This window comes from Cottoperca gobio, chromosome 3, assembly GCF_900634415.1.
Source record: "Cottoperca gobio chromosome 3, fCotGob3.1, whole genome shotgun sequence".
Classification (NCBI taxonomy): Eukaryota; Metazoa; Chordata; class Actinopteri; order Perciformes; family Bovichtidae; genus Cottoperca; species Cottoperca gobio.
In genome coordinates this window covers 10,904,524-11,008,339 of record NC_041357.1, presented here as the reverse complement: position 1 = coordinate 11,008,339, position 103,816 = coordinate 10,904,524, and the positions used below count along the sequence as shown (strand labels likewise).

The 103,816-nt window shown below is 40.9% G+C and overlaps 1 protein-coding gene across 2 annotated transcripts; it reads right to left on the bottom strand.

Moving 5' to 3' along the window:
- Positions 1 to 38,459: 38,459 nt before the first annotated feature.
- On the bottom strand, positions 38,460 to 96,968 carry kcna4 (potassium voltage-gated channel, shaker-related subfamily, member 4). Of its 2 annotated transcripts, none has more exons than XM_029458639.1 (3): positions 93,736 to 96,968; positions 59,662 to 59,869; positions 38,460 to 38,598 (listed from the first exon to the last, which is right to left on the bottom strand). In XM_029458639.1, the coding sequence occupies exon 1, from the start codon at positions 96,966 to 96,968 to the stop codon at positions 94,896 to 94,898; it is 2,073 nt and encodes a 690-aa protein (XP_029314499.1). In that variant the 3' UTR covers positions 38,460 to 38,598; positions 59,662 to 59,869; positions 93,736 to 94,895. The 2 variants fall into 2 exon arrangements, with proteins under 2 accessions (XP_029314499.1, XP_029314508.1); XM_029458648.1 differs by lacking the exon at positions 38,460 to 38,598 and adding an exon at positions 45,609 to 45,679.
- Between the last annotated feature and the right edge of the window lie 6,848 nt (positions 96,969 to 103,816).

Here is a 103,816-nt window from a genome sequence, read left to right as displayed (position 1 = left end):
AGCGTGAAGGGAAAAAAATCTGCTCGCTACCGAGGAGAGTGGTTTCACTGTCTGCCATGTATACCTGCGCACATACACAGGATAAATGTAGACTTTTTAAAAAGCAGTCATATGGATATTAATGAATTAAAATACATGCAGAAGTGGATTAATACAGTAACAGCTTGTACTTCACCCACATGATGATCAGAAGGATAGGCCTCATTGTGCAGCAGAAGGCGCCAGATGAAACGTCAGTTCTGTTTTGCTCACTTGGTCAAACTGTAAATTGACTTGCTGAACATGACTGATTATATTTGTCCATTTTTACACAGCTATCAACAGTGTTATTAAGCGCTGACTTCACACTTTTTTGGGGTGTGTGCGTAAAGAGGGGGCTGATTACATAAGTAATTTACATTTCCTCCAATTTGAGAGTGACTGGCTCAGCGAACTGAGAGACTTTGAGCCTCGGTAGCTTTCAAGCTCCCCTCAGACTAATACTAGGGAGCTGTGTGAAATAAAACCTCTCACTGAGCTGCCTCTCAGCTTTCAAGAGATGTCACTGGTGTATCTGTTGGGGGGGGGGGGGGGAAGGAGCGACTGCAAGGACGCACATCAGGGTAAAGCTCCTGTGTGCTGACAACAGGCTCACATGCGGCTCTTATCCCTCTGCATACAGATACAGTAGCGTACACCACATACGTCACTCTGCCTGTCACTCACTTGCTCACTCAGGCTCACTTCAGCCCATCGCTCGCTCCCTGAAGCGTAGCGCCTCAACATCTGGCTCTCCATCCTCCTTCTCTTCTGGGTCACATCCCATTCAGGCAGGATTCTGAGTCCGTAGGTGTTTAGACCTTCTCCAAGGTGGTTTCACCAGCTGGCTTTTGGTCTTCCTCTAGGGAGTTTAAGTGTGTTTTTGGGGGGTATGGGGTTGTTAACTTTGGGTGTGTGTCCCCAGGGATGGCAGCAGGGTTGCAGCTGGACATGTGGAAACAGAAGGTGTGGAGGCCATGGCCTTGGATGTGACAACGCAGATGAAATAAATGAAATAAATACTTGTATGTTTTGCCAGTGTGTATGACATTATCTTGTGAAAACAATGACCCAAGAAACACTTCACTCGCACACACAATACAGTTAATATTCATGTAACATATTGTACATATGTACAGGTGGCAGATGGTGCCACATGGTTTTATTTGATTTATGACTTAAACCTATAGAGAGCATAATGCCAGTTTGAACGTCTGTTGCTGAAATAACACTAATTTAACCATCGGATTAAACTTCTCTGCATGAGGTCTGAGAAACAAAGTTCTTAATTAGAAGCAAAGAAATTAAAAGGACAATATGGTTTTGATTTCCAAATGAAACCCTGACAGAAGAGAGGATGTGTTCAGTTTGAACTTCTTCCGCTGAGATAATGTTAATTTGACCATCACATTAGATTAAGCCGTCACTTCTTTGCATAAAGAAAAAAGGTCATGAATTAAAATGATGACATGGTTTTATTTGATTTCCCACTGAAACCCAGAGAGGAGGGAGAAGGTTAATGTTGACCTTCTGAACGCTAATTAAAGCTTAATCTCTTTGCAGGAGTCTGAGAAATACATTTCAACATGTGTAAAAGGTAATAAATTAAATGTTTTAAATCAGTAGTATAATACTACTCAAATAATTCACTTATGTAAAGTTGTAAACGTCATAAAGCTTGAAAAGTTGACATTTGTAAGATGGATGTGTGCATGTGCGTGTGCGTGTGCGCGCATGTGCACTTGATTTATCTAATTGAAAGGATCTCAACAGTGTTGAGGGTCACTGACTGAGACTTTAAAAGATTCTCTAAAGTGCATAATATAATGCTCATCGACATACTTGGATTAGACCACAGGGCGAGATGGGGATGCAGATATATGTTTTAATATCTTTAACTTTCAATCAGAAAATGTGCTCATGCAGGAAAAATCATAATTAAAGTAGAGCTACAGGCCCAGAAATATACAGAGCCTGCAACACAAGCTATTGTGTTATTATTGGAGCTTTGAGCGGTGGGGGGGTGGTGTTTATTGAAATACGACAGATACATTTATTTCTTTTTGACTTTTCTGGCTGAGCAGCAGTGATACAAAGACCCCTCAGGGCGTCTGAATATTGGCACAATTACAAAGTCAATGTTCTGGGACATTCTCCCTGCTTAGAACAAGGTTTTCTATTTTTCAGGAGGTAATTGCAGTGGGATTATTACATTTTGGTCTTTATCTTATTCTGAGTGACTCACAGACATAATAATGACACTGAGGATGATTATCAAATTCATCCAATTCACAGATCAATATACACACTCGCTGTGATTACACGTACAGTATGAACTCTGTGTTGCTGTGAAAATTAAATAAGTAGGACTACTAGACCAACCAAGTGTGCCTCTCCTCTTTTTAAGTGAAAGTAGGCTACCAATACATTAATGTAGTAGGCTGCTGCATAACAAGTAAATGTCCAGCTTTCAAAGTCTTATTTAAAGCGGCTATAGTCCAAATTAATTGTTTTTAAAACAATGTATCAAATGACAATGTGAAACAAGGTAAAAGGAGGTCGAATTATCAGTCGAATCTGCAGCTCCCTTTAGCTTAACAGAGCTTTACAGTTAGTTTCAGCTCATTGTTTAGCTGTGAGGCGTCACAAGCCAAAAAACGTATTGGAACCACTGATTTAATCTTTAGCAATGCATTGTATTTTATATTTCATATATAATATATATATATATATATAAGTTTCAAGTTTCATGTTTTATTTGTCATATGTAGGTTAACACAGAGTCAACGGTACAATGAAATGTGTGCGAGAGAGATATATACATACAAGATATAGTGTATATATATATATATATATATATATATATATATATATATATATATATATATATATATTCATATTTCATATGTTTTAATGTAAAAGCTGCAAAGTAACTACAGCTGTCAGATCTTTAGTGCAGTAGAAAGCATAATATTGGCCGATGATATGTAGTGGAATATATGGTAGTGCAAATTCTCAAGAACCTTAAACTGCACCCAGAACATTACTTAAGCACACTGTCAGTGGTGAACAGAGCAGTCAGGAAGAATAAATGAAGGCCAGCTCTGCCCGGGGATACTCTTTGGTCTCCACAGAGGAGGTGTAAAAGAAAAGGATGATGGCCAAAACTTCCCACCTCCTGCAGGCAGCTCCTGCAGGGACAGGATGCTCCACCCATGGTGTGTGAAGAATCGCTGCCGTAATCGCCACAAAAACTGGACCACAAGTCAACTCAACTATTCCCTCTCGGCACTTCTGTCTTTACATTATTAGACACACACTTTGCTCCAACAAGTTTAATAAACTGTATTTAATGCTACTAACACTGTTATCTGCAGACAGAAGATACCCACCAACAAATTATTTTTCTCAAGTGCAATTTTTGTATTTATTTATGGAAACTTCTTTATCTCATCTCTTTATTTGTAACTATTATTTTTGTACTTAAGTACACATTATAATTACTTGTGCTTTACTTAAGTATTTCCATTTTCTGCTACTTTATAGGTCTACTTCTACTCCACTACATTTCAGAGGATAATAATGTCCATTACATTTTTATTTGACGTATTTAGCTTTCAGTTTTCAGATTAAGTTTTTAATTATTATTCAGTGATATTATTCTGAAATAGGCCATTGTGCATAATGAGAAGCCTACACCAGTGCTTGCAACCTCAGCAAATTAAGATGTCCACAAGTACTTTGATTTTTTGAACTAAGTATGCATTTAAATGCTTATCCTACTCTTGTTATAGAGTACAAAGTACACACTACACTACACTGTGGTATTGCTACTTTTCAGTGGTGGAATGTAACTAAATACATTTACTCAAGTAGACTAATTTAAAATGTAATATAAAATATAAATAAACTAATGAATTATGATGCGTTATTATGTTTTAAGCTACTGGGCGGTAAATAAAGTATGCTTAGTTGCAATTAGCTTTACTTTTACTTAAGTCAACTTTTAAATGCAGGACTTACTTCAACCTGTCAACAGGTCAATATCGTCGTTTTTTTGGAGGAATTATCTTGTTTTGTGGCTAACTCTCTTGTATTCGGCGACTGCGACATGTTAACCAGCCTCAACAGCAGCTTTCAAGCCGGAGGTAAAATGTTCCTGTCCACTCCATCGTCCACTCTGACAGCTGTGCAGCAAGCTGTTAGCTGCCCCCAAGGCAAGAGTTTATTGTGATGCTAGGTGTTTGAGCTAACCTGACTGTCTGTCTCTGTTGGCTTTGTGCTGTTGGTCATGTTGGCCAATGTGTGGTTCATAACACCAGTATTGGAGAAGACCTTATTAATGGCTCTGTTGGCTGCTAATTTCTACTTTTATGCTAGCTAATTACAGTAACGTACAGTGGTGGAATAAGCACTTACAGTGCCCTCCAGAATTATTGGCACCCCTTTAGTAAAAATGTGCAAAACAGGCTGTAAAATGTCTTTTATTGTTTATCGTCTTGGCCTTTCACTCAAAATATTCACACAAATCTGACCTTTTCATTGAAGTAAAATTAATGAAAGAAAAAAAAATGTTGACTTTAAATAAATATTTTTGTCCAAAACATCTGTGCCACAATTATTGGCACCCCTAGAAAATCCTATGTTAAAAATGTAACTGAAGTATATTTCCAGTCATATCTTACATCTTTAGGTTTAATTGTTTGATTAGGAACTCTTAAGTGGTCAACCATGACTTCCTGTTTCACTGGGATATTAATATGAGGTGACACAGGCCAAAATTATCTTTGTCATCCTTCACTATGGGAAAGACCCGAGAACACAGTGATGATCTGCGACGAAAAGTTGTTGAGCTGCACAAATTAGGAAATGGATATAAGAAAATCTTGAAACAGTTGAAAATGCCCATTTCCACTATCAGGGCAATAATGAAGAAGCTTAAAGCAACCGGAGATGGTAAGAATCAGCCTGGAAGAGGACGTGTGTGCACATTGACGCCACACACCGTGAGAAGGATGGTTCCACTGGCAAAAGAATCTCCAAGGATCACAGCTGGAGAATTGCAGAGCTTAGTTGAGTCTTGGGGTCAGAAAGTCTCCTAAACGACCTTCAGACGCCGCCGATATCATCACAAGTTGTTTGGGAGGGTTGCCAGAAAAAAGCCATTGCTGTCAATTAACAACAAACTACAGAGCCTACAGTTTGCCAAATGTTACTGGGACTTTGATTGGGACAGGGTTATATGGTCAGATGAGACCAAAATAGAGCTTTTTGGTAACAAATGTCAAAGGTGGGTTTGGCGTAGACAGAAAGATAGCCATACAGAAAAGCTCCTCATACCCACTGTGAAGTATGGTGGTGGATATTTGATGTTGTGGGGCTGTTTTTCTTCCAAAGGCCCTGGACATCTTGTTAGGATACATGGTATCATGGATTCTATCAAATACCAGCAGATATTAATGAACCCTTCGGAAGCTTAAAATGGGCCGTGGTTGGACCTTCCAGCAGGACAATGATCCAAAGCACACCTCAAAATCCAATAACAATGGTTTACTGACCACAGAATAAAGGTTTTGCCATGGCCATCACAGTCCCTGGACCTAACTCCTATAGAAAATGTGTGGGATGAGCTGAAGAGGAGAGTCCACAAGCGTCAACCTCTGAATCTGAAGGATCTGGAGAGATTGTGTGGAAGAAGTGTCTCAGATCCCATGCCATGTGTTCACCAACCTCATCAGGCATCACAGGAGAAGACTCAGAGCTGTAATCCTGGCAAAAGGAGGCTGCACAAAATATTAAATGAAGGAGTGCCAATAATTGTGGCACAGATGTTTAGGAGAAAAATATTTATTTAAAGTCAACATTTTTTTTTCTTTCAATAATTTTACTTCAGTGAAAAGATTTGATTTGTGTGAATATTTTGAGTGAAAGGCCAAGACGATAAACAATACAAGACATTTTACAGCCTGTTATGCAAATGTTTACTAAAGGGGTGCCAATAATTCTGAAGGGCAGAACCACAGTGTAAACATACAGCTACAAAGTCCTTAATTCAAAGTACATAACAGCTAGCCTAAGTACTAGCTTTAATATGAAAGTAAAAGCACTCATTTTGCAGAATGAAATATATCAGTATAATGTTTATTATAATACTGAATAATTATGATTGATAATGTTACATTACTTTAATTTCTTATATGTTGTGTTAGGGTAAGAATCTGAATCTGCTGATTAACTAGGAACTGATGTTGTTAAATAATTGTAGTGGAGTAAAAACTACAATAATGGCCTTAAAAATATATTTGCGTAGAAGTATAAAGTAGCATGAAAATACTCAAAGTACCTCAAAAACTATAGTTAAGTAGTGTACTTCAGTAAATGTACTTCCCACGTCGCTGGGCTGACATTTATTTTGGTTGTTGTTTGCCTCATACATTTACGATGAATACTCATACATACTCGTATTGTCACGTGTTATGGGTTGAAGTAGTTCTGTAACATATTCCCCCCTTGGTTGTTGCTGTTGTTTTTGGGGTTCCTCATTTGAACACAGTAAGGTTTTCTAGAACAGGGTAACACTGTAGGGACTTTGGGGATGTAGGCTACACATGATTGTGGTTCTGCACACAGCAGCCCATTCACATAATCATTTGCCTGTAATACTGCCTTCACGCAAACCTTACCGTATCTATCGTAGTCACATTCTCCATACCATTTCACATTTGTCACACATTTCAATACTATTCCTTATATCTTAATTAGGCTACATCTCAACTGCTGAATTCTTGTTTTAGCATTTTCAACACTGCTTCACTCATTGTCATTGGTTATATTCATGTTTTGATGGTCATCAGCAGCTTCTCACTCTATTGTCTAAGAACATCCTGTCCTGCTTGATCCTAATAGTTATACATGGTTAGTTATTGATCTGATGTGAGTCAGCCTGTTGCTGATGCATATCAGGTTGATTGTTGGGATTAGATTTATCCATGTAAATGTACCAGTTTGTATACTGGTATGATGTTCCCAGCAGGATAATGGCCACATGTGGATGGTCATGGATGTTAAATAAATTGATTTAACAAGGTGTTTACGTGGCAGCTTAGTTAATGTGACTTATGCTTTAATCTGATTAATATTATGTAAGTCTTGTAATTCTTCAGTATATTACCTCACCTTGTTGTACCTCCCTGAGACTTTCCTCCTCTCTCAGATTCAGTCAGCGTGGAATATGACAGGGCATAATATTTCTGCAGAGTTAGCTTTTTCCTTTTTTTGCTGTTGTTGTTTTTATAGTTTTTTCCTTCCCTGCACGAGAAGCCAGGAGCTGTTGATAGGCTGTGCCTCCAATCTCTGTGTGTCATTGATGGGAAAAGAGATGGAGGAAGAAGTCTGTCTGTGTGTGTGTGTGTGTGTCTGTCTGTGTGTGTGTGGGAGGTGGGGGTTGAGAGTTGCTGGGGCGTAAAAAGTCCACTACTATTTGTCACCGTCGACTGTGTGCCCGGCTGTTAGTGGCGCCCGCCTGCATGCCGCAGTAAAGGCCTCTGGGAGCCGTGCGTCTCACTGCGTGCATCTGCCAGGCAGGAACCTGAACCCCTGTTGCTCCCTCTGTATGGGACTGTGTGTGTTTATGATGGAGACTGAGAGGGTAAAAAAGGGGAATCTTAACTATGTGTCAGAGACTTTCGATAGACCGCTATGACCTGCAAGGTACATAGCCAACAGGGGTAGCTAATCTGCGAGCTACTGTCGGCTGACCAATATTAGCTGTGCAAGCCAATACAATATTATTTAGTTAAGCACACTGACTGTCATTTTTACAATGTTGTTTATGAGTTTTTAATTGAAAAAATGGTAGAATGGACACATTTCAGTAGGACCTGATTCAAAATGACATTTGGCATTAGACTGCCCTCTTCATTATCATATTTCTCCAGACTTTGAATGAATATTCATAATGGATTTGATGTCATATTTTCAGAGAAAGGTTAAGCTTGCTACAAGTCTTTGGTTTGTTTCTTTCATGACAATTATTTTTACATTAAAGCTAATCAGTAAAAGTAATCTTTTTGCTTTGGAGAGTTTTACTAATTTGCCATGGACAGATACAGGCTTCCACACTGTTCGCCTTCTTCTGTACAAGTAGACATGTGACTGTAGCAAGGCTACCGAAAACTAGCCCACTGACGCCATGGCATGGCTGTTTCTGTCTGACCCTCGCCTTGCAGGTCGTATAGCTGTGACGAAATACCAATGCTAAAGAGAGATCAGTGTGCGTGTTTGTAAAAGGGGATTTGTGGATTTGCTTTATGTAAAACAACAGACAGGAATAGAGACATGCAGCAACATCTCCTGTACACACACACATACACACACACACACACACACACACACACACACACACACACACACACACACACACACACACACACACACACACACACACACCACACACACAAACTCTGCTCGGTCAGTGCTTCCTGTCCACATGATTCATCTCTCTTGACACACAGGTCATCATCAGCTCAACATGGTAATGAATGAATGAATTCCCCAGCATGTCGAGTAAACGGCGATCACAAGATGAGTCCAGGATGTCTTAGTCAAGCTGTCTCTTGCATTTAGGTTACATAACTGAGGAAGTGGAAAAGGACATGTATGTGTGTCTTTATATTTGTGTCAAGTGTTTGTGTGTGTGTGTGTGTGTGTGTGTGTGTGTGTGTGTTTGTGTCTATCGTGTGTGGGTGTGGGGGGGTCGCGAGCTCAGTTCATCTTATTCACAGTTGCGTTCTGACTTTGCTCTTTTGAGGATTATGTAGGTGGTAGATAGCTTCAAAAAGTATCGTTTCCAAAAGTCGTTGTGAGTAATTCTCAAGCTCATGTTTTGTGACCTAGAAGAAAATAAAATGTTTTTTTTAGAATCACTACATTTTTATCAAACCTATATTCAGCTCTGCTGAATGCTTTGTTATTATTTGTTAGCCACCTAAACCTTCCACACCAAACTGTAACCAAAGTTGAATTAAGTCACTTTTAGAGATCAGTTGACCATTTTGTCTTGCCTTTCTAAAATCAAAAACCAAAGTACATTTATTTGACATATAGTATGTACATACAATGCCAATTTATATTATGTTTTTAATAATGTATTTATTTTTATTCAAAGGTTATTAATACACAATTTGTTTAGTCTTTTTTTTTTTTGTTATTTTTGACCCAGCTTTATCAGAGTAAATTAAAACACCTACTGTACTGCATTTATGTTACATTTGATGGACATATTGGAACAATTCTTTGAATTTTGGTCATGATACACAGTTGGGATTCCCAGAACCTGTGGGTTTTTTTGCAAGGAACATAAAAAAATCTATTCAACTTAAAATGTAATTGAAAAGTATGATATATTTTTGTGTAACAGCAAACTGGAGAGTTGTTCATCACTAGCAAAGACCTTGCCACTTTGTAGATCATCTTGGTGTTCCCCAATGTGTCAGACTCAAACCTACAACAACAGCTCCTGAATCCAGTTTATCCTGACTTTAATGGAGTCATAGTGATTCTTGGTCATTATCTGATAGAAAGCACTTGTGCCATGTGACTCTGTGGGTAGCCAGGGAAGATCCATGCCTGCATGTGCACATGTGTCGTTTGTTTACTCCTTCTGTCACTTTATTAGCTGGGGGGGGGGGTTGATGCTGCAAGATCTGACTGCATGCAGCGCTGCAGAGAGAGAAGTGTGAGTGGGAGTAATGTTGAGGGGAAAAAGCTCCAACAAGGGTGTGTGCGTGCGTGCGTGCGTGCGTGCGTGCGTGCGTGCGTGCGTGCGTGCGTGCGTGCGTGCGTGCGTGCGTGCGTGCGTGCGTGCGTGCGTGGGTGCATGCGTGTGTGTGTGTGTGTGTGTCTGTGTGTGTGTGTGTATGCGTGTGTGTGAGAGAGAAGAGTCAGTGTTTATATTTAGATCAAGTGGCAGCCTAGTGTTTGGAAGGTCTGTGGAAACACGATCAAAGTTTCCCCAAATTCCATTTTATTTCATTCCTGGACTCCAAAACTCTACTCTGGCTTTGAACTGCAGGCTCCTTCCAAACAACAACAACCTCTGTATTAAAGTCAATACTTGTGTTTCAGACACAGCTTTGAGAAGATCGCACAGGTGGTTCAGTTTACTGTGTTTCCCAAAACAGTCCCTATTGTCAGTCATGCCCTCTTTCTGCTGCGATTCCTTTTCCTGCCTTTGCTACTGTTCCCGTTCATTCCTAAAGTACACTATTCTCCTTTGAGCTTGCTGCGATGAAGGCAGCCTGTTATTAGAGAAGAGACCGGAAGAGTTTGGCCCAAAGCTGAATGAAGTCTTAATTGGCAGATATGAGCCGATACTCAGATCCGGAAGAAATGTTTATACATTTAAAAGTTCAATGCATTAATCCAGTGCACTTTAAGACCAACATTAAGAGGTAGAACTGTGAACAATTTAATCATAAACACAATGGTTGTATAGATATACAAATCTAATCCACTGAAACTGAAGCAGCTAATCGTTAACGTTTACACCTCTGCTTTTTGCACCGTGACATCTCATTCAATATTATGGTTTATTGACTTTCATTGGATTTTAATGACTCATTAAAATGGAAAAAAAAATGTTTTCCTAAGTTTTGGTTTTACATGTGTGATTTTAATCTAATGTAATGCATTAGTACAACAGTACAACACATTGCTCTGCAATAAACATACATCTGCTTATTCTGTCCTTCTGCATGCATTTTCCATTTAAATATTCTTATTGATACTGTGATATTAATATGAATCAATACTGGTCCACTTACTGGTCCAAAATATATATTTACTGTATATATTTTTGACTTTTTATTAAAGGGTTCTCTGTGGAGATGTAGGCAGGAAGCATTGGGGACAGAGAGGGAGATGGAACATGCAACAAAGGTCCCCAGCCTTTATTGAACCTGGGACCATGCAATAAAGCACAAGGCCACAAATGAATGAATTCCTCCCCCACTATGTCTACCATCTTCTGGCTCCACCTTCAAATGTAGCAGCTCTAGAAACAACCTATCACTTAGCTTTTCCAACAAATTGTCTGACCTCCTTTTAAAACTCCTATTTTCCACATACTGTACAATATTTTCTTGTGCAATTTGTTGTTGGCTCTCTCGGTGCAGCCTCCTCCCCCATGTAGGAGTGAACATTGCTCCGAATCATTCAGTCAACAGTAAAGTGGACTCACACGCAGATATATGTACACAACGCCTCAGGGAAGCTTACAATGGCATGTATGTCATACATACACATGGACATCCATAGACGGCTCATTATGATAATATATGATCCTGACATGCGAATGTGCTGCTCAGATCCTGAAGCTGAGGCTTAGCAAGCTTTTCTCAGCAGTTTAATCTGAGTTGTGGTTTAAGTTTCTTTGGTTACCTATAAAATATAAATAAACATTATTATGAATTTGAGAGTTTAAGAGGAAGACATCAAATTAAAAGGGAAGAGAATCCCAATTTCACAAATACCCTTTCATGATTCTGTACACGATGTAAATGAAAGAAAAAGAGAAAATCATGGACATTTCTTGCTTTTGAAATGAAAAAAAGCTGTCAGCTGACAACATTAGACATTATTTGTATTAATACTGCAGCCTTCAGCTTTGCATACATACTTTCACAAACAGACAAACCTATCATCCAGCCGCCACACAAACAATCACAAGCACTTTACCTCTACAGTTAAGTAGGAGCCTCCCTGAAAGAGCGGTAAGCTATTAAATGTCATTTGGAACAAGTGGAGGGGAGCAGCCAACTAATGATATCTATTTATTTTTCTCTAAGCCTGTGTGCTCAGATGTAGGTCACAGGGTGATTCATCGCAGAATCATCTTTGCAAAAACAAAAAAAAACGACAACATGAAGACGTTAAGTGTGTGGGAGCTGCATAAGCCAGTAAAATGCCTCATTCCATCTCTGTCTCTCTCTCGGTATCTCTCTCTGTCTCTCTTGGTCATTTTCATTCTGTTTGCAGCTCAACGCGGTCTCCATTTGTCCACATGACTCTGTGCAGTCATCCTATCTGCGTTGACAAGGAGGGTCTTGCCAGACGCTCATTTAGAAATGGGTTAGGGCTGCATCAGTGAGTCAATTGAGATGCATCTGAGGATGTTAGCCTTGCTCTGGGCCGCTGCAGTTGTGGCTGACGCGGCTACAGCTTCGATCAGAACAGAGACGGTTTTCTTTTTGTTCAGACGTGCTCATTAATGTCAACCCGACGTGACAGCGAGGACAATTACTATTGCAGTACTATTTTCTATGCACTTTGTTCCCTGTTGTGCTGTGCTGTCATACAAGTATTTGTATTCAAAATAGTTGTGACAGCTGAACTTTTCCCATCAGTAACGTTCACTGTGTGTTTTACGCACACAGGTGGTGTGTTGTTGACGAATGTTGATATCTGGAAATCTTTACTAGGTGATGTGAAACGTTTTCAGACTACTTTGTACTGTAAAACCTAGTTTTCTCTGTTGTTACATGATACAGTACCTACGTACACGGCCACAGTCCTAGTCGGCTCGGCCAATGTACTCCCAGAGCAGTTTTATCAGGTTGAGTGCAAGCAATGATGTAACTAGGCGCTGACCTCACTAACTAACTCTCAGTGGCAGGGAGGGAAGCCTACACATGAGCTGGATGAGACTTGACATCGTAGAATGAACCAGTCGAAGCATAACATTTTCAGGGTTCACTTGGTTCTCACCATAAAAGACATGATTTGGGGTTCATATTTGGAGTATAGGACTGTATCATGAGTGTGCAGAGAGGGAAACAAACAATACAGTCAAACATTAGCTGGTTGTGATGATATGCAGCCTTTCTCTGTTTCACATCAATGTTAATTATATTGGGATTTATAACCTGTTGTTCAAACACAATAGCTTGAGGTGGTTCTTTAGAAACTCGAAATGAGAATTTGGTTAATTATTTTTATTATTTTTCTGTTTTAGAAGAGCGGGCGGGGCTTTAGGTGAGGATCGAGACCTATGGAGAGCAGGTTAAAATTTGCTATTACTACTGGCCTCATTATTGGGACTTTTGTTTACTGCCCTCGGCCATCTTAATCATTCATTGTTTTATTTTACTGCAGTTGAGTAACATTAGTTAACATGTAAATATAGGGACCTGCACTCATTTATTTTATTTTTTTGGAAAATATATAGTATCTGTACTAGTATCTGGAATTAATTATAGTACAAAAACAATCCACTAATGTGATGGGAGAAAGACAGGTCCAAAATATGCAGCATCATGCTTTAATTAATTCTTCTTAATCACACATTAACATTACACTTTGTACAAATACAGACAACTACCAGGTCTGTATTAGGAGGTTTTTTGATTTTTCAGAAATCAGAAAGGGGTTTATTTTATTTCAAATTTTTAATATATTTTTACATACAAGGAATTTGTCTTGGTATTTTATTACACAACAGTCATGATAGTAAGAGGGGAAACAACAACAACTGCAATTCCAATGAAGTCTGGTGGCAAAATATTTTACAATTGTTTGTTTTGTTATGCTGCTCTGTAGATGCAGTAGGATACTAAAAGGTACAACTCAGATCTGCTAAGAACTTTTCATGCTCATTACTTACCATCTAGTTTGTCTCTTGCGTCTGTGAAGTTTTTAATAAAGCAGTGAAACATTTCCTTTGAAAGAAATGCTAGTGAGCTCTGAAGGCATGGTGGTCCCCATGAGAAGATGTTTGGAAAATCTGCTTGAAGAACTGATTTCTGGTGACTTTACTTAAAGTGGCATATCATACTGTTTACAAAAAGAAGTACATCACTGTGTTCAAAGTCCACATTTCAAAAACAGGACTGGGCCTTAAAAGCAGTTTGAAACTTTTTTTTATTACATATAAAAGATGTCCTCATGTGTACAATCTTACACAAAATAGACTGTGAATAGGTGCTGGATGAACAATTGCATTGTGAAAGTACAAGGACAAACGTAATGATATATAATATTGATACAGACCGTCTGTGTTGTTTTTTACCTGAGGTAAGTGGTTTTCAGTGACACAGAATTTAGTGCTGCATTGTTTACACAATGTGCTTTTATAATTGTTTACTCATAACAAGATTTTTTCACTCCCTCCTCCCCATTGTTCTGAAGTCTTGTCATGTCTGTGAAATTGTCGACCAGCATTCCTGCTACTCCATAAGATTAATGTACAATCCAATGAAAGATGACAGGTATCAAATGAAATGCAGCATTATGATATATGAATTAAATGCAGTGTGAAATTCAAACTGAAATGACTGTAGTTGTTTATCAAGACAGATTTAAAAAATCACAACAATGGCTTTGCGTGTGTGTTAGCCTATTTAAATAATGTTATTATAATTAAAATGTCTGTTGATTGTCAATTCTCCAAAGCACACACCAGTGGGATGTGTTTTTCAAACTTTCCAGGTTTTCATTAGTTTCCATTTATTTCTATGAAAATCAGATAAAACGTGCTTGAGGCGATCCATCACAGTGAACATCTGGTCTGCTTGTCTTGTCGTCAAAGTTCTGTTCTTGTGTGATAAATCAGAGCATACATTTAAAATCCATATGCACTTGCAATTTCACTTTGAAAACAATAAAGGCGGCGGTATGCTAGAAAAGAACGGTATGTACGTTCACTTCGGAAGGAAAACAATCATAATTCAAACAGAAATCAACAACCCCTGATGTTACATGTCAACAGGTCCATCTTTATAACAGCTGGGCAAAACCACCCTCCCTGGGAAGACCCTCCTTGAAAACTCTGGAAAAGGTAGTTAGTGAACCTTGAAGTGGGATTGTTTTCTCCTGTAACTCCCATTTCAAAAGGTCAAGGATGACCTCTCATGCTTAACCCTCAAAGACACAGTGAAATAACACAAATAGTTTGCATCTGTGTTAAATGTTCAGTTATCTACGTATAAGCAAAAATATATGTCAAAAAACATTTTCTGATTGTTATCACAATCCCTCTCTTTTCTCTTCCTGTTACATGTTTCTGAACTCAGGGGTTTATGCATAAATGTCATCTAATCAAATCTGATTTTGAGGCAACAAGCTTAGCCCATCCCTTGTTCTCCACCTCCTGATCGGACAAAGTGACTGAGGGAGTTGTGGGTAAAGGCCAACGTACCTTTACAGCTCTATATTGCTCTTTATTTGCTATTTCTGCCCACTTTTGAAAGATCCAATTCATTTCTTAACTACAGCCCGCTCACATGTTGCATCTTACTCAGAAATACTTTTCAGCTATGGATTAAATCATGACAGCCACGTGTCACCATATTTCAATTGTAAGAGATATAAGCCAACTCAAATCTCAAATCAAATTACGCACACTATTTATTAAGCTCTGTCTCACCATCACATCACCCAGCCCCGGAGCGCAGAGGAGAGGGCCAGACTGTAGGATGCCAACACTGTGGAGCGCACCGCAGAAATACAAGATAACATCAAATACCTTTAAAGAATTGCAGAACAAAGTGTCAATAGTTTTAATAGTCTTCTAGTACATCACCAGGTACAATTTTAGTTTTTTAGTTTTCGTGTGTAAAATAACTGCAGTGAACACAACATTTTTAAATGTATGTTTTATTTGATATGGTCAGATACAGTATACATAGACAAACTGAAAGTATCAGCCTCCAGGGCACTCTGTGGCGCACAGAGGAGACACCATGGACTCCATACACACTCTGCCTCGCCAGTAACCTCGCCCTTTTATAAATCTCAATACTTTTTGACGTATGGACATTTCCTCATTTGTACAAAAGCAAAGCTTTAGTGTGGATTCTACGCACTGTTTTATAAATGAGACCCCAGATCTCTAGTAAATGGACTAAAACTTATAGAAAAGTACGTGTGGTCAATACATTTCAATTTTACAGGAAAAATATGGTCCGAAGGTACAAATATAGCTCTTAGGATTCAGATTGCTTCTGAATCTTGGAGGATCTTCTACCACACTGTGAGAATATTGTTTCACTGAGTGAGTTTTTTACTAAGTTAAAGTGTGTAGCTTTTTAATAGGTTGTCTGCTAAAAGTGTACTTTGTTTTGAAGTCTTGACTCCTGAATCAGTTTCATTGTAAGCCATCAGTGGACTGATTACAGTGGGTGTGGCTAACACAGCTGTAGCCACCTAGGTAATTAAGTCTTAATTTAAGAAAAGACAGTTGTTGGTGCGGCTGCCTCATTGGACGAAGACTCGCAGGACAAAGACAAAGGAGTCTTTTGCAGGAGTCTTCGTGAGGAGGATAAGTATCTCGGTTTGCTTGCCCTTCCCTCCTTATTAAAATGTGTATATTTTCCATTCCCGTTCATGTCTCTTCTTGTAGATATTACAGACCTCGCACATGTTCGCAACACCATCGTAACCTCTCTGCTTTAGTATATCCCACCCGCTCCTCTCAGACCCAACACCTCGTCACAGGTGGCCTGTGGAACTGCCGGTCTGCCACTCACAAGACTAAGTTCATCTCTGGCTACGCCTCCCATCAATCCCTCGACTTCCTTGCCCTCACTGAGACTTGGATCACACCTGATAACACTTCCACCCCTGCTGCTCTCTCCACAGCCTACTCCTTCTCCCACTCGCCCAGAACCACTGGACGAGGAGGTGGCACTGGTCTGCTGATCTCTCCCAAATGGAGTTTTTCTCTTTACCCACTGCCAGACTTCACTCACTCATCTTTTGAATTTCATGCTGTCACTGTAACAAAGCCGGTTACATTAAACATTGTTGTTCTCTACCGTCCTCCAGGGTTCACTCTTGCCTCCTTAAGATTGTTTGGAAAGCGACCAGATGTTAAGGAGGTGTTGATGAGATTGGTGAGAAAAGGAAGGAGGTCAGGAGCAATAGACTGGAGAAGGTGAGAGGGGATAGGGTTCAGAGGGCAGGTGGTAGGACGGGCAGAGGTAATGAGAGATAGAACTTCACTCGAAGAGAGAGTGGAGAAAGAAGTAAGAGTGGGGGGAAGTGATGTGGTGTCGTCAGAAACACCTGGAATGGACCTTCTTTTTCTCTGACTGTCTCTGTCTCTGTCTCTGTGTTACGGCCACGGCCTTGTTTATCCGCGGGGGATTACTTTGTGGATGCATGCACCTTGTGTCCCTATTTAGGTATGCAGATTTGGATGTGTGACCGCCGCCCGCTTGATTGGCTGCGGCGACACCTCCTCCTCCCACCTTGATGAAGACCGGCTGTGATTGGTGTGCACCTGTTCCGGCTCTCCAATCCGAGGCGCACTGGAGAGACCGGTGACTACAAATGCCAAGCCAGCTCGACAGTCGGGGCTGCTGGTGTTGTCACCCACATGGTGTGTGTGTGTGTGTGTGTGTGTGTGTGTGTGTGTGTGTGTGTGTGTGTGTGTGTGTGTGTGTGTGTGTGTGTGTGTGTGTGTGTGTGTGTGTGGATACTAGAGTCTGTATATCGTCGGTTGAAATTCTGTGTTCTGTATCCTAGGTGTTGGAACTAGGTTTATAATTGATGAGAAGTTTGCAACGTTTTCTGTTAGACTTTAGGGTGCCCCGGCGCTGTTTTGTGTTCTTCTGTGATCAAGTTTTCACCCCGAGTTTGTTTTGTTAGTTTGTCTTTGATGCCTTATTTGCTCTTGTGTTAAGAGCCCTCCTTTTGTTCTTTGTGGTGTCGTTAAAAGCAATTGTCTGTCAAATTGTCCATCATATTTAATAAATATATCTTATTTTGCCATCAACATCAGGTGTATGTTACTCCCTTTTCCCACTGTATGCAAAAATGGTATTTGTTTAATTAAGTACATAATTGTTATAATTAAGTGGACATTTAATTCAAAATGACTTGTTTTGATCAACTTTGAGTTATTCATTGACGTGTGTATGACATTGAATGTACAATGATGCTATTAGAAACTCATATAAACACACTGTAGGTGTTATTGAATACAACTATGACACTAACTATATCCTACAAAACTGTTAAATCAGCAAATCTGACAATTTAATTATATGTTCAGGCCAAAAAACACTAGAAGTAGGTTTAATCATTTTCCACTTAGTGTCAACTGCATGTTTTTGGTTTCAAGTTGAGGTTCATCTCACCAATGTTTACCAGATCTTCATCTGTTACACTATCCAGGAAGTCTCTTGCATCCTTTACTCCAAACTGGACAAACTGCTTGTAGTAAGACTCCAGTCTGAACTGCTGAAGTGTGTTGAATATCGCATCTAAACAAACACATCAAGATACTTTATTTACAGGGTTGGAAAGAAGACTAGAATACTTATACTATGGAATATATAGTTGAAAAATGGAAAGTACTGGGTATTTTCTTTAATTAAGAACTTTAGTTAGTATGCGCATGCTATTATTGAATTTAGACGACATGACGCATGATTTCATCAGGATACCATTCCATTGAAAGACAATAAATCATCATATTGAATCTTCGCCCAGTCCTAATTGTACTTGTGTAAAGATGTACTTAGATAAAAGTAAAATATTGGGTCAGTTAAAATATACTCTGGAACAACACCAGCAACAGACCCCTGATGTCTAAACTAACATTTCCATTTTTAACTATATACTTAGAAAAGAGTACAAAACTCAGACAATTGGGTTGGGAAATTATTGATCCTGACTAAAAACAAATAAAGTCTTCCCTCTAAATCATTTACTAGTTACACAAGCGATTCACTGCCCTCTGCCTGGTTAAACCACTGGCACTTTCCAGTGTAGAACTATTATATTGCCATTATTATGTTATGATACGGTTAGTGAGCAAATGATTGATTTACCAACATTTGATGCGTTACTCAGAAGACAATTTATTACACATTTATGTTTTGAAATCATAATATACTTAACTGAAAAGAAACCCTGTATTGATATAAATGGATTACATGGACATTATTATAATTATTATTATACAAGCCACGGAGACACACCCAGTGTGCACCTGTTTGTCACTCAGTGTCAAAGTGAAAAGGTGTGTTTGATTTGGGTCACTTATTAAACCAGTAATTAATAAGGTAGGTAGATGTAACATGTTTTTTAACCATGCCAAAGTTATTAATGCTAACCTTAACCCATAACAACATTACATTATTATGCATGTAGCCTGTTTACTGTTCACTAACTACTATCCCAAGCTCAGCCAGTGAATTTACACATTTAACATTTCTTTTCCACAGTGTCTCCTGTCTGAAACTCTGTCCTCCTGAGGCAGAAGAGAAACCAGCAAATTCAGAAAGTCATGTAAACAGACTCCCACCTCCTAGAAACACTTGGGTGATGCAGGCAACGATATGTTACTTCAGTCTACGATCTCTGTTTGGTTGAAACAAGATTTAGCTATCTGTAAATGTTTAAAACATCAATAAATGTTGTAAAAAGCCTTAAAAAAAGAAAAAGAAAAAAGACAACAGATTATTACATGCACATTATTTATTAGGAATGTTATATGCGTTTTTAGTTTTTACTCTGCAAAGGATTGACGAGTTGAAAGTAACCTATAATAATAGGCTACTTAAATAAAAGTAAAAAATACCTATTTCTACTTAAAAAAGTACCATACCACAAAAAGACTTTGTTACTTGACGAGAGTAAATGTAATTTGTTACTTTCAATACAGTTTAGCACTCACACCAAGTTAAAACTGTACAATGTAGTTATAATAGGAAACTATGAAATCCTTCTTATTATAGCTACAATGATGTCCATGTTATTTCCGGAACAAACACTATGCACACGCTAGAGAGTAAAATACCAGCAGGACAACGCAACACATTTGATCGATTAGGGTCATGTAGTAACTATACAGATCTGCTGTAACGTTAAAGATGAATCTAATCCATTTAAAAGGGACAAATGAAGGGGACAATCTTACCTTGTTGTTGGTACACGGTTGTTTCGGATCAGTTTCAATTCATTGGAGGTGTGGCTTCACTGGCTTGAGAGGAAACGAAACAGAAATTGTAACCAAACGAAGCACCATCATCAAATACCTGGAAATCTTTTGGTGAACTTGCCACGTAGTCTTCTAGGAAGTTAGGATAAATGTTGTTGAACCATATTTTGCATTGTTTTTACTCCCTTTACTAACATGCTTAATGTAGACTCTACATACCATATATTGATATTTCAAGGATACATTGGGTTACTCAGTTACCATGATTTGGCATGTCAGGGTTGCATTATCTGTTACAATTTTATGACAATACTGAAACTTGTTATTTTTTTTTAATACAGGTAGATCACTTGGACTTGGTCATTTAAAAAATAGCTCACTAGCCCAAAAATTGTGGGCACCCCTGGAATAGATGGTCATTATTTGCTGATTGTCTTGTTGGGCTCTTCGGCAAGAAGCATTTTTTAATCACAAATTCTAAGAAGTGTGCTGTCATAATCCACTAGTAAACTCCTATATAAGTGTTGAAATGTAGAGCTTGAATACAGCCAATAATATAATATAAAACGGCCTGAGCTCCGCTCCCGCTAATACAGTGGTTCTCAACCTTTTTTGAGCCAGCGCCCCCCTATCCATTATCCAGGTCCCTTACCGTCCCCCATCAAATAAAAATGTAGGCTAATTGTATACATATAGTGATGAAGATTTTTTGATTTCACTGTCAGCTGAAAACCAGACCATATTTCCAGTTTGGAAATATCTGGAAAAATCCAGTTTCCTCAACTGATTTGACTCAACAAATGTTCTGTGATTCAGGTAAGTCACTGTTTATTTCTCCCTCATGTAGAAAGTGTGTGAGAACTTGATTAGTCAAATTTACAATGTGCAATATAGAGATGTGTTTACATGAACAGCTAACATGCGAACACCCTATTTAACTTATTTCCGTAATGCTAAATATGTCTGTTGGCTGTGTCATTATCTAATGTTAGCATAATAAAATCGAAATGCATTAGAGACAGAAGGTGTATGCCATTTCATACCATTAGTGCTGCTTGTAGGGAGGGTGGTTTAAAGAGACAGGCGCTAAAACGGAGCGTTTCAGACAGAAAGACCATTTTTATATTAAAGCATTAAAACATGTTCTAGTAGAAACCCAAAATACAAGTATGAGCCTGAAAATGAGAATAATATTACCCCTTTAAAAATGACTCGTATTGAAAGTTTCTACCAAACGGTTAAAAATGTGATGAATTGCTAATGAATTACTTCTACTGCTGTCTCATTGTTTGTAATGTAGTTCTCACAGAATGATATGTGCATAGATAGATAGATAGATATGTTGCTGCAACGACGAACCCGACATCTTGAATCATATTTACCACTGGCACATCTGTGACAGGGAGGCTTTGGAGAGGTGATCAAATGTATCAAAAAGGACACCAACGAGATTGTTGCAGTAAAGATCAATCACGGAGAAAGTGACTATGAAGTAAGTCAAAATGCTAATTATTGTCTTTATCAAAAATATCCAAAATTGTTTCCTTGAGTGAACGTGTCAACTTTGTGTCAACAACTAAGTGTCTCACTTCATGACATTGTGTTATCTCCAGTTCTAATGAACAGCTTTAAGGAGCACTACCAGGAACAGTGGAACATTGTCCGCTTCATTGACTCGTTCACACTGAGTGACAACAGGACTGCCATGGCCTTTGAGATGCTTGATGTAACTCTAGATAAATACCTTCTTGACAAGCCTAAGTTCTCTCTGGAGTTACATGAAGTCAGGAGTATAGTGCAACAGGTATGGATACCGTAGCATCAGACACTTAAATCAAAGAGCTGTCAGTGTTCATCTTTGATTGTCTTTGAGGGTGGCACTCCCAAAACCTTTTTGTCAGCACACATCCCGATAACTGGAGACTGAAGGTACGGCAAGACGAAGAGTCACCTCATTCATAACATTGTCTTCTCTAGTTATGAATACATTTTCCACAAGTTGACATGATTAAGAGGTATCTAAAAATACACTGAACCTTCTTTTAGACACCTGAAGAGTACTGGCCGAACTGCCTACCTCACGCAGACACCAGGATCAACCAATTCCAAGACCTGTACAATTTGGAAACTTTTTTACAGGTAAATTGCGTTGTAGATGCTGAAAATTGACTTAATTAGACCCTGTTCCTAAAAATAAAAAAGTTTACTTTACTGCTGCTGTATGTGTCCTTTCTTTTAAGTTGTCCCTGGAATACTGGAATATAATGAATGCTGAAGAAATTAAGCCGTGCATTGACCTGATAAAGGCGATGTGATCAGAGGATCACTCCCATCCAAGTCCTCGACCATCCATTTATCACAGGGAGCACCCTCAGCCATGACTCTGAGTAAGTGTCTGTGTGTGCAGCGAGGCTGCAGTGGCAGTCTTTATTTTACTGCCTTTATATACACATTATCAGACAGTACAGGTACCTGTCAGATTGTAATTTAAGATATCTTGAATCATCAATGAATTATTCTGACAAATTTGTCAAAATGCATTTTTAGTTTTCCAGAATCTAATAAGGAATAGTCATATCAAACCTTTTACATATTAAAACTGCTTGCCACACATAGTCTGTAATTTAATCACATTTCCATTAGATTTGAATACTTTGGCCATGAATATAACTTGACTTCCTGTCCCCATACCTGGCATTTTGGATTTGGTTCTTACCCTAACCCTAATGATCATTAGCATGTTATTTGTCTCATTTCAAAGAAAAGTAACAGCTGGATGAGTTTCTACTCAGCTGGGATGAAACAGCTTTTGATTAACTGCATGTATCTTAATTCCACAGCATTAATACAACAAGTGATCCAGAGCCAGATCCAGATCCAGATCCAGAGACAGAGACAGAGACAGAGACAGAGACAGAGACAGAGTTGGAGCTAGAGCCAGAGCCAGAGCCAGAGCCAGAGCATTTGTAGCAGAAAGCCTTGAAAAAATGTTAAAACGAAGAGAAACGGTTCACTGTGTTACTGTCCCCAAAAAGGTCCATTCCAGGAGTTTCTGACGACGCCAACAATACATTGTTGTTGATTCTAACATGGACAGCAGAAGCATTAAAATGTCCTTTTGATTTTCAGACAACTCAGAGACAGAGCCAGAGCCAGAGCCAGAGCCAGAGCCAGAGCCAGAGCCAGAGCCAGACACAGAGCCAGAGATAGAGATAGAGCCAGAGCCAGAGCCAGAGCCAGAGATAGAGCCAGAGCCAGAGCCAGAGCCAGAGCCAGAGCCAGAGATAGAGCCAGAGCCAGAGCCAGAGCCAGAGATAGAGCCAGAGCCAGAGCCAGACACAGAGCCAGAGATAGAGCCAGAGCCAGAGCCAGAGCCAGAGCCAGAGCCAGAGATAGAGCCAGAGCCAGAGCCAGACACAGAGCCAGAGATAGAGCCAGAGCCAGAGCCAGAGCAAGAGCCAGAGCCAGAGCCAGAGCCAGAGCCAGAGATAGAGCCAGAGCCAGAGCCAGAGCCAGAGCCAGAGCCAGAGCCAGACACAGAGCCAGAGCCAGAGCCAGAGCCAGAGATAGAGCCAGAGCCAGAGATAGAGATAGAGATAGAGATAGAGGCAGAGCCAGAGCCAGAGCCAGAGCCAGAGCCAGAGCCAGAGCCAGAGCCAGAGCCAGAGCCAGAGATAGAGCCAGAGCCAGAGCCAGAGATAGAGCCAGAGCCAGAGCCAGAGCCAGAGCCAGAGCCAGAGCCAGACACAGAGCCAGAGCCAGAGCCAGAACCAGAGCCAGAGATAGAGCCAGAGCCAGAGATAGAGATAGAGATAGAGATAGAGGCAGAGCCAGAGCCAGAGCCAGAGCCAGAGCCAGAGCCAGAGATAGAGCCAGAGCCAGAGCCAGAGATAGAGCCAGAGCCAGACACAGAGCCAGAGCCAGAGCCAGAGCCAGACACAGAGCCAGAGATAGAGATAGAGCCAGAGCCAGAGATAGAGCCAGAGCCAGACACAGAGCCAGAGATAGAGCCAGAGCCAGAGCCAGAGCCAGAGCCAGACACAGAGATAGAGATAGAGCCAGAGCCAGACACAGAGCCAGAGATAGAGATAGAGCCAGAGACAGAGCCAGAGAAAGAGATAGAGATAGAGCCAGAGCCAGAGCCAGATCCAGAGAAAGAGCCAGAGCCAGACACAGAGCCAGAGATAGAGATAGAGCCAGAGCCAGAGCCAGAGCCAGAGCCAGAGCCAGACACAGAGCCAGACACAGAGCCAGAGCCAGAGCCAGAGCCAGACACAGAGCCAGAGCCAGACACAGAGCCAGAGATAGAGCCAGAGATAGAGCCAGAGCCAGAGCCAGACACAGAGCCAGAGATAGAGATAGAGCCAGAGCCAGAGCCAGAACCAGAACCAGAGCCAGACACAGAGCCAGAGATAGAGATAGAGATAGAGCCAGAGCCAGAGCCAGACACAGAGCCAGAGCCAGAGATAGAGATAGAGCCAGAGCCAGAGCCAGAGCCAAAGCCAGAGCCAGACACAGAGCCAGAGCCAGACACAGAGCCAGAGATAGAGATAGAGATAGAGCCAGAGCCAAAGCCAGACACAGAGCCAGAGATAGAGCCAGAGCCAGAGCCAGACACAGAGCCAGAGATAGAGATAGAGCCAGAGCCAGAGCCAGAGATAGAGCCAGAGATAGAGCCAGAGCCAGAGCCAGACACAGAGCCAGAGATAGAGATAGAGCCAGAGCCAGAGCCAGAGCCAGAGCCAGACACAGAGCCAGACACAGAGCCAGAGCCAGAGCCAGACACAGAGCCAGAGCCAGACACAGAGCCAGAGATAGAGCCAGAGATAGAGCCAGAGCCAGACACAGAGCCAGAGATAGAGATAGAGCCAGAGCCAGAGCCAGAGCCAGAACCAGAGCCAGACACAGATCCAGAGATAGAGATAGAGATAGAGCCAGAGCCAGAGCCAGAGCCAGACACAGAGCCAGAGCCAGAGCCAGAGCCAGAGCCAAAGCCAGACACAGAGCCAGAGATAGAGCCAGAGCCAGAGCCAGAGCCAGACACAGAGCCAGAGATAGAGCCAGAGCCAGAGCCAGAGCCAGACACAGAGCCAGAGATAGAGATAGAGCCAGAGCCAGAGCCAGAGCCAAAGCCAGAGCCAGAGATAGAGCCAGAGCCAGAGCCAGAGCCAGAGATAGAGATAGAGATAGAGCCAGAGCCAGAGCCAGAGCCAGAGCCAGAGCCAGACACAGAGCCAGAGATAGAGATAGAGATAGAGCCAGAGCCAGAGCCAGAGCCAGAGCCAGACACAGAGCCAGAGATAGAGATAGAGCCAGAGCCAGAGCCAGAGATAGAGCCAGAGCCAGACACAGAACCAGAGATAGAGCCAGAGCCAGAGCCAGAGCCAGAGCCAGAGCCAGAGATAGAGCCAGAGCCAGACACAGAGCCAGAGATAGAGATAGAGCCAGAGCCAGAGCCAGAGATAGAGCCAGAGCCAGACACAGAGCCAGAGATAGAGATAGAGCCAGAGCCAGAGCCAGAGCCAGACACAGAGCCAGACACAGAGCCAGAGCCAGAGCCAGAGCCAGAGCCAGACACAGAGCCAGAGCCAGACACAGAGCCAGAGATAGAGATAGAGCCAGAGCCAGAGCCAGAACCAGAGCCAGACACAGAGCCAGAGATAGAGATAGAGCCAGAGCAGAGCCAGAGCCAGAGCCAGACACAGAGCCAGAGCCAGAGCCAGAGCCAGACACAGAGCCAGAGCCAGAGCCAGACACAGAGCCAGAGATAGAGATAGAGATAGAGCCAGAGCCAAAGCCAGAGCCAGAGCCAGAGATAGAGCCAGAGCCAGAGCCAGACACAGAGCCAGAGATAGAGATAGAGCCAGAGCCAGAGCCAGAGATAGAGCCAGAGCCAGAGCCAGAGCCAGAGCCAGACACAGAGCCAGAGCCAGAGCCAGAGATAGAGCCAGAGCCAGAGCCAGAGATAGAGATAGAGATAGAGATAGAGGCAGAGCCAGAGCCAGAGCCAGAGCCAGAGCCAGAGATAGAGCCAGAGCCAGAGCCAGAGCCAGAGATAGAGCCAGAGCCAGAGCCAGACACAGAGCCAGAGATAGAGATAGAGATAGAGCCAGAGCCAGAGCCAGAGCCAGAGCCAGAGCCAGAGCCAGACACAGAGCCAGAGATAGAGATAGAGCCAGAGCCAGAGCCAGAGATAGAGCCAGAGCCAGACACAGAGCCAGAGATAGAGCCAGAGCCAGAGCCAGAGCCAGAGCCAGAGCCAGAGCCAGAGATAGAGCCAGAGCCAGACACAGAGCCAGAGATAGAGATAGAGCCAGAGCCAGAGCCAGAGCCAGAGATAGAGCCAGAGCCAGACACAGAGCCAGAGATAGAGATAGAGCCAGAGCCAGAGCCAGAGCCAGAGCCAGAGCAAGAGCCAGACACAGAGCCAGACACAGAGCCAGAGCCAGAGCCAGAGCCAGAGCCAGACACAGAGCCAGAGCCAGAGCCAGACACAGAGCCAGAGATAGAGCCAGAGATAGAGCCAGAGCCAGAGCCAGACACAGAGCCAGAGATAGAGATAGAGCCAGAGCCAGAGCCAGAGCCAGAACCAGAGCCAGACACAGAGCCAGAGATAGAGATAGAGCCAGAGCCAGAGCCAGAGCCAGAGATAGAGCCAGAGATAGAGCCAGAGCCAGAGCCAGACACAGAGCCAGAGATAGAGATAGAGCCAGAGCCAGAGCCAGAGCCAGAGCCAGAGCCAGACACAGAGCCAGACACAGAGCCAGAGCCAGAGCCAGAGCCAGAGCCAGAGCCAGACACAGAGCCAGAGCCAGACACAGAGCCAGAGATAGAGCCAGAGATAGAGCCAGAGCCAGAGCCAGACACAGAGCCAGAGATAGAGATAGAGCCAGAGCCAGAGCCAGAGCCAGAGCCAGAGCCAGACACAGAGCCAGAGATAGAGATAGAGATAGAGCCAGAGCCAGAGCCAGAGCCAGACACAGAGCCAGAGCCAGAGATAGAGATAGAGCCAGAGCCAGAGCCAAAGCCAGAGCCAGACACAGAGCCAGACACAGAGCCAGAGCCAGAGCCAGACACAGAGCCAGAGATAGAGATAGAGCCAGAGCCAAAGCCAGACACAGAGCCAGAGATAGAGCCAGAGCCAGAGCCAGAGCCAGAGCCAGACCCAGAGCCAGACACAGAGCCAGAGATAGAGATAGAGATAGAGCCAGAGCCAGAGCCAGACACAGAGCCAGAGCCAGACACAGAGCCAGAGATAGAGATAGAGCCAGAGCCAGAGCCAAAGCCAGAGCCAGAGATAGAGCCAGAGCCAGAGCCAGAGCCAGAGCTAGAGCCAGAGATAGAGATAGAGCCAGAGCCAGAGCCAGAGCCAGAGCCAGAGCCAGAGCCAGACACAGAGCCAGAGCCAGACACAGAGCCAGAGCCAGAGCCAGACACAGAGCCAGAGATAGAGATAGAGCCAGAGCCAAAGCCAGAGCCAGAGCCAGAGATAGAGCCAAAGCCAGAGCCAGACACAGAGCCAGACACAGAGCCAGAGCCAGAGCCAGACACAGAGCCAGAGATAGAGATAGAGCCAGAGCCAAAGCCAGACACAGAGCCAGAGATAGAGCCAGAGCCAGAGCCAGAGCCAGACACAGAGCCAGACACAGAGCCAGAGATAGAGATAGAGCCAGAGCCAGAGCCAGAGCCAGACACAGAGCCAGAGCCAGACACAGAGCCAGAGATAGAGATAGAGCCAGAGCCAGAGCCAAAACCAGAGCCAGAGATAGAGCCAGAGCCAGAGCCAGAGCCAGAGCCAGAGCTAGAGCCAGAGATAGAGATAGAGCCAGAGCCAGAGCCAGAGCCAGACACAGAGCCAGAGCCAGAGATAGAGATAGAGATAGAGCCAGAGCCAGAGCCAGAGCCAGACACAGAGCCAGAGCCAGAGATAGAGATAGAGCCAGAGCCAGAGCCAAAGCCAGAGCCAGACACAGAGCCAGACACAGAGCCAGAGCCAGAGCCAGACACAGAGCCAGAGATAGAGATAGAGCCAGAGCCAAAGCCAGACACAGAGCCAGAGATAGAGCCAGAGCCAGAGCCAGAGCCAGACCCAGAGCCAGACACAGAGCCAGAGATAGAGATAGAGATAGAGCCAGAGCCAGAGCCAGAGCCAGAGCCAGACACAGAGCCAGAGCCAGACACAGAGCCAGAGATAGAGATAGAGCCAGAGCCAGAGCCAAAGCCACAGCCAGAGATAGAGCCAGAGCCAGAGCCAGAGCCAGAGCCAGAGCCAGAGCTAGAGCCAGAGATAGAGATAGAGCCAGAGCCAGAGCCAGAGCCAGAGCCAGACACAGAGCCAGAGCCAGACACAGAGCCAGAGCCAGAGCCAGACACAGAGCCAGAGATAGAGATAGAGCCAGAGCCAAAGCCAGAGCCAGAGCCAGAGATAGAGCCAAAGCCAGAGCCAGACACACAGCCAGACACAGAGCCAGAGCCAGAGCCAGACACAGAGCCAGAGATAGAGATAGAGCCAGAGCCAAAGCCAGACACAGAGCCAGAGATAGAGCCAGAGCCAGAGCCAGAGCCAGAGCCAGACACAGAGCCAGACACAGAGCCAGAGATAGAGATAGAGCCAGAGCCAAAGCCACAGCCAGAGCCAGAGATAGAGCCAGAGCCAGAGCCAGAGCCAGACACAGAGCCAGAGATAGAGATAGAGCCAGAGCCAGAGCCAGAGCCAGAGCCAGAGCCAAAGCCAGAGCCAGATGTTTCTGACGACACCAACGGCTGTTCGTATTGCTGAAAGGGCCTCCTGGATCCACCTGGCACACTGTAAGAGAGCAGAAACCACTAATTGTCCACCATTTTATTTCTAGACATCAGACCTGGACTCTGCTGTGGTAAAGCCTGACTACAAGAGGGGGTGAGACCAGCAGGCCCACTCGTTCCAACGTCAGTGAAGAAACCAACAAAACCCAGCAGGCTAGAAGGGCTCTGATTTAAAAAAAAAAATAATAATAATAATAAACACTATATTATATTATTTTGTTGTTGTTGTTTTCACCTTCAATTGCCCTAATTCCCAATCTGCACAGGGAGCAAAAAAAGCCATGAAAATAGACAGTAAGAAGTTTGAGATTCAAACTTTAATCTGTGTCATAGACTGCAGCCAATCAGAAACGGGTCAGACAGAGCGATAGTTTTTTACCATTAAGTTTTAACAATTAGAAAACAATTTCTAATCGTTGTAATTATCGTTACAAAATAAAATATCTGGAATCTGGGTGTGACGCTGGACAACCAACTGTCCTTCGGTCCCAACATCGCTGCAACAACCCGCTCCTGCAGATGCACTCTGTACAACACCAGGAGGTTACGACCCCTTCTGATTCTGAAGGGGACGCAGGTTCATGTTCAGGCTCTAGTCATCTCACGCCTTGACTACTGCAACTCCCTCCTCGCCAGACTGCCTGCATGGGCCATTCGACCTCTACAGCTCATCCAGAATGCAGCAGCCCGACTGGTCTTCAATCTACCCAAGTTCTCCGCTCCCTTCACTGGCTACCAGTGACGGCCCGAATCTGCTTCAAGACTCTGGTGCTGGCCTACCGTGCTTTGAATGGATAAGCCCCTTCCTACATCCAGGCCATGATCGAACCATACACCCCAGCGTGTTCACTTCGCTCTGCGTCGACCAATCGGCTCGCCACTCTCCTCACTTTCAAGGAATTACAAATGAATCTATACGGGTTCTAATTATGAGGAATTTTGAGATTCACTTTATTGATCTCTTGGCATGCTTCTTTGAAATATTGCTGATATTATGACTGAAAGCATTTAGTCAACTGTATGAAAATAGATGACTGAAATGAGTTATTAATGCTTCTTTCTCACAAATGTGTCTTTTTCCATCATGAGGAGGAGGCTGTCATATCTGGGAGTCAACAAAAACAACAACAACAACAACACTACACACATCACATTTCAGCAGTGTTTGGTTTCATTAAATCTCCACATTGTTGTGCAACATGAGTCAGTTTTAAGACAATCTGTGTGTTTTAAGATGCTGTCAGGGAACACTGCTCGAATATTGATGCTACTTGGTGAAACTTCTCACTGCTGGACATATGCTTCCTGTCACTTCGACATCCCCTCCTCCCTGTTTAATTTTGTGGGGTTGGAACATCATGTCATACACATTACAGCTACATTACAGCCTGATGGACCGTTTTTATCCCGCTGTGATCACATTTATCTGGGTCTGAAACAATGAATGATGATATAACATTCTGAGCGTCCGGCCACTTGTCGTTCCAAAATCAATTGGTATTTGGCCAGAACAAACGCCTGCACAGAGAATCCAATGTGGTGTGACGGGACACTTCTGAGTTAACAGGCTACTTGAAGCAGCACTGCAGAGAAAACTGTGTTCTTGTTGTGTTCTGTAGGTTTGCGTTTTTAAACCAATAATAGTCAAGGCTCTGAGAATGTTGCATGTCTGCAGTATATGTGTTTACAGCAGTGTTTACAATTAGCCTTCAGGAAACCGCAAGCAAAAAATACATAACCAAACTCTTTACTTTTTAAGTTTAATTTACAGATTTAGATTGAATTATTTTCTCCTTTTATTGCAGTGGTAATTATTTATTTATTTGTTGGCCACTTCAACTATTGACACATTACCATAAGCTTGTTACTGTATTGCGGCACTGCAGTTGCCTACTGTATTTACTAGGGATATTAATTATTAACCATTTAACTGTTAACTGAAAATAATGTGTCAGTCAAACAGTGCTCAAGGAAGCAGCTTGTCACTAATATGAGATGAAAAAATCGTCCGGGGGGAAGATCTCTGTTAGTCTCAGACACATTTTCTTCTGTTCCCGGGAAGACTCAGGCCTTGATGGCTCTACCGGGTAGTACGGTACCCGGTACTGATCAATAATATACTGATCTATTAATGTAAGCTAATTGAAATTTTAAAGAAGTATTCTTTCTCAGATTTTCTGCATCACAAAAAACGTAACGCAATGCATCCAGTTTGTGCTACTGTAATTACTGATGTAATGTTACAGCTCAATGAGTTTGCATATATTACATATTCCCTAAGCTGACAATCTATATCGTTCATAGATTGACTATTGCCTTTAGGAAAGTTAGTAACAAGTCCAAACTAACTATTGGTGAGTTGGGAGCTTTTCAGAATGCATGAATACAACGCACTACGTATACGTAGGCAGCTATACAGAAATGAATGCGTGTATGAAATCACCCCCTCAGGCCTAACAGTAACCGGATCATGTCTGCAGATGTCATGTTAGTTTCCCCCGGGCTACCTTTCTCCTCAGCTGAGTTATAGGCAGGTTTACAATTATGATTTTGGATCAACGTTTTATTTATGTACAGTGTCTCAATGTTAGAGGGGGACATTTTAGTGTTTTGTGGATTCAAGACTTTAATTTGTTCAAGATTTTAATATGTTTCATGAAGATTGTTTTTGGGTTAGGGCTGAGGTTTAGGGTTGATCATTTTCATTTATTAGAGGATCATACTCAGCCGTATGAGTTTTTCCTGTGTGTGGGACGTTATACATTTGTTTTGGTTTATTTTTGTCTTTCTTTAAAGTGAAATGTTTTATTTAAGTCACTTTTTTTAATAGTAATGAACCTTTTTGCCCTTACGTAGCTCTAAAAAACACAACAACATGATATAACTCATAATCAAGTGGATATGTAATGTAACAACAAGGTTACTTTGTTATAACTCTTAATTTAATTAATCTAATCTTATCTAAACAGTTATTAAATATAACATAATTTACCTGAATGTAGTCAAACCAATTTTTTCCCTTTCCTACATTAATGTTATTTTATTTTATTTAATCTAAATTATTCTCTTGTAACCAAAATGTAATTCAAATCACCGCTTAAGATTAGTTACAGTCAATTGACGTGATTAGACTTAATCTGACCCTAATATAACTCTAATCTGATATAGCCTTCATTTAAACTGGTGTAAATGTATGTCATTTAACCCAAATGTAATCCAATAGAATTGAATCCTTACCCAAATTTGATCAAACCCTAATCTTAGATTTAGGATAAAGGTAAAGGGTAGGGATCAGAACATTTTCATAAAAAGACAGGTCCTTTGTTTACGTTATTTAAATAGTTTTGTCTTAAAGCCAGAAGAGTGCATTGTTCCACATGCAGATACAAAGTTTGTTGCCCTCAAAGCTGTCTTGCATGTCTGTAAAAATAAACTTGGGGTGGAAAAAGATACAGTGCTGAGGCCGCCAGATAAACAATGAAATAAGAAGTGTTGCTCAGTGTGGATCAGGTGTTAGAGCCGTCGGAGTGACATCACGAAGTGCATGAATCATAAGGCCCAAACTGTAAACGCTGGCTTTGAGACACCGACGGCCATTGTGCCAGACAGCTGGAGGTGGCTGTGTGACGGTGTTGTGGGGAATTGTCCATCTTCACTGCACGACACTCTGACAGATAAATGACCGGACGTGATTAACAGCTTGTCATGCTGATTCTGGGGCATGTGGGGCACCGCCGGCGCCTCCGGGACAACTCGCCGCACAGCAGGAGAACTCGGCGACACGTACAACAGTACTTGGATGTGACTCGAGTCGGCTCCAGAGAATAATTTCACATGAACATTTTGAATATGAAGGAATCTTATGGAAACCAATTGTGTGTTTTAACCTGTTTTTCCTGGAGTAGATCATCACTTTGTGTTTTTTTGGATCAATATTTTCATCAGGCTATTTATACTGTTTGTTTAAGACTTCATAAATCCAGATTTCATTAAACATGTAGCTATACTTCAGGCTTCAACAACATCATCTTTCATTCAATGCAGTTAATGGACTGTGTGCATATTAGCTGTCAGCTCTCTGGCTGGTTATTCCATTTTTCTTACCTTGCTGTGTAAGTGTTAAAAGTTATTGGCTGCTTTTCTAAACATGCAACCAGATAAAACAAAGCCATTCTCAGGTGACAAACTTCAGAGCACTGTCAAATCTCATTGTTTATAGAAGCTATTTAGAGCATTTTTATAGCATTTGAAGTGGTTTATGAGCATCAGGAAAAGGAGAAGCAGTGAATTCACACATTTACAGATGTGGGTAAATGACGTCAGACTATCAGCTGCCAGTTTGCACCACATTTTATTTTTACAACTAAAACTCACCAATATGTGTTTGAAGCAGGTTTCCATCTTTCCTTCATCATTGGATTAACCCAAGTTTGAAATGGTGTGTCACAGAAGATTTCTAAATCCAGTGCATGAAATGTTGCATTTCAAAGTATGCTTTGAGTGGAGCTGAGGAGTGACTTGCTTTAAGAACATCGTCAACTGTTTGATCTTCTTGTATGCGTGTTGTTTGACCTCAAACTGAGCATTTTAATCAGTTTTCTTTGTTAAATGACGGAACAAATGCAGAAATCCCCCGTGCTTCATACAGAATCAGTCATCTTTTGGGACTTTCTAGCAGCAGGGTCTGTGGCCGTTGTTATTTTAAGAGCTTTGGTTTTCATTGTCACGCACATAGAAGTCCTAGAGCCAAAAGACAAAAAAACAAACGCTACACATGGAGGCACCCACCCGCAGGTGATCCCAAGATCATCCCACTGTCACTATACACCAGTTTGCCCTCTGTGAGTTTTCTGTTTGTTAAAAACAGCAAACGAATGCTGTTATTGTTGTAGTTGGGCGAACAAAGAACAGGGACTTAGTCACACTGCAGAAAAAAGTACCTAAGGGGAATCCACTTCAACCAACAGGCAGCTCAGCTTCAGTGTATTAAGAGATGAGGAGGATGAGTAAGTTTGATGGGCTTTCACAGTAAATTCCCTTAGTTCTCTTCCCTCAAACAATATCTTCAAACCTGTTTTGGGGAAAATATTTTTACTTTATTCTTTTTTGGGGGGGTTTTAACTCTTCAAATAGCCTTTACAGCTTTGTGGCAGGAATCTGACATGTTTCAGAATGCCAAGTAAAACCAGAACGTCCGGATTCTGTTCCAGAAGTAAGAAAATCTCATTCAAAATGCCATTAACATTTGTTACTTTGCTAATAATTCAAAATCTAGTAAAAATATATCTCAACAATATGTTGTATGTTTCACTCCATTTGTTTAGCTGAGGACGGTAGGGCTAATGTTTGCAAGTGTGTTCTTATTTAATGGGGGAGTGGACTTTCCCATCCCCCCCCCCCCCACCGCACACTGAAATGCTTCTACTTTACATTATTTATTTTTTACTCCTATCACCATCCTCAATGTTGTGTTCACCATGTTGAACATTTGAATACAGCATTACCAAACGGTGGACATTAGCAGAGCTGTTTTGCTCTGACGATTTTTGTCAGGCGTCCCGGTGCTGGACAGCGAGCCAGCCAGCATATTGAGCAGTTCACTCAGCAAATGATACATTGGCAGCTGACAGATGTGGGGCAACTTTATCGGCCAGAATGATAATCGTCCTCTTTGCCACCATGAACCTGATGTTGGAGGACTGAGGAAGGTTCTGAGGGTCCCCCAAAACTCTGTGTGTGTGTGTGTGTGTGTGTGTGTGTGTGTGTGTGTGTGTGTGTGTGTGTGTGTGTGTGTGTGTGTGTGTGTGTGTGTGTATATATATATATCTTAGCAATAGTCTTTTTCACAGAGGAAATTTTGACATAATAGGAAAAGCAAAGGTGTAAATAATAAAATGTATTGTTTGTATGTAACACTGGTGCTTTTCCTACTCTGACAAGTCAAAATGTCTTCTGTAAAAAAGGCCTCGTAGGAAATAATAGTCAAATGGACTTTCTTCATGAGATATTATTTATTGAACTCGGCTTAATTTAAGGCAGAGCTTCTCACACTGCAGGGTAGGTGTTAGGCATTGGGGCAGCATGACTCTGGTTAAAACAAGTGAGTGCTTTCAGAAAGCATATCAAGAGTGAGGTTTGCAACATTTCCTTTTACATTCTAAATAGTTTAGACTGGTAAAAAAAAAGAAAATAAGAGATGCTCATGAAGCAAATTCAAAAAAGCAAGAAAATATGATCCTGAGTGCCTTGTGTTGAAATAATGGCAGCCCAGTTAGTTTTTAATTAAATAATGCTATTTCTTTTTTGCCATTAAGAAGGACTCGCTGGTTTCATGTTGTGTGGGGAGCTTCAGTGATTTATGACAACAATGATATCTGATGTAACAGTTTGCAGCAGCTCTGCTGGATTTCTGGTTTAGGTACTGGGCTGGCTTACTCTTCTACAATTTTGTTAGTTGTTATGCTTTTGAGATCTACTCCTGCTGAGTGCCATTGATGAAACAGCAGCAGATTGCTCCAATGCAAGATTTCAGTGAAAAGGCTTTTGCAGCTTTTTAGGTGCTGCATATATATATATATATATATATATATATATATATATATATATATATATATATATATATATATATATATATATATATATATTCTTTTGTCACAAACAGGAAGTTGATGTTGAACACCTGTTAGCTTAAAGTCGTTGCTGTTTTTGTCATGGTCTGTTGGATGAAACGATGTCAACTTTGTGCGGGATACCCAGGCCTCTGAAAAACCCGTTCAAACACAAACTCAAACTCAAAGCCTATTAGTGACGTTGCAATTTCCCCATTGACAAGTTTTGGCTTTTGGTAACCGCAACTAATTCATCTTTTGTGTGCAGGCTAAAGACACGCAAAGTACACAACATACAATGCCAGCAGATTATCCCTCATTTTCAAAGGATGACAACTCTCTTTAGAAAGAAAACAAAGCGCAAATATCCCCCAAATGTCCTTGCTGAGAGATTTGATGGAATAATATGCAGTACTTGCCTGTATTTGCCTTGTTTTAAGTAAGAACAAATGAAAAAGGGAACTAAAATGAAAAGCAACCGGTTGATCTGTGTGCAATATATACAAAAATTATTAACCATCAAAATTACAATTCCCTCTTTTCATCTTCAGCCTGACCTCAGTACACAATGGTTTGAGAGGTGTAGTACAACTCAGTCTAGACTATTAACCGAGCAGCTTTGTGGCAGCTAAGTCTGCTTGTATCATATGCAGAGGATAGTATGGGTGGACTTACATATGACAAACTCTACGCTTCAGTTTGTATTGGCTTTCAAAGAGTCAACAAACTGGATGGATATTTGTGTATTTCTATGATAGAGGTGTTTGACATACGAGGAAGCAAGTATTTTAATGTTGTTGATAATACATAAGGTAAATAAATAGTTAAAATGTTCCCAGAATCTCATATCCTCCTGTGTAATATTGCAAATCTCTGCAATTCTTCAAAATAAGCTTGATGTAGCAGTTTCTAAAGAATCACTTGTGCTCAGGTGCGGGGTGAAGTCTTGTGGGACCTAAAGTCTTTGCTACATATACCTTTAGTGGTTTCAGTGTGACCTAGTATTATAAGTCAGAAACATATTATAAACTTATAATGCTTATAAGGTGCTGAATTTTAAAATGTATACTGTACTAAACATCAACACCTGAGTTGTTTCTGCAGTGTCCTCTTACATCTTTGCACTTAGTGATGCTAGGAGAAGCAGGGGGGGCTCAAGTCTCACTAAAATCCTATCCTGTCTAAATGCTCAACTATAAGAGTTGAACGTGATGTTTTCAGAGCGAGGGTCAGACTGCCTCTGTGATGCACCTGCTATCTGTTAACAGGGCTGCACGATCAACTAATGTTGTGCTACATTCTTGCTTATGTACACATCAAGTAATTCTTCTTGGCCTTCATGCATTCATCGTTTTCTAGAGATCACAGTAACTCTTTGGAAATACACAGATTTCCTTTTTTGTTTGCCCAATGAAACTATCCTGAGCCTGGCTGATAAGTTAACAGAGCCACAGCATCTCAACTCTACAGGTCTGCTCTGTGATCTTATGCAACGGAAAGGTTTTTGTATTATTACACTCTTGGGACATTTTCTGCTGATGTGTATGTTTGTATGTATGTTTCTTAGTTTGAAAATGACTTAATTTACCCAGATTTCATTGCAAATTAGTCCAACTTAATATAAACAAGAACTAGACAACTTGTAATCATCATGTAACTCCATGGCACACAATGAGTTTAGTATTGTAGTTTCCAGTTCATAAGACAAACCAGCAGGACACGGTCCTTGGCATTTCTGCTTTAACGCTTCATGACAACGTCTCATGAAGGAGCCAAAGCTTTTCTCCTCTCAGAGTACACTTTGCAAAGAAGGATTTAATTGACTATAGCTCTCTTTTTTCACCTGTGTCCACTGAAATGGCTCAAACTCAAAAAGTTACAAACTATTTCTGTGGTCACTTTGTGGCTGTAACGGCTTCGAAATACAAGAAAGCAAAACAGTGCGCTATTGAGGTAATGGGCAATTTTAGACTTGCAGTACTGCAGCACTCGGCATAATCCATAGAGAGCCATAGAAGGTAGGGTGATTTAGATTGTGCAGTATGACCACTTTTACACTCTGTGCATGCTTTACTTTCACCCTAAATACTTTACATCTACCGTAAAGCAGGCATGAGTAATGGATACATTTTCATCATTTAAAATGCATTACAGTACATCACACAAACGTTAAATTCATTATATCATTCCGATTGCTTTTGCAGCAGTTTAAGTGCATTTTACCCCTCTGTTTAAATCAATTCCTATCTTAATGGTTTATGTCATGCATATTTATTTAAATGTTCTGTACAGTATATTATTATATAACCCTGCCTTTAGAGTGTACTACGTACTTGCCAGATGAAGCATTATCATTTTAATTGTGAACAGTCACACTCCAGGTGAGAAGACAACAAAGGAAAAAGCTGAAGCTTTGAACACTTACAGTACCTTATAACCAAAATCAGTCCAGAACTCATTAGATGGTCCATGCATAAAGCAGCAGAGACATTAATTATTCTGCAGAGCTAGTTTGGGGACCTGGACCAACACACCATCGCTACTTCCTGCCAGTCTGTCTCTTCTGATGATCAATAGCAGTGAGCAGAAGGCAGCTGGAAGCTCGCTCCTCATAACTTCTGTAGTGTGCCAACTCATTTTGGTTGGCACTCCTGGATTAGTCTTTAATCTAACTGGCCTTTGCTAAATCCTATTCATCATTGATCAAATAAATTGTCATCTGTGAAATCGTAAGCCTGTGCAATAGAAAATCTTAACATTTTTAAAAGGTTCTGTATTTTTAAATGCAAAAATAAATCACATAGTTTAAAACAATTAGTGCAGTGGGACATTAGTGTGTGTTGTGTGGGGCAGAATATTAATATTTTTTAAAAGCTGAATTTATTGGTGTTTATTTTAGGTGGCAGTGTTTTCTTCGTAGTTGAACCATTTATACTTTATTTACTTTTTTTCTTTTCTTTGAGGGGGCACAATCAGCAGTTCTGTGTGTGTGTGTGTGTGTGTCCCATTTGTTAAATTGTCTGAAACACTGTTAACTTGTTGGATCCAGACGTAGAACACAGACAAAGTTGCAGGTAAAAGTTTAACTGGTTTATTGTTATTGTACTGTAGATGAAGAAGGGTTGAAGAGAGGGGATGACTGGATATGGCAGAGGTACGGACTGTATGTAGACCGGCGAGGCAGGCAGAGCAGGAGGCTAGGTAGATGGGCAAACAGGAATCCTGGAGCACAGGGACAGAAACGAGCGTTAATACGAGTAAAACTATTAAAGATAGGAGAGCTTGGCCTGAATGTGGCTACAACTGAGGCTTGAACAACGATCTGGCCAAGAGTGGGAGGAAAGCCATAGTTGATATACTGGAGAGCTGATGAGCTGATTGCGGGCCGTTTTTATGGGTCCTCAAAATCCTTGAATGTTTGTGAAGTCCTTGAAAGTTTTTGAAAATAGACATGAGTCATTGAAAGTGCTTTAATTGATATAGTTTGTGCAATAATAGAATAGAAACCTATCGCTCAACTGACACATGATATTGTTTTGCTGTACTGTTAGAGAAGGCGACAGACCTCAGAGTCTTTGTCCCTGTAACAACACAATTGAGAAGTTTTCACACATTCAAGCCTCTCTTTTTAATTGTTGTGTGTGAAAGTCCGTTAAGCCTGCTAATTCTCCATTATAGAAATTCTCAGTGTTGTAACAGTAATTAACCTTGATCTGTGTCTCAAACTATGCTGTCCTTGAGTTTTCTGGGAATTAGACAAACAGGGGACATGGAGGACACAGAAGGAGTAAGAAACACAAGGGAGGTTGTGACATAACTACAGTTACAGTTAGCATGCTCACATTGCTTAAACTGACTCAACTCAAAACACAGCTGAGTCAGTAGCGCTTGGATGTTGCTTTGACCAAAGGTTGAGCCAAATATGACAATGTAGAGCTGAGCCTGACGAGCTGAGTGAGATGTCCTAAAATGGCCACCATTTTTAGGGTAACAACATGGACTTTTGTCTGGTTCTAAACTTTATATTCTTTATTCCCCTAGTTGCAAAGCAATCTCTCCATTTTACAACCATCCAGTCGTATTATTTTCTGATGTGTAATGAGCATTACAGGGCCCATGAGGCTGCTAGTGTGGCTGTAGGCCTTTAGTCCTGTGTCTATGTAATGGAAAATTATAATGAGCATTTCCAGGTGCAGTCACTTTCAATTTCAGATGCGTGGTTTTAGATAACAGGAACAGCAATTCACCTAATCGCAGCTGACCATTTGTGAATGCAGTTAAATTGTTGAGTAGAAATATAGTAAAGCCCAACAATAAACACTATTTTAGCAGCTTTACCCATTGCTATTGAAGAAATATTGTTGGCAGTGAATCTTTTACAGATATATTCAATATAAATGTTCTCTCTGATTGACATTGAAGACAAACCTAATCTGTGTGGCATCACAATTTCCCCCAAAACACATTTGCTAACGCTAACAATCTGTATACAAACATAAAGTACAGGATGTTATGAGGAGGAGGAGGAGGAGGAGGAGGAGGAGGTGCTTCTCCTGGTCGCCCCTCTGTACCCGGCTTCACAACCACTGTGTCTTTGATATTACTGATGGCTTTGCCCTTGTGCACAGATTCATAAAAGATGAGAAGAGATGAAGCTTTATTGATCCCTGTGGGGAAATGATGTCACTGCAGCAGCAAAGAAATCGGTTTTAGGAGGAAAAAGGAAACAGAAATCAAGAACACACCTAGATTATTAACAATGGCAAATGAAATGATAAAAACAATAAAGAAATTTCTAAAGAGTATAAACATTTGAGGGCTTCGCGGACATACTCAGCAATTTGAACACTAGACTGTTAAAGTGAGACGTATGGGAGAGATTGAACATTAATGGATTAATTTGCATTCGTTTCAGATGTCTTGACCACTTACATAAATATTGATTTGTTGATTTGTTATAAAAGTTGTATACACTGTACATTGTTAAATCAAGTCCAATGGTTCCTCCATATAATGGGCTTTTAATTAATGGAGGTTGTCAGCCTCATAGAAAAAGGGAACAAATGCAGAAAGAAATATAAAATAATAAAAGAGAAGCTGAATGTGCACTCTGCCGGGAATAGCTTAGCATTGCAAACAACGGGTGAATGCCTGCATTTGTTTATGTGCATGATTTAAAGTGTCCAGCCAGTGGGAACTTGCTGTGTATTGGTGTCTAGACGGGGAGGGTTATGTTCGCTGCAGGCGTACAGCTCACTGCAACGCCTCTCCCTGCTCTCTCTCTCTCCCTCTCTCTCTCTCACTCTCTCACTCTCACGCACTCACACACACCACATTCATTCAGGATGACTGTGATTTGTGTGTGTGTGTCATCCTCTCTGTCTCTGTTATCTCTGCGGAGGAGCAGCATGAACAGGGGGGGGGGCTTTCTGTCCCTCACAGCTCCTGAGCTGTTGGAGTTTGACATTGAGGTTTGAAGGAGTCAAAGTGGGTTTTGGGCGAGCTTATTTTCCAAGTGGTGGCTGCTGTGCCAACAGTTGACCTGTGAACAGAGAACCTGCGGAGAAGAAGTGTGCAACTTTATCTAGTTAACAAGTATCTGGCACACCTGAATCCTCATCCCGTGAAGGGCTGTGCGTTTTGAAAACAAAACAATATATAATTTTTCACGGCCACCTGATACTGAGTGTTTTGTCATAATAATAATAAAAAAAAACTGTGACCAAGACACATACACAAAAATAAGAATGCCACGCTTTTGATTTAGCTCGCATTTTTCATGTGTCGAAAAAAAAGATCTAAGACTTTTTTTTCCACACAAAATACTTATTCTTCTCAAAATGGTCACAACAAAAGGCCGCTCTAAGATGTGCAGTTTTATCTTGGGAAAATATATTTATTAGGATTAGGATTTATTAGGATTTCACATGCCTAAGTCTACAGATATACATTTTTTGGTCACACCGGATTCATGCATGAAGAGAATGCTTGTGCCAGATGCCATTGAAGGTAAGCAGTTGCCTACTCAAGTGGGTTACAAAGAAGAACTGCAGTCATGTCAAGACCCTGGTGAGGACGATGAGTACGAAGCTTCGCTTCACTGAGACGGTTTCTGACGGTTTCTGCAGAATTTCTTTGGTTGTGAAAACTAACTGTTGCATCAGCTGTCCTGGTGGCTGGTGCGGTTGTGAGGTCGATTGGATATACTGTCAAAATTCTTGGAAACGACATAGGCTTACAAAAGTGAAATGAACATTAAACAGCTCTTCAGCAGCACGACTCCTGTGGCATTACGTTGTGTGATAAAACTGCACATTTTAGAGTGGCCTTCTTTTGTGGCCAGCCTAGGGCAAACCTGTGTAATATAATCATGTTGTTTAATCAGCCACAGCAGTCAGGTGGATGGATAATCTTGTCAAAGAAGTGCTCAGTAACATGGATTTTAACACATTATTTGAGAGAATTAAGCCTTTTGTGTGCATAGAAAAAAGTCTTCAATCTTTAATTTGTACCAACAAATGCATTTATATTTTGTTCAGCGTTAAGCAGCAAAAAACATCTTCAGTGCTTTCTCGTGGCATACTATGTAATGGTGAAACTGTTTCTCAATGACCTCAAACATAGTTTGGAATTTCTGCAATGCAATTTTTTGTTATCTTCTCGATTGACTTAAACATCAGTACCGATATTTCTGTTTTAAATTAATATTATCCCGGCCAGTTTATCAGTCCAGCCCTAGTTAGGAGGGATGTTTACACTTGATTTATCATTGGAGCTGCTGTCTGCTAAATCGAAGAAGGAATCATCTCGAGGGACAAACAAAGGTCAAGTGACCCAAAATCAGTGTTTGTATTTGGCTTTATTTTGTTAACAGTTTGGATGTTTTAGGGAACAGGTAGTGCATTGAGCCAGCACTGTTCTGTATTCTCCCTCTCCTCTCTTTCCCTCTCCCAGAAGCCTCTCAGCATTCATACACTTCACGGTCAGCCTTTCATCTATTCTCTGCAGCACCTTCTGCATTAGTAATTCGGTACACAGTAGATCATTTATAAACATTATTATTTCAGTACCTCAAACTTTTTGTCCAAGATGGTCTTGACAAATATTTGAACAGTATTTGTGTGCACAGGAAAAAATACTTTACATGGGTTTATAAAAAGTGAGAATTATTCCAGGGAGTGTTTAACAACACATAAAGTAGTTTGAATATTCTCATAGGAATCGTGTGATCATACTGATCTATAATGACTTCCCTGAACCACTTCATCTCATAATTCATCCAAGTATCATATTTATAAACCCTTTCACATTTTATGATACAAAAAACATTTTAATCCAATTTAATACCAAAACTGTTGATACCAACAAAGGTATCTGTCGTTTCAGCAAGAAAACATCTTACTTAACATCATACTTGCAAATTGTGATGACCTGCTGATTCCCATTTCATAATTTTCTTTGAATTTTCTTAAAATATCCTAAATGATCCTCAACACAGACGGGAGTCTCCTAGAAAATTGAACAATCTTGTAAATGATGTTGTGGCTATCAGTTTTGATGTTCATTTAACTTTGTTTCTGAGAAATCATGTCAGAGGCGAGAATCCGAAATGTAGCAAATTCACAATGCTTTGTCGTTGAAGTCGAGGGAAAAAACACAGACCCAGAGTCACCAAATTCATCCAAAAGTGACTCAGAATCTGAACTTAATCTAATTTAAACTGCTGAATGTTCTGTCAGCGTAATCTTCATCTTCCATTTACTTTTCTTCCATCTTCCATTTGATTGTGCTCAATGTGTCTAAGCGAAATGCACTTCAGAAGTCATGTTTCACTTCTCTTCTTATGATTCTATGTTCACTTTATTGTACGTCTTACTTTATATCAAAGAACCAAATATATACGAACACAGTTGCTCATCTTTTGTACTGACAATTCAACAGTTTCATGCCTATCCAAGCCTTTTAAGTACTCCAACTGGTGGTCAACTGCCATTGTCATTGCAGAAAATTAAAGGAGACTTTTAATTTAGGGTCCAGGCTCTTGTTATCTCACGCCTTGAACATTGCAACTCCCTCCTGGCTGGACTGCCTACATGTGCCATAATACAGCTCATCCAGAATGCAGCAGCCCGACTGGTCTTTAACCTACCCAAGTTTTCCCACACTACACCGCTCCTCCGCTCCCTTCACTGGTTACCAGTGGCTGCCCGAATCTGCTTCAAGTCTCTGGTGCTGGCCTACCGTGTTATTAATGGATCAGGCCCTTCCTACATCCAGGCCATGGTCAAAGCATACACCCCAGCCCGCTTACTTCGCTCTGCATCGGCCAATCAGCCCGCTACTCCCTCACTCGAGTGGGACCTGGATACACCTCAAATAAAACCTGCCTGTTTGCTGTCCTGGCTTCAAAAATGGTGAAACGAGCTCCCGATTAATATCAGGTCTTCACATTTTCCGTCAGAATGAAAACCCACCTGTTTCAACAGCACCTTGGCCAATATTGATAATAAAAATATATAAATAAATATCTTTTTTTTAGATTTTCTCATTTCTGTATGTAGCAATTACATGGGTTTGGCTTATTTGAAGCTAACGTACTTGCAAGATTCTTGCCGTTTTGAGTTTGTATCCTCATGGGTGTTTGCACTTATTGTAAGTCGCTTTGGACAAAAGTGTCAGCTAAATAAAATGTAATGTAATAATTTAGGAACACCCAAAATAACTCTTCCCACTTCACTACTCTACCACCTCAGCAGAGGGAATGCCACTCTTCACCTCCAACTGGTCTGTTATTTATGACACCTTAACCCACATTATCTCTTGAGCCTGAAGCGCTTTTACTTCCTATATTTCTAGATGTATTATGTAACTATGCCTCAACCAACATTTTGCGTGTATAATTAGACCTTTAATTTTAGAAGAGGAAGTTACTGATTGTCCTTTAGACTTGTACCCCAATTAATAAATGAATCCATCCCTAACCCTAACCCTTGTGTCAATAGATAAGCCACTTTACCTTGAACCATGTCAACATCATAATTAATAAAAGCTTAATTTAGGGAATTTCTCCTGGTAATTGGTGCCTTGGTGTGCATATAAATATACTTAGTGTTGAAAAGAAATCTCCTACCTCTAACCACCTCAAGTGTTTCAGGGAAAGGCCTGTTGACATTTTATATTTGCAAGAGCAATGTGATAACAGGAGAAGAGCTGGACTGGTTCGCAGTAAGTGCAGATGGGACATTAACCATGCATCAACACGGTGTAAGGCTGAGAGCAAGACTTCATTTAAAATTCTCTCCGTCGTCTCCATGCAGAGAGTAAACACAGCAAAAGGCCACCTTGTGTTGTTTGGAAACAACATCTGTGGAAGCCAGAGGTCAAGAGTCTTATGTACCCAAACATGTGGTGAAAAGTATCTAGGGGAGGCGATTTTAACATCATATATCATTAGACCTTAATTAGTAAAAATGGGCTTCAGGGACTGTGCTTCCCATCTGCCTCGGTTTGACATACCTCGTCCTTCACATCTCATCCAGAAAAAGAAAGTTGGAGTGGCTGCTTGACACTGCATCACGGCGTAGAATGAAGTTTATCTGGCACGTTGGGGTCTGTGAGTGTATTAATAATGCAATTTGTGTTAACTGCACAACATCTGTCCCAGGTTGGTGTGGTTCGCTCCAGGTGCACCTGCTGTCTTTTCTCATTTATGTTGATGCATTTTTGCTTGATAACTGACGTAAATTAGATTTTCCTAATCAATTAATTTCCTTATTTACTAATCCGCTAATTGTTTCAGCACTGCACTAGGGTTACTTAAAGTACATGGCTGGTCGTATCTTGTGTGCTCACCAAGAGGCACAATGTGCCAGTGTGTCCTCACATTTATAAAGACACAATAAATACATGATTCAGAAAGTCTCATCCACAGCTGTACAATATCTGTATCACAGCACAGTATTTAAAACAATTTTCCGCTAAAGTTTCTTTGCATCTTGCAGAACGAGCTCTTCTCGCTCCACTTTGCTGCTGCGCTGCTCTGTTGCATCATCAGAAATAGCAGTGGAGAAACTGTTCTATCCATCTACAACCGTCGCAGTGTCTGCTCATGTTAAACAAGTAGTATCTAAAGGCTTAACACTGGCATTGTATTACCCAGAATTCCTTTTGCCTGTGTTTTGCTCATCTCTCTCGCTCCTGATCCACATTTGGCATGGCTGGATGGTCATTTTGCCAGGGGAGAATTGGAAGAGATTGTGTGCAGACCTTCAGTATGTTCTCCCTTCAAGTCCTCTGGATGAGTCTGTGGAGCAGAGAAGCAGCTAAGCAACAGTCTAGAGAGAGGTAATTGCTTCCTGGTGATGAGATGAATTGACATTCGCTTTGCCGCGGTGCTGTTTATTTCCCTGTCTGCCCTCTGGAATGCATCACCTCTCTCTTGAATTAATACAATAGATGGCTCTGTGACTGTGCTTTTCAAATTGATACAGAATTGTCCATCCAAAGTGAAGGAGAGTGGTTTCTCCTCGGCTAACGCACTCTTCGATGGTATCTCTTACCATCATGCTTCGGTGCATCTGAGCGTATCTTGCCTCCAAACGCAGTGAAGAGAAAAGAACACATCCTGCACAACTGACAGGGTTTATTCTTTTTACTGCCAGAGATATTTGCAAAACAACTACTCTTTGGTTATAATTCTTTGAATATTAACATAGTGCACTCGCTTTTTTTGTGTGGAAAATCTCTACCAGAAGCCTTTGCTCTGCATAGTGAACGTTGAATGCAGGTAACAGCAAAATAGACTGACAGCTTCTCTGAGGTTTCAGGATGTGGATATTCATGTGGAGGCTCTGCAGGTTGGGGTATAGGAGGATGGATGTGGGGGGGGGGGGGGGGGGGGGTAACGTCTGACAAACATTTCTATAACATTACCTTCACAGCGTGGCATTTTCAGCTTAGTGTCTGCCCGGGCCTCCTTGTCAAGCGCTGCTGTCACTGCTGCTGCATGTTTGCGGCTTTACCGCAAAAATTCATTAGCAGAGGGAAGCTAAAATGAAATCAACGTCTTTTTCCGCCTCATCAGTAAGATTCAAACTGAGCGTGAGTTACGTAAGCACTGCTAAATTTATCAATGCTCATTTTATGCAAAGCCTGAGCTCCCAGGCGCAGACTGTGTGATGTTCAGAATGGGGGGAGGGGGGGGGGAGGCTTTTGTTTCACTGCGAGCCATTTGATTTCTATTTTTGTGCCTGGAAAAACAAGATTTTTAAAAGGTCATTCTAATTTTAGCTCCTTTTTCTTGAAGGAAAGGGAGATGTGTGGCTTTATGCTCAAACACACACAGACAATCAAAGCAGACTTCTGACAGTTTACAGCTGTGGTTGCGCTGGGGATTACAGTCAAGAGTGAATGGCAGGCATATGCTACGTCTGCATCTGCTGCTTTCTTCAGTCACTCTCACCCTCTTTTTATGTGTGAGTGTGTGAATGAGGCAGAGAAGAAGAAGGTTCAGAGTGAGTCTTATGTGTACCTTGAAGGAAAAAGCGTTGTGATTGAGAAGGTGTCTCTCAGTCTCTCTGTTTGAGTCTGAGATCTCACACAGGATCTTTGTAGACAAACAAGGCGATTTTCCTGCATTTTGATAGGCTTTCTCTTCCACCTCCGTGAAACACACACATTTGTCTTACTACACTTCTGACGACCTCCACTGACAACACACTCTTTAAACCGTAACCTAAACCCCTATCTGTAACTAATTCCACATTTTAATCCCCATCCTAACCTTAAAATTAATCCTTAGAGTTGGCAGGTTATTTTCCATTTTCCAGCCATGAACTTCAAGACTTTATATTTGTCATGTGTATGAGGTTTGTTTCATTTAATTTAATTCATCATTTGTATCCACTTATCCTGTTGAGGGCAAGAGGTGGGGTAAACTGGAGGTGGCCTGTCTATCACACACACATAGACACACAGTCAATAACACCACTGAGCAATTTAGAGTTTCCAATACACCTAACCTGCATGTCTTTGCTGCGATGCAATACTAACCACTGAGCCACTGTGTCACCCTCAATTTATTGTTTCTATTTCAAATGGAAAATATTGAATGAAAATATTTTAATTCAGCAGCAATACAATTACAATACTAAACACTGATAATTTAAAATGAAGTAGCTTTGGGAGTGCATCTTGTTTCTGTAATTTGATTTATTATTTTTATTCAAACAGGATGATGGCCTGGTAAATATTTCTAAAGTAATCGGACACCTTTATACAACTTTTATCCAGGACTATACAAAACTATTTTGTCATTTATATAACATGTTTGTCTATAACGACAACACCTAATAAGTTCAAAGAAAATGTCATTCCCACTTTAAGATCAGTGCGAAGTAAGCCTCTTCATTAAAACCAGAAGGTGAGTGATATGGAAAACTAAAGTCATGTAATCAAGGTTAAGTTAAAAAAAGTACTATTTGCCTCTTAATCTTGTAAGAAGTTACCCTAATTCATAGGTCTTCAACAGGGGGTCCGCGGCGGTACTACAGGGGGGTCGCGAAACTGTTTGTAGATAACGCAATACATATATTTTTTTAAAGGGTTAGGGTTATTTTATTTTTTTTGCTTTGTCATTCACATTCCCTCCTCCGCTTTACTTCGCGAAGGGCGGCGATACACACCTACAGTCAGAGACAGAGTGGAGGAAAGGAGAGGGGTGAACTAAAATAAATTTCCGCCACGCATACCCCCTTTCGCGTTCACATTCCCTCCGCTCGCTCCCACAAACACACACGAGCGCACACACCTACAGTCAGAGACATAGCCCCCCCCCCCCCCTGCAGTAGGGGGTCCCTGCACCACGCTACACCAGTTTGGGGGTCCTTGGCCCGAAAAACGTTGAAGACCCCTGCCCTTTTTCATTGTTATATTCTTACAGTCCAGGTTTCAAGACCATGCAAAACACAAAAACAAGCAGGATAAAGGTTTAGATCCTGCTGAGTTTGGTTCTGCAGGAATCAGCCAACCCTGCAGAGATGCAGTGTTTATTCTGCAGAACCGTCCACTGCCACAGTTCACATGGCCTCGGGAATATACTTCTAGGAGGATCTGTAATCACAATAAATCATTTTGGTAACTATGGCAAGTTAATTACTTTTACTTTAGGTCACTGGAAATGTTGGGGTACCACCCAACACTCTTTATAATGATATTTATGGTGTTTTATTCCTCTGAATCTGACATTGTTCAGTATCATCCTTACAGTAGATGTTACCGTTGTTGACATTTCTTCTCTCTCACCTTTACGCATGGTTGCCTTGAAATCTTGCACACCATAAAAAGAAACGTCTTCTTCACGCTCCCCACAACAATTCAGTGACTCACCTCCCATTTATGAAGCCTACATCCACCCTGATAGTACTACAGCCTAGTTTCACATGTTAAACTCTGCCTGTTTCTCTTCAGCTCTGCTGATCTGTATATTTCATATGATTCGGAGCATTACGAATCATTAAACATTTGCGACACAATCAGCGTTCCCACGTTCAAAATGGAGGAGGGGAGCTGTGCTGCGAGGAGCCGCTGGATCCTGATCAAGCCTCTATGCTAGGGATAGGTTTCTGCTACAGACCACACTGCCTGTTACCATGACAACAAACTGAAATTTCCCTTCATACACCTCACCCAAGTGCTTTTCAACACTGAAACAATCCTCCCTCCCCACTCTCCAAGTTACTACCCGCTTCTCTGCTCCCAGCATCCTCGGAGTTTAGGGAATACACTTCAATTGATCTCCTGCAGACGAGCGGAGCGAGACCGATCACATGACTAATTCAGATGTCAGTGAGATCACCGCCTCGTTTCTTCTCTCTTTTCAAGCGGTATCAATTTGAGAGCGAGCTACTCTGGCGGTGACTGAATCGCACAATCTGCAACAGGATGAATTGAGCTGCTATTCACGAACGTGTCAGAGCGGCAATGTGCTCAGCGGTGACCAAGCTGTGCGACCACTTCGGTCCATCATGCATCACGGTCTGAGGGAGCCGTGCAGGGAAACGCTTCGTCTGGCCCGCAGTGGAGCGATGGTTGAGCGAGGTGGAAAAGGACACACTCAATCACCTTTTTGGTCTCTTTCGCCACAAGCAGAGAAAACATTATTCGTCCATTTTACCTTGGAGTCAGTGACGATGACGGGCAGCATGGATACACTTTCATGCCGTGGGAGGCCCCGACACCGAGATGCCAGACCTATTTTGGACACTGTGACCCTTGACCCCCCTTCCATTCTCACACCTTGACGTGTCAACGATTGATGAAGATTAGTCAGAGGCTCTGTGAAGTGCGGCTCCGAGCATCTCGTATTTGACATTTTGACAACGGTTGGCACTTTCTGTCCTTTGAAAATATTTAACCTCAGAAGCTTCTGTCACACAAATAAAAACAAGTCGAAAGCATAAACATTCAAACGCCATGAATACATCAATGAGGCAGTTCTTATTTAAACATAAAAACGTCTGACAGCATCCACTTCTTCACTGTTTGTAAGAAAGCAACAAGGAGTGAAGCACATTTGGATTGGATTCACACTCAGGACAGTCTTATTAGATTAATAACACCTTATCCTGACAACCCAAACTGTGATTTCTTCTCACTTTGTGTGCAGAAAGATTTGAAAACTAACAAGCTGCTTAAGCCTCTCAACTTCAAAGCAGCTGTTGGGCTGTGAGATAAGTCCAATGGAAATCACTGATGGTTTGATGTAACTTGGTTGATTTGGTGCTGCTGTTTCTTGTCTGTTTCTCCAGCTCTCGTTTCCACTCACTCTTCCTGAGAAGTGATCTGATACTTTGTCACGATGTTTGCATTTAGTGGTCTATTTTTATATAAATCTATTGGTCTTACTGTCTCTCCATCATCCATCCATCTGTCTGTCCCTTCATCTGTCTATCTCTAGCTCTGAATTTCTATTTCTTTTTCCATAAATCTTTTTAGACATAGATGAATATTACAGAAATACTTTAAAATGCTATATCTATCCTTGACAACACATCTATCCAATGACGTTGACTATCAAATTTAATAAATTGAGAGTGAGAGGAGTATGCCAGGGGAGTAAGTCCAAGGTCAGCGCCACTGGATCTAAGTGCAGAAGCTGGTAAATGTTCCCCTGGGGAGGTCACTGGCCTGAGTCATGCTGCATTTGTCTGGCAGACGGCCTATTGACATTTTCTGGATGTAAAAAAACAGTTTGTCTATAGCAGCAAGGACAATTGTGGCTGACAACTGCTCCACTTGCGACTGTTTGTAAAGGAGCCTGCAGGTACCTTTTGGGATTTGGGGCGATTGGGTTTCAGGGGCCGGAGCAGCAAACAGTACGGCGGCGTTGGGTTTCCTTGCAGAGGGGAAGCGGTGAACGCCAAATTCACTGGCATGAATGTATGAGAGCGGCCTATGACCATGTGACGAGATATTGTTCCCTGTCAGGTGTTGTCTTACACCTCTGAATGATGGGGTCTTTTCTTGCAAGACAGCAGCAGACACAGACGGAGGCAACAGAAGCTGTGGCAGCTCTCTGACTTGTTTTCTTCTGTCTGTCTGTATGTAAAATTTATAATTATGCTAAGAATATTATGCTTTTTGCTCAGCCCCGAATACACTGAAACCAGTTGAATCAACATGACTCGATTCTTCTCACTGAAACTTTTAAAACATTTTAATCATGTGCAATTTTGAGGGTGAGCTTACTGACTGAGGATCAGTCTAAACAATACATGTATGTGTGTGTAAATCACAATAACACAAGTAACAATGCGAGAACACACATAAAATAAGAATTATGTTCATGCGTCTGGTGCATGCCAAAAGGTTTATTTTCATGCCTACCCCAGGATGCTACAAAATATACCCACACAAACTTCCGGTAACTAGATTAAATCCAATTAAGAAATAATATTGTTGTCAAACACAAATGTTTTAAATACAAGAACACGTATATTTAGGCTATAGGAATGACAACATATGTATTTATAACAGAACAAGGCTAAAACAAAATAAAAAAGGAACAAATCTCAGCCTGGCGTGTTTGTTCACATTCATAGTTTATGCAAGTACAAGCACCAGAGCAAAACAGCCAATGGCACGTTCTGCATCGCTGCTTTTTCAGGTTCGCTCACGATGACAAAGCAGTCATCTGAACGGGTTGTTCTGGGTGTTTAGTGATTGTTAGTGTTTGTAGGTTGCTTTGTGAATGTGGGTGCACGTGATTCTGGGATCGTGTATGATTGACCTTGTGTACCTCGTCTTGTTTGGTGGAGACCGTTTTAAAGGGAGAGCGACAATATACGTATATCTTCAATGCTGGTCTAATTTTCTTCAGCGCGACCTGGTCCCAGAGTCATACGTCGACCTTTCAGGGTCGCTGTCGAGCACAACAGACTCACGACAAACTCCTTGAGTTTCTCAAAGATTTGTGGAGCATATTTTTGCTGTTACTATTTGTTGCTGAAAACGTTCTGACACAAGCGAGAAGGGGCACATAAGCATGTCCCAACAGTTCGGCAAAGTGAGGTGCCATTGTAGTAATGGCCTTCAAACTGAACTGATGTTTAACAGCAAAAGCTAAATCCAAGTCATCAGCAGTCTGACAAAAAGAAAGCACATCTTAAAACACTTCTGTTTTCTAAATTTTTATTGAATATATTATATTTTTCTTTAATCAACATTGCACATATTCCATTTTCAATCACATCTCATATTGCTGTCTACAAAATGTTATGAATGTAGAAAATCCAGAAGTTGGAAGGTTTACCAAAAAAAAAAACAGAAAAAAGGAAAAAAAAGGAGAATTACGGTCAGAAGTGACCAGCTCCAAAGAGAGAGAGAGAGAGGGGGGGGGGGGGGGGGGGGGAGAGAGGGAGACAGTGAAAGAGAAGGAGAGGAGCACCCTCAGGAAAATAATACAAACATACCTTTTAGGGTTAGGATGCATTTTTCTCAAAACAAAGCATCATGCAGAATAAAAGCAAGGCTGGCCAAAAACTCACATGGATATTTCTCAACACCTGAACTGTAGAAATATTTTACATGTTCATTAATAGTTACTGTCAGTTTCCCTCCTTTTGTTATGACGAGGCAGTGGTAAATGAGCAGTTTGAATATAAAAAATACACAAACGTGAAGAAGTACTATTAAAACAAATGCCCCCCCCCCACGCCATCACCATCATCCCCAGATAAACATTACGTAGTCGCCATTATTGATGACTACCCACACTGCATCTGTACAGCACAGCAGCAGTGTAGCAACTTCTCTGCTACCTCTCTGCAGGTGAGATGATGGTGAGAATCATAATGACTAATGCAGATGTACTGGATTATAACCATCGTATGAGTGTGACTGTGGCCTTGGCTGACCAAACTGCACCAGCTTGCATAGACTCTTGACTATTATGGGTTTGAATCCCATCCTTTGTCCTGCCGAGTTCACATCTGAAAATATTCTTTGTTTGTATGTTTTTGTCTTTGTTTGTGCACTTCACCTCTTATCTAACACGCAGTGGCCCTCCTTCATCACGCTCTCGTGGAGCAGAAACTACAACTAAATGATCAAAGGACGGACAGATTGATGAATCAGAGACATCTAGTGTAAGAAAATAAATAAAAGGCCATTTACATATTGTATGACAGTTATACATGCTAATGATCCTTGGCCTTTATATTTGGAGGAAAGGTGCCATGCCCCACACGACAAAAGATCTGCTGCGGTTACCAGGTGTCATAGTAATAGGTCTGTACAGCCTAAAGTACTGTGCTTTCCAAAAAGGGCATGTGCGTTTTAAGACTGTCAGCAGGCTGTTAAATATACTTTTGATGCAACAATTATGGCGACCCTGAGAGCTCAACATGGTGCAATTAAAGAAGACACACGAAAATAGACAAATGAAACAAACAAATGAAGGAAACATCTTCACCAAAGTGCAACATAATAGGACGTGCAGAAAATGCAAAAACCCCCACTATGAAGCAGGTTCTGTTTTTTGTTGTGTTTTCTGTGTTCGAGTGTCAATCAATTTTGTTTTATTCATTTTGCAGCGTTTCCCTTAATGCTGTATTGACGAATTGGTGAAGGCGTTTTCTTCATTTGATTGTGTTTTGTTTGTTTGCATGTGTTTTCTTATGCTGCAGTGCGTTGAGCACCCAGGGCGTTGAACTTTTTATATCCAAAAAAATGATATGAAATATTACATTGCCATATCACAGAACACAGCACATTTATCACAGAGCATGAGGAGATTACGTAACATTCTCAAATTGCTGTTGTTTTCCATTAGGGCTGCAACTAACTGGTGTTTGTATAATTGATTAATCTGCCAATATTTAGGTAATTAATAGTTTTGTCATTAAAATGTCAGAAAATAGTGAAAAATCTGTACATAACTTCCTTGTTATAATTAAAAACGGGGGAAAGCCTGTAACACAGCCCAATGAGATTTATTCAGATTGATTGATTGTTTTATTCGATTACCAGTCTGGTAATCTGAGAGATATTCAACTTCTTATCATATATGGCAAATTAAAAGCATCAAATCTTCACATTTGAGAGGTTCGATCAGGAGAATGTTTGACTGAAACGATTATCAAAATAGCGGACAATTAATTTTCTGTCCATTTGAAGAGATATGTCTTTGATTGCACTTGCTGTAAAGCAATTTGAATGTCCTATAGCTTGATGTACGAGGGCTTCGGTAATTAAGATTCACATTTCACTTTGAGACGCCCAGAGAGGACAGCAGCAGCCAGGAGAAGCAGTCCTGACGCAGGCACAGTTTGCTTTGCTCAAGGAAACTCTGGCAGCACAGAACTCACTGGCTGTTGTGACTCTCCAGGTATGAGGACGGGTTCTCTGACTACAAGATGTGAATGTGTGTGTGGATGTGTGTGTGTGTGTGTGTGTGTGTGTGTTTGTAACTGTTTTTGTAATCAAACCACACCCTATACTGCACTGTGTCAACTCTGCAGTCGTAATTTAAAAAAAAAGGTGGAAATGCTAATTCCCTCCTAGCGATTAGCGAATAATTCCCTTTTCTGGATTTTACACTTTGAGCCAGAAAATAAAAGGTTATTATCATTTAATCAATATCATGATCTCTGAAAGAATGTGCCATCTTCTAATTATTACCAAAAGCTATGGCTGCCCCCTCTCAGTCAATAAGTCGACTAATTGGACGTTTTGGTTTTAGTCGACTAAGATTTCTTTAGTTGGTTAGTCATTTCTTTTTATGATTTGTTTTGTCACGTTGAACGACTCATTTTCAAGAAACCTGCGAGCACATCTCTGGTAAGCATAAGATTTAAAGTGCTGCTTTGGTAGGAGTCTTGTAAATGACAGCCCTAATAACAACTTTAAGGAGTGAACACTGAGTATAGGTGATGTGTGGTAACCCTGTTTTTAACCAAATATTTTAATCTGACATTAGTTGTGTAGACCAAAGCCTTTCAACACGCAGGAATTCATTCTTATTTCTCTCCTATCTGAGACAAATACCTAAATACAGATGTGACCAGGCAAACACTGTAATCATTGTATTTGCACCAAAGAGCATTAATACAGTTCTGCAGGAGGCAGATGGTGCAAAACAACCCCAAAATCCAGTCAGTCACATAATATCCTGTGAGAGTACTAAACAAATAGAAATTGCGTCACTGTTCAACAGTTTTGCAGTGCTCCTCATAAACCACCTTGTTTATAAGGAGATTAAGACTTAAAACGGGTTCCTGGTGTTATCTAACACCATGGATGTTACAGTAAACACTCTAGTTTGTATTCCTTCAGAATAATGCATCACTTTTCTTTATGTATGTGTCCGTGGCGGCTAATATTAAACTGAGCCGTCTACAGGGCTGCCTGTGTGCTATGTGAAGATATTGGGCTTAGTCAGGTTGTCTTTTTTTTTGGTTTTTAAAGATGTCTCTCAGCTCTTGGGTACAAAAAACATTTAAAAAGTGAGATTTTTTAAAACCCAATTCAATACAAACTATAAACTCAGGTGTTAATAGTGTTTTTGTATCAACATATCAATCTTGATCACTACAGGCAAAAGCAGTCAGTGATGCCAGATTAGGTTTAGCAAACTTTATATTTTAATATTTTTTAGGCAGCTTGTGATGATTTAGGATACTTTTTGTACCAGTTAATGAAATGTGTGTATTTTCCAGTGAATCTGGAGTAGTATCCTCTGAGAAGTGTGACTGATTGAGATTAAGGTGGACTGAGTTCAGCAGGATCCGCTCAACACGCCCCTGACTGATAACTGATAATAAGTTTATCACAACTACATTGAAACATTTATTCCTATTCAAGTTATTATACGGTTCTGCTCTGTGATAAATGACCCGCAATAGCTTACAACTGTTCTTACAAGTTAATACGTTCAATCGCTACTTTTTCTTTATAGTAACCTTGTTTTGGGTGGTTTGTTGTTTGCCTTGTACAAATATAACAGAACGTCCCAAGGCTCTGTCCCAACTGTCCACATTTATGAAGATTGAGCCGGCTTGAAAATCAGATTGGGCTATTTTGTGTCAAATCTGGCAACACTGAAAGCAGAATAAAATCCCACTGGGCTGTTGTTTGGCATGGCTTTAGATCTGCGGTCAATTGGTTGTTTTTTAAAAAGAAGAAATCCTTTGTTATTGATTGAGGGAGGCATTCATCTTAAAGTTAATCTTGCCTCGTCGCCTCTGTGGAAAGCACAGAGGATTTGAGTCTCAGAGTCATTTAGACCTCAGAAATACATGTGAGCTTCAACAGAAACGTTGTTTCTCACAACGTTTCTGTTGAAGCTCACATGTATTCTGCTTTTGACTGAGTTCAGTCATTGTGATTTTTAACATCCTAACTGAAAATGAGTTCTAGTGTGTTTGGTATATCTCCTCTGGCCAGTAGCTGTGACCTTTGTTTGTGTTCAGAACATCTTTAAATGTAGCTCCGGTGAGTTTTCCAGCTTATAATTAAAACGTTTTCCTCGCCGGCTGTGCTGGATCACAACAGCATCACAGAAGTTAATACTGCAGGTACATCTAGCAGCACTGAGTTGAGAAAAAATGGAATTGTTCTTTAGTCTTATGTTAAATGTTTTTTCCACTGATGAAATGACCTGGATGACCTCTTGATAAATATCTGTGTGGATAACTGTGGATCATGACCTTTTTATTCAGTGCTCGAGTCTCATTCAGCTCACACACGAAGATAAATCATTTTTCTTCCTGTAACATTCAATCTGCTTCAAAATCTGCCCATTGACTTTTATTATCTTCTTGCTTCATACATTAGAGTTCTCTGGGTCACTACTGATCTCCTGATGAAAGCAGATTTAAGTGAACTCCAACTTGACATAATTGCAGCCTCTAACCAAATAATTTATTATAATTCATAGACTGAAGAAATGGGTTAGTGGCTGTCCAGTTAAACAGATTTCTTTCAATCTCCTTTGGTGCTTGTTTGTTCTGCTTGAATGGATGTGTTGGCCTCGAGGATCAATCAGGCTCATCCTGCTCTCCCTCTCTCTGGTAACATGTGGGCATGTGGTACTCTTTGGCTTAGCGCCTTTTGTGCTGCTTTGTAATAATACCCAGCTGTAGCTGAACATATCGCTGGATAGATTAATTGTTCTCTCACAGATGTATTGTTGCAGTACAGCTTCTGGCTACTATTGGCTGTCGGTTTGAAAGTGGTGCATGTGGGCTAGCTACATCTCAGATCTTTATTTGAGCCCACATTTAGGCCGGCCCCTCCCGACTGTTCCCGGGTCAACGCTCCAGGGCAGAGCCCCTCTGGTACAGGAACAGTTTGTGCTTGAGGCTCATAATCTGACAAGATTAGTGTAATAAAATCACTCCTGAAAATATATCCCCACAGACATGTTATATTTTCATTCAGTTTACCTCTTTCTTAAAGGAACAGTTCTACATTTTGGGAAATACATTTGTTTTCTGTCTTGTGGACAAAGGGATAATAAGATCCATACCTATCTCCTGTCTGTACAGTAAATATGTAGCTACAGCCAGCAGCTTCTTAGCTTAGTTTAGCATAACTATTGGGGAAAGGGGGAAAGAGCTCGCCTGGCTCTTTCCAAAGGTAAGAAAATCTGCCTTCCAGCACGTTCAAAGCTCACCGATTAACACTTTATATCTTGGCTGTTGAAGTATGAACAAGTTGTTATGCGCCAGGATCCTCTATTACTGGATGCAAACAGCGGATGTCCTGACACAGAACTATGTGATGAGATATTGACATGATAAGCATCGATAAGTTATTAGTCTTTATGCTAGGCTAACTGGTTGCTGGCTGTAGCTTCATATGTATTTACCACATTGGAGTGTTATCTTCTCCTCTAACTAAAGTAAATAAATGTATTTCCCTAAACTATTTGTTCAACCTTAAAAGTCATGTGTGCTGTAGTTGTTTTATGTATTACCTAAATCCTGACATTATCAAGTGTTTTCTAATGCAGTTGATTATTCAAATGTCATTGTTGGAGCAGTGTTATGTTTACATTTAATCTCAATGCTGTGTACAGTACTACAGTACAACCTGATATTACAATCCACTATCATTCATTCTTTCATATTTTATTGTTATGTAACGCTTTAAAGAAGCAACAACTTGTCGATTTTGATGGACGATTCTGGTTTTTCTGGTAAAACCTATGATGTGCAGAGACGCCTTCCCATTAAAAACTTCCTCCCCATGAGGATTTCCCAAGTAAACTTTTGACATCTATTTTAAAACTATTGTGGCTATGTTGTGGTTTAACACTAAGGAAACATCTGGAACATTCAGTAAACAGCTTTTCTGAGGGACACTATTATTGAGGTAATTGCAGATACGAATTTTCGGAAAAAGAGCAAAAATGTGAACTTTGGATTTTCTTAAGGAGTAGAGGAAAACAGAGGAGACAGGAAAATATAGGAAAACAAAATACTGACTTCATTCAAATATGTGATATAACTACTACTTCCAAAAAGTAATATAAAACTGGCAACTTCTAATCATTTCATTCACGGGCAACATCGCAGGTCTAAGGGAGGTGACATAATCCAACGCTTCTCTTCTTTCAAAGCTGCACGAACAACATCAACGACCTCATGTTTTAAAATGCCAAATGAATGAGTCGATGGATTTTTAATGAGCAGTATGTTTAACAAAAAAAAAAGAAAGAGGAAGAAAGAAACGGCCAAAAACAATGAAGAATGTTGGAGCAGCATTCGCAACAATATATAATAAAGCTTATTGATATGAGGAACGTGATTGTATCGGCGAGGACAAACCAAACACAGAGGATTATGGTTGATGGTCATAACAGTCAAAGAAAGTAAAAAGTCTCAAATTACTCTATCTGCAACACATCTTAGGACACACAAGTATAAATGTCTGTTATTTACATTTTTTTCCTATTCAGTGTGCATCTATATCACAACATTTTCCAGAAGTCCACAACATACAATAAATTCAGGGTTTCACCTTTGGTTATGTAATTATCAAGGCTAGGTTTAAAAAAATATATAACACACGTCCATGTTACTTTTGCATACAGTTAAAGTGAAAACATATCAACAAAGCAGCTGGTCAGCTCTAAATTTGCATCTGAGAAAAAAACCTAAGGTATTTCATCTTTACGGTGAGAACCCGGCGAGTTTCACCCGCTGTTTTTCTGTCATAGAAAGTGAGTGTGGCAGATATTTATGATGGTGTTCATGTGCCTGACATCTTTGCTTTAGTGTAAGTGGATCTTAATGTAAGAGGATATTCTTCTGATGTATTTCAGTGTGTTGCATTGAGCCAGTCAATATATGTTTCTATATTTCTCTCCCAATATCTCCCTATACACTTTCTGAATGAAGATTTTCATGTGTTATGACACAATGTGAATTAAGAGTTTGTCGCCAGCATTTGAGTGAGCAACTCAGGCCAGCCTTGTTTGGTTGACAATATGAAACAAGATAAAAAATAGATTAAGTCGTACTGCTGACTGCACATAAGCAGAGAGCAAACTCACTATTTAGTAACCAATGACACCTACGAAGCCGACCCAACTAAAACATTATGTCGACGTTACAACCAAACATTATCTCTATCATATTAAAATATTCACATCTGTTCCTTACAAGACACTTTTTTCACACGTAGAGAAAACATCTTTGAACTATAAGTCTCTTAGTTTCATCACTTCATACATCTTTATATGTGTAGTAATTAAGGCAATCATTTTGGGCCACGACTTACTCATTTGCCAACTCCAGTCTTTACCCTCGAGGGGTTTGCTTACTGATGTCACACAGCAGCTCTCATCCCCACTTGTTGAAGTGCCAAGTCCCGTCCAGTTGTTGTTGCTTTTCAGTCTCCGCTCGAGATGACCAGTCACAATGTTTTGCTTGTTCTCTGCAATTACCAGAGATGTGGGGGATACTCCCTCTCCCTGTAACTGGCAGCGCTGCAACAAAAAGAGAAACAGGAAACGGATGCAAATCTGTCATCATGCTTGAGAAAATGTCACCCTGAAGATGGAGCAATTTGCCCCGAACGCTAGGCATATTTTCCTTGTCCCACCCAGAGATTGGGCAAGATGCATCACATTTAAAAGTAATCACCAGGGCCATAAAGCAGCCAGCAACTCCCTCCGAAAGCACTCGGAGAGGGGACAGGTCTGAGCTTTGCTATGCACAGTAGAGCACTTATATGCAGGCATAAGGATAAGAGCGTCTGCTAAATGACAAATGTAATGTGAAATGTAATATACGGAGTCAAATATTCAAGCCAAAGGCTCCATGTTTTTCATGGCTGCTAATAAGCTGCTACTAAGAGACCAATCCTTGAATTGAAAATATTCCAAATGTCGAAGCAATTGGACAGGGATACTGTGCAATGAGTGTAGTGTAAAGAGAAAAAAAGTAATGTCTTGTGCCTCATTTCATGAACATATTAGGCGTCTGAGAAAACGTTGGGATCTACACTAGAATTGAAACGAGGATCAAAGTTTGTGTGTACGGCACGAGTTTGTAATGACGAGTCTACTGGCGAGCAACTGGTGTTAAAGGTAATGTCACTTCAACCCGACTTTATTTATCCCTGCACCGACAATCGTGTGTGTCAGGTTGTATACCCCCCCCCCCCCACGGATCAGAAGAGATCCTGTGTTTATAGAACAAAACTACATCAAAAATCTGCACAAAATATTCAAAACGTTGACCTTAAAACTTACTATGTTGCAATCACTGCCACAAAGGTGACTTATATGCAGATAAACACAAAGTAGCAGCAAGTGTCTGCTGTAAAAGCAGAGCTCCAATCATGCAGGCCAAACCATCTGTGCCCAGAAAGAGAAAACAATTATTTAATTTGTCAATAGTTATTGCCTGGGGAATCATGGAAATCTATGCCAAACTGCAGGTGTACTGGTCCAAAAGAAAACAGAAAGGGAAACTGCAGTGACAAAGAGAAACAGATCAAACCACCACAAACTGCTGCGAAGAGGCTTTCAGCCTAATACTCCCCTCCCCTGTAGCCACGAGCTGTGTTTGTAATGCTGATTTAGCTCAAATTTAAATTCCTTCTTCATATAAAGTTACTGTTATTCTGGCTACCCCCCATTGTGCGAAACATGTCACAGAATAACTGTTCTGTGTCATTGCTATTTGTGCTTATTAAGATGCAGACTATTAGAGACAAGCGTCCTCTCTAAACAGAGCAGCTGTTGTATAATTCTCCACCTCGATAATTTGAGGATTTCCACAAAGTCTCACAGGAGTTGGAGACATTCTGTGTGCAATCATAGCTGCAGCAGGCACAATGCAATTACAACAAACATACTGAGTGTTTTTTATCTAATTCCCTATTAAGAGCTAAACCTGTGGTTGTTTACATTATAATACCCTGTAGAATACCTTGTACCTGTAATGATAAAAGGCCAAATATAGAATTTAATATTCATGTAAATACTGAATATACAAACTGTTAGAGTGATTTAGATAGCTGAATATCTCATGTGAGATCAGAGGATATCCTTAATATTATTCAGTTTGTGACCTCACAACTCTGAGTTTGAAATGTCGGAATATGAAGACAGTTGTTTACAGAAGAGCACAGTGGTCCTTTTTCTTCAGGTGTTTGTTTTGACATAAAAGCAGCTGTGTGTGTGTGTGTGTGTGTGTGTGTGTGTGTGTGTGTGTGTGTGTGTGTGTGTGTGTGTGTGTTTGTGCGTATGTGTGTGTGTGTGTTTGTGCGTGTGTGCGTGTACATTAAAGTGGGCCACCTACAGCTGGAGGAAAACTGGGCCATACCGAAGCGACATACTGCAACATACTACTAAAACAAAACCCACACTGAATGAAATGTTACTTGATACGTTTTTGCAGATGCCACATGAGGACAGTTAACCCATGCTGTGAACGCTGCTGAGGTTGAAAGTTGTGGAAAAACATAGAAACACATCATGTGATTGTCCGAGTGTTTATCAAGGCAACAGATTAAGCTTAATTTCTTTCTAATGAGAAGCTGCAATATCAGACTTGCATCAGAGTCATTTGTTGTGTGAGGAACTTTGTTGCAATAAGTTTACTGAAGATGAATAATAGAAAAACGGCCTGACAGCCCCCCACGTTTTAGAAAGGGTTGTCAGAATTACAAGCTGATTTGAATCTAAACACAGAATTAATGGTCCTGTGTAAGAAGACCCCTTTTAGTAACAAAGTAAAAAAAAGTAAAATAGCCATTATAGGTAGGATTTACAGCCATATTAAACAATCTGGCAACAGAATGGATCAATGCAGCTGTCGTTGTAGTAGTTGTAAATCTTATAAAGAAATACATCTTTAATCATCATATCTCCTAGAAGTTAATGGCTCCCAGCAACAGCTGCATCAGCGTCTGTGTTCATATTATATTGGTGGGACTCATTGGTGAGGGCAAAACAAAGTAACACCCCTTCTTAACAAGAAGTTGTCTGACATGAAAAATGGCGGTTAAGAATAAGGATAAGAGCACAAGCATGACTGCACAGATCCATAGAGACATTACAAGAGTGTCTGTTAGTACAAAGTCAGTGTCTGTGAGCTGACCTTCCTGACATTTAATGGTGATGATTAAGATACCGCGGCTGACAATGCTACATGTATGATAAATGAATGGCAATATAGCTGCTATAAATAGCCACAGCTGAGCATAATGCCAGGGAATAAGGACAGCAGCTCAGTGTTCTTGGAGGACCTCTGTGATGCAGACAAAAGATGAAATTGTACTACAACTGCCAGGTCTAAAGCCTGCAGACAGAGAACTGTATAGCTACAGTATTTATGGTTGAATGTGAGTGGAAATCAGGTCAATGCATCCCCTAGTTTCACACTGATTGACATTTATTCAACAGAAACACACAGCTTCAGTTTAAGTCGTGAACCTGCACGTTTTTATTCATCTGGCCCATGCAGAGACTTTTCTACACGGACAGAGCAGCAATATCTGTAGCTCAGACTGGAACAAACTCCTCAAGAGGGCAAATAGGTGAGGACATTGGCTTTAAATACCATTACATCTGGACTAAGTTGGGGAAATGAGACATAACAGCTTCTCATTAGTCGTTACTGCACATCAACCCTGCAGCCTCCTGCAACCTCTGAGGTGGCAAATCTTTCCTACAAGGCAGTTAAAGGACAAATCTGTTGTTATACATCACATGTCTCCGGTTAATCTAACATCTCCAAGCAGTGTGTGGAGTTTAGTGTGTTATTTCCCTTCTTGAGAGAATTGTTCTTCAAAGATTAGATTTTTGTACAATAAATATATTGCTTTTTTAAATGTACATAATGTGTTGTGAACATTGTTCTAAGGTTGTCAATTATTTTAAAAAAAAGGGGGGGGGGGTTCCTTCAAGAAATACTAGTGCAATGAGGCATGGTCTTTGTCAATGGCCTCTGATTATAAGCGCTTGAGTTTTGCTCGCCATTCAATGTCACATTCACAAAACAACTCCAAACCTCTGCGACAGGTAGAAAACTGTCAAGTCACCCTTCAGCTAAAACGGCATGATATAATGAGTTTAATATAATAATAATAATAATAATAATAATAATAATAATAATAATAATAATAATAATAATAATAATAATAATAATAATAATAATAATAATAATAATACATTTTACACCCAAGGAAACCTTACAAAAAATACAGGAGATAAAAACAGCAAAACAATGAAAGGGAGAGCGGACAAACAAAAACCAGAGATATAGTGTAGACATGAAACACAGAGCAATCCATATGAAAAGTTTGATGATCCCCATGGTGGTGTAGAGCGGTCGGTTTGAACTTAAGCTCTCCCTCTCTTCTATGGTCTCTGGCACTGAAGTGTTTTTGTTAATTCTCTCATCTAAATCTTCTTCTGATCTGTGTGTCACAGACACTTTAAACTTTCATCGTCAAAGCCCCAGCGAGAGCCTCACAGGCAAATCACCTGTTACATTGTTTTCATGACAAGCCTCAATGCTGTCTAAGAAACAGTATGTTTCCTAAATGCTATCATCACAGACACAACCTTGACTGTCCTTTTGCCAAGGATTTAAGATGTCCTTTTGTTATTATGGCCAAGTGTTGATGGTGCTTGTTGGAGAGGTCAGATGACGAACACTCATGACCCACAAACAAGCGACAGTGAGACACAAATGTTGACAGGCCCCTCAGAAAGTTCAGATGCAGATTTTGCGGGATTAACAAATCGCTACAAAGTTTGAACCTTGACAAATGTGTCATGTCTGGGGCTGCACCGCAATTTCCACAAATCGCTGTAATTTCACAGCAAATACCAATCTGATCAAATGACTCACATCAACAAATGCCTTTCCGTTAATTAAAAAAAGTATTCTTCAGGCAATATCAGGAAAGTTCCGTTCCAATCCTGGACAGAAAAATGAAATAAAATAAATAAACTAATCCTCCAGGGACTGACATTAGGAGAGTGCACATGAAGCACGGTGCCTGGCTTCCTGCTTGCTGACACTAATCCAAAGGCAGCGGGGATTTTCTGCCTCTTGCTGCTTCTTGCCTCACACCCCTGCAGGGCTCTCAGATCCACATTGGCGTTCCCAGTCACACACACGCACACAAACATACACAGATGAACACACGATAGACTATAAATATTCAGGCCAGGATTCGGCGTTACGTGAGGCATAATGTACGCCGGGGACATAACACACACTGTGCTCATTTCAACCCTGCCACCGAGCTCTCTGTCAGCATTTTTCTGTGGGAAAAAACTTGCACATCTGCTCATCTGATGCCGTTAATTTAGCCAGACTTGTCCATGAATGCGCTGTACGCAGCCCAAAGTTGAGCGGCTCCCATCGCTGTGTTCTTGTCGGCTTGCACAGTACTCATTAGATGTGTTAGCTGCTGCAAGCCAAGCTTCAGGTGTTGTGTGTTTGTTTATGTTTGTGTCTGAGGGTGAGAGGTGCTGTTTGGAAAGCACATGTGCAACACAGTGAGTCACATTACTCCATGACAGACTGTCACAGTGAATTAAAGGCAGGACACAAATGGAAGCATCATTAATGTCGCAATAAGCGACACGAGGTGTAGAAGACGGAACTGCCACAATGAGAAGTACACTGAACACAACAAAACAGCATTTTACCTTCCTAGTTATGGTTGTTTTTAAGCCTTCCCTGAACGAGAAGTTATCCATTGTCACAATGTACTGTTCGAGCTACATAACCAATGTACAGTAAAATATATAAGAGACATAGAAGCAGCTGAAAAGCTAGCATTACTTATAAAATACAAATAATTTATGAATGTATATGTTTTTCTTTTTTGTGACACTGATAAAAAGTGACAGCAGCTCTTAGCTAATCTTATAACTCACAATTTACTGACAGAGCGAAGGAATTAGAGTCCAAAATGTCAAAGTTAGAACTGTTTGCAGTCTTGATTGTTGAGATAATAGTCTGGAAATGGAGAAAATGAAAAATGCAAATGCATTTGAAATACAATGTTGGTTACCGATTGTGTGTGTTTGTAACTGTATGTGTTGATCCCAATCAATATTGCACTGTAAGTGCATCTTAACTGCGAGTATTCTCTGTGAAGTGAGAGTAGTGTATTTTTAGCCATGCGCCATGTCTCTAGGGGAAGGCAATGTTGGTCGGTCCATCTCTTTGGTCCAGACTGAAATATCTCGACAACAATTAGATGGATTGCCATGAAATGTTGTACAGACACTCATGGTCCCCAAAGGATCAATTATAATCGCTTTGTTGATCCATAAATATTTTAATAGCGCCATCATCAGATCAACATTTTCGTTTGTTCTATACTGTGGTTTATTAGCCTTAGCTCTGCTTGGTGTTAATTAGCAACTGTTAGCGTGCTAACACGCTAAACTAAGATGGTAAACATTAAATCATGGATGTAAAAAGGGGAACTGGATACAGCGTTGGAGGCGGGGTCCTGTTCATTCCTATGAAAGTTGCTCAGTGGTGCATGAAGCCTGAAACTTGAGACGCACCTCCTGTATTGTTCAAGTTCCCCTGGTTGGGAATCACTGCTTTCTGGAAATTGTGTTTCTTGATAGTTCCATGACACAGATGCATAATTTTAATCTATCAACCCTTGTTATTTATTTCATGTACAGATTTTAACTGTGGTCGTGGTACATTAAGCACAATTTCATAATTTGTGTGAACAAAAGCACAGAGACATTTTCCCAAAAATGAAAACTGTCATTATCTGCTTATCCCCGTCAGTCACGTCGTACCACCTCCAATCCAGCCTCCTCTATCTCGTGCCCCCGCAGGCATTTCTCACATGTGCACTTCAGCAGTGACTTAATGAAACGCCTACAATCACTTACCAACAGCAGCTGTAGATGACTGCCGGTTGTGCTGCCAAGCATAAAAATTACCATGTTGTTTCCCTTGATAATGGTAGCTTGGAATATATCCTAGAACTCATTTTGTACAACTGACCCGCTGTAATTGTGTTTTGGATATTTGTTTATACACTTAAGCCTAAAAATAATAGTGGGGCATCAACAGCAAAAACTTTCAAACTACTGTGGAGCCAAACTTGAAATGTTTTTAACCATCATCTCTTTTTTAAGCTCTTTTTATGGTGCAAGTCATGTGATGCCCAGTGCCATGTGTGAGGTGCCGCTAATTTTACTGATAATTTATATATATAAAAAAAGCTTATGTTACGATAGTACAGAGCAGACCCAGGAGCAGAACATAGACAAATGGACTTCAAATGAGAGTTATGAGGATTTAATAGTAGTAAGGCAGGGAGGTGAGAGGTGCTGGAGAATGAAGGGGACAAGCAGGCAGGCAAGCAGGTAAGCAGGCAGGCAAAAGACTGGTTCTGAGTACACAGAGACAAAAGGTTAGAACTGGTACAAAAACACAGCACTACAAAGATTGTGTGAGAGCAGTCTGATGGCAACTACCACTTGCAATGGAAACAACAATCTGACAATGAGTGGAGGGAAAACCGGAGGAGATATACTGTTGAGTGGCTGATTAGATAGGAGGCAGGTGGGCTGATGGCAACGAGGACCAGGTGTGCAGGTGGAGCTGGAGAGGGAGGCAGACACACCCATGCCACAGACACGCCCATGCTTCAGACACACAAACAGAGGGCACAGAAGGAGAAAGACAACAATACATGTACTAAGGTACGGCTCCGGCCGCCACAGCTTATTTATATACACATGTAAAATGATCATGTTTATGTGGAAAAGCACTTTATATGTAAAATTTCAAATATCGGCATGTAAGTGAAATGTGAGACATCACATGTAATATCACACATTAAACACATTTCAAATAAATTCACATACACAGGCACATGATTTTCTAAACTTCATGAAAAGAAAACCCGATACAGAATATTTTACATGAATTCCACATGTGTGTGTTTTTTTGTTATTTCCCATTATATACTATTTTACATCACTTACTCTTATAGTGCACTAAGAAAGACAAAAAAGGTCAAATAGACACAAAAAGGTCGGACGAGGGTTGAGCAGTTAAAACTACCATTAGCAAAGATTACATCAAAATCTAAATAAAATACCCCAAAACATCAACTTTGTTTTGTGTATCAGAAATGTGCTCTCCCCACGTTAGGACCCACTGTATTATATGAGAAGCTGCTGGAAGCCTTCAAGGTGTTTTTCCCTCTTCTTCAGATTATTACTTGGATTAGTTAGATCCGTGACTTTTTCCAGCTTCACAAGTCAATTCTTCATCTTTAATTCCAGGTCAACACTTGCTACCCAATTTGCTAAATTAAACTGCGCCGGATTAAAATGGATAAAAACTTTGAACCAAGACTTGTCTTTTGTCAGAGGTTTGGCCAAAACACCGGTGCAAAGTAATTAAGTTGAAAAGTGCTGCTGAACAGTGTGATTACCAAAGACTGTCTGCTCACTCTGATTTATCAAGCATGGCTGACAGCCTGAAACCTACTGCAGGGGAGCCACAAATCTGTCTTATTACTATAGTGGGACTTTGTTTTCTGTACAAATGTATGACTGAAACATCAAGATTAAATTGTTTTATCTATTTTCATATTAAAACCGTTAACTGACAACTTACATAACAATGATGAAAGATAAAGCAGTGATGCTAATTTGAGTAATTTAAACAAACAGGTTTTTATATTTTGTTTAAATATAGTGACGCTTTATACTTTCACTAAGTAGCAAAGCCACATTAAACGGTGAGATTTGTATGTGATTTTGGTGTGGTGGTACGGGACACAGAAAGGCATGTAACAGCAATAGAGGAGAAGCAGAGTTCAGTGTCATGTACAAAACAACTCTTCAACTAAACATGTGTTTTGAATACAGCACTTCTCAACCCCACACCCCTGCCATTCTTCTCCCAATTTTAGTTGTTGTAATATTCATACTTTGTGTCAACCTGTCTTTTGGCCTGATGAGGACAGACTACCATGTTCCTCCTCCCATACAAATCGGAGCTGCTAGCCGCCTGCTTGCATGAATTGCAAAAGCGGCGACGCCGACACAATCCCCAACCATCATCCCACCTGCGAACGCTGCCAAATGTGTTTGTTGTAATGCTGGAGGAGTGATTAAAGTAGTGTATACTGTGGGAGTGGAAATCATGTTCGCCCACGTCTGACCACTTTCAGGGTGATTGAGAAAAAATTGTCCATAAATCCGAAGCAAAGTATGCAGGTCTTTGTGCTTGGTTTTATTTGTGAACTTGCCCTGGTTTTCTGCAGTGGTGGACAAATGTTTAATGCATCAGTCACAAAGAGTCATACTTTGAGCACCAGTGCTGAGTTTAACATAAACATGTTTTGCCCTCGTTTTGTAACCAACCTCCCAATCGTCTTGGCATGAGCAGAGGTGTGGCTTTATGAGACCAGACATCACATTACTGCCCACTCAACATCCGCTCTTGCAGAGACATTTTGAGAGGCATGCAGCAGCTCAACTAAACAAACAAACTAGTGGGACACTTCAGCCAAAAAGGGCGAGGGGATCTGAGCCACTATAAACACTCAACTCTGAAAATTACTTCCAGATAATTACCATTAGCAAAAACAAATGTTGATTTAAGAGCTGTTTTTTCCAGACATAAACTGCTGGGCCATCAGTAGCGGTTCAGAAAGTGCATTTTATCCACATTTTTTGATGTCCAATATCTTCAAAAGCAGCAGGTAATTGTGTTGGATTGAAATGAACCAAACAACAAACTGTATGATCCAAAGTAAACTCTGAAGCTACATTATTATAGATGTAAAAAAGAAAAACCCACAATTGGTTGAGTTTGGATATTGATGACAACCAACGTTCACATGGTAACCGTAGCATTGTGGCCCGTCAGTGTTCGTGGCTGGACCACAATACAGTGTCTTGTCAAACTGCTGAATTGATTTGTCCATCACATCTCCCACAGCGCCTCCTGTCTGCTTTAAATCATGCCTTCCTCAGAAATCTTTATTTTCGGGCTTTCATAAGAAAATCTTAATGAACAATGTCCCCCTGAAGGCTTAGCTTAATAATAGTAAGTAAAAAAAGAGTACGTTTCTCTTGCTGCTTCTTCATTTGCTGCAAAAGGAAAATGTCAACATTTTGCAACCTGGAAATATAATTTAGGGACGTGGTCTGAGGTCTTGAGAGGAAACATGGCAACCTCACTTTTTCTCTAGCAAAAATCAAATCCCTTACACAAGTCTTTCCCACAACTGCTGGCTCTTCCCCAGATGGCCGGCTTCTTAATGTCTCCTCTCCAACTGGCTACTTTTCTGCTTATTTTCTTCTAAATGGTCATGCATCAGATTGCTCTATCCACCCCTAGCACTGGGTTGGCCCAGAAAAAGGGGACATTTCCTCTTTCCTAACCCTTCCAGTTTGAAAACATATGTGCAAAGCCTAACCTCCATGCATAACAGAATGTGCAAAGCTCTAACTTGACATATTTCAGTTATTACAAATCTGTAAATCTGCCCAACATGAACTTGAGTGCAGTGACTCACACATTGGCCCTGTTCACCTATTTGGGTTGACTCAGCTCAACTCAACACTGCACTTGGCAATTTGTGAGGATGAATAATGAAGCAATAATCCACAGCAGGCCACAGTGCAGTGATATTAAATATGTGCTAGAGTAACATTGTTGTTGTTTAGTTTTTGAATATTGTGTTACAGCTGCTTTTTGAGGGTAAAATTAGCATTAGTCATCAGTAACCTGGGGGTAGTGGATTTTATTTAATCTGCAATTGATACTAGCAGTTCATTCTAACCTTTTAGGCTTATTAAATGAAGCAATATCTACTTGTGTCAGATGGGAGCAGGTCCTTCATTGTGTGAGTAGAGGACAGTCAATTATTCTGCAGTTTTTCCATCACCCTCTTTCAATGTCAAACCTCTCTTTCTAGTTGAGCCTGCGTCACATAATCCTTTCATGGTTTAGAATAAAGTATTTTTCTGACTTTTTGTACACAGAGCACATACTGTATGTTTGCTCTTAAGGCATTGTGCTTCTTTCATGAAACTGAGGGAGATACAGCTCCTCACGATCACCTCAGTCTCTTTGAACTGTTCCCTTGTAGATCTCCTTCTGCTCTCATTTAAAAAAGCCTTTTTGATTTGTATTTGCAGGTTTATTTTATCCACAAACTCCTCCTACTTCTTTTACTACTTCCACCTTTTCCTCTACTGCACACACTATAATTGCTACCACTGCTTCAAGGGACTCTGACTGCAGAGACAAAACCTGTTGTGTGAAAAACTACTCATGCCATGATGGAAAAAAGCCACATTTACACTTACTTTTTTTATTAAAACAAGGTGAGTTTGTTTGTTTGCACTGCAAAGACACACAAGCTCTTCTTTCACTCTGACAAATGAACAGCTGGAGTGTTTGCTGCCTGAGAATTATGGGACCTGTTACCACTGTATATATAATATATATGCATTCGATGCATTCCTCTATTCAAACACTTGTTTATCTACATACTATAGGGCGGTGGTTCCCAAATGGTGTGCCGTGAGACAAATCTCGGTGTGCCGTGGGATTTTGAAACAATTAGGCCTATTGCATTTAACTGTACACAAGGTTTGTAATTTACTTCAGTGTTACCCCTATGTTTACTGCTCTGGGGGGGGTGCTGCCTGGGCTGGATGAGGTTTGTGCGTGGCACAGCGCAGCGCAGGGAAACACTGTACTTTATCAGTACTTTGTCCTACACACTTATTTCACACTATAGAAACAATAGGTCTTATATGCTTTGGCCTAAATATAAATAAAACAATCACTTAAAAAAAAAAAATCTGTCAAAGTGAACCCACTTTAGCCATTTGCGCATCGTGGGAAACATTAGAGTGTGACACATCAAAGGCTCTCTGCTAGTGTGAAGGAGAATAGCTTCTTACAAGGTCTAGGCTAAATAAATGTTCACAGAGTGATAACAGTGATACTCTGTGCTATAGAGGGGATTTTGCCCGGATATGAACACAGGTGTGCCTTGAGATTTTGGCTTGGTCTTTGGTGTGCCTTGGCCACAGAAAGTTTGGGAACCACTGCTGTGGGGCATATTGGATGGATTTATACAACAATAATTTATTTTGCCTTGAAATCAGAAGGTAAAGAATTGCTTGACATCTGGTTAAGGCCGCTGATTCAAACATTTGGACTTATTAACAAAAGACAAAAGGTGAAAGAGATGGGAGGAAAAGAAGAGCTCTTCTTTTCCTCTTTCAGCTGATGAGGGCCACAGAAAAAGTTACTTTTCTCTCTGTGCTCGAATATTGCTTGATTGGACACTTGAGGTTAATTGCAGTGGTATAAAGGTAAGGTACTTGACTGATTATGGGCCAGCTTCCCGGACCGTCATTAAGCCTCATTCTGGACTCAAAAGTGAATCCTTCAGTGGAGAGTGTCTGTTAAAGAGTTATCTCTCTACCGCAGTCTTTTCTAAGTTTACATGAGGAATGTGAAATTACATTTATTGAAGCATCATTAAATGCAGTTACATAGTATAAGCAGATTGTTGGACACATTGTTTTCTACGTACGCTTTCTCACGTTGCGTAAGTCGGGTTGCACCACTATCCATGCATGACAACTTTCCAGAAAAGCAAGACATTGTTGTTATCACATTAACGCCTGGATATGCACCATCACTGTACAATGACAACTCCTTCTGTCTGTATTGGTAACTCGATAACTTTTGTCCATTTTGGCACAGACGCTGAGCTCTTGTTATCTGACATCTACATGTAATCAAACCTCACTTTGTGGAATCGAAGTAGATAGTAGGCATACGTTACAGATGATTTCAAGTTATTTTCAACTCCACACTTTGTAACGAACCCAAATTGACATTATAACACATTTATATCAAAACCAACAGCAAGCAAGCAATCCATCGCTTTGTATTGTTGAAATCTTGTGGAGAGACTTGATGCTACTACTGTAACCATTTAGAATGAGATTGAAATCACCCTGCCCTTTATCTATCATGGACCCTAACCTGGAACCTGGAAGTCTGCAAAATATGCCCCTCTCCCACCCCCCCACAACAATACACATAAAATGACCTTGAAACTAAAGTCAAAAGAGTTTTTAAAAAAGGAATTAAAGACTACACGATGTTATTGTAAATATACCGTAAAGACTTCCTATAGAAGCATACATCTGCACATAATCCTGAAGGAGCTGGTACTTCTTCTCTTCATGTGACATCTAGTAGCTGCAGACAGTGCAGACCGAGAAGACAAGGCAAGACTGCATTTAAATAGACATGGTGTAATATTCACAGTATAATGCATAATTCAGCCCCACACTGTGGATTAAACCCTGCTCCCCAGCTGTTACAGGGAGCCACTCAAAAACAGCATGTAGCACGACAGCCAGGACCCTGAACTGTTACTGATATCATGAGGCTCCTTGTTGCTGTTTAGCTGTTGAATTCCTCTCCAATTTCTTTTAACACTAACACTTACCAAACTCAAACACATGGCCAAACACACACACACACACACACACACACACACACACACACACACACACACACACACACACACACACACACACACACACACACACACACACACACTCTTCAGGATAGTGTGTTTTCCATAAACAAATAGCCCCTATCAGAGAATCCAAATTCCAGTTGCCATGACAATGATTAGATTTACCCCAAACACGGGTTTCTGTCTTATGACTTACGGTGCCCTCCACCCCATCCTTGGGGAGTGTTTTCTACATAACGCATGGCAATGCAACACTGGAACAAGCGTTACATGGAGCCAATTGATCACGCCTGACACACGGGGAGAGCCTGGTGTGCACAGGGGGAGCGGTTTGACAACAATAGACGTAAAAAATAAATAAAGTACAAACCCCTGCCAACACTAAACACACTGACTCTCTCATACCTGTCATTTACACTGGAAGATTTATTGAACCTGCATGCATTATATGTAGTTTAATCAGGTGTAATTCAACACCTTTAAAACCGAATGAATTGCTTTTCAACAGAAGAGAAGGACATTTAGCGGGCCCCTCTGACTGTATACATTTAAAGGAAATTAGATCTTTTTTTTAAGCTGCTGATAGATAAATAAACAGACTGAGGCAACAGACCGATAGCTCAACATCTGATGCTGAAGCAGTAATTGATTCCGCAGTGTTTTCAGAGTTTACATGACATGTAGGGACTTGTTGTGTCTTGCATGCTTTCATACCTTTGTGTCTATTTTAGTGATTTAATGTAGTTGTGATTATGAAATGTCAGGAAAATCAGGTTTTTCCCTCCAGACGGAAGAATATGACATTAAATTAATTAAAGCATCATTAAGTAATGTTACATATACAGTATAAGCAATGTTTCCTTTCAATTTCTTTTTTCTATCTGACGTTGGACCAATTGCACAAGTCAGGTTACGCCAGTGTCTTAGTTTCCATCGGTCTGTAACGCGGCTTTCACACCAAAAATGCAAGTTTGTCCTTAAGCAGAACAACGGCATGATTTTCAATAAATAGAGCGTCTGTGCTCTCAGTCATAGCACTATGCTGATTTCCCACAGTATATTTGCAGCCAAAGTTGAACTAAATTGAACTTTTTTACTGTTAAGGCGAATGATGCAAAAGGTAATTTTGTTCGAGTTTGAATTCCGACCCTACTGGGACTTCTTGAAGACGGGGAGATGTGCTGAATAAAAATAGTATTTTGATTCTGTCCACTCTGATTAGTTATAGTAGCATCTTATTCAGCTCCCTAGCTGCTCTTTCTTCTGCCCTTTACCTTGTGGAAACTTTTCGCTCATAATGCGCATTTGGTCGGAAATGCTTCAAGTGTGTGATATGGGCCTCAAGTGACATGCTTCAAATTAAGTGACACAATCGTTGTATGTGTTACCATTTTATTTCAGTCCTGGGCTTTAAGGAAGGCTCCCAATTTAGATAGATGAGTCTGTGTCTTTCTCTTTCATTACCATTTTACATCATGTTGTTTGTGCCTGGCTTCATACATGCTGCTGACAACAGACGGACAACACCACATCTCAAGTCGATGCAGTAATTGATAGTTATGTTCAGGAAATGTATATAAAAGAAATACAAACCCAGCAGAGCATTTAGATGTATATTCATTCCTCAGATGTTTTTCTTGTAAATTGATGCATTTTGCAACACATTTTGCCACAATATCTTTAGCACACACTATTGATGTGTCACAGTCAATGTGAGAGAGTTGTAGAGGGGCTTGTTTGAATCTGACACTGTAAAACTTCTGTACGGGGTTTACTATTGATTTTGATGTCCAAAATGCATCTTCTCCAGCGTGCCAGACTTTCACTGCCAGATCTATCTGGCTGAAAACAACGTCATTCTCAGATAGCTGAAATTTTTTATTTTTACTTTGTACCTCCTAAAATCAGTAAATAATTTGGTTAATACGTAGTTCTGTGGAGATTAAAGTTATTAAGGAACATCTGACATGAGCTTTTTGTCAAATTTCAATTGACCCTGGGAGGAAAGGCAAAGGAAACCAAAATCAAACAGTCTGCGGTGGAGAAGCTTCTATCAGTGGATCACATCTGCTCTGTCTGACTGTTCCCTGAGTAGAGTGCCCCAGCCACATTAAATGTGCCCATTTACATATACTTCACCAGGATACTCTTTCACACAGATACTAATACTAATGAATTTACACAAATACACTCATACACTTTAAACCAATCTGTATTTGGTTATAGTTGCCCATAAAATTGATAAGCTATCTGGTAAAATGTGACTCATGTGGCAGGTGCATTATATACTGTCAGGTGTGTAACGTTTATTATTCATAGTCATTTTCTTACATAAAGTTTTGGTACTGGACTCTTCATTCATATTTTTTTTTTGTTGTGTGCTTTTTTGCAATACCTCCTTTTTAAAAATAATACAGTGCATAATATATTTTGTTCGCATTTAAACACAAGTGATTGATTTCACCTGTTTTAGATGCAGCAGCCGCCACTAGAATTAACAAGCAGAACCAAGGTGGGGTCTTTTTGAAACAAATCCCGTTGCTGGCACAGCAGGAAAGGCTGTACCTATTTTTAACCACAAACATGCAGTTTTTTCAGCCGGGACACATGGGAGGGCTGCAATTAGTTCACAGGAAACCCACAGAGGCAAACACTGAGATAACTAATAATGTGTCTTTCCCACATGGTGACACACTGCACCAGAAGCAGAAGAAGCAACTCAACATGTCTTGAAAGATCGTAGTTGGGAGGAAGAATTTGATTCTGATTATTAGATGAAAATCGACATTTCATATATCTTTATGCGTATAAAGATAACAGCAGAGTACAAGTTCATGTTTTGTACAGTATACTATGTATGATTTAAGCATTCACTTGTATTTAGAGGACAGTCGGGTCATTATCTGGCCTTTAATAAGCAACAATTTGACGGGAAATTAAAGCTTTTTGTCGCAGTTTTCTGCAGTGGATATTAATTAATTAATTTCAATATTTTTTAAATAAACTGCTACTGTTACTACACAAAGCACGTGATGAATAATACATCAAGTATCTCACTCACATCTTATTTCATTCATTGTTTAACTCACCCATCATTGTTTGACAATATATATCTCATGTATTCATTCACTGTTCTTTCTTTCACAAACTCATCTAATGTCTGATTCATTCACTTATTCCTTCATTTTTACTTTCTTTAATTTATCCATTCACTTACTCATAATTGTAATTCATTCATTCTTAAGCTCTTTTATTTAATAATTCAATCATTCAGTTACAAGAAAAGTCCAAGGCAGTCTCTTTTTAAACTATTAAAATGCCTTTATTCTAACGGCATAGTCATGTTGGACCTAAAAGCTACTTCTGACATGACTATGCAAATACAATAAATGCATTTTAATTGTTTAAAAAGAGACGGCCTTGGACTTTCCTTCTGATTGTTGTGTCTACATGTATCGTTATCTAAATAAGACCTCAAATGGTTCCCACGGGTCCTTGAAATCTTTGAAAGTTTGTGAATTTGAGGAAGAAATCAAATCTAATATATTTTATGCAATAATGGAAATTGAAGTTGTTTAGATTGTTTTCTCTTGTTGTTTTGTTGTGCCGTGTCTCACAATGAGAAGTGTTCACACATTCAAGCCTGTTTCTCTCTTTTTAATTGTTGTCTGTGAGCTTCTGTAAAGCCTGCTAGTTCTCATTATAAAACTTCTCAGTGTTGTAACAGTACTTAACTTTGATCCGTGTCTCAAGCTTTGCTGTGTTGTGGCCTTGAATGTGATGTTTGAGAAGGTGTGGAAAGCCTGACCTCAAACAAACTCAGTTTGAGTCCAAGAAGGGCTCATACCCAAATACATATTTACAATTAATTCATTATTTACTGGTTGATTATTGACTCACTAATTCCTTTATTTATTATTACCTTATTTCCTCCATACACTGATATACACTTCATTCATTCTTAAATGTATTTCTGTTATTTATTCACACATTTAGAGATTGATTTAAAAATATATATATTTCCACTTAATTCTGCTGAATGGTGAAGGGAGTTTGGTGTGTGTGACTCTGTGTATCCTGATAATCCACAGTTTACTCAGTAAAATATAACATTTCTGGGCTCACTGAATGTGTTTGAATGCACAAAGGTGAGATCTGAATATATAACTGGTGCCGTAGCAGCTACTAGTTAGCTAAGATGATTTTAGATCAATAAATCAATAGCCTCAATATTGGAATTTACTTTGTGACCTCAAAAGAATGATCATAAATACTGCCAGGTAAGAAAGCTAAGATTATTAATGAACAAAAACTGGCCTTAGAGAAGAGATGAAAGTGAAGTTATGATATTATCTGCAATGATGACAGATTTACTTAATTGTCTCGGTCACAGTTAAAGAGGCGGTAAGAAGGCGGTTCACACCTCTTGCAGTTAAAGGCTATAAAATTCAGCGTAATCTGAAGTATAGATGCTGTCCTGAGATGTAATAAAACATGAGCTTGTGGAGACATTTTAGTGATATTAAAGTGACAGGAATTATATACAATCTTAAAATCACTTTTAACTCCTGTGTGATTATCCGTCTAACATTTAAGCAAAACAACACACTTTGCAGTCTATTTTCATTCAGTCTCAGTCTGATGCTTAATTTTGAGACATTTTCTGTGCACTAGAAATCGTGTGCAGAAGATCTCTTGCCCACACAAAGAGACACTGTGGCTGCAGGAAAAATCCACAAATCAACCATTTGTTAACAGTAAAAATTAAATGGAATTTTCCATCAGTGCTGTGGTAGCAATTTCAATCTGCCAACTGCAGTCTAACGTCTAATGAAGAGGCAGAAAACCATGACTGTATAAAACCAGGAGCTGGCTGGAGGGAAAAAAGGATTTACTGTTAGTGGCCTGAGAAGTAAAACAAAAATCCTAAAAGAGGACATTGTGGTTTCTCTGCATAATCCAACAGACGTCAGTGAAAGGCTTCCAAAATAGCTGCGTGGACCTGGCCCAAGGAAAATGAAACTGCAAAGTCCCTTGAACATAAAGGCGTTATTTACCCTGGGACGCGTGAGCGAAGCCAAAACTAGTAACAGTTGTCCGCAGGGACAATTATTTCCACATCCTGTTTCTAATAACGTCATAGCATTTATAAAATCAACTACCAAATATATGATAACATAACTCTTCAGAAAAGCATTTCTAGCAGTTTTGTATTGGCCTCCTGCCTTATTATTATGTAACTGATGTCAGATCCATGCGGGAATAACAAAATAAACTAAATTAAACTTCAGTTAGTTTAGGATTCAAGCCACTGAAAATAGCTATTTCCCTCATTCCACAGTCGCATCAGACAGTATGTATCCTGCTACTTTCATTACTTCATCATATCGCTTGAAGGGTCAGTGTGCAAAGACAACAACTATTAACCTAAAACTTGTAGGGATTTCATGGCAAAGGTAGTCACCGGACCCACACTAATGCAGTGCCAACTAAATCTAATTTAGAGGTTATTCATTTACATATATGAGCTCTGAAAATAAAAATGAACCGCAGCTCTCACCTCAAAAGGAGCCACCAAGAACTCACTAATTGGAGAGGATCAGCAGAGAGAGACGAGGAGCAGAAAGGCACTATGACAAATTATCTGAATGAGAGGTGAAGGAGCATAAATAAATTCAAACCGACCCGCTGCAGTGAATGAAATCAAAAGGAAAACAGAAACTGTGGAAGCCAGTGGGAGGGTGTGTTGTGTGTTGTGTGTAAGAGTGTGTGTGATCAGAGAGGGATACAGGGAGGGAGGGGGAGGCTGCGGTTGTGCCACTGAGGGAAACAGTCGAGCAGTTTGGTTAATCACAGAAGTCTCGAGTTTACATTCAACAGATATTTGCAGATGACAGGAGGAGCAGTTATTTGAGCAAACAGTGCAGCTAAAGTGAAATTTAAACCGGTGCCATGGACATGCACAGACATTATGAGGACCAGTGACTCAATTCAACCAGCACTTCACCCGGTGCTGTCCCGGTGCTTCATCTTCACATTGGTACAATGTGAAGTTTCATATCAAACAGCATGTCTACTCTAGAAATATGTCTCCCACATCTGACATGTATGCACAACTTATTTGCAGGTTGCGGCTGCAACTAATTATATTTTATTATGGGCTAACCTGACAATTATTTTCTTGATTAACTGACTAATCTCTTAGTTAATACAATATCAGAAAACAGCATCCGAGAGCACAAAGCAGTTGTCAAAATATTCAATTCACTATAATGTAAGAAATAAATGCAGCCAATTCTCACATTTTACAACCTAGAACTACACAATGTTTGGTGTTTATGCTTCAAAACAATACTTAAAGTGGCTAATTGATTTATCAAAATATTTGCCTATCAATTTTATTTTGATTGACTGATCGATTATTGGACTGAACATAATGAGGACATGCTGTTAATAAAGGTATCTGCACTTCGAACGGTTGGAAAGAGTTAGCCTGGCTCTGTCCAAAGGTAGCAAATACGCCTATTAGCACCTCCAATAAAGCTCAGTAATTAACATGTCTTATTTGTTTTATTCCAAACTAAAAACCTTTGTGTAAAAATGACAATTTGTGGTTTTACTTGGTGATATACGCCTTTCTTGGCTGGAACCAGTTAACTTGTAGCTTCATATTTATCTTACAGACATGAGAGTCGCAACAATCTTCTCATCTGACTCAGCAAGAAAGCAAATATTTCCAAAAACGTTTTTGCGGTTACGTTTAGGCACTTGGGTAGGGAAAGATTTTGGTCTTAGATTAATGCAGAAAAAGTCAACAGTGACTCAAAGCATAAAACAAAATGTGTTTACTTTAACATTTAACCAAAACCACAATCTTTCTAACCTTAACCAAAGTGCTCGGGAGTCCAATAGCTGTTTATACTCCCAACATCCTCTCTACAATTTCTGTTCGGTAACATTTAGTTAATACATTTCCTGTCATTATCCGGGACACAAATTAGTATTGTACAAACATAATTTCTTACTGACAGAATTGAAAAATCGATATGGGGAAAAAAACCTTAAATAGAGTGTGTAAGAATTGGTTGGTAGATATTTCAGTAGCAATGATTCACCCGCTGGCCGGCTGCTGCTTTGAATTAATTTCTGTAAAATGCTCTTTCTTCCCCTCGGCTCTCTATTTCTGTTTACAGTGACAATGCCCTGAAGAGAGAGGCGACAAGGACGATGTGCAACACCCACAATGATGTTCCTTTTTATAAAGCGACTTTAACCTTCGCTAACCAGCAAACAATGGCTTTATTAAGGTGTAAATATGAGGTTCAAGATATCTAATGCAACATGATGAAATCAGTGAGAAACAGCTTCCTACTGAAAATGTCCCCACATACACATTACAAAGATCGAACAGCTTAAAAACACATGAGCACAAAACCAACACAAATATTGTCACAATGCTGTGCTCTTCGATTAAAATACAAGTTTAATGCAAACCCGTAACTGCTGCGTAAATAAAAAGGAAGTTACATGTTTGATTTATTGAGGACAGCACAAGTGTTTACTTAATGTATGATGGATCAGGAAGTTCTAGAGACAAGATAAAGACTAATCATGGACGTATAAATGTGATGAAGGAATGGAACACAACATAAAGATATTGTCACCTCATCCGAATGTGTAACTACCTACAAGCAGCCACGTTCCTACCATTCCTTATCCCCTCCTTCACAAACAACATTTCCCGACTCTTCCCTTGTAAAACAGGCACACGTGAATGTTATTGTTTGTGGCGATCTGCAGTCATCAGTCTCACCTCCAGCCTCCTCCTCTCACTGTAACTCTCGTCCGAGTGTCCTTACGTGCGTATGAATTAGCACTACGGCATTATGGTACACAGTAGCTCTTGTGTGCATAATTACAAATCAAACCGTTTGCATGGATCAAGATGAAGTGTGTGGGGGGGGGGGATCTCGACCTTTGCAGACTGTGAGACTGACTCATCCTCATGTAAGCGAGTCAAGCCCCGGCATGCCGAATGGTTGCGTACAGCATTCGCATGTACTGCACACACACACACAAACACACATGCATTGCACACACAGTGAGATACACCTCAGGCTCTTTAGAGTGAGCATTAGTCACTCCACATAAAAGCATCTAGTCACTCCAAAGCATGGAGAGCAGAGAGAACGAGTGGGAGACGAGGTCTGTAGAGGTCTGGTCGTGGCAGCCATTTTCCAGCACGTACAATCGCTGCTCGGGCAGGACAAAAGCCGAGAAAGCTTTAATGTTGAAGAGCCGGGCTCAAGTTTACAAAACAGTGATCGATAGAGGAGGAGACACCCCCTGATCCAGGCTCTTCTAGGATTTGTGTTTTCCATGTTCACGCCGGCCTAGACTGACCATGGGGTGAAACGTGAGGTCGTCTGATTGTAATAGATGTTGACTGCACACGTGACACTTACATAACTGGATATTACCTATCAGCATTTAACATGAACTGTTGTCAGGCTGTCCAGAACTGGTGGGGAAAAAACTTGGCGTGTATTCAGTTCGTACGTAGCAATGAATAATGCTCTGATTTGATCTGAAACTTGAAGTTGTGTCTAGTTTAAAAGCACCACAAGTGAGTAATATACCCTGCGTCTGTAATGTCTGCTAGATAATGGTGGTACACTACTCACTGACAGTGCTATCAAACTGTGCAAGATGCAATCATTGAAACATTTTGTCAAGCTGCTGCTATCTGACAAACCATGAAGAATGCAATACAACCAAACAGGTTTTGGTGGAAAGATAGAAGCAGAAGAGGGACTGTTACTAATGTGCTGGACTGTGCAGCATAATATAGTGAGAGTCAATGTACTGTTCAGTGCGTTGAGATTTCCATCTAACTGCAGTGTCAATTGTATCAGCTATTTTTTTCTTACTCTTAGTCCTGTGTCAAATGGCCTCACCCTGTTACTTTAGTCAAGTTTTAGTTGCCTCAAAGTCTGGACATTTTAGTCTTATCTTAGTTGAAGAAACTCCAACTATTGCAATTTTAATCTTTTTTAGTTATCAGATTATATTAAACATTTCAGTCAATCAGGTTTAAATATCACCTTGTTTTCTTCTCCCAAGCTGTTGTTGTCATTAACTTTAAGTAAACTAGTCCGAATCCGCAGAAAACTGCTGCATTGAACAAAATAACCTACAATATTTTGTTTTTTTACTCAAAGAAAGCTTTTTATTTTTCAAACATTTATTTATTGCATGTTGATATCGTCACAGTTAATGCCGTCGCTGCCATCTCGTCATCGTCTCGTTTTTTGGAAAAAAGGTCATAAGCAATTATATGAAGTCATAGTTTTCATTCAAACGACCAGTGGTGCAGACACACAGGCTTTAGAGGAAACGTTTGTAGTTTCTCAGCTAGTTTGATCGTGTTACAGTTGGTGTAAATCGTCTTGTATGTCCATCATCTTGCATGAATCGCTCAGTCAAAAAGTGATGATGTGCGCTGAATGATTAATTGGCTGAATACAATACCTTTTAGGAGAACCAACTTAGAGCTTTATTAATGTTTCTTTAAGCCGTAAAAGGCTCCTACACAAGTTGACAGATACACAACCCTGACATATTATTATATTATATGGTTGTTCAAGTCCAGTGTTCACTATCCTTGACTCTGTTTTAGTCTCCACTGACTCCAGGGAAACATCTAATCTGGGTCTTTAACTTTCTTCACCAACTGTGTCTGCCTGCTGTTTGTTGCAGGGCAGGTCCTCTACCTGTGGGTCAGAGCGTGTTTGCTGTAAATGGGATTAATGAGAGCAGATGGAAACTTGGTGTCAATTTGCAGTCTGTGCATCAAAACAATCAGCTGAAAGAGGCTGCACAGCTCCATAGAGATGCAGAGTTAGTTATAATTCTCTTCCATTTCAATAATAATACAAAATGATTTATGGGCCTTTAATGTTAGTATTAATGCTTCTTACCATCAAACTAAACACACTATTCTAAAAGTGGAAGGTCCAGTAGTCTCCAAAATGATTTTAAAAAACACCTCCACACTGCTGTTCATAAGAAATTCAATTAGTTGTAATGTAAAGTAGGATGTTATGCAGTAAAAGTTCAGGCTCTATGAGATGTACTGTACGTATGCTATGCCGTAGCCTAATATAGCAGGCCTACATTAATAATGTAATTTGACTCATCGTTAGTCGGGGCCTCTCTAAAGCCTACTCATGTTATTTGTGCTACATTATTCAGCAGCGTATGTCCAAAGAGCAGATGTGTTGATTGAAAAAAGCTCCAGGGTTGTTATAAACCTTCAAGTTCAGTTTGTGTGTAATAACTGTGGGGTGCAATTTAAATTTAAACGTGCCTTGCGAAATAAATTAGTAACTGCACAAGTGTCACATCACATCCAGACATTGTAATGTAGACAATGACGGCACATTAATGTGACTCCACAATCCCCATGTCAGGAGGTTTGGTTTGTCCTACACGAGTCCTTGGTGCAGAGGAAAAGGAGAATTAGTGTTTTATTCATGAGGTATTTCTAACAGCACACGGTCGGCATTTAACTGCAGGTCTGATTGCCACTGATCCAACGAGAGATTATGAAAACAAAGAGTGAAATCAAATGAATCAATAATGGATCAAATCCATTTGACACGCAAAGACATTGTGCTGACTGTGAAGGTTTAAGGAAAAAGCAACCAACGTTTTCTTTTCAAATATGTACACATTCAACAGCCAAACATAAGAAAGTCTTAAACAATCAAAATCCATATGTTTTTACCGTCATTTTACACTCCACAGTGATTTCAGCTGATTCAACTCTAATGGGCCACATCTGACATGACAAAAGCAAAAACAGGATATGATCACATCTTTCCAAGTAAAGTGAGAGATTGTGTATGTAAAATTTCAAGCCTAAACCCAGTATCAACAGAGTTATATATAAACAAACCTGATGAGCAGCACAGTATGACCTTGTAAAGCGTTTGCTATGTTTGGTGTGTAAGTTACGCGGCTAAATGTGGTGGACAATGAGCGCAGCATTTGTGCAGAGACGTAGAAGGACAGTTTGTGAGACGTTCAAAATGCCTATAACAAAATTCAACTTTTTCTCAAAGCCAGTCATGCTGCTGCACTGTACACGGTCAAGATGTCCACCGATGGTACAGGTTATATTTCATGACTTTTAACAAACAAACAACATCTTAAGACCCTTTGGACAACTGATGCTTTACCGTTTGTCGAACTTTCTCTATAATGCTGTTATCCAAATGTTATCCATTAAGATTATCTGCGCTTATCTGCCCTCTGTGTCACCTATTTCTTTCCAACACTGGATTAAATTATAAAATTGTTGCTAAAATGTACGTGAGTTGATACAGACACTAATTGTTTACCTGGTATGCAGCTAAACATTTTCAAACCGCTTACCCTGTCCAGGTAACTCTGGTTAATAGGTAATAGGCAATCCTCTATAAATATTTAGAGACCTAAATGTTTACAGGTGACTCCCAAAGTGCAGGCATGGCTATCACGTTCACTCTCCAATGGTTTTGTAGACACATATGTGTGTGTGTGTGTGTTTCTTGATTCCCACAGTGCGATTAGCATCTGCGGCCACTCTGAAAGTTTACAGGACCAGCAGGGCGTCGGCCCTCTGCTCACCAGCTCATCTTCACAGGGAGCAGAAGAGAAAACTTTTTTACGGTTGAGCAGCTGCTCCATTTAATCAAATCTCAAGCTTGTTCATGAAAAGCTGCAGCGCGGTGGGGTTTTAGGTAGCACTCTGGAAAATGAGGGGGGGAAAAAGCCTAAACTTGATATGACAAATCTTTGAAATGCTTACCTTTCCCATTGCCATAACAAATCTGTAATCCTCTGTTGCCCCAGATTGTCTGTGTGTGACAGCAAACTTAATCAACATGTTGACCACACATACCTCTGTGTATACTGCAGGTAAACCGACAGAGAAGTATACCTCATCATATTGTAAATATTGTTCTATATCTTATTTTAATTTGCCATCATTTTGGAACCTGTAAAACCAAATCAGCATTTCTCTTTTAAACATGCAACAACTGTTGTTTTCTTTCATAACTGTAAGGCAATAGCATACGCATACAAAAGCACCCAATGTTTTCTGTGGGTGGAGAAACCCAACACGGAGGCATATGTGTAATTAGCAATACAATCTACACGTCTAGAATGAAGTAATAGAGGGGATACAGAGGAGGGTGCAAAGAATCAGGTTGCTATCCTTCAATAGAGGGACATTATGTTGCCTGCACGAGCTGGTTTAAATTTACACGGGCTGTAATCCCAAGTATGCCTTATTAACTGCTCTCGTCACACTGGGCTGTGAACATTTTGTTAAACGTGGAAAATGGGAGGTGACAAACAGTCTTTGTCAAGTACACGTGGACCCGTTCGGTCAATGAAAGGGCAAGTTGTCCAGCTCTTTGCTCCACAGCACATAAACAGTTTACAATGATAACCGTGCTCATTTTTTAAACAATAGTCCTTGATCTCAGACAGAGGTCAACAAGAGCAGGCTTCTTATTTCTAGTCTGTCAGATTTAGTCACGTGCTAGCTTGCTATATATTATCTTATTTATTTCTAACTTAAACCTTTTGGGTTACTTTTCAAACAGTATATTTTCACATTGAACATTACCAGAGTAAAGGCTTTTACAATGTGTTTAGCGAATGTAACGCTGTCCCACAGGTAACGTTGCTGGATTGTAAGGCAGTTGCTAATGTTAGCCTAAACTTGTAGTTAGTTAATAAAATACTCATTGGCTTTGAAGTCAGTAGGTTAGCTGTGGTATACAAATTGAGCCCTGTCTATATTTGTTTACATTTTGTTTACTAATTGGTACCATTAAAAGTGAATTAATTAATGCAGAATTATCTGTATTATCTGGAAATGCTAACAATTGCAGGCTAATTTAGAACATATAAACACACTTTTTAATCCATTCCTAACCTTTTTTCTGTGTTTTTGTTTTTGGAAAGACTCTTTCCATCTAAAGATTGACAGGCCTGCAATGCCCAGTTACGGTTGCCAAGCTTTGATTGGATAATGTTTGTTTGGGGGAGGGTCATGCTGGTCATGCTTTCTCACCTGGTTGATTATCTTAATCTCACTACTCGCTGCCTTTGTCTCACTCTTTCTCTCAGCTTTCTCTGACCAATAGGTTTGGACAGCAGCGCAGCAGAAATCTGAGTCAAACTGCATTCTTAAAGTTAAAATCGATGAATGAATCCTGTCCTCTATGAACCATTTGTTAACGATTTTACAAGAAGGTAACTTGACAACAATTACCGTAAATACTCACACGATGACAACTGCTGGGATCATGTATTGTGTGTGTTGGCAACAAAGGCTAGCTGACAGCCCTTTATCAAGCCTGATTAATGCATTAGCAAGACAGACAAATGGAGAGACGTTCCAGCATCATCAATTTTCACTTTTTGTTTTTCTTCTTTATTTTTTCTTTTCTTCTCTTGCTTTGGTTACTTCCATGGAAAATATTTTATCATTGTGGCATGACGGCTCATCTATGAATAGATTATTTATAATAATTACTTGATACAGTACATGTCAGAGTCTTTACTCAAACAAACAGGCATTATTATGTTGTTCCAGTCTATGTCATTTCAGCTGATTAATGATTTTTCCACAAAATCATTTCATTTATGAAGAAATGACCAGCTAGATCAGTGGAAAAACTGTGAGAGCAAGAACTTTCCTGCTCAAATTCTTAACATTTAACCATTTATTTTTAGTAGGCAATAATGTGCAGCTACAATGTTTAAATCTGAGTATTTCCACCCACAGATTGAAAACTACCTTTGCAATTGTTCTCGCAAACCAATCAGAGCAGAGAACTTTTTCAGGAGGAGGGTTTAAAGAGACAGGACTGATTCAGACAGAGGTTGATTAACGGTAAATGGACTGCATTTATATAGCGCTTTTCTAGTCTTTGCGACCACTCAAAGTGCGTTATAACACAAGTCAGCATACATGATTTTGGCTGATTAGGTCTGTTAGACTGTGTATGGTCCCGTACGCCCGCAGGAGGAAGAGAGCAGTGAAATAAAACGATTTATCTCACGGCACATGACACATTTAGATGCTATTTTATTAAGTATACCCAGGTAGAACTAATGCAGCGATATCTAATACAACACCCATGCAGAAAATCCTAAATCGGAAAGATTTGTGATTTTTACTGTATAAATAAATTGAGCTTGACTTGATCTTTATATACATGTGTATTGGAGAAAAACTGGCTTTAATCGAAGGGAGTAAACCAGTTGAAGGGCCACAGGGGCCCATTGTTGATCTCATGCCTTCAAAATATGGCTCTGACAGTTTAAAACATTTACAAGAATGGTGTGATGAATGTGATTTCCCGGCAGTAGGGTCGTTAAGTACGGCACAGATACGGAAACTAGGCATGAATTCCAATGTTATTTTATACTATTTCAATTCTGCTATTTTATCTGCTATTTTAGTTCTGGCTATTTTAGTTCTGGCTATTTTTATTCTGCTATTTTTATAATGGTACTTCAGACTCATTTACATCTACACTGTGATTATTGTACTGTAAATGCTCTTATTCTGTCTAATCTTGTACTAATTGTTATGTTCAATTCTTGTATGAAAGAAATTAAGCTTATTATTATTATTATTATTATTATTATTATTATTATTATTATTATTATTATTATTATTATTATTATGATGTTATGTGTTGAAGCTGTCTTGGAGGGTTAGGGTTAGGGTAAGTGTTGGTCATTTTGGAGTCAGTCATTTTTGGTGCTTTTTGATTGCATTGTGTTTTAATGATCGATATTTCTTATATTAGCTAAATTGGTATAAACTTTAATTAACTCTCCGAATAACACAACACATTTCAACAGGTCCCCATTTAACTCCAGCCTTAAAAGTGCATTAGAATGCATTAGTTTTTGCTTGTCATAGCCATAATTGTACACTGTACAGTATCATCTTAACTCCTCTGCACCAAAGATGTTCTCTTTGGTTTTGTGTGGGTGCCTCAGTTTATAGGTATACTCGAAACACTAAACTTCCTTCAGGAGTGAAAATGAGTGTAAATGTGTTTGTCTATCTTTATTTTAGCTCTGTGACTAACTTCTAACCCGTCCAATGTTCCCTGCCTCTCACCCAGTGCATGCTGGGATGGACCTCAGCCTTTTGTGATGCTGAACAGGTACAAGTAGAAGATGGATGGATGTCTTGGCTGTAGGTAGGGATCATTTTCTAAACGGCTAAATTAGCCATTTGTCAGCAGGGTCAGCTGTGACTCTGACCTCTGGCTGTCAGCACAATTTGGCTTCTGTTATGCAGAGCAGGTTGTTTCAAAATAGAAGAATCTACTGTCACATACAATCTGGACTATGGGGTGTGAGGTGCCTAATTCAATAAAACATTTGTAAATGTAGATGCCAGTGTGATAACCATAGTGGAATCTGCAAAAACGTATCAAGTAACATTTCATTCAGTGTGGATTTTGTTTTAGTAGTATGTTGCAGTATGTCGCTTCGGTATGACCCAGTTTTCCTCCAGCTGTAAGTGGCCCACTTTAATGTACACACACACACACACACACACACACACACACACTCCAATGCATTCCCCCCAGGTTTGCTGTATGTCAGTTAGTTGGTGATATTATCCGAAATATTGAAGTTATACTTTAAGAATATTAATATATCATCTCATGTACATACTCTACACTGCCAGTTTGGCCTGGACTCTCCCATAAATGAGGCAATATATTTCAAAAGACATCCTGGTTAAATCATTTAATAAAAGAATACATTGAATCTCATTAAGAATTTTGTTTCTAAGACAGTTTTTAATTGTTCTTTAGAGTCAAATATTTCCATATTGTTATTTAATCAAGTACAACAAAGTCATTGCCACACAGAAAACCTGGGGCCTTTGGGCCCCCTGAACGTCTTGGGCCCCTGCCCACGTTGCCCAGCTGGTATTCCAATGTGACTCTGACCATTAGAGTTCATTCTACAAGAAAGCATGAATCACTGTGGTTCACTATTGTTTGTAGTGTGTACTAGAATGGAGAATTGTAAACAACATTTATCAATGAGCAGTCCATCCACAAGAGTATAACACTGTATGTCAATATGTCTGAGAGCTGTGACTTATCATTACTTTCATTATCAGTAGACCTGTCATTTCAAATCAAACGATTAATCATCTAGTCTATACAAGACGTACATATTAACAAAAGCACATAGCTCCAATCACCTAAAATTATATCTTCAAACTGTTTATTTAGTTAAGGAAGTCTTCATGTTATAATGGTATAAAATGGGGTCAAGCAGCAAATTATCACGCTGGAGAATTTAAAACCAGCAAATGTTTGAACTGTTGATCTCGACTCGACTCACTTGTACTATTATTACATAACCTAGTCTGACATTATGTACCGCACACTCACTTTCTTTCCACCTCTCCTCTGTGTCCTTTGACAGGCATGGAATACCTTTTGAGAAATAACCATAAATAACTCTCATTTTGTCACATGGCCCAGCCATATGGTCTAAATCTGCACTACAAAGACTCGCCGTGCATGTGACAAGGAGACGCTATGAAAAGTCAAACCCATTCAGCTCTGTTCTGCGGCTCAGGATGATACAGGCTGTTTTCACAGTCGGCTCAGCAGCTACAGGCCTAAGAATATGCCTGACCCACACTCTTTGCTTGAAAAATGTTTCGGATTGCGCATCTTGCCATAAGCCACATTATGTAAGTGCTAAGTGTGAGGTATCAAGAGGAGTTGGCACCAGGCCAGGATGGTGTGTGTGTGTGTGTGTGTGTGTGTGTGTGTGTGTTTGGTTGTGGGTGCAGGTGTTGAAAATATCTTGTATGAATAGTTCCTCTGAGGATATACAGTGCAATAAATTATATTATGCGGATGCAGTGATAATGTCCTGAGGAATGCAGATGAGCGCTGATGCAGGGAGGCACTTGTATTACTTTATTTATTGAATATATTTTATGTCTTTTGTGATCCTATGTGTAAACCAGGTGACCCCCATGTGGGACAAACTTACACTACTTAAAGATTCCTCCACACATGTTTTGTATAAAAACATAAAACATACTCTGCTTTGTATATTAATTTGTGTCTGATTAGGTTTTCCACCAAAAAACTCTAAACTCTTTTAATCTTAAAAGGAAATCTACTCCTTCCTCATTGTTAAATATTGAGAATTGATGACAATTTAATTATTATACATTTCAGTTTCTCTGCTGGGCACAATATTCCTCTTACTTCACTTCAGGTCTATTCTTAGTATGTGTGCACTGATGATGCATGTGAAGAAGAGCTGGATTTGTGCATGATCTTGAGGCACAAGAAGAAGAACTGGAAAGAGAAAAGGAACAACTGGAAAGAAGAAAGGAACAACTGGAACTGGAGACTGAACTGGCAGTAGCAAATGCTAAAAGCAGTGTGCTTGAGGCCATGGGATCCAGAAGCAGCTCTAGAGTGTCTGATGGGATGAACTCTTATTTTGGAAAATCCGCTGCTCAAAAGGAAACATCAGTTAAAATTAGTCCAGATGCAAATTAACATAAACTGCAACAAAGAAAGAATGTATTAATGAAAACTGAATCTTCATCCCAGCAACAGGTTGTAAAATCAAAAGAAGCCACATATGCACTCTATGTTGAAGTTCATCATATGACCCATCTAGCCAAATACTCTCTTCAAAAACTAAATGTAGTAGCTCATATGCATAAAGGTGGGCAGGAGCATAGTTCATACCACACATCCTGTACTGAATGATGGTAACAAAGTTGACATCTGTGACCTCATTCAGAGGCAAAATTACATCTCTGCTCTTCTGGTTCAACAAAATCTGTTTTCTACTTTACCACCAAGAGACATCCCTGTTTATGACGGGGACCCTTTACAGTTTGAAGTTTTCATACGGGCATTTGAAAGAGGAGTGGAAAGAAAGACCGATGATGACAGTGACTGCTTGCATTTTCTGGAGCAATTCACAAAAGGGCAGCCTAAAGAATTGGTCCACAGCTGTCACATCTGCCTCCAGCCCAGGGCTATCAAAGAGCAAAAGATCTACTTAAAGAACACTTTGGAGACGGATATAAGATTGCAACCGCATATATGGAAAAGGCATTTGCCTGGTCAGTGATCAAACCAGAGGATGTGAAAGCATTGCAAGCCTTCTCACTGTTCCTAAGAGGTTGTTGCAATGCAATGGAACATTTTACCTACATGGATGAAATGAACGTTGCTTCCAGTATGAAGACCATCCTGCTGAAACTGCCTTACAAGCTCAGAGACCAGTGGAGGAATAGAGCATGTCATCTACAGGAACAGCGTGGTCATTGAGCTAAATTCTCTGACCTGGTGGACTTTATAGAGAGACAATTGAAGATAATGTCAGACCCACTGTTTGGAAACATCCAGGATGCTAAGCTTGTTCCAACTGTCAAGAGCTCCATCTTTGCCAAAACAAGAGAGTCAAGACCAAGAGCAAGTAGTTTTGCAACCAACGTTACATTGTCAGAAACGGCAGTGCAAGAAGATGTGACAACAAATGAAAGGAAAAGGGATGTATCTACTACAAATGCTCAAAGTGCCTGTTTATTCTATAATAAAAGTGGTCACATATTGATGCGGTGTCCACACATCAGGAGGAAAATGTACAGAGAAAAAATGGACTTCTTAAAGGAGAAAGGAGCCTGTTTTGGATGTTTGAAAATAGGACACATGAGCAGAGAGCAGAGTCGGTTGACATGTGATGTGTGTAATCAAACTCATCCTGATATACTTCACATTGAACAGAAGGACAAGGGAGAGAAATCAGAGCAAACAGAACAAAATGAGATACCAATTGGATGTAATGCTCTTCTCTCACCTCATACATGTGGGCATATTGGAGCCGGTGATAAAACTGTATTCTCTGTTGTACCAGTACAAGTAAAGAGCCACAAAGGGGACACAGTCTTGCAAACGTATGCATTTTTGGATCATGGCAGTTCATCCACCTTTTGCACAGAAAGCTTGAGGAGAAGACTTAACATTACAGGACAAAAGTCCAACATTCTTCTCCGTACCATGAATCAGGTGAAGCCTGTTACCAGTCATCACATCTCAGGTTTGGAAATGTCTGGTCTGGACAGAGATGATTTCATCCAACTCTCTGATGTGTTCACACACAAGACCATGCCTGTTTCCAAGTCAAACATTCCTTTACAAAAGGACCTGACACAATGGCCTTACTTGAATGAGATACATATTCACGAAATAGACTCTGACATTGACCTACTTATTGGAACAAATTGTTCAAAGGTATTGGAACCTTGGGAGCTGGTCAATAGCCAAGGGGATGGACCATACGCCGTGAGGACCCTACTGGGGTGGGTCATCTATGGTCCCCTAAGAGGAGACGACAAGGTGGGGAAAAAGCAACAAGATCGTCTGAAGGATGCTGAGAAGCAAGACGGTGAAGCAGAGGACAATGAGGCAGTCTCCATCATGGACTCTACATAAGAGACACTTGCCCAAGCTCTAGGAGAGGCAGGAGACGAAGAAGAGATTCTGATTCCCAAGAAAAAGGTGAAACGGGAAAAGGATCCCCAGACAGTGGTCACAGCTGTGGAAGCAGCAGGTCAACCTGTTGAGGTGAAAAACAGGACTGAGAGGCCAAAATGGTCCCAGATGAAGCAAAATCCCTCCGGCGGACGCCTCGTATCAGGAACACAGGATGTGAAACTAGGCTGTTGGGAGTTCAATAGATGAAGGCTAAAGGCCTATGAACCCCAAGAGACTGTTCTTCAGGATACTGGAGACAAAACCAAATGCACAAGGTTGTGTGCGCACAGATCGACTAAAGACTAAGAGCAACATCTTAGACCAATGACTAAAATATGTCTGCTCCAAGAAGCTGAGACATAAGCACAGCAGGGACTTAAAAAAAAAAAGATGAAGAAAGAAGATTGAATGCCAACACATAGTACATACCTTTTTTTATGTGTAAAGGAAAAAAGAAAAAGAAGAAGAAGAAAAAAAAGGCTGTAATGTTTATAGCTCCTTTTATTATTTATTGGTAATTGTTTAGTTATACACTAAGACAATTAGGGGCCGGTGTAGAAGCCGTTTTGCGTTATTGTTGGCATTTATTATTATTTGGTTTAAGCCCTGCAATATTATTTTGGACACTTGGTGGCGGTGATTAAATGCACTGGGCTGTCAATATATAAAGGTGCACAGGTGACCGGAAGTGGGTGATAGGACACAGGTAGAGAGAGCAAACAGTTCTCACCAGTGAGCGACCCAAACGAACCGGTGAGCGACCCGAACAGAACAGTGTGCAAACCGAATAGAACAGTGAGCAATACACAGCAGTATTAGATCAGTGGCAGTGATCAACTCATACAACCGAACGAATCACCTATCATCATAACCTGCAACTGAACCAGCAACTCAACCGGAACAGCAACAGACAAGCAGACACGAACAGACATCCATAGAACTGATAACCATCCATAACTACAACCGGAAGCTCCATCTGCGTAAGAACCCACACACCCACCTGTGTAGATGACATTGTTCAAACATTGGAAATTTTGCCAATACAGTCAGCTTGCGGTATTACTAAATATGCTGTATATCTAAAGATGGCACGTAGTGAGTGTTGCATTATTGGCTCTCTCTCATGGAGTTCATCATTACTGTCACACATAAACTGCAGGCTACATACCTTGGAAGACATCCACATCCCGGTGATCCTCTGAGCTAGGAGATAATCATAGTCCTCTTGAGAAAAAAAAGAATTTTGTGCACGAAGTCCAGCGGACAGGAGAGGAAGTTGCTCACAAACTCCCCTCCGAGGAGTTTCCACATCAGAGTCGTTTTTGCTATAGCTTTCCATCTGCGTCCGTGTAAAGGGATATTGTCATTTTGAGGTGGTTTAAATGAAACTGGGGAAACTGTTGTTGCCAAGGCTCCAAGCCTGTCCATACAAAACCTGGCGGGGCAAATCATTTCTCCAGCCATTTTTTTATTTTTTTACTCTGATGTTTCCTGTGCTTAGCTCTCATAGTGGGTCAACAACACAAGGCTTTTTGTGTAAAAGCATATTTGAGTAGATGTCATAGAAATAATTCTAGCCCTGGGTTATTTGATGGTAAATGCTATGTCTTAATGAGCTTTTTGTTCATACTAAGTGTTGGAACAGTAACAAAAGTATTTTATCTGTCTCAGGCTTTTCCTTTATTAGAGTCCAATTTTTATTGGCAGAGTATGAAAGAGGTTATTAATAGCCTTTCGTTTGCTCTCTTCAAGGAAGTTACTCAAACATTCTTCAGCTAAGTGGTCAGAGGATGACTAAAATATTGCCATTTGCATGGCCTACAGTTTCTGTCTCTGAAATAAAAATAAGCCAAACCCAGCGCAAATTCTACATTAGTGCAAACAAATATTTAGCTTTATTGCATAACAGCAAAACGATCGTCCCTACCCTTTCTGTTATTGACAGATGAAACGTAAAGTGCGAATGCATAGCCTGTCTTGTCTAGACTTTAAATTGTATGTCAGATTTGGAAGCCTGCACTGGTTAGACAAATTAATTAATCAACCCATCAGGCAAATATTCAACAGAATTGTTCCTAAAGGTTGTGGAGAGGATTTAGGAGAAACCATTGTCGTGAGATGGAGAGAATGAAACATTTTACCTGCTAATTGTTGACCTGTATGTGTGTGCGTGTGTGTGTGTGTGTGTGTGTGTGTGTGTGTGTGCGTGTGTGTGTGTGTGCGTGAAAACTTGTGTTAGGGGGACCACCTGCTCTTCTGGGCAAACAGTATCTTTATAGGGCGTATTCTTCTTTAGAAAAAAAGGGGAAACAACGAAACTACTTGTAATCACACGTCAGTCTGGATGGATTTTGAGTTAGTACTGTTTTTCCTTCCTATGTCTGTGCCATTTCCTTTACTGGGGCTCTTGTCCAGCCCGCAAAGCGACTCCGTCACCCCCTCTTCCATCTCCATATACTCCGCTTTGTCACCCAGCGAGGAGCCAGAGGGCGAGCCTTTGCATTTCCTTAAAAAGTCTGGGAAATAAGGGCAGCCCGGGGGCATGCTCTCCACTGCCGGCGTCTGGTCTTCGTTATCGGTCTCCCTGTGGTAAAAGTAGTTGAAGTTGGACACTATGACCGGCACCGGGAGTGCGATGGTTAACACGCCGGCGATCGCGCATAGGGACCCCACTATCTTCCCACCGACCGTGATGGGCTTCATGTCACCGTAGCCCACCGTGGTCATGGTCACCACGGCCCACCAGAAAGCGTCGGGGATGCTTGTGAACTGAGAGGAGGGCTCGTCCGCCTCGGCGAAGTATACCGCGCTGGAGAACAGGATGACACCTATGACCAGGAAGAAAATGAGGAGGGCCAGCTCCCTCATGCTGGCGCGCAGGGTATGACCCAGGATCTGCAGCCCCTTAGAGTGCCTGGACAGTTTGAAGATGCGAAACACCCTGACGAGGCGGATTATTCTCAGGATGGCAAAGCTCATTGCTTGCTGCCCATTTTCTTGGTGCTCCGCCAGGTCCGTGCCGAGAGTTATGAAATAAGGCAAAATGGATACAATGTCTATTGTGTTCATAATGTTTTTAAAGAAAACCGGTTTGCTCGGACACGCAAAGAAACGCACTATAATCTCAAAGGAGAACCAAATGATGCAAACAGTTTCCACGATGAAAAACGGGTCGTTGAAAGGAGTAAATCCATGGTCAGGTTGAGTGGAGTTGAGTCGTGGCTGTAGATACTCTTTTTCATCCCTGAACTCCGGCAGCGTCTCCAGGCAGAAAATGACAATAGAAATTACTATAACCAGGACGGACACGACCGCTATCCCCCTGGCAGGGCTCGAGCTCTCCGGATACTCAAAAAGCAGCCAAATTTGGCGCTTGAACTCGTCCTCCGGCAGAGGTTTTTCCTCCTCTTTGACAAAACCCTCATCCTCCCGAAACTTGAGTATCGCCTCTTCCCCGAGTTCATAAAACTTCACCTCCTCGGAGAAGATGTCAAACGGGACGTTAGCGGGTCTTTTCAACCGCCCACCTGACTGGTAATAGTAAAGAATGGCGTCAAAACTGGGTCGGTTCCGGTCAAAGAAGTATTCGTTCCTTAACGGGTCGAAGTACCTGATTCGCTTATCGGGGTCTCCCAGGAGCGTGTCCGGGAACTGAGTGAGAGTCTTGAGCTGAGTTTCAAACTTCAGACCCGACACGTTGATGACAACTCTCTCGCAGCAGCCGCACTCGTTGTAAACATTTTCGTATCCGGACTGAGGGCGCCTGTCAGTGAGCGACACGGTCTCCTCCTCATCATCCATGTTACACAGAAAACTCGACCTCTTGCTTCCACGGTCCCCCTCTTCCTCCTCCTCCTCCTCCTCCTCCTCTTCCTCAGCTCCCTCGGCCTCTTCCTCCTCTATCATCATGTCCTCCTCGGATCCGAGCAGCGCCAGCTCCGAGTGGCGCAGGTCCCCGCCGAGAGTCGTCCGGTTGCGTCTCCACCGTCCGACGCCGCGCTGCTTTTTCCGCTCTCTGAGAACTCTCTGCTGCTGCTCGGGCTCCTGCTGGTGCTGTGGCGGCTGCAAGGAGGAGGGGCACGAGGCGGTACCGCTGCTGCTGATGTTGGCGTTCGTTGAGGAGGCGGCGCAATACTGATGCTGGCGGTTGTTAAGGAGATGAGCGCTCGAGGAGGAGGTGGACCCCCCAACGCCGCCGCAGCCAACACCTCCACCTCCACCTCCACCGCCTCCGGTGCCGCCTTCTCCCTCTGCGCCGGACCCACCATCGGCAGCGGCCGATTCAGCCGCCGCTCTCGACTGGGCAGCCTGACGCTCCCTCTCCCGTGCGTGAGTTTGGGCATATCCGTAAGGCAGGTGACTATTGCACCCGCCGTCCGCACCCACCATGGCAAACTCCATTTTAAGTCAATGAGCGGTTCGGTCCGCTACAGTAAACGCCTCAGGGCGATGTGGATGGAGGCCAGAGGATACAAGTTGCAGTTCGGCGCGCGCAGAGAGAGAAAATGAAACATCAACCGGTTCGACCAATCAGTTGTGAATATGAGAATGTCAGAATAACAAACACACCTCAAATAGGTCCATGTTGAGAGCAGTCCATGTGGCTACTTGCATGATAGGAGACATTGATCAGCCTGTTTTCCCGTTTAGGCACAGGCCCCTAATATTTTATGACATCATTACCATAACCAAAAAATGTGAGGGCCAATGGCATAGCCTGTTACGCAGGCGCTCTGTGTCAAACTTGCGGCGCCCTTTATTTGTTCGGCATTATAAATCACCGAGTCAACAAGCTACAACCAAAATAGTCTGTCCTCGGTTTCTTCGGTGCCCATCAGGTGGTTAATTTCCCCACGGCCGCGGCTTGCGCCTAAATGCGTATTTTGATCCTCCGTGGTCACTCCTGGTTGCCATTTTATGTGATGAGATTTATAAAAAAAATAAAATAAAAAAAAGCTGGATCTTTGCTGTTATATTATGGAGCTCCGGTGAATCTGAAGGACTTTATCCTGCTGACGCTCTCCGGAGCTGCGAGAAAAGGACAAGAGAAAACAGCAGTTGGTTTAGAAAAAAGAAGAAGGATGTGTTCATATGGATGTCCGTTGTTTTGGCGACTGCATAGTCCATGAGACTACGCATGTTTTGCAATATAAGGGTGGTTAAACTTCACTGGCGTATTATTTGTATTATTATTGTTGTTGTTGTTGTTGTTGTTATTATTAAGATGGGTTTTATAATCATTGAGTAAACATGGAGGTAGGCTTTCGGAGATGAATGCATGGAAGACATTTATGTTAAGAACAGACATTAGGCATGACATTTTCTGCCCATTAAAATAGCCTCCCTTCATTTTGACATTCATACTTACATGTGAAAAGGGGCCAAACGAAATCGCCTCAGCCCCCCTACAAACAAATCTGGAAGAGGAGGAGGAGAAGGAGGAGGAGGAGGAGGGGGAGGTAGGCTAGGTGAGGATGCAGTTCTTCGCTTCTGCCCAAATTCCCGTCTTGAATTAGGGGGGAGATATCACAAATCCCTCGTCGTATCCAACCAGCGACCATATCATCCACTATATACATCCGTGCTCTGACGCACTCCGAGGAAGACACTTTTTGGCTGCGTCTCGACGTCTTGTCTCAATTCAACAGGATCTATTCCCACTTTAGCCCCCGTTTCTGCTGCATCGCTCCCGGTGTACTGGGGGCAATTATCATTGAATTTTTTTTTTGAACAGAAGCAGGTGAGCAAGCAGCGACTTGGCATCAATGACAGCTCCACACGGTCACGGCGAAAAGATGCGATGGTGGGTAAAAGTTTACCTTCACACAGGCGAGGGGAAATGGCCCCATGGTGGAGTCTGAGCATCACACATCTGTCTGTCTGCCGCTGTAGCCCTACCTATACTCCGGTATCCCTCCCATTGTGTGTGTGTGTGTGTGTGTGTGTGTGTGTGTGTGTGTGTGTGTGTGTGTGTGTGTGTGTGTGTGTGTGTGTGTGTGTGATGATGATCGAGAGCCTCGGTGAGAAAGTCGTTCATGTACCGCAGCGCATGCAGGCGGTGCTCGGTCCTCCCCCAGTGGATGCAGCCGGTCACTGCGCACCGTGCTGCAGTCTCACACCCGAGCCTCCTCTGCCCTTCATAGATAGATAGATACTTTATTCATCCCGAGGGAAATTTTTGCATCCAGTAGCTTAAAAGACATGATACATTTTTTAACATTGCACCCCCCCCCCCCCCCCCCCCCCCCCCCCCCCCCCCCTCCATTAAAAAGTAAGTACAAATAACATTTAAAATAAGCCATAAAGGCTGTACATTATAAATACAAATGTAAAAATACAGACTTATGGCCAGGGGGACAAAAGAGTTCTTGAGCCTGTCTGTGGAGCAGGACAGGGACAGCAGTCTGCCGCTGAACAAGCTCCTCTGCCGGGTGAGTGTGCTGTGCAGAGGGTGGTGGGCGTTGTCCAGGAAGGATGACAGTTTATCAAGGGTCCTTCTCTCTGCTACTGTCACCAGGGAGTCCAGCTCTGTGCCCACTACAGAGCCAGCCCTCTTCACCAGTCTGTCCAGCCGCCCAGTGTCCCTCTTCTTGCTGCATCCTCCCCAACACACCACAGCATAGAAGAGAGCGCTGGCCACCACAGACTGGTAGAACATCAACAGCAGTGTTTTGCAGATTTTGAAGGACCCCAGCCTTCTCAGGAAGTACAGACAACTCTGCCCTTTCTTATGAAGGGTGTCCATGTTTGCAGTCCAGTCCAGCTTGTCGTCCAACTGCAGGCCCAGATATTTGTAGGACCTGACCACCTCCACGTCGACCCCCTCGATGGACACAGGTTGCAAGTGTGGCCTGATCCTTCGGAAATCCACCTCTTTGGTCTTGGAGGTGTTCAGCTGCAGATGGTTCGACTTGGACCACCTCACAAAGTCCTCCACCAGGTTACTGTACTCCCTTGTCCATTCCTGACACAGCCAACGATCACAGTGTCATCTGAGTATTTCTGCATGTGGCAGAGCTCAGAGTTGTGCTGGAAGTCAGAGGTGTAGATAGTGAACAAGACAGGAGAGAGTACCGTCCCCTGTGGCGCTCCAGTGCTGCTGACCACAGTGTCGGACGTGCAGCCTTTCAGCCTGACGTACTGTGGTCTCTCTGTGAGGTAGTCCGTGATCCATCTCACCAGATGTGAGTCCACCCTCATCTCTGTCAACTTATCTCTCAGGAGTAGGGGCTGGATGGTGTTAAAGGCACTGGAGAAATCAAAAAACATAATTCTCACCGCGCCACTCCCCTTGTCCAGACGAGAGTAAGCCCTGTGTAACAAATAGAGGATGGAGTCAGCCACGCCCACCTTGGCCTGGTATGCAAACTGAAGAGGATCTTGTGCATGGTGGACCTGGGGTTTGAGGTGATGGAGCAACAGCCACTCCATGGTCTTCATCATGTGTGAAGTCAGTGCAACCGGCCGGAAGTCATCTGGTTCCCTAGGGTGTTTCTTTTTGGGGACAGGGATGAGACATGAAGTCTTCCAGAGAACTGGGACCCTCCCCAGTCGCAAGCTCAGGTTGAACATACCCTGAAGGGGCTCCCCGAGTTCAGCTGAACAGGCCTTTAGCATCCTTGGACACACTCTGTCCGGGCCAGCTGCTTTACTGGGACGCAGTCTCTTCAGCTCTCTTCTCACCTGATCTTTGGTGATGCCCTGGAGGCAGCCTGAGTATCGGTGTTGGGGGAGGTGAGGGCAGGGGCAGGGATGTGTAGGGAGATGCTGTGTGGGCAGCTCCTGGCTGCAACAGCTGGGCTATCAAACCTGTTGTAGAACAGGTTGAGCTGGTTTGCTCTCACAGCATCCCCTTCTGTTGTGTTGCTGCCCTTTTCATGCCGTCCCGTTCATCTTCACTGCTGGGTGGCAACCGGTGTCTTTACTCCCAAAAGGTAATGCTTTTCTCTCCATTCGTTACTAAAATAACGTCGATTCGTGTAACCTGCTGGGAGTAGAGAGTATAACGCAGTGGCTCTTGCAGTTTTTAGTTGAATCCATCGTCCCAACCCACAAAAACATTTTTTGTTTTGTTTAGAAAATGTTCTTGAAGAAGATGCCTCCACGTTTTAGTAATGCTCTGAAATCTTTATTGGACACTTTTTCTTTCAATATTTGGTCTTCATCAATTATACCTCATATGCCTAGAAATATATTTCACCTGAACATGCACAAGTGAGGGTCATAAGTCAGAGTTTATATTATATTTATATTTATATATATTCAGAATGTGTGAACTGACACTTAAATATATATATATACTATTATTATTATTATTATTATTATTATTATTATTATTATTATTATATATACTATTATTATATATATATATATATATATATATATATATATATTTGACACTACTCAAAAAAGGTTTCTAGCTCTATGAAATCTAAATACATCTGCCATTTCCCCTGTGAGTAAACAGGACAACTAAACATCATTCATGTCCAGTGTTTCTGCCACATCATTTTACTGCGTTCCAGTTACGTCAATAAAAATCCAAAAGAAAATTGAGAACAGAATGTAAAATACCCCTCAGTGTTGTTACAGAGGAACATTAATTAACCAAAAGGAAGTACCATTTGTCTGATGTTTCTCTCTTAAAGCCACACTCCCGGATCCCGACAGTCGCCCACCACCATATTAACATCTCTTAATACAGAGTTTAGCACCAGACCATCACTAATTTTTAAGTTAATCATGATTTCTAATCTCTTAAAGGTTTGTTTACATCATTAATCTCAAAACTGGAGTGCAAAACTTTTGTCTCCCTCCTCTGGCAGGGGCAGTAATTACCACATGGGAGAGAGCATAGCCAGCAGCAGCTCAGAGTATGGCGAAAGCTAGGTTTTATCTCCAGATAAAAAAGATTGAAAAGATTGCACTGGAGCTCACCTGCAGGGATGGGTTCGCCAGTGCTAGAAAGTCGCCACAGACACCATAACTCCGATATACTGTGAAATACAGAGAGGGTTTATCAACATTGTGTGAACTCGTTTAGCAAGCTTGAATGTAACGGATGTTCATTTATATGTAAAAGTCCCGCACTCCGGCTTTTGATGCACAACCGTAAAAGTGGTTTATATTTTTAATTTACAAACAAAAAATGCAGATTATTAAGCATTAAAACTCCTAAATGACTTACATGTATGTAAATGTATATTCAAATTCATATTTCTGTGGAAAACAAACCAGGATGGGGTCAAAGAAATGTAGTTTTTACTGGTTGACTGATGATTACTGTTTCAATATCAATGGAAATGTTGCAGTCAGGAAGTGACTCTTATTCAACTATACCCTGATTTCACCATTGATCATGATAACAGCAAATGTAGTTTCTCGGAGACAGAACCGTGTGACAAACATCTATTCACAGGTCAAACACATTGATCCTGTTTGTTCCACTTTGCCTCTGTTGTAGTATATTTTGAGGACGTTGCAAAGGTTTGCAGGTTTGTAGTTTTCAGCCAAACCTTGTTTAAAAACAAGCAGTGGGAAATATAAGTATGAAACATTCATAAACCTGTACTTGATAATTACAACAAGGCTTTAAGTGACACTTGAGCAGCCCTCTGCTTGGGGCCCTGCCATCATCAGGTCCCTGGTAAAAACCTCAACAGCAGAAGCAACAATGTGTTCCTTCCCCCGAAAAAAGATTAAAATGTAATGAGCATAGTGTAACTACAACAGTTTCAGACACTTGTGCATCTAATTTGAATCATATCCCTTTAAGCTATAGTATACAAATAATAATAAGAGGTAATTTCTTCACCTTTAACCATCTTGTAATATAAACAGCAGAAAACTTAGCGCACTTCATCGTTCACATGAGAGACTGGACTTGACTTATTTGAGAGTTTGAAAGATTGTAACACAAAAAGCTGTCTAACAAATGACTCTGCTCAGGTATTGATTAGTCAAACAATGTATTTCTATTGAAAATGCAATTAAGAATGCATTACTGTTTCTTTACGTAATGAGTATTGAAAACCACAGACCAGTCTCTATATTGACTCTCATGGTGATTTGTCATTAATTTAGCTCTTATTTATATACAGATAGGAGCCACAGTTTTGTGTAAATAATGCTACTTAACAAAATGAAGATTGTTTTACTGTAAACAAAAAGCAACATGATTATTAGTGACCAAGTGATTAGACAACAATGTGCTGAAATATAGTCGCAGTCTTTTACCATAAAGAAAAGTAAAGCAAAAGATGTATGACATAATTGTCTGTTAGAAACATAAAATAACACGATATATTATTCTGTAATATTATAACCCTTTTGTTTTATAATTCTTTAGCTTGAAAAGCAGATGTTTGTACTGTTGGTGCTTCCCTGAGAAGTCAAAGTCCACGTTTAAAACGCTTTAAAAACTTTAATAACGAGATATTTCAGCACCTGCCGAGGTAACTGTTGAGTCACGGTTATTGATTAACCACCCTATTGCTACAACAGATTTATTTGGATCATTTTGTGCTATGGGACAGAAAAAGGGCTTATTCATTGCACCTTTGAAACCTCCCAGGTTTAATTTGATTGTGCAGATAATTGTTTTTTCTGCAGGTATACCACCACAGGCCTGGTTCTGGAATACACAGCAATCAGTATCTTAGGCCATTCAATCCAGTTTATTTGATTCAAACCATCCGTTTGACTCAAAAACTCTAATTAGGACAAGAACAGCCTGTTATTGCAGAGCAGAAAACTGATGCAATATTCCTCTAAGGAATCCTAATCATTCCCTCAGGTGTTTTTGAAATCTCTAGTTGTAATATTCCTGTAGGGATATTTTTGGTTGTCTGTGCAGTCTCTTTCTGAAATGTATTGCACAGTCACTGTGCTTCTTTTTCCTTAAGAGGAATGTAAAATCCAATGCGGAGGCTTGTGCTTGTGAAATAATCAGTACAGCTGACAGTGCAAATATCACTCGCTGATTTTTTTTAAAGAGCTCGTCTTCACATTGGCCTCTCTCTGTATTTTATACTTACCTAAGACATAAGAGGAGCTCTTCTAGTCGGCACAACATGTAGGCAACCATCCACCCACCACACAAACCCGCATCATGCACACTCACCTCTTGCACTTCATTGAACATCCACCTCAGTCAGCACCAGGGGGAGTTGTGAGGTTTGTAATGATAAGAGGTGATAGAGTGAGGATAGAGGGCGCCTTATTACACACACTAAACGTGTGTGTAATAA

Coding starts and splice junctions, on each gene's coding strand:
- kcna4 (XM_029458639.1), bottom strand. CDS start 96,968: ATGGAGTTTGCCATGGTGGGTGCGGACGGCGGGTGCAATAGTCACCTG.